The sequence below is a fragment of the Salmo trutta genome, chromosome 35 (assembly GCF_901001165.1).
Source record: "Salmo trutta chromosome 35, fSalTru1.1, whole genome shotgun sequence".
Lineage (NCBI taxonomy): Eukaryota > Metazoa > Chordata > Actinopteri > Salmoniformes > Salmonidae > Salmo > Salmo trutta.
The window spans coordinates 10,182,638-10,308,332 of NC_042991.1; the positions used below are offsets into that span (position 1 = coordinate 10,182,638).

The window sequence follows — 125,695 nt, forward strand, 5'->3', positions numbered from 1 at the left end:
TTTCCGTTTTTTGTTTTGAGGCTATACAGTCTTTGTTTACATTTACTTTGGGAAAAACAAGCTTTTATTGTCTGCTAAGCTCATGGGGCATTTATAAGTTATACCCTTCAAGAATCAATGGGTTTACATTATTAATTTATAAGTATAAAAAAAATGGATGTATTAACTGCAGATTGCCCCTTTTAATGAGAATTGCCAGCAATTAAAAAATACAGGGTTTACCACCAGTAAAATAGATTTTTAAGATTGAGATATAGCCTACATTTATGGAATGGCGTTTGTTTTTTTTGCATGTAAAAAACCCCACATCAAATAACACTATTTGACTGGTCAAATAAGCTTTTAATATGACAAATAATACAATTCTATTGTAGAATTCTGTGTGCTGAATTTGCAAGTGTAAGCCAAGAGCCACCATTATGATCACAGCCAAAGTTGTTCAATACTGCGTTGGTAATAAGGAATTATTTGTTCGACCGAATGGGAAAACGTCTGTGTGAGCATTTGAAATTAGAGCAGGATCAAATGAGCAGGATCAAAAATGTTTGCAAATATCTTTGATACAGATGTTATCAGCAACTTCTGGGGTAACTAGCTAGCTTTAGCAGTGTACAAGATCTTCGGTTTCTTGGCAATTTCTCGCATGGAATAGCCTTCATTTCTGAGAACAATTATAGACTAATGAGTTTCTGAAGAAATTTCTTTGTTTCTGGCCATTTTGAGCCTGTAATCGAACCCACAAATGCTGATGCTCCAGATACTCAACTAGTCTAAAGGCCAGTTTTATTGCTTCTTTAATCAGGACAACAGTTTTCAGCTGTGCTAACATAATTGCAAAAGAGTTTTCTAATGATCAATTAGCCTTTTAAAATGATAAACTTGGATTAGCTAACACAACGTGCCATTGGAACACAGGAGTGATGGTTGCTGATAATGGGCCCCTGTACACCTATGTAGATATTTCTTTAGAAATCACCCATTTCCAGCTACAATAGTCATTTACAACATTAACAATGTCTACACTGTATTTCTGATCAATTTGATGTTATTTTAAATGAACAAAAAAAATGTGCTTTTCTTTTTTTAAATTTAAAGCATTGTTGTTAAGGGCTTGTAAGTAAGCATTTCACTGTAAGGTCTACAAGTGTTGTATTTGGCGCATGTGACAAATAACATTTTATTTTATTTTTGAAAGTGAACCGCCAATTCCACTGTTGTGGCTAAACCTTATTGTGGCTAGCTTCACATAGGTGGGTCCAACCACCATGTCTTATAAATTAGGAGTATTTTAGATGACACCACCTAGTTAGATAGTTAGCTAGTTAACTATAGCTACTGAAACAGATGTCATTTTGCTATGTTTTTGGGGAAGAACATTGTTTGCATCCCTCAGCTAGCTAGCTTTTTTATGTCCAGCAGTGATTGTGTAATCAATGTGTAATAACTACGTAAAACATAACTGAACGTGTTAAATTATTATGTGACGTGCAGACATATTCAGGTCCTGATTGATCAACAAGCCTATTTGAGGTGTCAAATTGTGTTAGCGTTACTTGACACGTCAAATAGCGTTATTTGACTTGTATCTTTTTTGACACACAAGACCCAAACAGCGTTCCATATACATTGGATCTATATGAATCCTCATCTCCTAAAAAAACTATTTTCCTTTCTTTCTGTGCCACCATGATTGCATACTACTGAGGCTGCGGAGAAATCATTACAACAATTATTACCTGGGTGATGTGTTTTCTATGGGCACTGGTATTCCCAAATTAAAATTCCTGGTAGCACAGCAAAATATTTAAGACCATATGCCCCCAAAATGGTAGCACTGTAAAGCCCTGACACACACACACACACACACACACACACACACACACACACACACACACACACACACACACACACACAGTTCCCAGAGTCAAAGACACTTCAGGTGGCCAACGCCAGCAGGATTGGCTTGTGTCAGGTTGTAGTTGAATCCTGTCCTCACTCTGATCGGCTGGAGGCCCGGGTCTGTGCCTTGATGCAACACTTCCTGGTTATCATCATTTCCTAGAAAACACACAAAACAGGGCCCTTAACATGTAATAGATCTGGGTCCCACCGAAACAACAGAAGCGAGGTATTACATTACCAGTGTATATGGATTTCCTTGTTACTCGTCCATCTGAGTTTTATTCTGAATGACAAATACCCCCTCATCACGAGTTCTCTCGGCAACAGCCTGGGGCTTGAGGAAATTGCCGGTCATTGGTTTGTTTCAATAGGTTACCATATGGGTAGGGAGTCAGGGACCGATGTGGGCTCGTGTGAGGTAAACATTTACAGAAAACGTTGATCCAAAACAGACTATGTAAAACAAAACCTGGCCCAAAGAAAAATAGGGGATGGATTACTTAGATACCTATGGACGTCATCGGGGGTACTTTTATAACATTTCTTTGTTTTGCCATAATCCTTATCCATTCCTCAAGGGGAGAGGAGCTGGGTTCAGAAAGCACAGGGCGGCTACAGACCATGACAAACAGCTGTACGTCTGTTTGACTGCGTGAAGTGAAATGGGCCCAACTGACCAAATACACATTTAACTTGTCAAAGTGTACTGTATGCAGTTTAGACAGGTGAGGAGTAATTGTGGAGCTAGGCTAACTTTCCTTTTCATTCCTTATCCATGGTGTTTCTGTTAGGTCTAATTATGGTGTTTCTGGTAGGCAGGGTTGGGTAGGTTACTTTCTAAATGTAATCTGTTAGTTACCTGTCCAAAGTTGTAATCAGTAACATAATTTTGGGATTACCCAAACTCAGTAACATAATCTGATTACTTTTCCCTTAAAAGGCATAAGAAGAAGACAAAAAGGACCCATCAAATGCATTTGGTATGTTATCATAGTGGTCTCTGACTGGTCAGACTCGCTCCAATGGAACAAATTTAAACTTGAGCCTTTTTTCAATACCGAATTGAATGGAATTGAGAAAACAGAAAGATGTCAATTTATTAATATCCTTTCTGATTTTAAAAGTAATCCAAGAAGTAATCTGATTACAAACACACACAAAAAATCTGCTAACATAACTGATTAGTTCGTTAAAAGAATTATAATAATCTGATTACATGTAATCAGTTTCTCCCTAACCCTGCTACTTCAGAGGAGCTAGGAGGAGGTTCAAAAGGTGATAAACACCTGAATGTTTAGACTAGGCGTGGTTACAATGATGAAGGAGAGCGATTATTTTGTTGCAACTCACCGCAAATTTTTCTCAAATCTACTGTATCTAACCTACTAACGAAGACGCCATGTCTTCAGATGACAACACCCTACACAACCAGTGTACTGCCACCACAATGCCGCCCCGATTCACCCGGCCCACATTTAGCTTTTGATAACGATAAAAACTGTCTTCTTTAATCTCAAAAGATGATCTTGCTCCAGAAAAGGGCAGAAATCATAATCACAGGCGATTGTCCTGAGAACAAAAGGCCTTTTGGGAGAAGTCAATCCTAAAGGGAAGCAGCAGGACTGAGGACAATGAGGAGCCCGGGAGATTATTCTGAACACTGCCTGGACCAAAACCAGCCGTTCCCCACCTGTTTCTGTTTCAATCACAGACATCCCTAGACACCAAGAAGTAAGGAGCAGTGAATCACTACTGTATCCATGGGAAATCCTGGTTTATAAATTATCGCTCTACTGTATGTCTGCTGATCGCTTTGTCTAATATAGCTACATCCATTGCTATAACTGTGAGATGGTCCACTTAGAGTATGGGTCGTACAAGGCCCCTGGAGAATGCCCCCAGGATCCACCCCGATTCGGATCCTGATTACATTTAGAAAGTAACATGATCACCGACAACAATGAGACAGCCTATAGCAAGGAGGTCAGAGACCTGGCAGTGTGGTGCCAGGACAACAACCTCTCCCTCAACGTGAGTAAGACAAAAGGAGCTGATCGTGGACTACAGGAAAAGGAGGGCCGAACACACCCCCATTCACATTGACAGGGCTGTAGAGGAGCGGATCGAGAGTTTCAAGTTCCTTGGTGTCCACATCACCAATAAACTATCATGGTCCAAACACACCAAGACAGTAATGAAGAGGGCACAACAACACCTTTTCCCCCTAAGGAGACTGAAAAGACTTGGCATGGGTCCCCAGATCCTCAAAGAGTTCTACAGCTGCACCATCGAGAGCATCCTGACGGATTGCATCACCGCCTGGTATGGCAACTGCTTGGCATCCGACTAAGGCGCTAGAGGGTAGTGCATATGGCCCAGTACATCATTGGGGCTAAGCTTCCTGCCATCCAGATCCTATATACTAAGCGGTGTCAGAGGAAGGCCCAAAAAATTGTCAAAGACTCCAGTCACACAAGTCATACACTGTTCTCTCTACTGCCGCACGGCAAGCGGTACCGGAGCTCAAAGTTTAGATCCAAAAGGCTCCTTAACAACTTCTACCCCCAAGCCATAAGACTGCTGAACAATTAATCAAATGGCCACCCGGACGATTTACATTGACCCCTCTTGTTGCTACTACTCACTGTTTATTATCTATGCATAGTCACTTTACCCCTACCTACATGTACAAATTACCCCGACTAACCTGTACCCCTGCACATTGACTCGGTACCGTGTTACTTTTTACTATAGTTTATTTAGTAAATATTTTCTTAACTATTACTTGAACTGCATTGTTGGTTAAGGGCTTGTAAGTAAGCACTTCACGGTAAGGTCTACACCTGTTGTTTTCGGCGCATGTGACAAATAAAATTTGATGACGCAAGAAACATACAGAACATTAAACAACTCCCTCTCACAGCCACACTGTTGGGTGGAAACCGTTGAGATGTGGGGGGAAGTGGAGTAGACTGGTCTATGAGGATGGAGTGAAAAGTCTAGGAGGAGGGGGCACTTGATAAGAAGAAGATAGAGGGGAACTCATGAGTGTCATTCCAGTTTCCAGAGGAGATTTATTGACTTTGTCCACCACAGAGGCCGGTTGCACCAGTTGGTCGTAAGTGGGTTGCAACTCTAGGTCTGACGTAAAATGAGCTCTACGTCGAACCAACAAATTGGACCTGTTGCACCACCTGGGCATAAGCCCTTCTATGAGCTACACCTGGGCGCGGTGGTGTAGAGTACTTAAGTAAAAATACTTTAAAGTACACATTTTTGGGTTATCTGTCCTTACTTTTTATATTTTCGACTACTTTTACTTCACTACATTCCTTAAGAAAATATTGCACTTTTTACTCCATACATTTTAATGACACTCAAAAGTATTCGTTACATTTTGAATGCTTAGCAGGACAGGAAAATAGTCCAATTCATGCACTTATCAACCAAGCATCCCTGGTCATCCCTACTGCCTCTGATCTGGCGGACTCACTAAACTCACATGCTTAGTCTGTAAACAAATACTAGCCTTCCCTGTGGCTCAGTTGGTAGAGCATGGTGTTTGCAACGCCAGCATGGTGTGTGCAACGCCAGGGTTGTGGGTTCGATTCCCACGGGGGGCCAGTACAACAACAAAAAAATGCATGAAATGAAATGTATGCATTCACTACTGTAAGTCGCTCTGGATAAGAGCGTCTGCTAAATGATTAAAATGTAAATGTAAAAGATGTGTGCCCGTGGCTTTCCGTTAATTTAAAAAACAAGAAAATGGCGCCATCAGTTTTGCTTAATATAAGGAATTTTAAATTATTTATACTTTTACTTTTGATACTTGAGTATATTTTAAACCAAATAGTTTTACACAAGTAGGACTTTACTGAGTGACTTTTACTTGAGACATTTTCTATAAAGGTATCTTTACATTTACCCAAGTATGACAGTTGGATACTTTTTCCACCACTGCCTGGGCGTAGCTTCTACGCTTAGTAGGGAGCAGGCATAGGGTGTTCAATTGGGACCATCTTCTTTCATGATATGCACTGAAAATAATAGAGATCTATACATTTCAAAACAATGTGAGTCTCGTGTTCAGATTTCATAACCTCTGGGGTCTTTTCGAATTGCCTATGCACGAGTCAACAATACACTTGATTTATGCTACATGGCATGCTAAATCTGTCTGATCAGATATTAGCAAACAAATAGATGAGCTGCCACCTCCAATTATTTGCCCAGACAGATCAAATAACCAAATATACAAACAGAGATTCAGTGAAACAAAATCGCATTGATTGTTAGACAAGTCAAGGGCTTTTAGTCGGGATATAGCCCCTATAGGCTTACGCGAGTGAAAAGCAAAATAATCAACCTGTTATACTAGGCTAGCATAGGCTACATAGCTAGCTAACATGCACTTTTAGAAGAGCAAACTAAACAAAAAATTCAAATCATGAACACTCACCTCAATGAGTTTCCATGACATCAATGTCACATGCCCCCTTATTTCAGTCCCCAGAATCTGACCTCTTGACCTTCCAAGACTATCATACAGCACGCTGCTATGCCCTCCCTGAGACAAATACACACGTAGCCGAAAGATAAGCAAACAATAAATACAGACCAAACTAGTCTGGCGGTCCCCACATGCCTGGTAAACGTTCTTCTCTAAACAGCCATCCGTGTTTCAGGCCTCCATTTTTCTACCTAGACTTTCAAACAAAAGGTTGGGTTGTACCAAAGCAGAAGTGAATGCTGGGGGGCGATGAGGAGGAAATGGTTCACTCCAGCAGTGAGATAAACGTCATGTGAATTTAATGTTCCGTTTCACTCTCTCTCTCTCTCTCTCTCTCTGTGCTGCTCGGCCTGTTATTACAATCACAGTTTGAGTCATAACCGAGGCAGCTCAAATTCATTTTTAAGGCATTTTAAAGTAACTGTACAATGAAAATTTCACTTTTAAAAGTTCACATTCTGTTAATTCATCCCCAAATATTATTATTGACTCATCCTATTTGTGGCCAAAGCACTTCAAAAACCCCACTTCAAACTTGTATCTAAAAATGTTTTTTATTGCTATTTACTCATCAAGGATGATGTCATCCTCCTTAGGAGGATGAGCTGGCCAATCAGCAGTCTATTCACAAGAATATTTGTAATGACCGGTATACGCCCACACCCTTCCAACACAGAAAAGCTGCTTTTTAACATACGTAATTAATCATTTTTTAAAAGAAAACAATTTCCCTCATATTATAATGAATTATAGATCGAAACACTGGATAGTTCTTTTAACACGACCACACTCATAAACAGGCCCGGAGATGAGTCAAGATAGTTATGGAGAATTTGCTTATGACGGACTTTTTCCCCCTTCCAAAAAGAAGCAAAACAAGACAAAATGGGTCAGTCATAGTGAGGCACCAGAGAGAATAACAACTCGGATGGAGGAGGACAGATCCTCTCTTCTCCTCTACAGGGCATTGTGGGAAGCAGAGATGACATATTAGAAGGAAAGTGGAATTCAAGAAAAATGAGATGGTGTGTGTCGGAGGGAGCTGAGCGATAGAAAGCGCTCTGCAGGCAGGGGTCCAGGTCAGCGATAGGGGATGGGGAACAGAACAGGAGCTCTGCATCTGTCTGTCAGAGGGGGCTCCTGTATCCACCCCTCCACCTTTAATTTATGGCCCCTCAGACGGAGACAGTCGGGATCAGGGAAGGAGATAAAGGGGAGTCTTGAAATGAACACCTTGGTAAAACCTGCCGCTGTATAAAGTAACGCAGGGCGGGGGGGGGGGGGCCCTCCTGCTGGAGCTGAACCAAGTCCATCTCCACCGCAGCAGCCTACGCCAAGCTCTCTGCTGGCCAGTCTCCGGTAACAACACGGGGCCTATAGGAGCCTAGGGCTATACTGTAGCAGGGTGTTAGCCCTAGGCACACACACACACACACAGAGAGGGGAACTAACAACACTCCCACCACCATCCTCCAAGCCTCTCTGGTTCTCTGCTGTACTGAGCACTCCGCCTGTTTGAAGTCTTACATAATAGTTTGTAAATAGCCCCTTCTTTCTCTCAGTTTCACAGGCCCGGGCCCAAGACAAACCTCACCAATAATCAAATCAAACTGCTAAATTACAGAGGCTATTACCACTCGGCACGCAGTTCAAATTCTCAGCGCAGAGATCCAGCCAGTCATGGGACCTTGACCCTTGTGGAGCTCCAGAACTGCAGCAAGAGAGCAGCTAAAGGGTTCCAGATCAACAGCCTCTGATTGCTAATAATGAGTCAGTGTGCATGGAGCTTGTATCCCAGGCAGCTAGAGACTCTTCTGGGCCGTGCGGTTGTGTTTCCCCCCCCTCCCCGGTACTCCTCTACCCCACTCCTCCCACCCTCTACCCCTTAGGCCCGCTGGAAACATTGAGTCAGCCAAGCCAAGGCCCCTTTTGTTTCATGTTTATCTATGTGCCTCTAATGGGAGGCGTTGGACCACGCTGGGTTACAGAAGAACATTGCAGCTCCGCTCGGCTATGCTGCTGCCGTCTGTCTGGGCTACTAATAAGAACACCTGGGTTCAAGTACTATTCAGAAATCTTTTAAATATGTTGATTGTTTGCACTAGCCTGCCAGAGTGCCAGGTGGGTGAGGTTTGTACGTTAACTACTTTTCTATTGGTTCCATTGAGAGAGGCAAGTTCAATCAAGCACAGATAAAGAATTTAAAAGGATTTCAAATAGTATTTGAACCCAGGTCTGCTGCTAATAAACTCTTCGCTCCTCCTCAGCCCGAATTAAATAGGCCATCTTTAGAAAACATCTCTCCCTTCCGATGTCATGTTGAATCGGTTGTTGTGTTGTGGCTCATGGAGCAGCAGGGAGAAGAACAAAAGGGCCCATAATATAACGTGGCCTGGCTTTAGTGTACGAGGGCTGAGTTGATGCTCTCTCTGTGTGCCAGGCCAACGTAACGCTTAGGGTATAGTCATTAGTCACTGTGAAACAGAACAGGGCTGGCTCATCTGATTCAAATTAGAGCTCATCGAATGGGAGCCAGAATGAAACTAGGATGATTCATAAACGCTCCATTTCCACTGAGTTTGGTTGTGCGTGAGTGTAGGACCAGAAGTCCTCACAAGGATAGTAAAACAAGGAAAAGTAGGGACATTTTGCCAGCCCCCCCATAAGGAAAACGGCTATTTTAGCCTTAGGGGTTACAATTAGGGTTAGGTTTAGGGGTTAGGGTTAAGGTTAGGTTAAGGAAAATAAGATTTTGAAATGGAATCAATTGTTTGGTCCCCACAAGGACAATAAAATAAGTGTGTGTGTAAGTGTGTGTTTGCTAACACCCAAACACTGCCTAAATATGGAGAGAAAAAAAAAGTGGTTGTGTAATTTCATTCAACTTATGTGTAACCTTTATTTAACTAGGCAAGTCAGTTAAGAACAAATTCTTATTTACCATGACGGCCTAGCCCGGGACTGTAGTGACACCTCTTGCACTGACATGCAGTGCCTTAGACCTCTGTGCCACTCGGAATCCCATATACACTGAGTATAGCATACATTAGGAACACTTTCCTAATATTGAGTTGCCATCAGAACAGCCTAAATTCGTCAGGGCATGGACTGTACAAGGTGTCAAAAGCGTTCCACAGGGATGCTGGCCTATGTTGACTCCAATGCTTCCCACAGTTGTGTCAAGTTGGCTTGATGTCCTTCGGCTGGTGGACCATTCTTGATACACACGGGAAACTGTTGAGCGCGAAAAACCCAGCTGCGTTGCAGTTCTTGAAAACATACCAGTGCGCCTGGAACCTACTAACATACCCCGTTCAAAGGCAGTTCAATCTTTTTAATTGCCCATTCACCCTCTGAATGGCACATATACACAATCCATGTCTCAATTGTCTCAATGCTTAAAAATCCTTCTTTAACCGGTCTCCTCCCCTTCATCTACAGTGAATGAAGTGGATTTATCAAGTGACATCAATAACAGCTCATAGCTTTCACCTCGATTCACCAGGTCAGTCTATGCCATGGAAAGAACAGGTGTTCTTAATGTTTTGTATACTCAGTGTATAACCAAAGCATTGAAACCATCACCAATGTGGTTCTTGTTTGACAGTGAGTGAGTTCGCGCGAAAAGACGCCCACTTCAGAACTGACACATGCTTGTACTCAATGACAACATCTCATTCTGTTTTGCCCAAGGATGACAGATGACTAGATACTTACACCATTGTCATGTTCATTAGGCGCCAAACAGATTTTTTTTTAAAGTACTGAAACATGGCGGGACGACCTGGATTTTTCTAATAAGAAATGCTCATTTCCCCACATAAACTCTCTTGTGAAAGCACCACGATGTTATGTCCAGGTTCTGAGTCATATTTAACGGAGTAGGTGGTACATTTATTTGTCTTTTACGGCTGTGGTTATTAGTGTGTTAGTACATGTGATGCACTTGGCTGCCAGGGGAACAAGCTGTCCTGGGAGGGTTGCAGCTGTGATAGAGGGTGACTCATTTTGGGGAGTGGGGTTCCAACTTCCAACACACACACACACACACACACATATATATATAAACACACACAAGTACATACGTATCTGAGGTGTTTGTCTGGGCACAGATAGATATTGACAAAATGTCTGAACACCTGCGTATGGCATAAACCTTGAGGGGTTCACTGCTCCAGGAATGACTGAGAAGTGAACCGAAGCCATAGAGCCCAATGTGTTTAAAATGCTGCTTTCTGTGTTTATAATAAAATGGTACACACACGTCTCTCCCTCTACCACACACACTTATGTCCCCATGACTATGTGGAGGGAATACTGAGCAGCAGCTGGAGATGCTTCTGAGTCTAAACTGGAGAGCAAGCTAGCTACTGATGTGTAGTGATGAAAACCACCCATTCACACACTAAGGCAGCCCAGTGTGGTCTCACATCAGAGTAACACTAAATGAACAGCATGTGAGAGGTCACACACCCAGGCTATAAAAACACTCGTACTGTAAACAGAAGTGGTCATCAACACACTGGACGTACGGACCAAAGCAGCCTACAACACCATATTGTGTGGGACTCAGTACGTGAAACAGTACTCCCACTACAATCTTTGTTTCCCTCTCAACCCCAGGCTATAGTTATAACTATCCCTCCCCTTACTCCAACTGCAGTCTTCAATATCCCCTTTCTCTCTCCAGATTTTGACCCCGTTTCTCCTCAGTGCTCGTTTTTATGACCCCTCTATTCATGTCAGTGGAGTCTTAACTACCCTGCCCCTCTCTTTCTCTGTCTCTCGCTTTCTCTCTCTGGCACAGGAGATTAAAGTCCACCGGATTCCTTGCGCTGCTAGGGGGTCCGAAAAGATTCTCTTTTTCATTTCCCCTCCCTCACCTTATTTTCTCTCCCAAGATAGTCTTTCTCAATATGCAGCAGCAGCAACCTTGGGACTATTCAAACCCTTGAGAAAATGAAAAAAGAAAAGGCGTTGGAGAGAAATATGATCTTTTGAAGTGTGAGGAGGAGAGGGGAAAAACTACAGAGGGCTTAGATAGAGAAGACAGGGGGGGGCGCCCAATAAAATGAGTGTAGAAGTGTAACAGAACGAACGAGACGAGAGCTGAGACCGAGAGAGAGAGCAGAGATTGAGAGAGGAGGAAATAAATAAAAAAAGGGGGGAGAGAGAGAAGGGGGGGGGCATTGCTTTATAAGACGAGGGAGAGGAGAACAAAGAGGTCTTTGTGTGGAGTGCTGAGAGAGTGAAGTGGAGCCAGGGCTTAGGGAGTGTTTAACAGTGTACACTGACTGCATTCCAGCAATGTGATTACGAGCCACTTTTAATTTATTCTCCTCCAGGAAACAGACTTAACTCTTCCCTGCCCTTCCCTAGACTTCTAGTCTTATTACATTTTCTCTTTCTCTTTTCGGTTTCACTCTACTTTCTCCATAACTTTTCCCCCTTCCTCTCCAAAATGTGTCAGTTCTGCTAATATGCTCAAGATTACATTTCGTCGGACAAATACTACACAGTGTATCTAACTCCACAGCACTAACGCTTTGCATTAGAATTCATGAGGGCTCAATTGCTAATGGCAACGTCATGTACAGTTTTATAGTATTGACGTTCGAGTGGAATGGAGCACAGTGAGAAGGACTCGTGTGTGATTGGAATAAAGCAGAAGACAAGTTGCCATTGGCCAATAAAGTCATCTTATGAACACAGACCAAGTCTCTCTATACCAGGGATCATCAACTAGATTTAGCCATGGGCCGATATTTTCTTGAGCGGATGGTCGGGTGGCCGGGAATAGAACTACAAATAATTTGTAGACTGCAAATTGACCCCAAACAGATATATTTGACTAAAACTGAAAATTTGTATATGATCCCGTGTCTCTCTACTATGTGTGGAAATACTTGAGAACAGATTTCCCAAATTAAGATCGCTTGAAGCTGATTTCCTGCTGGGTTTTTTTTATGTCCAATTTTTTATTTTTTAAGTTGGGGTTTGGAGGAGCGCCAGTTGGGGAACCCTGCTCTTTACATCCCACTCTATATATTTCTAGCGCGCGCGCACACACACACCACCCCACCGCCCCCTCCCCCGCAGTCCGGATATAGGATCTAAAAGGCATGTATACAAATCCCTTCTTATTACTCATAATCCCGCGGAGAGGACACACTGGCAACAGACTTCCTGACAGATATGTACTGCAGAACTGGAAGCAGGCAGGCAAGGGGAGGGCCATTCATCAAAACAAACACACTGCTTATGGGACAGGAGGGGAACAGGTGCTTGTCTGGCCCCTTGTGTGTGTGCGTGCATATACAGTATGAATGAGTGAAGAGGCGCTACTAGGCCTTAATTAAAACGTCAACACACTCTCCCAGATAAAACAACATGCGTAATTAAAAGTCTGGTCATTGATCTCTGTGCCTCCTGACTGTTGACTCTGGTCTCCGCTCAGTACACAGGAGGGTTTGACTGGGATGTGTCTTAAGAGCCAGGCAGGCTGAAACGCATTCAACTATTTCATATTAACCACTTTAGCAAACAACAAAAAAAACAAATAATCATTGCCTTGTCCCAGATTGGTTTGAGCTGTTTTACGTGACATTGACCACATAGGAGTTGGAAAGACAGCACAAACAGATTCGGGACCAGGCTAAAAGAATCATGGCAAATTCAGATAGTCTTGACTGTAATTTACAGTACATAGAGAGCCTTACTAGAGACCTGGAGATCTAGGGCAGTGGTTTTCAAACCTCTCCTCGGAGACCCCCAGAATTTTCACAATTTTGTTGTAGCCCTGAGCTAACTCGCCTGGGCTTGATGATTAGTTGACAAGTTGAATCAGGTGTGCTCGCTCTGAAGTAGTTCAAATACATGGAACGTCTGGGGGTCCCAGAGGAGAGGTTTGAAAACCCCTGATCTAGGGCACTCAGTCAGTCTCCCCATTCTAGAGCCAAAAGTAGAGAAACAAAAAGAGGGGATTACAACATGAGTACCTCAAGGGAAGCATAACCAAATCTTTAGGAGGAAGTGAAAGTGTTTTCATTTCAGAGAGCGATTCATGTTAATATACTGGTTTCATATCATTTTTATTCTGTTTCTAAATGTGTCATGTTAATACCACTACACTCAGTGTTCGTCTCTTTTAGTAGCCTGGTGACACATCTATTTGTGCTGTGTAGCCAATCCCTATGGGTTTGGCATTAACAAAGACCATGTAGCAGTTAGCTATACTGCACAAACAAGTCCGGGAACAGGCTACTCTTTTAGTGCTAATACGACCAAGAAAGTTGCTTATACTGCACAAACAGATATGGGATCAGGGTACTTTTTCAGCCTGACCATGACAATGACAATTTCGGAGTTGGCTATACTGCATAAACAGATCTGGGAACAGGTTACTCTTTTAATGCTAATGCTACGAAAAACCACTTATTGCGTGCGGAGTTCCACAGTGAGTCGGCAGAATGAGTGTGAAGTGTAGAATGTGACAGAGATTAGGTGCAATGGCTGCCCCTCCCCCTTCTATGACCCCGTCACAGTTTCAGACATGATGGTGGACCACACACAGACAGAGAGGCAGAAACAGCCATAGCAGAGTAACCCACATCCCTACAAGCCCTGCGCTTGCAAGTCTCACCACACAGGGAAACAGAAAAAGAGGGTGGGAAAAGAAGAGGGGGAGAGAGAAGGCGGCAGGGAGGGAGAAATAGAGAAAGAGAGAGCAGGGGTGAATCAGACCGGCCCAACCGCCACCTCCTACCACAACTACCCCGGTACTCTCTGACTGGTGCCTTCCTTTCCATCCAGTACCCTTCTCTGGACAACTGCGCTGTCACCAGCCAGCTGTTAAGCATGAAGAGAGAGAGCGGTTGGTCGGTGGAATGGAGTGAGAGGGGAGGAGGAGGAGGGGGGTGGTGGGCGAGGGCAAGTGAAAGTTGGCCCAAATAAAAAACCCTTCTCAAAGGGATCAAAGCGGGTGCATAGCAATTTAATTCCGAGAGGATATTGGTGTTCCCGTAGGCTTCCCCTGCTTCCTGACCCCCCTACCCCTACCCTCGCTGCCCCCACACTGAGTCTTAAGTCGCATAGCCACAGACCAAACAGGGGGACCATTATTCCCCACCCTCTGGCCTGCTTCGCTCCTGCACCTACTCCACTGTTAACTCCCGAGTCTCTGACATACAGTACCAGTCAAAAGTTTGGACACACCTACTCATTCAAGGGTTTTTCTTTATTTTTACTATTTTCTACATTGTAGAATAATAGTGAAGACATCAAAACTATGAAATAACATATGGAATCATGAAGTAAACGAAGAAATAAAAAAAAAGTGTTAAACAAATTCTTAGTAGCCACCCTTTGCCTTGACAGCTTTGCACACCTGGAATGCATTTCAATTAACAGGTGTGGCTTGTTAAAAGATAATTTGTAGAATTTCTTTCATTCTTAATGCATTTTAGCCAATCAGTTGTGTTGTGACAAGGTATAGGTGGTATACAGAAGACGGCCCTATTTGGTAAAAAAAATATGGACCAAGTCCATATTATGGCAAGAACAGCTCAAATAAGCAAAGAGAAACTACAGTCTATCAATACTTTAAGACATGAAGGTCAGTCAATACGGAAAATGTAAGTAACAGACACATCTCAACATCAACTGTTTAGAGAAGACTGTGTGAATTAGGCCTCATGGTCGAATTGCTGCAAATAAGCCACGACTAAAGAACACCAATATGAAGAAGAGACTTGCTTGGGCCAAGAAACATGAGCAATGGACATTAGACCAGTGGAAATCTGTCTTTTGGTCTGATGAGTCCAAATTTGTGATTTTTGGTTCCAACCGCCGCGTCTTTGTGAGACGCAGAGTAGGTGAACGGATGATCTCCGCATGGGATTCCCACCGTGAAGCATGGAGGAGGTGGTGTGATGGTGCTTTGCTGGTGACACTGTCTGTGATTTATTTAATATTCAAGGCACACTTAACCAGCATGGCTACCACTGCATTCTGCAGTGATACGCCATCCCATCTGGTTTGCGCTTTGTGGGACTATCACACCTCCAGGCTGTGTAAGGGCTATTTGACCAAGAAGGAGAGTGATGGTGCTGCATCAGATGACCTGGCCTCCACTATCACCCAACCTCAACGCAATTGAGATGGTTTGGGATGAGTTGGACCGCAGAGTGAAGGAAAAGTAGCCAACAAGTGCTCAGCATATGTGGGAACTCCTTCAAGACTGTTGGAAAAGCATTCCTCATAAAGCTGGTTGTGAGAATGCCAAGACTGTGCAAAGCTGTCATCAAGGCAAAGGGTGGCTATTTGAAGAATCTCAAATATATTTTGATTTGTTTAACACTTTTTTGGTTACTACATGATTCCATGTGTTATTTCATAGTTTTGATGTCTTCACTATTATTCTACAATGTAGAAAATAGTAAAAATAAAGAAAATTAATTGAATGAGAAGGCGTGTCCAAACTTTTGACAGGTAATGTACATGGAGTGAGATTCACAGCACAAGACCTCTACTATGGGAACTAGGCTGCTAGTGCTTATGGGTCAAAGTTCATAGGTCACAGGAACACAAAGCAACTCAGGTGGCCCTCAGAACCAAACTGTAATCAATGTCTCTTACAATGAAATGCAGTAGTGAGAAACAAAGAGGACATGTAGTTTCATTTGGCTCCCAGCGGAGCCCTATTGCCGTTTCATCACTACGGCCCTCTCAAGTAAATACATTACATAATGCCCATTGAACGCTGAACTGAGGAAATACTGAGAGAGTTCAAAAGGGGCTGCTGGTGCTATTGTGTGGCTGCATCTTTCCTGCCCTGGCGTTTAATAGCTATAGGCTCGTTTTCTCTCTGTGTGGTTGACGGTGGAATTAGGAAGTAGCTGCTGGCCGACCTGTGTACAGTATGTGGGTGTGTGTCTCGTCGGTGTGCATGTGTCCCTATGTGTATGTGTGCTTGTACTTGCATGTGTGTGTGTTGGCTGGGGGTCCTCCAGAGGATGTGGCCAGGGCAGGCGTGTGGTGTGGGAACGGGGCTGCGTGTCAGCTGTCAGGGCTGGAAAGGTCAGGCCGCAGGAGCAACACAGGGCAGCACTGTCTGTGTGGCAGGGCCGAGGGAGGGAGGGAGGGGGTGAGAGAGAGACAGACACAGAGAGAGAGAGAGGATACAGAAAAACAAAATAAGAGTGGGAGAAGAGTCAGCTAGACAGAGCGTGAGTGAGTGTGTGTACACGCGTGTGTATGTGACTGTGCGTTCCTACATGTTTGTAAAGGAGAGAACCAGAGCGAGAGAGAGACAGCTAATCCCAGTGAACAGCTGCTGGCGCCTCAGACACATCAGGAACAACAGCACCACTCCAGCTCTCTGACAGACAGACACCACTACTAAAGGTTAATGAATACGAATGAATAGGGCCACAATTAACCAACCCAACACCCTCCATAGGTACAGTACAGCGTGTGACTGAATGACTGACATAAAACATCAACCACAAACAACACACTGTGTTCTGGTCTCCACAGTGGGAGGCAAGACTAGGGTTGCAAAGCTAACAGTAATTTACCAAAGTTACCGGAATCTTCTGTAATTTTGGTAATTAACAGAAAAACGATTGCGATCCATGATAACTTTGGTAATTTATACTTGAATAACTTGTGTATATATAATGTATTCATATTTAGAATTCATTATGTATATATGTGTCCATATTATCCATGAGTTTCTAGTGGACAAACCATATGGATCAAGAGAAAATAGTCTAATTAATGAAGAAAGCATCTAAATCAACAATGGCATTATCTGCAACTTTTCCAACTATTGACTTTCTTCACAAATGCCACCCGTTTGACGCCAAAACATTAACAAATAAACTCAGCAAAAAAAGAAAAACGTCCTCTCACTGTCAACTGTGTTTATTTTCAGCAAACTTAACATGTGTAAATATTTGTATGAACATAAGATTCAACTACTGTGACAAAAACTGAGCAAGTTCCACAGACAAACAGAAATTGAATAATGTGTCCCTGAACAAAGGGGGGGTCAAAATCAAAAGTAACAGTCAGTATCTGGTGTGGCCACCAGCTGCATTAAGTACTGCAGTGCATCTCCTCCTCATGGACTGCACCAGATTTGCCAGTTCTTGCTGTGAGATGTTACCCCACTCTTCCATCAAGGCACCTGCAAGTTCCCTGACATTTCTGGGGGGGAATGGCCCTAGCCCTCACCCTCCGATCCAACAGGTCCCAGATGTGCTCAAAGGGATTGAGATCGGGGCTCTTCGCTGGCCATGGCAGAACACTGACATTCCTGTCTTGCAGGAAATCACGCATAGAACGAGCCGTATGGCTGGTGGCATTGTCATGCTGTAGGGTCATGTCAGGATGAGCCTGCAGGAAGGGTACCACATGAGGGAGGAGAATGTCTTCCCTGTAACGCACAGCGCTGAGATTGCCTGCAATGACAACAAGCTCAGTCCGATGATGCTGTGACACACCGCCCCAGACCATGACAGACCCTCCACCTCCAAATCGATCCCGCTCCAGAGTACAACGCTCATTCCTTCGACAATAAACGCAAACATCACCCCTGGTGAGACAAAACCGTGACTCGTCAGTGAAGAGCACTTTTTGCCAGTCCTGTCTGGTCCAGCGACGGTGGGTTTGTGCCCATAGGCGACATTGTTGCCAGTGATGTCTGGGGAGGACCTGCCTTACAACAGGCCTACAAGCCCTCAGTCCAGCCTCTCTCAGCCTATTGCGGACAGTCTGAGCACTGATGGAGGGATTGTGCATTCCTGGTGTAACTCAGGCAGTTGTTGTTACTATCATGTACCTGTCCCGCAGGTGTGATGTTAGGATGTACCGATCCTGTGCAGGTGTTGTTACACGTGGTCTGCCACTGCGAGGACGATCAGCTGTCCGTCCTGTCTCCCTGTAACACCGTCTTAGGCGTCTCACAGTACGGACATTGCCATTTATTTCCCTGGCCACATCTGCAGTCCTCATGCCTCCTTGCAGCATGCCTAAGGCACGTTCACGCAGATGAGGAGGGACCCTGGGCATCTTTCTTTTGGTGTTTTCCAGAGTCAGTAGAAAGGCCCCTTTAGTGTCCTAAGTTTTCATAACTGTGACTTTAATTGCCTACCGTCTATAAGCTGTTAGTGTCTTAACGACCGTTCCACAGGTGCATGTTCATTAATTGTTTATGGTTCATTATACAAGCATGGGAAACAGTGTTTAAACCCTTTACAATGAAGATCTGTGAAGTTACTTGGATTTTTATGAATTATCTTTTAAAAGACAAGGTCCTGAAAAGGGGATGTTTCTTTTTTTTGCTGAGTTTATATATTGACATGGTAAAATATACTGAACAAAAATATAAATGCAACATGTAAAGTGTTGGTCCCATGTTCCTGAGCTGAAATAAAAGATCCAAGAAATGTTCCATATGCACGAAAAGCTTATTTCTCTAAATTTTGTTTACATCCCTGTTAGTGAGCATTTCTCCTTTGCCAAGATAATCCAGGTGTGGCATATCAAAAAGCTGATTAAACAGCATGATCATTACACAGGTGCACATTGTGCTGGGGACAATAAAGGGCCACTCTAAACTGTGCAGTTGTGTCACACAACACAGTGCCACAGATGTCTCAAGTTGAGGGAGCGTGCAGTTGGCATGCCGACTGCAGGAATATCCACCAGAGATATTGACATTCAATTCTCTGGCAATTTCTCTACCAACGTCGTTTTAGAGAATTTAGCAGTACGTTCAACCAGTCTCACAACCGCAGACCACGTGTATGGCATCGTGTGGGCGAGTGGTTTGCTGATGTCAATGTTGTGAACAGAGTGCCCCATGGTGGCGGTGGGGTTACGGTATGGGCAAGCATAAGCTACGGACAACGAACACAATTGCATTTCATCAATGGCAATTTGAATGCACAGAGATAACGTGACAGAGATCCTGAGGCCCATTGTCGTGCCATTCACCCGCCGCCATCATGATAATGCACAGCCCCATGTCGCAAGGATCAATACACAATTCCTGGTAGCTGAAAATGTCCCAGTTCTTCCATGGCCTGCATACCCACCAGACATGTCACCCATTGAGCATGTTAAAGATAAACTGGATTGACGTGTACAACAGCATGTTCCAGTTCCCGGCAATATCCAGCAACTTAAAGAGGAGTTGGACAACATTCCACAGGCCACAATCAACAGCCTGATCAACTCTATGTGAAAGAGATGTGTCACGCTGCATGAGTCAAATGGTGTTCACACCAGATACTGACTGGTTCTGATCCACACCCCTACTTTTTAAAATATATTTTTTTAAGATATCTGTGACCAACAGATGCATATTTGTATTCCCAGTCACACGTAAATGAAATACACCGCTGGAACGCCGAATGATGTCCTCATCATTCGAAAGATGGATCAGAAAATCAGGTGTTTTAATCAGCGTATGCTTACTTCGATTTTGACCTGACACAGATTAAGATAAAACAGAGTAAGGTGTTTATATGAATAATGCGGAATCTGTCTACTGCCATAATCAGTTGAATATCTAATTATTATTGTGCATGTAAAAGTACTCAGTGACCAAATCTGGGACCAGCCTTGGACATTGACACAGTGTGACCTCAAGCCTCTATTGTCCCACAAACAGATCTGGGACCAGCCCGTTATCGTCCCACACTGACTAAACAATGCAGACAACCTGACATACCTGATCGGGCAGTGGGTCCACCATGGTCTACCTGATATAAACCACAACTACTGATAAGAGAGATGTTGAGTAAATTACAGAGTGGTTGCCAAAGGTAATCACGTTTCACTCCTCAGATGAGGAGAAATATGTAAACAGTGCATTTCTATGTACACTGGTCAGGACGGGCTGGTCGCTGACAAGCACACACACAGAGACAGAGACAGAGACAGAGACAGAGACAGAGACAGAGAGAGAGAGAGAGAGAGAGGGGAACAGAGAGAAATGGCTTCCCACAGACACACAGCACTCAAGACTGTGTCATCAAACCATTGATGCCTCCATTCTAAACAGAGGAAGAGCTGAATCAAAACCCAGCATTCGATTTCAAACTTGGAGATTAAAATATCTTGGATGCCATCCATCCGACATTCCAGGGGTTTTTACATGTGTTCGGCAGTTGCATTGAGTTCCTCTGAAAAGCAGAGGAACTCAATGAACTGAACCGCAAGAAATGAAAGAGGGGGAATTGCGGAGGAGGGGATCAATAGAGAGTTCAGATGAAACTCAGACCGTACAAAGTTATGACCAAAGGGATTGTTTGTAACAGAATGACAGGTCTGGGATCTGACCATACAAGACAAGGACCCAGGCATATTTGCACTGCTAATCCGATCAAACAGTATATCTGAAAACTTGTTGGGCAATTATAATATTGCCCAACAAAACCAGCCACGCAGACTTGCGAAGCCTATAATGTTGCAACCCGGCGTGTCAACACTCCAACTTTAGCCACCCCCTCCATCCTCCTGGGTAGACGTTCACAGTATACCAGGTCTGCGAAGGGCAATATAATGATAAAAGTACCGGGTACCGACACGTCGTAAACAAGGGTAGGCCCCTATGGCTCCCTCATCTGAAGGTGTTATGATAGCGGAGTTCACAGTGTACTGTAGGTGGGTGGAGATTAAGAGAGAGAGTACAGGACAGGGTCTGGTATCAGCTATCAGTAGCGGCCTGGGTCATGTTCAGTAGGGCACACAGTTTCAAAACGTTTTGCAACGGAAGACAAGCTCAGAAACTAGCTCCCGGTTTCACTCCATTTCGAAAATGTTATCTTCCTGGAACGAACCTGATCTCATATATCAGTAGGGGCCCTGTTCAGGCAGTGTGATGCCATGAGGTTGTTCAATACACTGTACCCTATATACCCACTGGGATCACTCTGGTTACATGGCCTCACATGTTCCACCTGATCCCCAGCTACAGATAACAACATGCACATTAAACAACACAGACTTTATTCAAGTAAGACCTCTCACTGTCACAATGATGTAAAACGAGGCCCAGACAATAGGTTGACATAGTGTTGGGTTTACTAAGATTACAGGACAACAGCGGGGAATCAGAGAAGCATGGTTGGGTCTTGGTCGACTGAAAGGGACTGGGAAGGATAGGGGGTCTGTGTCTTAGGTTTAAATCCTCACCTCAGGGCTGGAAGGTGAACCTGAATACGTGTCCTTTGTCACACGCGCACTCGACGACCTATGTCTTTGACGCTTACACAAGTCTGAACATGTGTGGATTGGCAGAGAGCGGTCTGATGGGTTACACAATAACTTATATATCCAGTCCTACTTAAGATTCTCTAAATCCGCCTTTCTTAAAGTAAGGGTCGCGGACCTGTTAATGGGGTCGCGACGTGTCAGTGTACATTTATAATTGTTTCATTAATTACCGGAATTGATTTGGCAAAGTGCATCTGCGCTCTCTGTTCAGTGCGCTTTCTGCTTAATAAGCAGCGGTCTCTGCTCAGTTTGGCAGCTGCGCGAGTGCGAGAGGGAGATAGATGCCCGTGTGTTTTGCTGTTTACCGGATCTTTTTTCCTAGTTTTCTTGAAGATCGCAGCGCACGTCGCAGCGCTGTCGTTCAGGCAGCAGATGATGCGCTGTCAGCCACTGACTTGTCATTCCCACTCACCATCACTCACTCATCAAATGGACTCACGCTAGCCACAAGTTCTGACTGAGCTCAATCGTCATGAAACGCAAATACAGCGATGAGTTTCTCTTCTCTTTCATACAAACTTATAAGGAGGTGCTCCATCAATGTGTTTTGTGCGGGGAAGTGCTTAGTAATGAGACTCGCATAACGAACAAAGTAATACAACGACACGTCCTGGCCAAACATCCACAGCATGATGGTAAACCCAGGGAGTTCTTTCAGAACAGGGCAGAATGCTTCAGGAAACAGTGATTCGACAGTGGAAGAGCAAGTCAGCTAGCAAGGCATTGTTATCATTTTATAACAGGTGATGATGAGCAGAAATAAGGGAGTACTAACTCTCATAGTAGTAGATGTGAGTTTCTCTTTCTAACAATCCCCTGGCCTTGTACACAGCTAATGGCTAACATTCGCCACAGCAAGCTAGCTGCAACCCTAAGTAACAGTAACGTTACAGATGAAGATGAAAAATATACAGTAGGCCTGATCATTGAATTGTAGAAATGACTGTTGAAAACTAGTCTAGGTTGGAACTGTTGCTGTTAAAATACAAGTAATCATTATTATTCTGAACTATCCCAGTTCAGAATAAAAATGATTACTTGTATTTTAACAGCAACAGTTCCAACCTAGACTAGACTAAACCTAGACTAAAATGATTGAAGCAAGACGCTTTTTGAGGCAAACACACTCACACAGTTCTGGGTTGCTCATCTACAGCAGGACGCAGTTTCCTGACTGACTGAGGAAGCAGTAGATGTTCTGATCCAGTTTGGCACCACATACCTATGCGAGTCAGGGTTCACCTCCTGTACCTTTAGAAATTGAGCCCAGAATAGACACGCTTGATGAAAACTTCAACCAGCCACACACACCTCTCATTAGGACTGTGTGTGTGTGTGTGTGTGTGTGTGTTTTCTGGTCTACAAATGTGATCAATCAATCAGTTTATTCCAGTTCAGAATAAAAAATATGTTTTGTATTTTAACAGCAACAGTTCCAACCTAGACTTTCAACAATCATTTCTACAGTAAGATGTAGGGTTGCACTATTACTATTAAAAAGCCTGTGTGTGTGTTCTGTTATTCATCTGTGTGATGTGCTCAATCCGTTTATTCCAGTTCAGAATGAAAGTGATTTATTGTATTTTAACAGCAACAGTTCCAACCTAGACAGATATGTAAGAGTGCTTTTAATGGGGGGGAAATAAACATGAATATATATTTAATTTCATTGTTACTTGTTTTTGTCTATATTGCATTTGTTTTAGGCATAACGGCAATGAAATGTACCAATATTTATGTATAGTTGCATATTTTCCTACGCTTGGGTCCCAGAAAAACACAGAATTTCTCATTTGGGTCCCAGGCTGAAAAAGTTTAAGAACCCCTGCTCTAAGTGTATAAGTAAACACGATATAAGTGTTTCTTCTAATGGAACCAACACGGAAAAATCTGGAGAATCTCTTACTAGCCCATATTCCATTGTCATCTGGTTTGTGAGTCTCTGAGTGTCTCTCCTGCAGAGACTGACTGCTTAAGCTGTAAAGTGGCAGTAACTGCATAGGACCGTAGGTGACCAAATGGAATGGCACAGACATAGCACAGCGAGCTAGCTGAGATAGGGTCCATAGCCTTATAGAGTTACACAGTTACTCAGGGTTGTGCAGTGACAGCACTTTTTCGCCCGTAGTGAGCTGCCAGGCTGGCCACTCCAGACGGCCCATAAGTAATCCTGAAAGCAATAACAATAAGTGAATTCCCAGGCATGCAGGATCTTGTGGAGAGTGGAAGGTGCTTTTTCTCTGTCTGATGCTCTTTTCTTTCTCCAATCCCCCTATCCTCCTCTCTTTTTCTTCTCTATTCTCTAAACCTCTCTCCTCTCAAGCACCAGGCTCGGGTTTGGTTCCTCTCTTTCTCTAGAGAGAAGCCCTTTGCTTTTCAAATCATCATCATCAGACCCGTCAGGGGATTTGCAGTTCCCTCACAATTTCCCACCTCAACTCTTTTCCACCGACTTGAAAACGCACGGTACACAGATAAAGCTAGCAGCTAGCCCAACAGCAACGGTGCCTGAAATATAGCCTTCCACACAGGTAGACTACACTTGTGTGTCTGTTCCCACTATCTTTGAGCTATGCTGGGAATGGTCTTTTTTTTGTCTTTTGTGGCTTCCAAAGCCCCTGATGTGCTGTATTCTTCCACATTAGTTTCGCAGATGTTGCCTTGTGTATCTATCAGAATTCTGACCTGGGCTCAAACACTATTTCAAATCATTTCACCGACTTTAGCCGCATTTGATTGAGTTTGCCATGCGAAAAGGACCCAATACAATAGTTCCAAAACTGTAAATCCCACCCCTATGGCTCTCCAGGCAGGCTAGAGAAAACGCTCAAAGTATTTGAACGATTTCAAATAGTATTTGTACTCAGGTGTACTAGTGTCTGTGCATTGTCTCTTCTGTCTCTCTCTCTGCATGAAACAGAAACAGAGAACCCATCTGACAGGCCCGAAGGATGAGGGGGTTGACTTTCTGGCAGGGCTAGTCCCAAACCCCGGTCACGAAACCGTCTCCTGACAAAAGCTGAGGGGAAGGGAAGTTACATAATGCCCAGGGATAGGATAGCTAGCTGCTGCTGCTCCTAATGAAAGCAATGTGCGATGGATGGATGGAATGGTAATGAGATCATTTAATGAGACGCAAGGAGAGGAGAAAGGGAGCCAACCGTCCACTGCCTGGCTAGGGGTGCGGAGTGTCACATTTAACTTTCACACACCAGTTGTCCAATTGGATTGGACGGGCAGATGTTCTTTTTTCCAGTAAAGCACACTTTCCCCTCCTGGCGTAACCGTGTTGTACTTCTAAAAAAAATAATAAAAAATAACCATTTGCCAGCTTTTTGAGTAGGGCTACCTAATATTTTATTAAAATCTGCTGGAAATGTAACACAGGTTTCCAAACCAATTGGGTCGTAGAGGTTGGGGTTAAACCAGGTATTATTCATGACAAAATTGTGTAATCGTGCACCATTATCATCGGTAACGCCAACAATCTACAATATGCTGCCATTGAGAACTGCAAACAACCTAAAATTGCAGAGAAATCACATCTCAAGCCATGTCCTTTCTCAAAGCAGCTTTCCCAAATGATGGTGATGAACACGTGAACAGCTAAAGCCGACAGGGTCAGTTGTGTGTGTCAGCTACTTAGTGCGTGCATCAAGGGGACCGGTTGTTGGCATGACAATGCGATGGCAGGGTGAGAGTGAGTGAGCAGTGAACACTGAGGGTGAGTTTGTACCCACTGCATCATAAAGCCCTGGTGTATTCAGTGGGAAAAAGAAGAAACCACATTCTGGTAGGAGAGCTCTATTTGGAATCTGGCAGGAAGCAGTGCTCACATCACATCAAAGACACACTTGTGAGGAGAAGGCCAGATTAACACAACCCATTCACTGGAGGAGCGGGAGAGGAGAGAAGAGCCTTTCAAAGAAAGCAATGCTGGAATACGACAAGAGGATACTAACGCAAAGGCTGGGAACTGCAAGAGACTTCACAATACAACGCTATCACGATACTTCAGTGCTGATACGACATTTATTGCGATTCGGTACTGCAATTTGATTGCGATTCGACGCTCCAAACATATTGCTCACCATGTCTACTGCTGAGGGATAAGAGAGAGCCAGAAAACGAGTTTTGATCAGTCATGGAAATAAAAGTGCTGAAAACATGTTAGCTTTTACACATAATTTACTCGCATAAAAAGATTGGATGGAAACCTGGTTCGAGACAAAACCATGCTCACTTACAACGGGGTCCAGAATTATTAAAGTTGTCACATGCACAAGTACAGTGAAATGCTTAACTTGCAAGCTCTACCCAACTGTGCAATAATCAATATCCAAATAGTATAACTATATACATATAGTACCAGTCAAAAGTTTGGAAACACCTACTCATTCAAAGGTTTTTCTTTATTTTACTATTTTGCATCAAAACTATGAACTAACACATATGGAACCATGTAGTAACCAAAAACGTGTTAAATCAAAATATATTTTCAATTCTTCAAAGTAGCCACCCTTTGCCTTGATGGCAGCTTTGCACACTCTTGGCATTCTCTCAACCAGCTTCATGAGGAATGCTTTTCCAACAGTCTTGAAGGAGTTCCCACATATCCTGAGCACTTGTTGGCTGCTTTTCCGTCACTCTGCGGTCCAACTTATCCCAAACCATCTCAATTGGGTTGAGGTCGGGTGATTGTGGAGGCCAGGTCATCTAATGCAACACCCAATCACTCTCCTTCTTTGTCAAATAGCCCTTACACAGCCTGGAGGTCTGTTGGGTCATTGTCCTGTTGAAAAACAAATGATAGTCCCACTAAGCACAAACCAGATGGGATGGCGTATCGCTGCAGAATGCTATGGTAGCCATGTTGGTTAAGTGTGTCTTGAATTCGAAATAAATCACCGACAATGTCACCAGCAAAGCACCCCCACACCATCACACCTCCTCCTCCATGCTTCATGCTAGGAACCACACATGCGGAGATCATCCGTTCACCTACTCTGCGACACGGCTGTTAGAACCAAAAATCTTACATTTGGACTCATCAGACCAAAGTACAGATTTCCACTGGTCTAATGTCGATTGCCTGTGTTTCTTGGCCCAAGCAAGTCTCTTCTTATTATTGGTGTCCTTTAGTAGTGGTTTCTTTGCAGCAATTCGACAACGAATGCCTAATTCACAGTCTCCTCTGAACAGTTGATGTTGAGATGTGTCTGTTACTTGAACTCTGTGAAGCATTTATTTGGGCTGCAATTTCTGAGGCTGGTAACTCTAATGAACTTATCCTCTGCAGCAGAGGTAACTCTGGGTCTTCCATTCCTGTGGCGGTCCTCATGAGAGCCAGTTTCATCATAGCGCTTGATGGTTTTTTCGACTGCACTTGAAGAAACTTTCAAAGTTCTTGAAATGTTCCGGACTGACTGACCTTCATATCTTAAAGTGGTGATGGAATGTCGTTTTTCTTTGCTTATTTGAGCTGTTCTGGCCATAATATGGACTTGGTCTTTTACCAAATAGGGCCATCTTCTGTATACCCCCCACCTTGTCACAACACAACTGATTGGCTCAAAAAGCATGAAGAAGGAAAGAAATTCCACAAATACATATTTAAGAAGGCACACCTGTTAATTGAAATGCATTCCAGGTGAATACCTCATGAAGCTGGTTGAGAGAATGCCAAGACTGTGCAAAGCTGTCATCAAGGCAAAGGGTGGCTATTTGAAGAATCTCAAATATATTTTTATTTGTTTAACACTTTTTTGGTTACTACATGATTCCATATGCGTTATTTCATAGTTTTGATGTCTTCACTATTATTCTACAATGTAGAAAATAGTTAAAATAAAGAAAACCCTTGAATGAGTAGGTGTTCTAAAACTTTTGACTCGTAGCGCGTATATAAGGGCTGTCAAAGTTAACACGTTAATAACGGATTAATGCTTACATTTTTAATGCCGTACATTTTTGGTACGCAATTAAAGCATTTTCTTAGTTTGACCCCCTGAACCATGCATTGTTCAAATTAAAACCCCGGCAGTCGATGCGCTAGTTTGACAACCCCTTCACTAGCTAGTTACTTGTATGACTGAATGATGGAGAATGCTAGTGAGGGGCTTTTAAATGGCTAATTAAAACTTCAAATCTCTCCCAGATAGCTTTCTGGATAAAACAAAAGTAATTTGCATCCACTGCGAGGCTGAATTTGTTTATCACCGAAGTACATTGAGTCTTCGGTATAATTTCCCCCCCTTCATTATCATTATTTGTTACTTTTATTTTTTTACTTAACACATCTTTTTTTCTTAAAACTGTATTGTTGGTCAAGGGCTTGTAAGTAAGCATTTCACTGTAAGGTCTACACCTGTTGTATTCGGCGCATGTGACAAATAAAATTTGATTTACAAGCGAAACATACTTTTGATGCAGGCAATACAAGTAACGTTATTAGTAGCAATGAAGGAGATCTTCGGCAGGCTAAGCTAGAAGTGTGTGCTTGCGAAAGGCCCATGGACAAGTTGTCGAGCAGCAAGCTAACACAAGCAATAGCCAAGTGGCTAGCTACAGCTTACAGGCCAGTCAACATTTTGGAGGATGAAGGCTTGAGGGATATCATTTGGATCGCATCAAACGACTCAACGTACGAGATACCCGAGAGCCACCGTCGTTACAAGAATACACAAGCTGTATGAAAGCGAGAAGGCTACGAAAGCAGAGGAGTTGAAGCATGCAATGGTTGGAAACTACATTCACACGCTCTGGCTGTAAGGAAGACAGAAGAGAGGCACTGCTGAAACGTGCCAGAGCATTTCATGGATCTAGCAAAGCAGTAGAACATTGAAAACAAAGTTAGCTCAATTTGCACAGACAGCGCACGGAACTTGATTACAGCTGCGAGACATCTGCCTTTTGAACACCTGCACTCCATCACAGTGTCCCTAGTACAGCGGGTTCGACAATGCCCTAGCCAAACGCCCGAAAAATGGTTGGGCATTTCAGCCCACCAAACGCTGCAGAGCTAGACAAACATCAAGTTGCAAATGGGCTAAAGAAGGAGTCACTCGCACAAGATGTCACAACAAGATGAAATTCTCCTCTGGAAATGGGAAGCATGTTCCACAGAAACCAACAACCATTGAGAGATGTTCTGGCCCAACAGAAAACAAACATCACCATGCCAACCAAAGCTGAACTGGAGCCCTGCAGGTAATCTTTATCTTACTATTAGTGTTATAATAAGATTTTGTGTTTAAGTGTGAGAGAGTGAGTGTGTAAAGTGTGTGTGAGAGAGAGTCTGTGTATAACAAGTCTCTCACAATTGACTGAAGTGATTTTGAAAATATCTTTCGCTGCAGGCACTTGACTGAACTTCAGGGAGGAGAGAAGTACATTTCCTGCTTAGTGGTGTCGCCTGCTTTGTGTCATCTCCTTCGGGTGATGGAGTGCTCTGATGATGACCCTGCCTACATGGTAAGATTCAAGCTGACATTCACATGGCTGAAGATAGCCACAGCACTCGACCCAAGGTTTAAGGACTGTCCACTACAGTGGTGGTCACAGCATGCAAGGGCACACACCAGGCTGGCCTGCATAGCACTAAGGTACCTGGCAACGCCTGCCACATCAGTACCTTGTGAGAGGTTGTTTTCACTCTGGGCATATCGTACAAAAGAAGAGAGCAGCTTTATCATCTGAAAAATGTCAACAGGCAACTGAAACTGGCTCAGTGAAAAGAAATAGGAGGACGACTGAAGTGTATGGTCACAGGTTTATGTTCTATGGAATTCATGACATTGTTGGACAGGTTTATGCTCTTTGTATCCATAGATCCAGTTATTTTTTTCTTATAGCCAACCCTCCAAATCAGTAATTGGGAATGGCTGAAGCTTTAACTGTGTGTGTGAGAATTTATGAGGGAACATTAGTAGGCCTACTGGGAGCATTATTAAGTTACAGTACTTTTGTATTGCTTTACTTATGGTGAATATGCCATTAAAAACATTCTGATGCAGAATATTTTTGTGTTTGAGTCAATACATGCCTGCTTAAAAAAAGGGAATATTTTCATTTAGCACCAAATTTAAACAAATAAAAAATGTGTGATTAACAGAATTTAACACGATCAATTATTTGAATAGTTTGACATCCCTAATATCTACCTATCTATATAAACAAGAAAAAAGAAAGGAAGCTATATATAGGGACAGTGCCAATACCACATTTTCTGGAGTAGTTTGAGGTAGATATGTACATGTAAGCGGGGATAAGGAGAAAGTGACTGGTAGCAGGATAATTCTTCCATTTAAGAATGTTGAAGGTCACTGTGTTCTTGGTGACCTTCAATGCTGCAGAAATCCTTTGGCACCCTTCCCCAGATCTGTGCCTTGACACAATCCTGTATCGGGGCTCGACGTACAATTCCTTTGACCTCATGGCTTGGTTTTTGCTCTGACATGCACTGTGAACTGTGGGACCTTTTATAGACAGGTGTGTGCCTTTCCAAATCATGTCCAATCAACTGAATTTACCTCAGGTAGACTCCTGTCAAGTTGTAGAAACATCTCAAGGATGAGCAATAGAAACAGGATGCAGCGGAGCTTAATTTCATGTCTCATAGCAAAAGGTCTGAATACTTATGTAAATAAGGTATTTTGTTTTTTATTCACATTTGCAAAGATTTCTAAAAACCTGTTTTCACTTTGTCATTATGGGGTATTGTGTTTAGATTGATGAAGGGGAAAAAATTATTTTATCTATTTTAGAATAAGGCGTTAATGTAACAAAATGTGGAAAAGGGGAAGGGGTCTGAATACTTTCCAAATACACTGTGCATGTACAGTTGAAGTAGGAAGTTTACACTTAGGTTGGAGTCATTAAGACTCGTTTTTCAACCACTCCACAAATTTCTTGTTAACAAACTATAGTTTTGGCAAGTCGGTTAAGACATCTACTTTGTGCATGACACAAGTCATTTTTCCAACAATTGTTTACAGACAGATTATTTCACTTACAATTCACTGTATCACAATTCCAGTGGGTCAGAAGTTTAAATACACTAAGTTGACTGTGCCTTTAACTTCTCTAGGGTAGGGGGCAGTATTTTGACTTCCGGATGAAAGGCGTGGCCGAAGTAAACTGCCTGCTACTCAGGCTCAGAAGGTAGGATATGCATATTAGTAGATTCAGATAGAAAACACTGACGTTTCTAAAACTGTTTGAATGATGTCTGAGTATAACAGAACTCATATGGCAGGCAAAAACCTGAGAAAAATCCAACCAGGAAGTGTGGAAATCTGAGGTTTGTAGTTTTTCAAGTGATTGCCTATACAGTGACTTAGGGTTCATTTTGCACTTCCTAAGGCTTCCACTAGATGTCAACAGTCTTTAGAACGTTATTTCATGCTTCTACTGTGAATAGGGAGAGAATAAGAGCTCCTGGAAGTAGATGAGTGAGAAAATGACATGAGCTCAGTGGCGCGCACTCACGTGAGAGTTAGCTGTGTTCCTTTTCTTTTTTGAAGACAAAGGTCTTGTCCGGTTGGAATATTATGGAAGATTTATGATAAAAACATCCTAAAGATTGATTCTATACATCATTTGACATGTTTCTAAGAACTGTAATATAACTTTTTTGACTTTTCGTCTGAACTTAATGTGTGAGCACAGCGCATTTGGAGTAATCGACCGAACAAAAAGGAGGTATTTGGACATATATGGACTTTATCGAAACAAATGAACATTTATTGGGGAACTGGGATTCCTGGGAGTGCATTCCGACGAAGATCAACAAAGGTAAGTGAATATTTATAATATTATTTCTGAGTTTTGTTGACTCCACAAAATGGCGGGTTTGGTTTCATGTCTGAACACTGTACTCAGATTATTGCAAAGTGTGATTTCGCTGTAAAGTTTTTTTGAAATCTGACACAGCGGTTGCATTAAGGAGAAGTGCATCTATAATTCTTTGAATAACAGTTTAATATTTGATCAACATTTTTGATGAGTATTTCTGTAAATTGATGTGCTCATTCACCGGACGTTTTGGGAGGCAAAACATTTCTGAACATTACACGCCAATGTAAAATGAGGTTTTTGGATATAAATATGAACTTTATCGAGCAAAACATACATGTATTGTGTAACATGAAGTCCTATGAGTGCCATCTGATGAAGATCATCAAAGGTTAGTGATTAATTTTAGCTGTATTTCTGGTTTTTGTGACACCTCTCCTTGCTTGGAAAATGGCTGTGTGGTTTTTCTTGTCTAGGTGCTGTCCTAACATAATCTACTGCTATGCTTTCGCCGTAAAGCCTTTTTGAAATCGGACAATGTGGTTGGATTACCGAGAAGTTCATCTTTAAAATGGTGTGAAATAGTTGTATGTTTGAGAAATTTGAATTATGAGATTTTTGTTGTTTTGAATTTGGCGCTCTGCTATTTCACTGACTGTTGGCAGAGTGTCCCGCCGGTGGGACGCTAGCACATATCCCAGACAGGTTTAACAGCCTGGAAAATTCCAGAAAATGATGTCATGGCTTTAGAAGCTTCTGATTGGCTAACTGACATCATTTGAGTCAATTGGAGGTGTACCTGTGGATGTATTTCAAGGCCTACCTTCAAACTCAGTGCCTCTTTGCTTGACATCATGGGAAAATCAAAAGAAATCAGCCAAGACCTCAGGAAAGAAATTGTAGACCTCCACAAGTCTGGTTCATCCTTGAGTGCAATTTCCAAATGCCTGAAGGTACCACGTTCATCTGTACAAACATTAGTACGCAAGTATAAACACCATGGGACCACGCAGCCGTCATACGGCTCAGGAAGGAGACGCATTCTGTCTCCTAGAGATTAACGTACTTTGGTGTGAAAAGTGCAAATCAATCCCAGAACAGAAAATGACCTTGTGAAGATAATGGAGGAAACAAGTACAAAATTATCTATATCCACAGTAAAACGAGTCCTATATCGGCATAACCTGAAAGGCCGCTCATCAAGGAAGAAGCCACTGCTCCAAAACTGCCATAAAATAGCCAGACTACGGTTTGCAACTGCACATGGAGACAAAGATCGTACTTTTTGGAGAAATGTCCTCTGGTCTGATGAAACAAAAATAGAACTGTTTGGCCATAATGACCATCGTTATGTTTGGAGGAAAAAGGGGAAGGCTTGCAAGCCGAAGAACACCATCCCAACCGTGAAGCACGGGGGTGGCAGCATCATGTTGTGGGGGTGCTTTGCTGCAGGGGGGACTGGTGCACTTCACAAAATAGATGGCATTTTGAGGGATGAAAATGATGTGGATATATTGAAGCAACATCTCAAGACATCAGCCAGGAAGTTAAAGCTTGGTCGCAAATGGGTCTTCCAACTGGACAATGACCCCAAGCATACTTCCAAAGTTGTGACAAAATGGCTTAAGGACAACAAAGTCAATGTATTGGAGTGGCCATCACAAAGCCCTGACGTGAATCCCATAGAACATTTGTGGGCAGAACTGAAAAAGCGTGTGCGAGCAAGGAAGCCTACAAACCTGACTCAGTTACACCAGCTCTGTCAGGAGGAATGGGCCAAAATTCACCCAACTTATTGTGGGAAGCTTGTGGAAGGCTACTCTGAAACGTTTGACCCAAGTTAAACAATTTAAAGGCAATGCTACCAAATACTAATTGAGTGTATGTAAATTTGTGACCCACTGGGAATGTGATGAAAGAAATAAAAGCTGAAATAAATCATTCTCTCTTCTATTATTCTGACATTTCACATTCTTAAAATAAAGTGGTGATCCTAACTGACCTAAGACAGGGAATTTTTACTAGGATTAAATGTCAGGAATTGTGAAAAACTGAGTTTAAATGTATTTGGCTAAGGTGTATGTAAACTTCTGACTTCAAGTGTAAATAGGAGTAATAGTGACGAGTAGCAGGATAAATAGATAATCATTTTAGCAGCAGCATAGGATACACCAGTACTGCCTGCTGGACGGGAGCATGGAGAACAGTCCATGTCTCAGGTGGCTGGAGTCGTTGGCAAATTTTCTTGCCTTTCTCAGACACCTGGCATGTATGTCCTGGATGGCTGGGAGCTCACCCCAAGTGATGCACTGGGCCGTCTGCACCTCCCACTGTAGGGCCTTCCGACATTCCAGGCGGTGATACAACCAGTCAGGATGCTCTCGATGGAGCAGCTGTAAAGGTTCCTAAGACTAAGAGGCCATGCCTCCTGAGCGAGAAGAGGCACTGCAGAGCCAGTCAGAATGCTCTCGATGGAGCCGCTGTAAAGGTTCCTAAGGATCTGATGGGCCATGCCTCCTGAGGGAGAAGAGGCACTGCAAAGGCATGACTGTGCTGGTGTAAGAGGACCATGTTACGTCCTCAGTGATGTGGACACTAAGAAACTTGAAGATCTTGACCCTCTCCAAAACAGCCCCGTCGATCTGGATTGAAGTGTGCATATGCCCGTTTCCTGAAGTCCACGATCAGCTCCTTGGTCTTGCTGACATTGAGGGAGGGGTTGTCGCTGACCTCTTCTCTGTAGGCTGTTTCATCGCCGTTGGTGATCAGGCCGACCACCGTCGTGTCGTCAACAAACTTGATGATGGAGTTGGAGTCGTGTGTGGCCACACAGTTGTGAGCTCTATTTTCATATTGACACCCTTGATAAAAAATGAGCAAAATGACTGCATACAATTAATTTTAAAAACTTAAGCAATAATGCCTGAGACCCCGGGAATGATCGTGCAACAACTCCCGACAAGGGAGAATTGTCTTGCTGGGAGATCCATTCCTGGATAATAAAAGACAATAACCCCAAGCACACATCGAAATCCACAAAGAAATGGTTAATTGGCCACAAAAATCTACATTTTGCAACAGCCATCTTGGTCTCCGGACTTCAAACCCCTTGAAAACCTGTGGTTTGAACTGAATAGGGCAGTCCATAAGCGCAGATGAAGGATATCAAGGATCTGGAAGGATTCAGTATGGCAGAATGGTTTAAGATCCCCCCCCAAAATGTTCTCAAACTCATAAAACATTTTAGAAAAAGGCTCAGTGCCATTATCCTCACAAGGTGAGGTATTGAAAAATAGGGGTGTCAATATTTTTGACCAATCCCTTCGAGAAAAAATGATCACTTGTTACACAAAACATCTTTCTCTGAGCAATTGTATTATAAAATAATATAAAATGCCCAATTTTTTGATCATACAATATAGCTCAGTATTTAAATTATAAATTTTTTACTGTCATTTTTGCTCATCTTCATCAAGGGTGTCAATAATTTGGATCCTACTGTACATTCACACATGGATGAAGATAGGTGGAAACAAGTCACGGGGAGTACTTTGTAGACATTCTACATCTCCTTGTGAAGAATAAGTACAACTAGGCCTATTTTTTTCAAATGCAATGCTCAATATACTAAAGTGTGGAAAAAACAGTATAGTGTACCCCCCTCCCTTAACAGAATGTTATTTTGTGATATTACATTTCCTATAAAACTTTAGCGGTGTCTGGCACCAACATAGATCAACAGGAGCCTGAGGGCTTGTGGGTAAATCAAACGGTTCCAACTAATGAACTCTGACAGAGAGGCAGTGGGGGTGCGCAGGTTAAACAGGTTACGACTCTGAAACCCCACATACACAAACACAAAAATACACCACACACACACCAAAATGCCTCCACCCCCACCCCTCACCACACGCTCTTTTAGGCTTTGATTTGTGTTACCGTGTTCCAATAAGATTTCAGGTTTCAGATTCGGAGTGAAAACAGCCCAGTGAGTTATGGCGAGCAGCTTGAAGGGCACATCTGTCCTGAGGGGGAATCTATGGTTTATTCAGTGGTCAGATACTACAGATGGGGAAATGAAGGGGGGGCAGGTGGGGGCGAAGGAGAGCTCCTCTTTCACTCCTCTCTTCCTGTTCTCCAGTTCACTGAATGTACTACTGGAATATGCAAGAGCAAGAGAGAACAGAGAGCTGCTCTAAGGTAATATTTCCATATGGAGAAAACCTGCTCTCAGTTTCCTAAAAATCATAGTCATTTGACTATAAAGCCCTGAGAGGTGGGCTATTTGCCCTTTTTAACCCAAACGCGAGACAGGGTCATGGGTTTTGTACATTGGGTGAAGATGAAGTCAACCAGAAAAAGCACTGTATAAAATACAGTAAGTGTCCCATTGGCTGGGAAGTCAGCTTCATTACAGGGAGGCCATCAGTGTGGCCATCTGACTGACTGTCCACTCACCCTCTAGACGGATGCCCTCCTTCTGGACGGTGTAGTTTAGAACAGCAAACGGGGCCACAGGTGACTTCGCTATCACAATCTGTGAAAGGCAGAGAGAGAGAGAGACAGAGAGAGATTAAGTGAGAGAAGAGAGAGATACGAAGGTGGGTTCACTGGGTTGTCAGAGTCACATTCTTTGACAGAGTGCAAAACACATAAGTGAGAGATGCTACGCATCGTGAAGAGATAGAATGATCTCCAACACGACACTTGAACCTGAGGACACGCCCCACTAGCACTCAGACAGAGCGTCACAACCTATTGTCATGCAGGCAGTTTGAAAGTTAGGCGTTGTCGAGCAAAACATGACAACACGAGGACAACGGGGCACGTCGCCAATGGGTAGGGTGTTTTTGATTGGGCACAATGGGATAAGAGGAGAGGGGGAGTGAAAGGTTACTTGGGTTGCTCCGATGCTGCCAAGAATTTGCATTTAAGCCACTTGTAGATGCCAATGTGCCCAGATCTGTCCGTTTTGTCCCCTAGCCACAACACTGATATTGTTCAGATTCAGTGTTTAATAGTCACATGTACAGGGTTGCAGGTATGATTGCAGGGTACAGTGAAAATGTTAGGCTGATTTCCTGGTGTTTTTACAGTCTTATCTCCAACAATAAAATGTATAAATTATTTTAAAAATCTGAAAACTTGGGGAGACAAATAAAACCAGCGGCACCAGTTGGGGAACACTGCTGTAGGCCGTCTCGTTGTTGTTGGTAATCAGGCTATTACTGTCATGACCGTCAGCGAACTTGATGATGGAGTTGGAATTGTGTGAGGCCACGCAGTCATGCGTATACAGGGAATACAGGAGGTGACTGAGGACGCACCCTTATGGGGCCATAGTGTTGAGAGGAGATAATGTGAAAATTCTGTGCAACTTTCTGAGCATGGTTACTGTGAACAGTGAGGCTGTACTTGCTTTAAGTTCATTTTATCCTCTCTGGGGGTGTGGGACGCTACCGTGAAATTGCATCCAGTGAAATTGCATATCTATATTTGCATATCTATATGCATATCCTAGATTCTGGACCTGAGTAGCAGGCAGTTTACTTTGGGCACGCTTTTCATCCAAAATTCCGAATGCTGCCCCCTACCCTAGTGAGGTTAACAGTGGTCAAGTAGACTACTGTGGCTATTTGATCATAATGTAGGCCTACCAGAGTGGAGAAAATGCATCCCATAACATTTTAACATGGAAATAGCTGTTCTATCGTTCAGCCTAAAGTAGCAGCCAATGTGTGGTGTTCAATGTAGGCCTACATTCCATGACACTTGAAAAAAACATGCAGGGCTTGTCATTAACTTGTTTATACACTTGTCCTTCAGACAAGGTGACGACAAAATGCACACGTTTTTCACGTTTTGTGCTCTTGTAGGAAGCAATCACTCCCTCATTGCTGACTGCAATTGATCTAGAACTGGTCTAATAACTCACTAACTAGCAAAGGATATGAACACATGTGCACGTCGCTACATGTAGCTCTCATTTTGATCTCAAAACAAGCACATCTACACACGACTGTTGATGCTTTAAACGCAGTACAGTTCAAAGTGAATGGCATTGATCCATATATGGCAATGGTCTATTTGCATATAGGCCTACTGCATCTCTGATTGGTTATGGCGCACCAGTCTGTGTAGAGTATGTGCCTGCCAATGCAATAGAATCCTACTCTGATGCGTTCTGCCTTGCATAGTTTGTTTTGTTTCGGTATGTTGCATTGAAAGTGGGTAATATACAAACGTGTGCAGCTTAGAGAGAACATTGACTAGCCTCTCGATGACTGAAGTGAGTGCTACTGGTTGGTAGTCATTCAGTTCAGTTACTTTCCCTTTCTTGGGCACAGCGATAATAGTGGACATGAAGCAGAAGGGTATAGTGGCCTGAGCTAGAGAGAGAGATTGAAAATGTCAGAGAAAACAACAGCCAGCTGGTCTGCACATGCTCCGAGGGCACGACTAGGGATGCCATCTGGGCCGGCAGCCTAGCGAAGGTTAACACGTTTGAATGACTTCCATACGTCCTCAGTGGGGACAGTGCGAGTATGTAGCCCACGTTGTCATCAGGGGCTTTCCTCGGCAGCTCAGGGTCATTGTGCTTGAATCGTGAGAAAAATGTGTGTTTAGCTCATCCGGTAGGGTAGCATTGGTGACCACAATGTGGCTGGCTTTCTTCTTGTAATCCGTGATAGTCAGGAGCCCCTGCCACATACGCCTTGTGTCCAACCTGCTGAATTGCTCCTCCACTTTGTCCCTATACTTGTGTATCGCAATCTTGATCGATCTGCGTAGGTCGAATTAGTACCAAACTATTGTCCCCGGTCACCTAAACCCATTTACAAGCAGCATCTCTCTCTTTCAGTTTCCCTACAAGGCTGCTATCAATCCACGGTTTTTAATACGGGTATGTTTTTATCTGTATCACATCATCTATGCATTTTCTGATGAATCCGGTGTATGAGTCAGCATATTCATTGATGTCATCTCCAGAAGCGAGCGAGACTTCTGATTGGTCAGGTCTGTACAGCATTGGTCCGACCACCGGAACTTCCCTCCAGTCTATGTTTGTATGCGTGGAGAAGCAGGATGGAGTCATGGTCAGATTTGCCTAAAGGAGGATGGGAGAGGGCCTTATACCGGTGTTGAAAAGGCGTGTAGCAGTGGTCAAGAGTAGAATTTCCGAGAGTTAAACACGTGTTGGTAATAACTCAAATTACTTTCGTTAAAGTCGCAACATTTGTCCAGGGTCCAATGAAGAACTTTGAGAGCATTGTTGGCGTCAGCTTGGGGCAGGATGTACACAGCCATGGCGATAATCCCGAAGAACTCTTGGAAGGTAAAAAGGGCAACATTTGATGTCAGAGTATTCCAAGTCGGGGGAGCAGAAGCTTGCAGGTACCTGTACATTTCCCCTATCGCATCATATGTTGGTCATAAAGCAGAGCCCACCACCTTTGCTCTTATGAGAGAGAGCCCGCTTCAGAAAACTGTAAAACCAGCTGGTGGTATGTCAGAGGAGGAGAACCAAGTCTCAGATAAACTGAATATGTTGCAGAGTCCCTCTGGAAGGAGATCCTCACTCTGAGTTTGTCAAGTTTGTTCATTAATGATTGAACATTGGCGAGTAGTATGCTCGGTAATGGAGGACGGGTTGCCCAGCATCTTAATCTCACTAAGACTCCGCCACGTCCGTCACTCCGTCGGCATCTTTGCTTCCTACTCTCCGGTAGGACTCCCAAGCAGCTAGGCGCCTCGCCGAAGAAGCTAGTCCATTGTTCCGCCATCTCAGGAAATTCTGGGAGGTTGGGTAGATGTTGAACACTCAATAGTTCTACCCAGGTGTATGAAGTAATTCACGAAACAAACTGAAAAGTCTAAACTTGCAATGTTTTATTGGAGCTCGAGTCGAAACGCCCTCCGTCAGCGCCATCTTAGCCATGTGGCATGGTTGGCGTGGTGTTGCTTTAGCGTTAGTCTCTCTAGAAAGTTGGGTTGCCTCCCACAATGTACCAATGCTCCAGCTTACACGTCTGTAGAAGTCAGACAGTTGGGATAGAGAGGACGAGTCAGAAATGGGACACGCGTCACCAGTTACGTCACTGCCGTATCCACTTGTTGCCCTAGCTATACATGAGCACAATTCCATCCCACATTTTCAGCTCCGCCTACTCAACCTATTGATTTGTTTGGAGAGTTGTCTGTCTGAAGAGGACCCACCCTGGAATAATTTTTCTCCCCTTTCGAAATGTCCAAGAGAATTAAACATCCTCCCCAGACTTTGTGCGGTTGCTCCAAGCTCTGGGATTTCCGATACTACTTAAGCCTGGTCCCAGATCTCATTGTGCCATCTTGCCAATTCCAGGTCATTCAGTACAAACACATTTGGGACCAGACTAGTGTCGCATGGCCTGGCTCAGTTCAAACCAGCCTGGGCCTTTTAGCTACCACCATCTAAACTCAAAGGAAGAACTAAGCGAAAACAAGACGGTTGAGGTTGCTGCAGCATAAATAGCTGCAAACAGTGCAGAAATAACGAGTGCAGCGTCAGTGTTTTTGGAAGCGCGTTGAATCACGACTGTGATAAATGTTATTGTGAAATCACCCGTCAAAACAAGGAAGTGATGTTTTCTCAGTGTTCTTGTTTCATTAGGCTTGACAGACTATTGGTGGGTTGAACGAGAGGTCATTCTAGCCATGCTGAACCTCTGTATGAGCTTTAGACATAGAAAAGTAGAGACTGGCAGGCAAAAGTGAAGACATGGAATAAAGATACAAATCACCTTACCGTTTTCTTTGGGACAGCATTAGCTGTGAAGCACTATGTGTCTACATACTCATTCTACAAGCTTTAGCCATAGGCCTACTGATCGTTCTTTACCTTCAGTGAGCTCACTCACTGTGCATCCAGTCAGTTAAACATTTAATATGAGGGGGGGACCTCAGATTTGCACTATTGGAAAGAAACAATCCCAATGGCATCTAAGAATTTTAAAAGTTTTCTTTCCTGAGGTGCAGTTTCAACATTTGAGCATATATCTCTTCTTAGGGCCTAACCAGCTACAGATGTCTGCTTTAACTGCTGTTGCTTTATTTCAGTTAAAAATAAACGTGAGTGCTATTTCACCGAGGGGATTAGATTACCTGTGGTCGGTAATCAGTCATTTTCGCTAAACCCACTTGAATTAGGACCAGTGTGAATAAATGCCGTCTCAGTGATTTTCACAGGCATGCACGGCTCTGCGGACCGCAGCGACCAGTCAGCTCCCTGTTTTCAAAACCGCCGCGCCCACAATAACATGTCATTAACTCTGACAGAGACAAGTCTCCCTACATAAAGCCATCTCGTGTTTTTGCAAATCAGATATTTATTTTATTAACCTTTATTTAAACAGGGAGTAACATTGAGATAACTCTTTTACAAGAGAGCCCTTAAATCTACAAGGAAATCGTGGTGGAGATGAACGTTTTGGAGGCTAGATAGATGACTGTCCTGTGTTCATTTGAGCATGGGCAAACCGACAGAGCAGTCGGAGCATATAGGCAGAAAGACAGACAGGCAGAGGCACACACACACAGCGTCAATGAACCAGCCCGAGGACCCAATGGACCCAAGCACCAGACTGAAACCTTAATGGACCAGCAGTTGTGGACCGCTGCTTTTCCTTTCATGCTGGTTTTCTTTAGGGGGATTTGGATCGTAAAAAGAAAAACACAGAGCCTTTCGTTTGGGCCTCCGAGGCTTTTTGGGAATTGACTCTGGAATGCACCCGCAGCTCTGAGTCGTGCAGGATGAGACTAAAGTGAGAGTAGTGTGTGTGTGTGTGTCTGTCTGTCTGTCTGACCACACTATTTCCCCAATAGAGAATCTAAGCATGGCCATAGTTCAGTCGTTTTAAACGGTGTGTTCTGTGAAAGTTGGTTAATAACAGTTCTGGATAAAGCCCAAAGAAGACATAGGAAGACACAGTTCCTTTCCCATAGTTAGTAAAACTAAAATGTTATCCTCCGTGACATATCGTATATCACCTGTCTTTGGTGTGTATCTACATACTGGACAATGAGGCGGGTGTTGACGCTATGACTCCATGTGTTTCCCAGCGCTGCCGTCACATACCCAGAATCCCTCTCATCGGATGCTGCAACACAAAAACAATCATTACAGGGGTTGAGTTCAACTTTGAACAGCACTCACACTTGTGTGATGTGTTATCTTTATTTCATACAGGGGTCATTCCATGTCATTTCAGCAAGCCATGACACCCACCATCTCAGATTGTTCCGAAATAGTTTCTGTAGTTAGAAACAAATAAGATTAGTATTCCTGAAACAATTTGTTGAAATATAATTTGCTCTCTGAGAAATTAAGCTAATTCATTGCACCCAAAATTGGCCATTATAATTTATAGGAGTCATATGATATTCAACAACTATAATACCTAACATCCGATTTGGACCATAATTCTTCCTAACAATTAGTAAGACATGATGAATCCAATACAATGATCAAAAGCCACTCACGGGCCCCCCACCCCAACAACCAGTATACAGTATCAGTTCTCCATGTCTGACAAGCTGCTGCTTGGAGTATTGTTTCTTCAACTTTTGTTATGTACTTCCCTGTGAATCTGGTGATGTTTTTTTCCCCCTGTTCAGAGAAATCAGCCATTGAAGCTTGCTTTCTATACAATAAAATAGTGTGAAAGTACCAAGTTTTGCTCACTAGATGCCGCTGTACCTGCTACTGCGACAACACTGTCAATTTTGCTGGTCTCTTGTGTTTATTAAATGGATTACAACATTTTCTTTGCAACTTTGGGTAGAAAACCAATTGCTTTGGCTCATGACAAAAATAAATCGTGGTAAAGAATGCAAGCTACTAAAAATAAAAAAATTGGCCAATTTGGGTGCGATCAATGTCCTTAATTTCTGAGATCAAATTATATTTCAACAAAATAATGTTTCAGGAACACTAATCTTATTTGTTTCTAACAACAGAAACGATTTCAGAACAATCTGAGATGGTGGGTGTTGAAATCCTCTTTCTTGTGCTTTTTGAGTTGGAACGACTCACTGACTGTACAGAAACTTGGCAAATTGCAATCAATTTGGAAACTGCCAATTCAAAACAAACTGCCTTGAAGCCTGAAAAACATATCACACTATACAGTAGGTAATTTAAGTATCGTCATTGATTCATCCCCGTGATTCATAATTATTCCCTATTTCCACTGTGTGTGTGTTTGACCCTGCAGGCTATGTAATGACCATTAACCAGAAGACAGCCCTAGCCGCCTGACACACTGTTATTATCGCTTGCTTTTGTGTGACCATGGTTCCCTTTGCTCCCATGACACCAATAAACCTTGGCTGGGCCTGGGATGCTAATTCTGTCTGCTGAAGGATGAGCTGGCGGGTGGCGGTGTGTGTGTCTGTGAGTGTGTGTATGTGTTCGCAAGCGTGCATGTGTGTGTATGTCCGCAAGCGTGTGAGTGTGTGTGCGTTAACGTGCCTGTGTGTGCGTACCCATGTGTGTGTATGTTGCCGTGTCCTTTTCATTCTCTTCCTTGATGTTTTTTCCATGGAGTAAGCAGGGATTCTGCTCGCACAAGTGTCCTATCAGCAACTCTCACTTCCTCAAAACATTTCCTGTGGAAACGTGTGCAAGGCAGAGAAAATAAAATAGCTGCACGACCATGTGACGGAAGTTCCCCCGGCCGGGAAGAGCAGCAGCAGAGAGAAACGATTCATTTTAATATCACAATATACTAGGTAGGAGACATACAGTAGACTAGAGTAGTACTACAAACAGGGAACACTGGTTCAAGGCAATTAAGTTGAAATAGGACTGAATAAACTACGGGACAAAACACACAGTACTAGAAGACCAGCGGTTTCAGAGTCAAACCAAAGTGGAATATAACTGAAAGCATTGGGCCTTAGTGCATCTAGCTAACCATTAGGGCTCTTTCACTAACATAGTCAGTGTACAACTGGCTCACGAGTTTGGGAGCTGAGGCAAAAGAGACGAAAAGAGAAGGAAAGAGAAGGCCGGAGGGACTGAGAGGCAGACTAAACAAACTCCATGTGCGCTGTAGACATCTGCTGTACAGCTCCCTGGAGAAGGATGATGGGGGGGGGCGGGCGTACTCACTATCAGCCTCTTTCCCCTGCTTAGCTCCCCCTCTGCCTGTTAGACAGGCCTCTAACACAAACACCCAAACCATAACACACACACTCCTTCATTCTATACCCTTAACCCCCATCCTAAACCTCCCCTGATCCTACAAAGCCAGCAGCCCACACATTTTCCCACAATTGGCCAGGAACGGAAAGCAGATAGTGTAGAGTCCAAAATCCTGTCCAGTGTTTCAACACACTGTCTATGTCACGACTTGTGCTCGCTGGATGGCTCCTCGAGTGCCACCATAAGTCCAAGTGCAATAAAAGTGTTTTAAACATTCAAGGACATGTGTTACTAGTATATAGCTAAAAGGCCTTGTCCAGCTCGTGTATGACAGAAAACCATACTGCATTTCACTCTCTATGCTAATAGAGAGAATGGATATCATATGGATGGATAGCCATCTCTGATAGAGTGAGAGCTCTCTGGAAAGGCTGCCCCGCTGTGCAGAGGAGGAAGTGGCTCAAATAAACATGTCCAGTACAGATTTCAACCTCCCCTTTTCCCCCTCTCAACAACTCTCTCGCTCAGCATCCCATTCAACTTTTCTCTAGTTGTTTCTCACAATCTGTTTATCTCTCTCGTTCTACAACCCTCTCTCCCCCTCTGCCTTCTGTTTTCCTTTACCCTCGGTCCCTTAGTAAACCTTATTGGTCTAGTGGCTGGAGAGCTCTGTGCAGTGTGGCTGTGTGTGACCAAGCCTCGAGGGTAGGACGGGCGGTCGATTAGGGCGACCGGTTGGGGAGGAGGAAAACCCAATCATGTAGATAAAGTGAGGGCATGGAAAAGTGTCTCAGTGTGTTGCTGGCTGGCTGCACACAGTGGCTCTCCTATCAGAGGCAGTGGAGGAGCTGAGGGGCTTGGATCACTGCAGCCTCAGTCACACACAGTCAATGAAGGAGCCCTGCTGTTGACAAAGAGAGGCTGTCTGTATGTCTGTCCGCTGGGCCCTGCTGTTGATTAAGAGAGTCTGTCTGTCTGTTTGGGCCCTGCGGTTGACAAAGAAGCTGTCTGTCTGTTCATTGCTGACCTGGGTTCAAATACTATGTCTGCTTTAGCCTGCCTGGAGTGCCAACTGGGTTGGGTTTGCACTTTTGGGAATATTCTATTAGTTACATTGCACCAGGCAAGCTCAGTCAAACACAGCTCAAGTATTTGAAATTATTTCAAATAGTATTTTGAACCCAGGTCTGCTGTCCTCTGGGCCCTGCTGTCTGTCAGTCAGTCAGTCTGCTGGGCCTGGCAAACAGAGGCCAACTGTCTGTCCGCTGGTCCCTGCTCTCCCACAGTGACTGGCCTGTGGCCCCCTCACTCCCATCTAAGCCTAGAGGGAGCACGGGGTTAAACCACACCGGATGGCCCAGTTTAGCCTCTATTAAAGGCTATTTTTATTTACACACAAACACCCCGCACAGAGGTAGGTGTGCACACTCATACACATACGGAACACTTCACAAGAGCATTCACACAGCAACTAGTCCCTCCATGCACAGAGTGACCGTATCATTACTTAGCAGTGTTAAGTAATGAGCTCACTTCTCACACAAATATTCCCTTAGGTGGTTGATTCCTCTTTAGTCCCTACCCATAATTAGATGATTCATAAGCTTCAATATAATCTTGGTTACCCAGAAGTAAAATTCACGTGGAAGTGAGAGATTAGCTTCAACACTACGTTTACTTTTCATCATGAAGTTTATGTTATGATAAAATAAACGCTTGTCATGATGACCTCTTCCCCATTACACTAGGAACACCAACCCTCATCCATTACTTTATGCTTTACACTTGCAATTGCGAACAGCTAGCTCAGCCAGCTAAGGGTTTGGGGGATTTTCTATGCCTTGCCTTGGGCATCGCCTGTCTCAAATGCTGGCACCAACTACTGTTGGCACTGGGCTGGCTATTGAGTTGAGTTTTAATCAAAATGAGGTCAGAGAGAGCTTCAGTTGGACAACTGCAGTTTCACTAGATTAAACACAGAGAGCTAGGACAGACCTCATAGGCATCCAATGTCCCTCAGAGACTGAACTCTTTTCATCTCTATTATTACAAATATCTACAGAAATAAATCTTTCCGACATGAAAAAAAAAGGAGGGGGGTTTCCAATAATGAAACGCTACCCATTCAGCTTCTGGCACATAACACTGAAGACAAGCAAAGGATGATAGCAATAATCAGACATACGAATTCAATACTACATTCTCTCTGTACTGATAGCTGGGCTAGAGCATGTGTATAGGTCAGTCCAGCAACCAACCCATCTCTATCTAGTAGTTTCTCTACACACTCATCAGGCCTCCGCAGTACCAGAGGCTACTTGAAGCCCACTTCAGGCCCACCTGAGTCACAGTTACTGATTCTAGACCAGGTAGAAACCAGACTCCCCCTTTCCCTCTCCTCAGACTAGACAAAGGGCCTTTTCAGACCTTCCATCATGCGCATCACGCTCGCCACCCCAGCCAAATCCCAGGAGACCATCGATGGGAGAAACCCAAAGGCGACGGAGGCTGACATTTGACTGGAAACCCGAGACGCAGGGATCTCTGGTTGAAAACATCATAGGTAGAAACCTGCTTGCACGAGACAAAAGGGGGAGAAAAAAGGTACGGGAGAAAGGGAGGGATGGCGGGCCTAAAGAAGAGTCAGACCCGGGGAGAGGAGATGTGAATCTGATTACATTAGCAGAGAGAGGGGTGAATCAGATACACCCTACTGTTGAACTCTCCCCCGCCTCACCACTCCATCCAAGGACATATGGAGAGAGAGAGAGAGAGAGAGAATGAGAGTGAGAGAAAGAGAGAGCAAAAATTGAAAGAGAGAAATGAGAACGAGGCAGTCCTTCCTCGAGGGGGAATCACTGTATTTAATGAAAGAGTGTAGTAGGTAAAAGAGAGAAAGAGGCAGTCCTTCCTCGAGGGGGAATCACTGTATTTAATGAGAGAGTGTAGTTGGTAAAAGAGAGAGTACAGTTACAGGTCAATGCCATGTATCTATTAGATAACGTAAGAGAAAGAACCCGTATCCCTTTACTCAAAGACTAGCTTCAGCATAATGTTGCCCCAACATTCACTGGTCCGACTACACCGCCGAGACACAGATACATATCCACAAACAGGCAATGCTAAGGGAGTGATGAAGAGGGGGACATTATAACAATACAGGATACAGGTCATAGAATAGCTCTGTTACCAAGGTGATGGTAAACAGTGAGATCAAACAAATCTCTGTGACCCATCAGAGAAGCTCCATGTGTTTCAAAGAGTCTCACGCAAGGCGACCTGCTACAAACATCCTCGGTGCATCACTACATTAGTATGTGTTGAATCCAATGTTTCATTGGATGGTTAGTATTGCAGTTACATTCAGATGTGATCAGTTAACATGGAGGCTATTTCGTTTGTGTTTGTTTACCTCCCCTGAATGACGCAGCGCCTCTCTCTCCTCGATTGCCCACATGCGTCGTGATCTGGTTGGTCAAGACCACCTAGGAGGGAGAAAATAGAGAAGCATGAAGAGAATATGACTTTAGCACCTTCCACAGAGTGCTGGTTTGCCATGCTAAATGTTCATTTCAAGGTTTTTAGGCAATATCTCAAAGCAATATACCTTAGACTATGAACACAAAATATACCAAAATAATCTTCGGAGAAGTTCAGGTAAGTTATTTCTTAAAATGTGTTTTACTTGTCCTCAGATGACTGATGGTCAATAGTAGGTTGGAGGTCAACAACATTAAACGATATGGGTGGTCAATATGTATCCAAACCCAACCAAGCCGGAGATAAAAGTATTCTAAATATCATCCGGTCCAAGTCTGACACAGCAGAATTTTGAGTAAATTCCCTCGAATAATCAGTGGTGGTGGCTCAAAGTAGCACTTGATGAATCAAATTGGCCTTGATGAAATACCAACATGATAAAACTGTTGCCAATACAACAGACTCATAAAAAGAGAGAGGCCCTAGGCCTACCGTCACATGAGCTATAATTGTCCTTTAAGCCTCCAGCTTGACAGAGCTACACTGTGCCTTGTGAGCCAACTGCGGCTGACATGAGTCAAAGTCCATATGTCAACAATAAGGCTACAATAATAAACTCATGTTTGGGCAGGCAATGAGCTCCCATGTGTTGTTCTAACTAGGAGAAATCCAGAGAAACAACACAGTTAAACTATGAAACCTTGGCTAGGCAACAGATGTAGGATCTTAATTTGATCCAGTTTGGTACAACTGGAAAATAACCTGAAGCACCAGGAACTGTGAATTATAATTAATGGACAATTGTGTAGGGGTTGATAAATTTTTCGTAACGGAAAATATGTCTGACATTTCAAATACATTTTAAACCACAAATACACTACAAGTATTACATGTCCTGAATTTCACAAAAGTTCTCCTGCAACAGGGTGATCAAATCAAGATCTTACACCTGTACATCCAGTAAACTCACACCAAATCAACAATTCCACACAACCTAGGAGCGGAATGGAAGCAAAGGCCTCCAATCTACCACAGTCATCCAGTCTCGCAAAATTTGGCACTGTGTCATACATTAAAACAAGAACTAGTAAATTTAACAACCTGGTTGGTTTGGCCCTGGGTGCTAATAACAAAAGTCTTTACTTGTTTAATCATGATAGCCCTTATAAAATACTCAGTGGGCTACTAGCAAGGTAGGCTATCCTCACTGTGGTTTCTTGTCAGGGCACATTTCAGTTAATAATATGGAGGAGGTGAAGGCAAAACGCTCTGTCAAGTCCAGACAGCCCTCACATGAACCACAACATGCTTGTACGCCAAAACACGGGTGTGGAAAATAGCATATGACTTACACCGAAGCCTAATGATCACACAAAGGCACACATACAAAATAAAGAAGACAAGTTAGCTGGCAAATAGGTAATGAATGAGCTTAGATGTTTAGTATAGCATAGGATAGACTTAGCGCCCTCAAATTCAACACACAGACCTCAAAGCTAGTTCCACTGTGTTTATTACTATTTATTTTGTTCATTATTCCTCTCTAATCAGGGGCTGATTTAGACCTATGACACCAGCTGGGTGCAATTTATTCTTCGGACCTCGCTCGTGGGGTAAGATTTGAATACCCCTGGCGTAGAGTATAGTATATTATAAACTGGGTGGTTCGAGCCCTGAATGCTGATTGGCAGAAAGCTGTGGTATTGGCTGATAGCCACAGGTATGACAAAACATTTATTTTTACTGTTCTAATTATGTTGGTAACCACTTTATAATAGCAATAAAGCACCTCGGGGGTTCCCCAATGGTGGAACAAGCTCCCTCACAACGCCAGGACAGCGGAGTCAATCACCACCTTCCGGAGACACCTGAAACCCCACCTCTTTAAGGAATACCTGGGATAGGATAAAGTAACCCTTCTAACCCCCCCCAAAAGATTTAGATGCATTATTGTAAAGTGGTTGTTCCACTGGATATCATAAGGTGAATGCACCAATTTGTAAGTCGCTCTGGATAAGAGCGTCTGCTAAATGACTTAAATGTAATGTAAATGGGTTTGTGGTATATGGCCAATCTACCAGGGTTAAGGGCTATATCCTGGCACTCCGCATTGCGTCGTGCGTAAGAACAGCCATTAGCTGTGGTATATTGGCCATATACAACACCCCCTCATGCCTTATATAATATAGTATTAAGCAAACGCTTACAGTGTTCAGTAACTGTCAGGATGATCTTGTTGCTATGTAACGTCAAGGTATGTTAACGTGTACATACAGTCATGACATTCTGACGTGGCCACCGCATCCTTTGCAGACATATAAAAATAGCTACCAGTAAATAAGCTGTCCATCACTACTATACACAGACAAGCGCCAGACTCTTAGAGCCCCTGGGCCGCAGCTGTGAGAAACGCTAGCGGGGAGATGGATGTAAGAACTCAGACACACTCCCAGGGAACTGAGGAGGAAAGCTTGAGTAACACCTGCCAGGGACTGAGGTGGTGACTTAAGATTTGTATCTAGTGGAAAGTTCAGGGGAAAGTTGGGTTAGTAGACTAGAAACTGATTTTAATCCCCAGTGCTAATAGCCTGGCTAGGCCAGCAGTTGTAGTAGGGACCTAGTAGGTGAGGTGATACACCTTCAGTGCTTTCCTGCCCTCTAGTGTTGAACTGTGTTACTGACGCGAACATGGATGCACTGGGGTCAAATAGGGCACATTTATTATTCCTTGTGAAATATGGTATGGATTAGATATTTTATTCCATTTTAGATTTCAGGAAAACATTTCCTACAGAGTGCAATGCACTATTGCCTTTCACCCTTTCCTTCCAAATCCCACAGAGGGCAGGTTCCTTTGTCTTGGATTACTTTGTGATAACGCTGACATCTAGTGGCTGAATGGCGGTTCTGCAATTTATTAGGCAGTCAGAAGTGGTATTAAGGGACTAATGATGTGATGGGGATTACTTTTTAAAAGGATAATTATAATGCAAAATGAAGGAAAATAAAATGACGCTGATATCTACAATATAATAACCCCCTCCAGAAATGAGCCCAATAACATATTGGCCCATATTATCAGTCAGGTGTGTTACTTAGCAATAATCATGATCACCTGATGTAGCCCATCTGATGCAGCATAGTGTCTATAAATGAATAAATAGGCTGAGGGTTTCCAATCTGCATTTACCCCATTGGTCTAATCATTAGCTAGATCACAAAATCCAAACATTAGTCTCTCTTGTTGCTAGTTAGCAACATATTGATGACTTGAATGTCCCCCCCCCAAAAAAAAACATTCCACTGGCACTCAGCCAAGGATCATGTAGTGTGAATATAAATTTGGCCTACCGGTTACACCTGACCCTTGTTACATTTAGCACCGGTCTTCCCTATGCATTCAACCCAATGGCCAATGCTAACGCGGGTAAGCCATGCCGCTGCTAAAATACGAAAATGGTGCTAAAATGGTGCATTTTAGCCTACTCATTTAGTGGATTTCAGAAGTGTAGCCTAGTAACACTTGAGAAATCAGTGATGCGCCTCTTTTAATAGTGGCCATCAAAACTGCTTTCAAAGTTGTTGTTTTTTTACCCCGACTGCATTAAGAATGTTGTACAATGACTGGGCATGCATATTTCTTCCCCTGTGCAGCACTCACAATTTGAATGTGCCTCGAGATTAATATTACTTTCTCGCATAGAATGTGACAGGCTGAACAATTGAATAACTATTCTACTACGGGGTTGTCTAATTTTGGCATGGCTTACTTGTGTTTTGGGCTGTGGAAAATGAAATGTGGTGAACAATTAAAATAACCAAAGCAGGTACCAGGTCTCAGCTCCGCCTGGCTGTCATTTGGATCATAGGTGCCGTGTCTCAGATCCGGCCCAATTTAACCCCTGCACACACTCACAGGGATGTGAAAGGCCTGAGCCAGGTATTTGAGGGTGGCAGCCTCCTGGCCCAGCAGGTTGCTGCGGTGAGTGAGGTTCCCAGGCAGTGTTGTGTCATACTCCTTCCTCACCACTGAGGCCACCGAGTCAAGAATTACCAACCCAGCCTTGGAGGAGATGATGTCCTCCTCAAGCCTCTCCAGTCTGGAAGGAACCAAAACAAAACTACCAATATCAGTATGAGAAATAGTACCTTTCACACAGTTTGCCATCACCCAAAATGCTTCATGGGGCCAGAACATGCTTGAGGTAAGTGAGAGGAGACGATTGAATGACACATTTCAGAGAGACTGAAAGCAACATGGCGGCCTGTACCTGTCCAGGACATCCTGACACGTGAGCTCCCGAAAAAGGTGGACACGTCCAGCCATCTCCAACACACGCTCCTTCTCACAGAAGTAGTCTGGAAACCTGCTCTGAGCAATCTCCACTAACCTGGAAGTTCCAAGAACAAAACATTTTAGGCCACACAATGCATTTATAAGACATTACATAATAGAAGATTATAAAAGATATGACAAGATAATAAATATGCAGGAGGGGAGAAGAGAAAATGAGGGTGATGAAAGTAAGTCCCAATCACCTCTCTGCTGAGAAAGCCGACTCTGTATCTATGTAGATGACTCCGCTGTCGAGGCCACCCATGTACTTTGGCAGAGTGGCCAGCACACTGAGCATCATACACACCTGGCTCTTCCCACAACCTGAGGGGCCAGTCACCTGAAAGAGGGAAAGGAAGTTTGTGATACATTTTCTCTCTCTCCATCACCATCTCTGTACTCAGTAAGGAAGGTGTACAACCTCTGTGAGTGTCCCCCGTGGTAGCCCTCCCTGAAGCAGTCTATCCAGGGCGGGTAGTGATGTGGAGAAACACAGGTCAGCCCTCTGCTTCCACACCTCCAACGCCTGAAGAACAACAACAATTTCATAAGACAGAACAGTGAAGTATGACAGTGACACTGGTGATGTTGTTGACTTACCGTGGTCATTGAAGGGGCACAGGCCTGGCTGACTGACTGAAGCAGCATCAGCACCTGCCGGTAACTCTGCCCCGCTAGGCGCATCACCTCTAGAGGTGTGAGGGACAGCAGGTCCTGGTGACAAGGAGCATAGTAGTCACAGTTGCGAAAGGCATCTCGTTTCTACTCCATCTATTCTTTGATGTGAGAATATTACATCATGGTAACATTTCAAGTTGATATAAACTTGGAATCCACAACGTTAGCAGCAACCCCCTCCAGAAATGAGCCCGAGGCCAACCTCTTACCTGGCAAGTTTCGATTTGGTGGCGCTTGAGTCGTTCGCATACTTCGAGTGACACGCCTGTTCTTCTGAGCTTTTTACTTGCCATAGCTAACGAGTTACTGCATAGAATATATATTAGTTTTACAAAATGACAACAAACTCAATGACACTGGTTTCCCCTTTTGTTTGTGACAAACGTGTTATGTTAGCTAGCTAGCTAACTTCAGCTGCAACGAGTGGCTAAAGTTCGCTCCGCCCGTGGCAAACGCTAGAAGCTATTTGCTCTAGCAAGCAAATTATGGCTCAAATATAAGAAATTCCATAATTTTGCAACATTATTCAATCTATTTTCATTGCCCTGCTAGCTAACTCCACGAGTTCCGTTGCCTTGACAGCCGTGTGGCATAAAAAAAATACCGCCGCTTCTGCTTCTTCTTCAGTGGAGTTTAACGGGGGTTAGCATCCAATATGTTGCATTACCGCCCCCAACTGAACTATAGTATAAATCCATTACACTTGGTGATCAGTGGAGGAAACAGTATCCAATTGTCATACTTGAGTAAAAGTAAAGATGCCTTAATAGAAAATGACTCAAGTGAAAGTGACCCAGTAGGATACTACTTGAGTAAAAGTCTAAAAGTATTTGGTTTTTAATATACTTAAGTATCAAAAGCAAATGTAATTGCTAAAATATACTTAAGTATCAAAGTAAAATAACAATTATAAATAATTTCAAATTCCTTATATTAAGCAAAGCAGAAGGCCACATTTTCATTTTTTTTATTTATTTACAGATAGACAATTTTCCCGTTCTGCTAAGCATTCAAAATGTATTGAGTACTTTTGGGTGTCAGGGAAAATGTATGGAGTAAAAAGTACATTACTTTCTTTAGGAATGTAGTGAAGTAAATGTAAAAGTAGTCAAAAATATAAATAGTAAAGCACCCCCCCAAAAAACGACTTAAGTTGTACTTTAAAGTACTTTACACCACTGTTTGTGATACAAAATGGGATAGGCGAAGTGGGAAAATTAAAATAAATGTAATTTTTTTATTACCCTAACAACTACCCTACACTCTTTAAAACCCACCACATTATTCCACTACTTTAACCCCATCTGATCCTACCCTAGGGCAATGACCTTAGAGGACATCACTCAACACACCCTGTGAAAACTTCTGAAGTCTCTGCAGCTGCCACCACATCTATTTTCTGTCACTTATGTTCCATCTCTGCAGTACAGTTGATAACCATTGCTATGAACGCTAAGAAACCCACCTTACTGAAACATATATAACTCCTTGGCCTATCCCTCTGTTCTGGCACAGATCTACTATTGACAGGGATCCTCTCAGAATCCCTCCCCTTTAATCAACTCTCTACTTAATTCACTGCCTCAGCATACAACATCTTCTGCACTACTCTAACCCTGGCCACCTCAACCTGCCTCTCTCGCACCGGACACTTCCGATCCCCAGCAACATGGGTAACGCTACAGTTGACACACACAACTTTTCCCACCAAAACTACACATTCCTCTATCCCATGTCCTCCTGCACACTTTCGACATCGTGGAATCTCCCTCCTACACACTGCTGCGACAACGCCAGTGAACGTAACACCTATAAAACCGCAGTATATTCGGCACAAAAGCTCTAATAGAATAACTCATATATCGTGACATTACTTTGTCAGGTAAAGAAAAGAACAGACTGTTTCACCTCTGTTTCACCACGCTCCCTACCGGATCTGCGTCGCACCAGATGCCGGGCGTCACAAACACCACGAATCTTCATCTTAAATTGCTTCACCTCCACACTTAACGCTACCCCAGAAATCCCTCCTGTCAATGGTGCCTTGTACCTAAACACAAAGCAAGATACAGATCTCTCCCCAAGTTGCGTTGAACGGAGCGCCTGCTCCCTCTGATCACAAACAAACATCACAAGTCCACTTTCAGTTACCTTCACCGACTCAACAGCACCCACCATCTTTTCCACCCAACCTGAAACCACCCATGCATCAGCCAAAAGTTCTAGTTCCACCCTCTTCAAAAATATCACTCGCACTGGACCTAACTTATCTTTATCATGACCATGTCCATCAATGCAAGGCTCGGGCGCCAAGCTCCTCACAACACCTTCTACCCTTTCCATTTCACTTCCAGAACTTGAACTGTCATCCGGCTCACTCTGTTTAAACTTGACACCAATCTTCCACGAGATACCCTCTCCCTTGTTATTACTGGCTTCAACAGATTCACACCCATCCTCTGCCTCCCTCAGTCTTTCAACCTCCTCTCTCTTTCCCTCCAATCCTCCTCCCTTAACCAATTACCCGACTCCTTCTGAAAATATTAAACTTTTCCGAGACAAAATCTCTTTTTAGCCTCCTCGAGAGACATGTTAAGCACTGTACTCCGTCCACTTCAAACTCGTCTGACCCATACCTCCACTTCGCTTTGCATTTTGGTAAATGTAGTCATATGGGACTGTCAAAACCACTGCACTGGGTCCTGATGCAGTCCTTTTAGGCCTGGGTCAGCTTGATGCATTTCGCATGAAGAATTAATAGAAAACAAAACACATTCTTTCAAATAATATACATTGAACATTTTGTGCTATTATGATGTGGTGAGACTGTAAAATAGACAGCAGCAGCAACCATCACGACGTGAAGCAGTCTCACAGGGCTGTGTGATGAAATGACAATCTCAAATAAATTATACCTTGCTTATCGTCTCTCTTTCTCACTCTCCCTTTCTCCCTCTGTCTAGACCCCATCACTCCATCTCCCCCAGCCTGTGTCTGTATCAGTCCGTCTATTGTTTGGAGTGTGACTAGTGCAGGATGGAGGGCCATGTAAGGCCATAATGGCAGTGTTCTCCCTTATCACCAAAGAGATAAGAACCGCTTCTGCACCCAGAGGTTGGGAGCCGTGTCCCTGTCGCTGAAGTGGCCAGTTAAAATAGAGGATGACTAAAGAGTACTGATAAGAATACCGGTAGTTTGCTCTGCCAAGTTATCCCTAATGGGAAAAGGGCAACACAAGGGACTATTGGGACAGTTTTTGTAACACATGTAAAACAACATAAGGACACCGGGACTTAGAAGGTAGGGTTCAATATAGAGTGCATGGCAGAGGATAGGTAGAGACAGATGGAGGACCATGGGAGAGATCAGTCTGGAGACTGGGGAACAGAGCTTGGGTGAGGTCTGATCGTCTGCTATCAAGACAAAAATGTCCCTAACACCAGTTCCATCCATTCTTGGTCACTGAGCCAAAAAAATGAGGTCCTGGACAGACCGTTCTGAAGATGTTTATTTTATGATTAGTGCATTCCCAGGCTCCAGACGGAAAGCAACAAAGCTGTTTCCATCTACATTGATTCTCTTCATGTGTGTTTATCTTCTTATAAAAATACAATATGCATTAGTTGGATTTTAATGGAATGGTATTTCTCTTGGAATGAAATCAAGATTCAAAATGTAAATAATTGTGAAAAATGAGGTGGACTATCTGTCAGAGTCTTCTATAAGGCTTGTTGGTCATGCCTCAGAGCCTTAGCTTAACTTCTGAACTAAAAAAAAATGTATGAATCTTTCTCTCAACTCTTTTGAACAAATATCCATTATTATATTAATATGGCATCATTTAGAAAACAATCCATTTAAATCCCTTCTCTTCTGAACAAATTCCAAAGCATGACTGTAACAACGATGGCGGATTGGCCATCTGGCAATTCTGGCAAATGACAGCCTGGCCAGACTATCTTTTATTAAGGTGGGCTGGTCAAAATTGACAGGCCCATTAGCCTGTTTTTTGTAATGAATTTTGTGCTATTTCTCTGTTGTCATAATCTTCTATATTAAGCATTTGTCTGAACAGTGGGCAACGGCTGGCCCCACTGCCAAGATGGACCTTTTTTTTGATTGGCTGAGCTGAGGTGGTGCAGATTCACATCCAAAGTCAAACGCGCATCATCAAAGAGAGTGAGACCCATTCTGACTCTGTCAGTCACTCAGTCAAAACAGAAAAACGTAACGGTGGTGCCGAAAAAGTTTGAGACCGAAAAGGCCGATGCTGCTAAATGTGTGAAATTAACCAGATTATTTTCTAAAAGTTCTGGTTCTGCTTGTCCGTGCTGAGTTTGTGAGAAATTATAGATCAACTGCAATGGCGCAGTCGAGATAGGAAGAAAACAGATAAGGACACACTCACAACACTGACATAGAACTGCCAGTTAGGCCTAATATTTTGGCTGTATATTGTATGAAATATGTTTCATACCTACAATAGGCTTGATAGACTAATTAGGGAATAGGTATTCGGGGAACATTTAGACTCTAGGCTACTTGCAATATAGCCTAACAAGTCAAGATTGGCTGTTATAATACTTAGGTAAGGCAATAGCCATCTGCTAGACATTTATTTATACAGTGCTTTTTGCTAGTCATCTTGTATTCAGTAAAGGTCAAATCAGGGAGTGTCTGTGTAATTGAATTGTTTTATCCATGTATATTCGCTGAAGAATCGCAGTCTCTTCAGCCTGGTGAGTTAGTCTATGAGCTGTAGTAACAAGTGACTCTGGTGTCAGATTATATTACATGGCCACTGCAGTGAGGGCTGGAAAGTCCTGCCTATCTCCCACTTACTTCATTCAATGAACGGCCTGTCACTTTTGGGTAGAACAATACGTATATGTGTGCAGCGCAGTCAAACAAAGCACAACGCTGGACATCCATTCGCATCCATATGAACTAGTCCGGCATCGTTATTTGACAAACAGAATGTTTTATATTGAATTCAATAGAAGAAGAGAGAGAAAGAGAGAGGGACAGAGAGAAACTGGCAGTTCCTTAATGTAGCCATTGGCTACAGCCAAAACATTAACGAACAGGTTGTCTCTCCCCTCTTGTCTCTCTCTGTTTTCTTCTATTGAATTATATGTAGCCTAATACTTAAACACTTATCTAAAGTGGGCAGTGGGAACACTTGAAATGCACAAATTTGAAATATGTAGTTAGGCTGTTATAAGCAAATGGCCATCTATAAGGCATTTATTCAGTGATTTTATTTTTTGTCTAATATATGTGTTTATTCGTTCACGACTAGGATGGTAGCGCTTTATTTTAAGGGTCCGTAATAAGTCATTTATGAAGTGTGTGTTCACCATTTATTAATCATCACGCCCACATTCATAAACCATTTACTAATCATTAGTAAAGTATTTTTGCAGTCCCTAATCTAAAGTGAGTGCTATTTCACTTTATAAATACTTTATAAAAGTTTTGAAAGACCAGTGTAATTTCTCACAAAATTGGCATGCCATTGGTGGACAATCCTGCTGTACCTGGTAAAAGAACAAGCACACAACATAGGATGTTTAAGGAAATATATGTACATGTGTGAATAACTTGCTTACTAACGTTTACAAATGTGGGAGTAATGAGTAATGAATGTTGAACAAACGGTTTGTAAATGCCTTATAAATGGTTTACTCTGGACCTTTCAAATAGTGTTAACCTGACGGTTTATTTATATTTTGGCTATATATTATATATGTAATAGTAATGAACCCTTAGGATAGGGGGGACATTTATGACAGCCAGGCACTTATATTTTCAGCATTAGGAATATTTGTCTTTATCGAATAAATGTGTTTATTCCTTCACAATTAGGATATTGCTGGGCCTAGCACACGCTAGGAACATACAGACCACATACACTCACTGGACAGTTTTTTAGGTACACCCATCTAGCATTGGGTCGGACCCCATTTGGCCTCCCAAGTTTTCTGTAGAATTTTCATTGTTGAACATAATATACTGTAAAAAACACCAGGAAATCAGCTCCAATACATTTCAATTTGGGAAACCACTGGGTCAGTAACTGAAAGGTTGCTGGTTCAAATCCCCAAGCCGACTAGGTGAAAAATCTGTCTGTGCCCTTGAGCAAAGCACTTAACCCTAATTGCTCCTGTAAGTCGCTCTGGATAAGAGCGTCTACTGAATAACTAAAATGTATTTTCATGGATAATAGAGAGACACGTGATCATATACAAATAAAAGCAAGGTTTGAAATTATTATGTTTTAGTAAAATATTATATCTGTTTGGGCTCTTGCGGTCAATTTGCAGTCTACACCTGCTCAAGAGGAAATCAGCCCGTGGCTGAATCTAGTTGATGACCCCTGCAGTATACGCTTTTATTTTTTGTTGTCCTAGGCTACCTGAATAAAATACTTGCTCACTAGGCTAACTTCCATTCATGGGCAACGTTAGCTAGTTAACATTAGCCTTCTACATCTAGCTACATGTTGAACTTCCATCCTCTCAGCCCAGGGGCACAACAATGTATGAATTAATTGTTGGATCAGAATCTCCGTTATAATCATTGGCCAGTATGGAGAATTAAGTAAAACCACAAGTCCAAATCCCTATCTCCATCCATGGCTAATTTCGGAATTAGCCAATTTTAGCAAGCTGGCTAGGTGGCCACCGGAGGACAACAAAACAACGAGACGCAACAATTACATTTTTTTCTGTTAATGATGTAAACTCTCAATGGGATTTGATAGGAGTGACGCCACGTCCAAGCTGGCTTCCCTTGACACTTTCATTGGTTCGCCAGGACCATTCACAGTTGAGCTCGCTCAGTTTAGCTCAACGCTGATAGGCTCATTTTTTATACTTTTTTTTTGTCAAGGGAGGCCAGATGCTAGCAGGCTTCCCTTGCCTTTAATGCTACAGGCGGGCAACAATGTCAAACTCTTTATGACCAGACAGCATCAGATTGATGGCCTACATGTAGAGAGAGGGGTGCTGTTTCACTCGCTCGGATGCTTTCCCCTGTGAGATACATTCAGCCTATTGTGAATTGAAGGAAAATTATGAAACACAGAGAGACGAATGAGAAATGATTGAATAAAAAATAAAAAATGAATTTGTCCATTTTGGGCGGAAGCCTGGCATCCATTGGCATCCATGAATAGACAGCTCAAAGGTGAGTGCAGTGGAGGTAGGCAAAAAAAACTGAGAGATACAGATGTATTGCCAGTCCCTTAATATGTTGGCTCTATATGTAATAACAATTAACACATACAGACAGACAGACAGAGACAGATTGTCTGCAGAGAAGATGCAGAGACAGACTACACAACAGGGAGGCAACAGAGGCACATCTATAGCAGTGAGGTGTATCACCATGAGCTGGTTAAAAACAGTTGATTAAAAAAGGCAAAGGACTACGTTTTTTCACCGGTCAATGGTACAGTAAAAGTTGAGTAATGCCTATGTTATGTGTCAGTAGCATTACTGACTGTGTGTGTCACGATGTGCGCAACTGGTTGAGGGTAAGTCAGGTGCAGGAGAGCAGAGATGGGTGATAACAGGCGCACTTTATTCATGCCCAAGGAAAACAGCGATAGCGCCCAAAGTACACAAACGGTCCAATAAACAAAACACACGTGTCAAACACATACCTGGCGCAAACCAGCCGGAAACGAACCACACGTAACAAACAATTCCACACACAGACATGGGGGGAACAGAGGGTAATATACATTCACATTTTAGTAATTTAGCAGACGCTCTTATCCAGAGCGACTTACAGTAGTGAATGCATACATTTCATACATTTTTTTCCCCCGTACTGGTCCCCCATGGGAATCGAACCCACAACCCTGGCGTTGCAAACACCATGCTCTACCAACTGAGCCACACGGGACATCCAGAATATCGGTTTTCTCACGAAAACGTCTGTAGCGTCCGAGCACACTAATATGACCTCTCTATGGAAAGATGAGAACCTCACGAACACGATGTTCTCCAGTTTGCTCTACCCCCACAAGAGTCACGGGACTCATCTGAAGGTAACCTGATAACGGACAAATGGAAGTGAATAGGGCATTTCCATGTAAAAGATATACGGGTAATTCTACCGTAAAATAACATTTCAGGTGCTGCTGATAATAGTGCCACCGACACCAAGGCAGCAGACACGTGTAGCCCATGTACGGTGCCTATCGCAAGTCCACACCCTCTTGAATTTATTTCACATTTTATTGCGTTACAAAATAGGATTGAAATGGACAAGTTTTTAGTCATCGATCTACACAAAATATTCCATAATGGCAAAGTGAAAAGAAAATTCTATTAATAAAATGTGATTAATAAAAATGGAATAAAAAAAGTAGTTGCATAAGTATTCACCCTTTTGTTTAGACAAGCATAAGTTAGTTCAGAAGTCAAATTTGGCATAACTAACCACATAGGTTATATGGGCTCACTGTTTTAAATAATTGGGGTTGACATGATTTTTGAATGACTACATCTTCCTCTGTCCCTCATACATACATCACCTGTAAGATCCATCAAGTTGATTAATTCCAAGATGGTGTAGCAGTCAGACGTCTTTGTCCTGTCCGTGTCCCTTGTATATATCTTTCACATCTTTTTCTTCTCATATCTTTTAAAAATATTTTCCTAAACCTCAACTTCTAAATACTCTCCTGCAACCCGCCTCACCCAATGTGGCGTGGATCTGTTTTTTTTTTTTCTTCCCTAAAGTATTTCTATTTACTTCGGATCTGGAATCCCTCAACTGAAGCTCGCCAGCTAACTACCTACCAGCTACAGTGGGGGGCAAAAGTATTTGATCCCCTGCCGATTCCGCACGCCTGCCCACCGACAAAGAAAGGATCAGTCCACAATTTCAATGGTAGGTCCATTTGAACAGTGAGAGACAGAATAACAAGAAAAATATCCAGAAAAACTCATGGTCAGAAATGTTATAAATTGATTTGCATTTTAATGAGGGAAATAAGTATTTGACCCCCTCTCAATCAGAAAGATTTCTGGTTCCCAGGTGTCTTTTATACAGGTAACGAGCTGAGACCAGGAGCACACCCTTAAAGGGAGTGCTCCTAATCTCAGCCTGCCACCTGTACAAAAGACACCTGTCCACAGAAGCAATCAATCAATCAGATTCCAAACTCTCCACCATGGCCAAGACCAAAGAGCTCTCCAAGGATGTCAGGGACAAGATTGTAAACTTACAAAAGGCTGGAATGGGCTACAAGACCATCGCCAAGCAGCTTGGTGAGAAGGTGACAACATTTGGTGCGATTATTCACAAATGGAAGAAACACAAAAGAGCTGTCAATATCCCTCGGCCTGGGGCTCCATGCAAGATCTCACCTCATTTAGTCAGATGAGGGAATGTGAACCAGGTGTGCAGAAAACCAAGACAAAACAAATAGAAAATGAAAAGTGGAGCGGCGATGGCTAGAAGACCGGTGACGTCGACCGCCGAACGCCGCTCGAACAAGGAGAGGGACCGACTTCGGCGGAAGTCGTGACAGTGTGTGTAAGTAGCTGGGGTGCGCACGGTGCGTGAAGTGATGTGGGCTGGTGTGGCTGAAATGCCAGTGCTGATTTTTTGTCCCAGTCCACCCTGGTAACAACTGTCATGACTGTAAGGACAGGTACAAATCCTGTCATAGAGTCAGTCTGAACTTTTAACGAGACCACAAAAGGATTAGACTGTTTAGCCTCTTTGGGATTCAAGATCATTTGTAGCAAATATCTAATGTACATTATATGAATGCCAAGAATCCACAGTAGCCTACAGTATCTACAGTAACCTACAGTATCCTTGGGACTTGTAGAGCGTCACTTAACATTCTGTCTAAGTAGCACAGGGGTAGGCCTATAAGAGAGTATCCTAACAACCACATGAAGCTGAAGCAAACAGAGAAGTCTAGTGTTGAAAGATGAAGTGGGAGAGTAGAGGAACTGTCCCTGTTAGGTTCCAATGGGATTAATCGAGTTCACATACAGGGACACCTGATATAGAAGTGATGACATCGACTCTCATGGAAATTATTCACGGTAGCCTGCTGTGATGCCACATTTAAAATTGGCTCCCAAATAAGAAACAACCACAGATGTACTGCTGCTGCTGGGTATATTTTGGTTCAAATGTGTATAACGTTTATGTTAAATCTCTGTCCTCATGGATTAGGTTCTAGTCTGCTGTGCAGTAGCCAAAGGAGCCATTTCACAGTATTGGGACGAGGCCAGAATCAGCAGTTCTACGTCATCACAGAGGAGGGGCTATGTAAATTTAGCAGAATAATGTATGGGGATGCAGCCTGCTATTTCCACTTGCCCATCAATAAAATCTAGGGGGGAAATCGTCGATTGAAATTGCTCAATTAAAAAGAAAAAGGACATCATATTCTCTCGTCTACAGGCATTAGTCCAGAATATATGGAACATGGCATCGAAATGTCCTAAATGCGACAAGACGGTTTATTTTGGTAAGTGCATTTTTCATATGATCATATAGCCAACCATCCCATGTCTGTAGTGTGTGAAACCCCCACGAGTGAGCTATGTAGGCCTAATTACTTAGGCTATTGTAGACACCGTTACAGCTATTGTTTTCTAAAATATAAGCCCACTGTCACATTATAATTATACTGTAAGCCTAGACAATATTACCCTACAGATTGGGGAAGACCTCATTGGACATTGTACTGCCTTTGATCTATTTTATTAGAATGAACCAGTAGGCTATTTACTTTAGGTATGGGTCAGCGGCGTCAGCCTAGCGTGCCTATATAGGCTAAACCAATTAGGCCCGGCTCCCTGACTGTACATGACTTCGGAAGTGATGTGTGGTATAGCCTACATCTGCTTATGCCATGCAAGGAGGTGGGATCATTTCTTCCTTCATCGGGACATATGGGAAACCTACGTCCCACGAGTATTGGCTAGCCTATACATCGATCAGAGCAGTGCAAATATTCGTAATATCAGTCCAATACAACGCCCTGCAGACGGGTGAGGGCCAAGTCTACTTCCAGCGCACACCGCTAACCTGCAACTGACCAGTTGGGTTTTGGAGGGATATAGCCTAAAGTGAAAACATCTGTCCCCAGATTATTGACATAAGCAGCCTTTCCCATTGATGGCTATTAGATGGATTTAAAAGTAAAACATTTCTCCTTATCCGAAAGCCTATTTACAGTAGGCCTGTTCAGGGAATATGTTCATGGTTTTAAATTAATTGAGATAGCCAGCCTAGCTGCTTGGCACAATAATCAGATTGAGCTAAACCAATTAATTAGGCATGTTGCTGCGCTGATAGATAGGCCCTACCTTCCATATAAATAATTAATTTGTTGCATTGACTTTGCCCTGGCCTACACTACATGATTAAAAGAATGTGGATGCCTGCTCGTCAGAAATCTCATTCCAAAATCATGGGCATTAATATGGAGTTGGTTCCCCTTTGCTGCTATAACAGCCTCCATTCTGGGAAGGCTTTCCACTAGATGTTGTTACATTTCTGCGGGGACTTGCTTCAATTCAGCCACAAGAGCATTTGTGAGGTCAGGCACTGATGTTGAGCGGTTAGGCCTGGCTCGCCGTCGGTGTTCCAATTCATCCCAAAGGTGGTCAATGGGGTTGAGGTCAGGGCTCTGTGCAGGCCAGTCAAGTTCTTCCACACTGATCTCGAAAAAAAACATTTCTGTATGGACCTCGCTTTGTGCACAGGGGCATTGTCATGCTAAAACAGGAAAGGGCATTGCCCAAACTGTTGCCACAAAGTTGGAAGCACAGAATTGTTTAGAATATCATTGAATGCTGTAGGGTTAAGATTTCCGTTCACTGGAACTAAGGGGCCTAGCCCGACCCATGAAAAACAGCCCCAGCCTATTATTCCCCCTCCACCAAACTTTACAGTTGACACTACGCATTGGGGCAGGTAGTGTTTCTCTGGCATCCGCCAAACCCAGATTCATTCTTCAGACTGCCAGATGGTGAAGCGTGATTCATCACTCCAGAGAACGCGTTTCCACTGCTCCAGAGTCCAATGGCGGCAAGCTTTACACCACTCCAGCCAACGCTTGGCATTGCGCATGGTAATCTCAGGCTTGTGTGCAGCTGCTCGGCCATGGAAACCCATTTCATGAAGCTCCCGATAAACAGTTCTTATGCTGACGTGGCTTCCAGAGGCAGTATGGAACTCAGTAGTGAGTGTTGCCACCGAGGACAGATGATTTTTGCACACTTCGCGCTTCAGCACTCGGCGGTCCCGTTCTGTGAGCTTGTGTGACCTACCACTTTGTGGCTGAGCCGTTGTTGCTCCTAGACGTTTCCTCTTCACAATAACAGCACTTACAGCACTTACACTTACATCCTATGACGGTGCCACGTTGCAAGTCTGAGCTCTTCAGTAAGGCCATTCTGACAATGTCTGTCAATGGAGATTGCATGGCTGTGTGCTCAATTTTATTCACATGTCAGCAACAGGTGTGGCTGAAATAGCCGAATCCACTCATTTGAAGGGGTGTCCACATACTTTTGCATATATAGTGTATCTCTGGAGAACAATAAGAATCTGATTTCAGCACTAACTGGCATGGACAGCTCCCAAAGAAGGAAATGGAGTGGAGCCTCGAGCGAGCCAGCCGACCAACCAAACCAATGGCAGAGCGTGCATGTGAGTCCGAGACACTGTAAACGACAAGCCGATTCAACATGTTCTCTCATATGGCTGTAGGCCTACTGTATGTTGAAACATACATGATTCAATCTAGTCTCTGTTATTTATTTCCCACTCCCCTGTAAAAAGTAGGCATACACCATAGTAAAAAAAAAAAACAATGAAAGAAAGAGATTGTTTTGATAGTTCTTCTTAGACTATATTACACTCTTTTTCATGAGTTAAAACAGTAAGTGTGGGTCTATGATAGTCATCGGCAGTGCATCAGAATAAAACCTCCTCGCAACACTTTTCCTTCATCTTGAAGCATCTGTTTCTTCTTACCTAATTAGCCCAGAATGGGCAATGTCTTGGGCTTTCTATCTGGTAATAAATGAATGAATGAATACCAGATAATACTTGAAATCTGCTTACTGTCTATTATCTTAATACTTTCCCTTATGGAATGTCCCTCTGACCTGTGCTTGTGTGTCGTGTCACCAATAAAGAGGGCAATGCCACTCTCTTTGTGTTTATTCACATATTCACACCCTTAGGCTCCTCATTTCTTAAGTCCATGTCTGCTTTGATGCGATCATTGAGTGCTGCTAAATCCGCAGTGTTTACCTCTCTACTCCCACTCTCATTATGAAATACTGCATATTCTCTCTGAGTCCTTTTGCCTCCGGAGTTTAGATGATGTTTGATGTACGTTGCGTAACTCCTAGTCTTTGATTCGGCCCCCACAAGATCTCCTCTCTCATTTTAACACTCTAATCTGGGCCATTGCATAATCGTCATCAACCATATCTCTGAAACTGTACTGACTTCATGTGTCATTTAGTTGCTGTTCCTGTCCATGAAAGCTGATAATAATCCTCCGTCCTCCCTGACTGTCCGAGTCATAGGTTGTGCCCCCAATGGTACCCTGTTGCCTAGGTGGTGCACTAAATAGGGAATACACTCAAAAAGGTGCTGTCTAGAACCTAAAAGGGTTCTTCAGCTGTCCCCATAGAATAACTCTTTGGAGAACCCTTTTTAGTTCCAGGTAGAACCCTTTTGGGTTTCAGGTAGAACCCTTTTCACAGAGTTTTTTGCGGAACCCAAAAGGGCTCTACCTGGAACCGGAAAGGGTTCTACTTGGAACCAAAAAGGGTTCTCCTATGGTGACATCTAAGGAACCCTTTTGTGTAGGATGCCATTCAGGATCCTGCCATAGAGTCCTGCTCCCACACTGCCACTGGATGGATTCCATCAACAGATACAGGATGAGACATAGTCACATATTGTACCAGAGGGGAAACAAAATACCCTTAATCAACCTTAATTATTTAGACTGAACAACCCCCACAGCCTTCCCTCTTTCTTTCTTTCTCTCTTTCTCATTTACTCTCTGTCTTAGTGTGTGTGTGTGAGTGTGTGTGTGTGTGTGTGTGTGTGTGTGTGTGTGTGTGTGTGTGTGTGTGTGTGTGTGTGTGTGTGTGTGTGTGCATGTATGTGTGTTTGTGTGCATGCTTGTATGCCATCCATGCAGCTGGGAAATGTAGAGAGGGAGAACAAGATCGAGAGAGAGAAAGAGAGAGACCGACAGAGAGAGACAGGGAGAGAACATCCTGCAGGGACAGACTCTCATGACTTTCAAGGCAAATTGGCTATTGTCTGTCTGCCGAGGTGACTATGTGGTCACTGCCTCCCACTTAACTGTATCTTGCATTAGTGACAGGTCGCCAGTCTAAAAAGCATGGGATATCTGGGTGTGCCAGAGGCATGTGGCCTGCCTCGGTATTCTGGGCTATATCTAACAGAGGTTAGAGATAAAAGCCTCATTGAGTAGCTTGTTCTATGTCCTCTCTCTCTCTCTCTCTCTCTCTCTCTCTCTCTCTCTCTCTCTCTCTCCTTGCAATCCCACAGCAGCCAGGGACAGGCATTAGACATTGGACAGGAAGCATTTGCAGCATATTGTCTCCTCTCTTACTGTAGTCTAATTTACAGGCAGATTGGGACTGTGCATGCGTGCCAATGTGTGCGTGTGGGCGTGTGTGTGTCTGACAGAATGATGGCCAGGCGGAACCGACAGAAGTGGGGCAGAGGCTTTGGGATTTGAGATATGAAACAGGCTTTTGAATTACAATGGTGACTCATGCTATGGGTAAGTCTGGCACAGCGGGGGGCCAGGCACCAAAAGATACACTGACCAGAAAATACTGGAGGCACAATGGAGACGTGGAGAAAATGGTGGAATCAATATAACATGATCATCAACATGAAAGAGAATCTACTCCTCCGTACAACAGAGATAACCCGACTTCCGTTCAGAAGGCATTGGACAGGGTGGGGTTTAGGTTGATGAAGAAATGAATGACTGACACAATCCAACCGCCAGAAAAATGTCCTTCCCTACCGAACTAGCTCACTCTAACATCTCATACTCAATTGACATCTACATGTGTAAATGCAACCACAACCTGTCCCTTTCCTCTACAGTAATGTAACACCCCCCCCTTCCTCTCTCTCTCTGTCTCTCCTCCTCCCAGCGGAGAAGGTGACATCTCTGGGGAAAGACTGGCACAAGTTCTGTCTGAAATGTGAGCGCTGCAACAAGACCCTGAACCCAGGGGGCCATGCTGAAGTAAGAGGAGTCGGTAGCTTACCCCACACAGAGACAGTCAGTGGACAACCACAGGGGGCTTTGTGTATAATAGAGAGGAGTTACCATAGATCTCTGGGAGGGTTAGAGAGGGTTAGGGCCTCATGGGGAGAGTATCAGCATACTGACATAGCCTATTCATCAATATGGGCACTGTACTGTACAGGAGGCTAGGCCAGTTACGAACAGATAGGATTGGCTTCTATTGAGGTTCATACTGGCAACTAAAGGATGTGGTTTTAGTGTACAGTGCAATCTGAAATCCATTGGGTTCTTCTCTTATTTGTGGCATGTTTGTTTAAAAGATCCAAAGATCCCTCCAAAGCTACGTCAGCCATTTTAAACTCAAGTCAGTCATGCAGCCCTCAATGCTGGAATGGACATCAATAAGTTAAAATGGGTATTTTTGACTTGAGTTTATACCAAAATGAAGCCCAACACAGTCCAATGTGTTTGTTCCCAGATACTTTTGCTCATTGTCTTTCTGTTCACAGCATGATGGAACACCCTACTGCCACAAGCCATGTTATGCTGCCCTCTTTGGACCAAAAGGTGAAATACATCAACTTTATTGTCAGCCATTATTTTGTTTTGTGCTTATGTGCTAATAAAATGTTTAATTACAGTGAGCCCCTAAGATAGGCATAATTTATGCTTCTCCAGAGTCTCATAAAAGGAAACTGCTTTGGTTAATGTGCTCGCACAGTATGTAATAAAGCCTCTCTCTATCTCTGTAGGTGTGAACATAGGAGGTGCTGGCTCTTACGTCTATGAGGCTCCCGTTAACGATACCCCTGCCAGCGTTTCCACGGAAACAGGGGCCAAACCCGAGGAGAAGAAAGCTCACGCCAAAGGCCCAGTGAAGGGTAAGGAACATGCCGGGGGGAAAAAAAGGAAAAAAGAAGGATAGAGCTACTGTCTTGTGTTATCCCATATGGAGAGGGTATTCAGTGTATTTTCACCACTGGTTGTGTAACAGTCCTGTTCTCCTCCATCTCTTTCTGACACAGCCGCAAGCTTCTCCACTTTTTCTGGAGAGCCCAGTAAATGTCCAAGATGCAGCAAGACAGTGTATTTCGGTAAGCCTGTTATGTTAATGTCCATGTCATTTTGTATGTGCCTATGTGAATGTATCTGTGTATGTATCTGTGTATGTACAGTACTAGTCAAAAGTTTGGACACACCTACTTGTAACTTGTACGCTGGGAGTCTGGAAGCAAGTGCAGGGAGTGCAAATTGAATAATAACTAGAACATAGTACAAAACAAGAAATACAAAAAGCGTACAGACATGAAACAGAAACAGAGTCATAACGCCTCAGGAAAGAACCAAGGGGAGTGACGGATATAGGGAAGTTAATCAAGGAGGTGATGGAGTCCAGGTGAGTCTCATGATGAGACAACTGGCGACGTCAATGCGCCGGAGAGGGGAAGCGGGAGTAAACGTGACACTCATTCAAGGGTTTTTCTTAATTTTTACTTTTTTCTACATTGTTGAATAGTAGTGAAGACATCAAAACTCTGAAATAACACATATGGAATCATGGAGTAACAAAAAAGTGTTAAACAAATCAAAATATACGTTATATTTGAGATTTTTCAAAGTAGCCACCCTTTGCCTTGATGACAGCTTTGCACAGTCTTGGCATTCTCTCAACCAGCTTCATGAGGTAGTCACCTGGAATGCATTTCAATTAACAGGTGTGCCTTGTTAAAGTTAATTTGTGGAATTTCTTTCCCTTCTTAATGCGTTTGAGCCAATCAGTTGTGTTGTGACAAGGTAGGGGTGGTATGTATATATATATATATATATATACACTGCTCCAAAAAAATAAAGGGAACACTAAAATAACACATCCTAGATCTGAATGAATGAAATAATCTTATTAAATACTTTTTTCTTTACATAGTTGAATGTGCTGACAACAAAATCACACAAAAATAATCAATGGAAATCCAATTTATCAACCCATGGAGGTCTGGATTTGGAGTCACACTCAAAATTAAAGTGGAAAACCACACTACAGGCTGATCCAACTTTGATGTAATGTCCTTAAAACAAGTCAAAATGAGGCTCACTAGTGTGTGTGGCCTCCACGTGCCTGTATGACCTCCCTACAACGCCTGGGCATGCTCCTGATGAGGTGGCGGATGGTCTCCTGAGGGATCTCCTCCCAGACCTGGACTAAAGCATCCGCCAACTCCTGGACAGTCTGTGGTGCAATGTGGCGTTGGTGGATGGAGCGAGACATGATGTCCCAGATGTGCTCAATTGGATTCAGGTCTGGGGAACGGGCGGGCCAGTCCATAGCATCAATGCCTTCCTCTTGCAGGGACTGCTGACACACTCCAGCCACATGAGGTCTAGCATTGTCTTGCATTAGGAGGAACCCAGGGCCAACCACACCAGCATATGGTCTCACAAGGGGTCTGAGGGTCTCATCTCGGTACCTAATGGCAGTCAGGCTACCTCTGGCGAGCACATGGAGGGCTGTGCGGCCCCCCAAAGAAATGCCACCCCACACCATGACTGACCCACCGCCAAACCGGTCATGCTGGAGGATGTTGCAGGCAGCAGAACGTTCTCCACGGCATCTCCAGACTCTGTCACGTCTGTCACATGTGCTCAGTGTGAACCTGCTTTCATCTGTGAAGAGCACAGGGCGCCAGTGGCGAATTTGCCAATCTTGGTGTTCTCTGGCAAATGCCAAACGTCCTGCACGGTGTTGGGCTGTAAACACAACCCCCACCTGTGGACGTCGGGCCCTCATACCACCCTCATGGAGTCTGTTTCTGACCGTTTGAGCAGACACATGCACATTTTTGGCCTGCTGGAGGTCATTTTGCAGGGCTCTGGCAGTGCTCCTCCTGCTCCTCCTTGCACAAAGGCGGAGGTAGCGGTCCTGCTGCTGGGTTGTTACCCTCCTACGGCCTCCTCCACGTCTCTTGATGTGCTGGCCTGTCTCCTGGTAGCGCCTCCATGCTCTGGACACTACGCTGACAGACACAGCAAACCTTCTTGCCACAGCTCGCATTGATGTGCCATCCTGGATGAGCTGCACTACCTGAGCCACTTGTGTGGGTTGTAGACTCCGTCTCATGCTACCACTAGAGTGAAAGCACCGCCAGCATTCAAAAGTGACCAAAACATCAGCCAGGAAGCATAGGAACTGAGAAGTGGTCTGTGTTCACCACCTGCAGAACCACTCCTTTATTGGAGGTGTCTTGCTAATTGCCTATAATTTCCACCTGTTGTCTATTCCATTTGCACAACAGCATGTGAAATTTATTGTCAATCAGTGTTGCTTCCTAAGTGGACAGTTTGATTTCACAGAAGTGTGATTGACTTGGAGTTACATTGTGTTGTTCCCTTTATTTTTTTGAGCAGTGTATATATAACCATTATTTAACTAGGCAAGTCAGTTAAGGACAAATTCTTATTTATAATGATGGCCTACCCCGGCCAAACCCGGACGATGCTGGGCCAGTTGTGTGGGTCTCCCAATCACGGCCGGATGTGAAACAGCCTGGACGATATCCCTATTTGGTAAAAGACCGTCCATATTATGGCAAGAACAGCTGAAATAAGCAAACAGAAATGACAGTACATCATTACTTTAAGACATGAAGGTCAGTCAATACGGAACATTTCAAGAACTTTGAACGTTTCTTCAAGTGCAGTCGCAAAAACCATCAAGCTCTATGATGAAACTGGCTCTCATGTGGACCGCCACAGGAAAGGAAGACCCAGAGTTACCTCTGCTGCAGAGGATACGTTCATTAGAGTTACCAGCCTCAGATTGCAGCCCAAATAAATGCTTCACAGAGTTCAGGTAACAGACACATCTCAACATCAACTGTTCAGAGGAGACTGCGTGAATCAAGCCTTCATGTTCAGATTGCTGCAAATAAACCACTGCTAAAGGACACCAATAAGAAGATAAGACTTGCTTGGGCCAAGAAACACGAGCAATGGACATTAGACCAGTGGAAATCTGTCATTTGGACTGATGAGTCCAAATTTGCGATTTTTGGTTCCAACCACCGTGTCTTTGTGAGACGCAGAGTAGGTGAACGGATGATCTCAGCATGTGTGGTTCCCACCATGAAGCATGGAGGAGGAGGTGTGATGGTGTGGGGGTGCTTTGCTGGTTACACTGTCAGTGAATTCAAGGCACACTTAACCAGCATGGCTACCACAGCATTCTGCAGCGATACGCCATCCCATCTGGTTTGCGCTTTGTGGGACTATCATTTGTTTTTCAACAGGACAATGACCCAAAACACACCTCCAGGCTGTGTAAGGGCTATTTGACCAAGAAGGAGAGTGATGGAGTGCTGCATCAGATGACCTGGCCTCCACAATCACCCGACCTCAACCCAATTGAGATGGTTTGGGATGAGATGGACCGCATAGTGAAGGAAAAGCAGCCAACAAGTGCTCAGCATATGTGGGAACTCCTTCAAGACTGTTGGAAAAGCATTCCTCATGAAGCTGGTTGAGAGAAGGCCAAGAGTGAGCAAAGCTGTCATCAAGGCAAAGGGTGGCTACTTTGAAGAGTTTGTGTATCTGTATGTATCATGTATATGTACTGTATCTGTGTATGTATCTGTGTATCATGTATCTGTGTATGTATCTGTGTATCATGTATCTGTGTATGTGAGTGTGTGTCTTCAATGCACATGGTGGGAGGAATGTTGTTTCCATGGTGATATGCCTGAAATTGTGTGTGTGTGCGTTCGCTTCCGTGTGTGCTTGTGTATGCAGCTGAGAAGGTAACGTCCCTGGGGAAGGACTGGCATCGACCCTGTCTGCGCTGTGAGAGATGCTGCAAGACCCTGGCCCCAGGAAGCCACGCAGAGGTGAGAGACGGGGAGAAGGGGAGAAGGGGTAGGGAAGAGGGAGATGTGGGGAGGGGAGAAAGGACAGAAAATACAAAGGTTTAAGGAGATGCCCTGTCTGTGCTCTCTGTGATCTGAATGACATTTTCACATACTCAGAATTTGACTTAGTGAGAAGGTGCTGCTAGTGATAGACAGACAACACATAATCTACATACAGTACATACAATATAAATACAATAAATAAAGAACAATTACACATGATAGGAGAGTATGCAAATTTACAGTTGAAAATGTACAGAGAATATACTAAGAATATACTTGTAAAATGTACAATTTACAGTGGGAGTGCAGCGTAGTTCAGTTCTAGTAATTATATTTATATGGCCATAGATTGATACATAGGCCTATAATGCATGTGGCAGGAACTGTCTGGGTAAGGTAAATTATATTAATTCAATTCTGTTTCAGCATGATGGGCAGCCCTACTGCCACAAACCGTGCTATGCCACCCTGTTTGGGCCCAAAGGTATGCTATACTCACTCAAGACTTTCTTCCTCTTAACCATATGAAAGACCAACCACCCTATTGCTATGCTTTACATGTATTATGATATTTCATAGATATCACCATAGTCAGATGTCCATTGTTCCATTCCAGGGGTGAACACTGGAGGTGTTGGGAGCTACATCTACGATGAACCCAGCGCTGAGGCAGAGACTGAGGCCCAGCCTTGAGTCTACCCATATCCCCCAACACCTTCTCCTCCAGCCAGACCTCTTCAGCATTGGCTCTCTCACCTCATGCCTTGTACCTATCCCCAGTCTTAGATATACTCACCCTATCTGTATTTCCAACCTGTCCCTACACTTTCTACTCTGCCTCTCCTTTAGGTTATTCAGTATCTACAGGAATCAAGTGTCAAATAGTACATGTTGTATGCTTAACTCACAAGAATGGATATTTAGAATGTTCAGTTGTATTTCTAGATTATTTATACCTCTACTTTTTGTATTGCAATGAATCTTTATAGCGAACTTCTCCCCTGTGAAATGTACAGTGGGTTCATCGATGTCCCCTTCCTCATTGTTCATATCTCTCCAAGATGCCAAATCAGCAGAAGTGTGTGTAAGATGTACAGTACAATGTGTATTAAATGAAAGCCACCATATGGTTTGACTCTACACAGTACAGCACAGACCTAGTGAGGGAAAGATAAGGGGGCGGTAGGCCTACTGTTTTTCATTCCCTGAAAATAATGTCATTTATCTGTGCACCTACAAATACATGGCATACACAACTGGCATGATGATTTCCAAGCTTTCTGCTATAGGCCTATTCAGTATGTTCTTGCCAAGTTCACCCTGCGTCTAGGAGAACAGGATGATAGTGTAGAAACAGAATAGATAGAGCATACTGGGAATGTGCATTATTGTTAGCCTATTGCTGTTGGTTGTGCACCAAAGGTGTGTTACTTAAGAACATGGGTCATCAGAGGTTTTCTACAATAAAGTTGTGAGAACATGAAAGTTTGTTTTGTGCCTTATTTGGGGAAAAGTAATAAGGGTTATTTACAGGAACCTGTTACATATTGGTGGTAGTTATTACAGTGTAGGCTACAACTCAGACAAAGATAAAGATATCTGATATAAAGATTTATAGTAAAAAGCTTTGGAGCACCTTAAATGAAATGTTGGGCAAAAAGGCAAACTCGGCCCTATCATTCATTGAATCAGATGGCTCACTCATCACAAAACCCACTGATATTGCCAACTACTTTAATGTTTTTTTCATTGGTAGGGTTAGCAAACTTAGGCATGGCAAGCATTGAAATGTTGAATTCCGTAAAGTGAGTGTGGAAGAGGAGAAGCAATTATTGTTGTCTATCAACAATGACAAGCCACTTGGGTCTGATAACGTGGGTGGAAATTGACTGAGGATGATAGCGGACAATATTGCCTTTACTTCAATCTAAGCCTACAGGAAAGTTTGTGCCCTCAGGCCTGGAGAGAAGCTAAAGTCATTCCGCTACCAAAGAATAGCAAAGCACCCTTTACTGGCTCAAACAACCGACCAATCAGCATGTTACCAACCCTTAGTAAACTTTGGGAAAAAATGACAATGCTATTTCACAGTAAACGAATGAACAACAGATTTTCAGAACACTTATAGGGAAGGGCATTCAACATGTATGGCACTTACACAAATTACTGATGATTGGCTGAGAGAAATTGATAATAAAAAGATTGTGGGAGCTGTTTTGTTAGACTTCAGTGCAGCTTTTGACATTATCAATCATAATCTGCTGCTGGAAAAACATTTGTGTTATGGCTTTACACCCCCTGCTATACTGTGGATTGAGAGTTACCTGTCTAACAGAAGACAGCCTCTACAGGAATGGTGGGTCCCCCTTGGGATGGTTGGGCTAACGTACACTACCGTTCAAAGGTTTGAGGTCACATAGAAATGTCCTTGTTTTTGAAAGAAAAGCTAGTTTTTTGTCCATTAAAATAACATCAAATTGATCAGAAATACAGTGTAGACATTGTTAATGTTGTAAATGACTATTGTAGCTGGAAACGGATGATTTCTAAAGAAATATCTACATAGGTGTACAGAGGCCCATTATCAGCAACCATCACTCCTGTGTTCCAATGGCACGTTGTGTTAGCTAATCCAAGTTTAGCATTTTAAAAGGCTAATTGATCATTAGAAAACCCTTTTGCAATTATGTTAGCATATCTTGTTCTGATTAAAGAAGCAATAAAACTGGCCTTCTTTAGACTAGTTGAGTATCTGGAGCATCAACATTTGTGGGTTTAATTACAGGCTCACAATGGCCAGAAACAAAGAACTTTCTTCTGAAACTCATCAGTCTCTTCTTGTTTTAAGAAATGAAGGCTATTCCATGTGAGAAATTGCCAAGAAACTTAAGATCTCGTACAACACTGTGTACTACTCCCTTCACAGAACAGAGCAAACTGGCTCTAACCAGAATAGAAAGAGGAGTGGGAGCCCCAGTGCACAACTCAGCAAGAGGACAAGTACATTAGAGTGTCTGGTTTGAGAAACAGATGCCTGACAAGTCCTCAACTGGCAGCTTCATTAAATAGTACCCGCAAAACACCAGTCTCAACATCAACAGTGACACTCTAATGTACTTGTCCTCTTGCTCAGTTGTGCACCAGGGCCTCCCACTCCTCTTTCTATTCTAGTTAGAGACAGTTTGCACAGTTCTGTGAAGGGAGTAGTGGCTCAAAGTAGAGGAGAGATTGACTTCATCACTACTTGTATTTGTGATAACCAGGTGGCGAATCGCATCTCTGCAGCATACCACCCTGCACCCAACTGCTGGCTTGCTTCTGATGCTAAGCAGGGTTGGTCCTGGTCAGTCCCTGGATGGGGGACCAGATGCTGCTGGAAGTGGTATTGGAGGGCCAGTAGGAGGCACTCTTTCCTCTGGTCTAAAAAATATCCCAATGCCCCAGGGCAGTGATTGGGGACACTGCCCTGTGTAGGGTGCAGTCTTTCGGATGGGACGTTAAACGGGTGTCCTGACTCTCTGAGGTCATTAAAGATCCCATTGCACTTATCGTAAGAGTAGGGGTGTTAACCCCGGTGTCCTGGCTAAATTCCCAATCTGGCACTCATACCATCACGGCTGTCTAATCATCCCCAGCTTACAATTGGCTCATTCATCCCCCTCCTCTCCCCTGAAACTATTCCCCAGGTCGTTGCTGTAAATGAGAATGTGTTCTCAGTCAACTTACCTGGTAAAATAACGGTAAAATAAATAAAATAAATAAAAATGTCTGGCAGACATATCAGTGTGGATGATGGATCACCACCTCAAGCTGAACCTCGGCAAGACGGAGCTGCTCTTCCTCCCGGGGAAGGACTGCCCGTTCCATGATCTCACCATCACGGTTGACAACTCCCTTGTGTCCTCCTCCCAGAGTGCTAAGAACCTTGGCGTGACCCTGGACAACACCCTGTCGTTCTCCACTAACATCAAGGCGGTGGCCCGATCCTGTAGGTTCATGCTCTACAACATTCGCAGAGTACGACCCTGCCTCACACAGGAAGCGGCGCAGGTCCTAGTCCAGGCACTTGTCATCTCCCGTCTGGATTACTGCAACTCGCTGTTGGCTGGGCTCCCTGCCTGTGCCATTAAACCCCTACAACTCATCCAGAACGCCGCAGCCCGTCTGGTGTTCAACCTTCCCAAGTTCTCTCACGTCACCCCGCTCCTCCGCTCTCTCCACTGGCTTCCAGTTGAAGCTCGCATCCGCTACAATTCCATGGTGCTTGCCTACGGAGCTGTGAGGGGAACGGCACCTCCGTACCTTCAGGCTCTGATCAGGCCCTACACCCAAACAAGGGCACTGTGTTCATCCACCTCTGGCCTGCTCGCCTCCCTACCTCTGAGGAAGCACAGTTCCCGCTCAGCCCAGTCAAAACTGTTCGCTGCTCTGGCACCCCAATGGTGGAACAAGCTCCCTCACGACGCCAGGTCAGCGGAGTCAATAACCACCTTCCGGAGACACCTGAAACCCCACCTCTTTAAGGAATACCTGGGATAGGATAAAGTAATCCTTCTAACCCCCACCCCCTAAAAGATTTAGATGCACTATTGTAAAGTGGTTGTTCCACTGGATATCATAAGGTGAATGCACCAATTTGTAAGTCGCTCTGGATAAGAGCGTCTGCTAAATGACTTAAATGTAAATGTAATGTTGAATGCACTGAGCTGTCTGTTTAAACTACTAGCACACAGCTCAGACACCCATGAATACCCTACAAGACATGCCACCAAAAGTTTCTTCACAGTCCCCAAGTCCAGAACAGACTATGGGAGGCACACAGAACTACATGGAACTCTATTCCACATCAAGTAGCTCATGCAAGCAGTAAAATTAGATTTAAAAAAATATTTAAAAAAATAGATAAATAGATACAAATACAACTTATTGAACAGTAGGGACTGTGAAGAGACACACACAGGCACAGAAACATGCATACACACATGATAAGATGTACTATAGACACATGTACACATGGATTTTGTGTTGTAGATATGTGGTAGTACACTAGTGGCCTGAGGGAACACACTTAACGTGTTGTGAAATCTGTTGTGAAATGTACTGTAATGTTTTGAAAATTGTATAACTGCTTTAATTTTGCTGGACCCCAGAAAGAGTAGCTGCTGCCATGGGGACCCATAATAAATACAAATACAGACCATTGTCTACCAGCAGGGTGCGACTATTTCTTATTTAGCAAGATGTCACGAGGACATGGCCATGCGAAAACACTGCAAAGGCCTGTGGGTGTTGTAGTTCTTCTCTAGCTCATGCATATATATTTTGTAAGTGAAACCTAAAGTCCTCGCTGTAATGTCAGCTGCGATTATTGTGGCCGCTGTTGTCGATGGTGGAATATTGCTCATTGTTTCCGAATGTTTTCCCCTGGAAGAAAGCGGTACAGTTGCTCCGGGACCCGGAAGATATGATGGGGGGAATACGATGGAGGGAAAGACGGTCATTGTGACCGGAACGAACAGTGGCATAGTGAAAGCCGTTGCCGGGAAGCTGCACAAACTCCAGTGTTTAGTCATGAAGGTATCCTTTCAAAGTGCGCAGTGGTGTGCTGTCCGACGTGCTGAAACAGTCACGTGTGTACACAGTCGCTTGGTATTTCTTTACAAAAGCTAACAACGTCAATTAAGTTTTAAATAAATTCAGTACAGGGGTTAGTTATCCTAATTACAATTCCTTCACTGGAAATCACTTGCGATGATTGTAGTTTATTACACATGATAGAGATAGATATATATATATATAGTGACCAACACGACACAGTCATCTAGCCACCATTAAACAAAACCCCTCTGCAAATCATTCACTATGTGTGCCTCTTCCATGCCTGTTTTCCTTCTGTCTCCCCACATTTGGAAGAACAAAAAGTTGACGTGCTCATCTACAACGCAGGCATCTACCAGTGTCCCTACACCAAGACTGAGGAGGGTTTCGAGATGCAGCTGGGGTTCAACCACCTGGGTCACTTCCTCATACACCCACCTCGTCCTGGACCTCCTCAAGCTCTCCTGCCCCAGCCGCTTGGTGGTGGTCTCCTTCAATCTCTACAAGTATGGCAGCATCAACTTTTGAAGACCTCAACTGTTGTGGTTTGTTGAAGTTATTTTGTGTGTTCCTTAGCACAAACCAGTTTGCAACGGAAAATTAAAAAACAAAAGTTTCTTATTTGACAAGAGTTCAGGTTTGTCCTTTCCTGTTTCAGACAGTTTTCTTAAATTCGATGCCTCATGAATACAACTCTTGTGTTATGTCTGTTGTGTTTCTATGGATGATTTTCCCCTTGAGGGATAATAACATTTTCTACTTCTACTACCACTACAGTGAGAGCAGCTGCAACAAAGCGTTCCGTTACAGCCAGAGCAAGCTGGCTAATCTTCTCTTCACCCGTGAGCTGACCCGGCGCCAGGAAGACGAGGGCGTCACGGGGGTCATGGTCAACACACTCTCCCCAGGCATGGTGAGGACCTCTCCTCTAACTGGTCTCGCTGGCCTTCTTCCAGAGCCCACTGGAGGGCGCTTGGATGCCGCTCTACCTGGCGTGTTCGCCTGACATGGAGGGAGTGGTGGGGAAGTGCTTCGCAAATTGCGAGGAGCTGATGCCCAAGGTAATGGATGATCACTCGATCAAGAGGCTGTGGGACGTGAGTGAAAGCATGGTGGGATCCAGACACTCTTCTAGAGACGATCCGAGATACATTTCCCTGTGAATCAAGTGGATTTGGGGGGATGATTGATTGAGACTGTTTGGGATTTCATTGGAACTGGGATCAGTGGGTAAAGTTCCCAATGTTTTGAATTAACCTTGGTGTGTGTGTGTGTGTGTGTGTGTGTGTGTGTGTGTGTGTGTGAGTGTGTGTGCATCTGTGAGAGATGTGCAAATATTGTGTGGATGGAGTGCGAGTGGGATTGGAGGTGTGCATGCCGAGAGTGCTCATAATGTGAGCAATGTGCCTGTGAAACAGAGAAGATCCATTGAGAATTTGTACATGCAGTGTTCCATGAATGTGTAACTAAGTATACCAGTTCCCATGGGAACGTACTAGATTATATGTACTGTACTTTTTTTCACCAGTGTTTACTGAATCACAAATTCACACAATCAAAGTGGAGGGGAGCTAATTCCTGATAGCGATTACCAAAAGGAAGCTGGACTGTCATACTTGCTTTTAACGAGTGCTTACATGTTTGGTTATAGCGCTATGGAAATATCCCCGGAGTGGTTTGAAAAGCAAGCCAATTGATATCTAGTTCACCAGCTGTATATCAATGCTAAGGCAGCTAAGCTCACGCATACTGCATCGTGCATTTGACGGTGGGAAAAAAGGAATAGAGGACTGGTTGTGTTGTGTTGCCTAATCCAGTTTTCCTCTCATGAAGCGTTTGAATTGTAAATGCGTTGCCTTCTGCTGTGACTGGACGCACAGGAACAATGAAGTTCACAACGAGATTCAGATTCAGTTGGATGATGTCGCGACGTTGATGCCGGGGTGGCTCCCTCCTCTGGACAGATGTAATCTCTCAAGTCATTCCCTTTTCGCTCCGGAGTGAGTGAGTGAGAGGGGGAGTGTGTTTTGAATGTCAATGCGGAGGTATGGCTTATGCTATACATTAACAAAATAGTCGACAACCCAAAGATAGTTTCTCTACATGTGTGCACACAGTTTGATTTGAATGCTTTTAAAACAATATTGTTTCTGCAATCTTTTTAGCAAATGGCACAATTATTATCTTCCACGCACGCGTGCGTGTGCACGCGCACGCACACACACACACACGCACACACACACACACACACACACACACACACACACACACACACACACACACACACACACACACACACACACACACACACACAAACACACACACACACCAACACTAAAACACTTTAGCAAACCTTGGAGCATCTAAATGTGTAGTTTGTGCTTTATTAGGTTAAATGAAACACAACAGAAATATAGAAACATGCATCATTGTGTGATAGAAACAGATTTGTGGTTGCTTGATGGGGGTATGGGCATGTGAATCTGAGGTAGAGTGGGACAGGAAAATGTCTCCAAGGGTTATAGAGCAAAAATAACATCAACGGGTAAGACAAATGTTTACATCTCAAAAGAAGTCTATCAGTAACAAAATAATACATACTTGGAACGGTCTCTTTAAGCGCTCTGGGTATTTCAAATCGTGTCAAAGCAAAAACCGAACGAATCAATGGAGCTGCACTCCAACGGTTTTAGGCTAGGGGCATCTCTATTTTTGAGTAAAAACATCTCTTAGTACTGCAACTTTAACCCATTCCCCAGGCACCTCTTATACTGTATGGTACTGCAACTTTAACCCATGCCCCATTGTCATACATATTTTACTCTGCACAGTATTCAGTATTCAGCCTGTGATTGACCATAAACAAATCTTAATGTGCAATTTTGACAGTCTTCTTTAACATTCCAACTATCTCTCTTTGATTGGCAGATGCTCTTAACCAGACATATTTACAATGTGTTGGTGTCCACATCTGATTGAATTGTAGTCATTTCTTTACAATCATAAGTTTTATATTTTCTTTTGAATGCAGCTACAAACAAAATATGTCTTTGAACACTAAATTATTGTAGTTGTAATTAAATATATTTATATATTTCAACAGTTACTTTAAATACTTCCTTCATCCACATGGAGCAACTGTGGTCTCTGGTACCTCAAAATACTATTTTCTGTACCAAATGTACCAAAGGTAGCAGAGTCTTTTCCTATAGTCCTCACTCACTTTGGCACAGTAATGAATTGTCAATTCACCTGACCCAGACAATCTTACACATTCATTGTAGTGATGCGAACCACACTTTTGTCAGTTTTTCACAGCTGTGGCAACAATCTGATGAATTCATGCTTAACCTACTGTATCGTCCAAATGTCCGATCAAAATGAATGTCCTTCAACTGAACGGCTTGCTGGATTCACCAAGACCTCTCACCTCACATCCCACCAGGGAAAGAGATGAAGAAAGAGAAAGACCACTAAGTCAGAGGACGAGAATCCCTTCTTCTCTCAGTTCAGAAGTGTTCCATACAGCTGGGCTTTGGTGAGACTGTCCTTTCTGGAGAGTCCTAACGTGCCAAATGTTTGGTATTGCGGGGGAGGGGGACAAGGTGGTAGCGGGGGCGGTGGTGGACTGCCCTGGGGGGGCGATGGATGCTGCATCTCGGTCTGGTAGTGCTGCTGCAGCTCAGCAGCCATCTCCAGGGACCTCTGGTTTAGGGACTCAGTGGAGCTGTTAGGGCTGACGTCCTCGTACTCCTTGTTCTGCCCTCCACCTCCTCCCTCGGCCCCTGCTACACCGACACTGCCCTCCCTGTCATTGGAGCTTGCTGAGTGGTAGAGGCTGTGCTCCGACTCCTGGCTGTCCTCCTTTCCCCGGTAGAGATGGGTCTGGTGGGCCTGCTGGCTGTGGGACGGATGGGACTGACGGAGGCCCCCCACAGGGCTACACTGGGGGCTGGGCGTGGAGAAGCACACTGGGGTTTCCATGATGGGTCCTACCCCTGCCTGGTGGTAGAAGTCTGCCCCTTCCTGGAAGCTGCTGTAGAGGGGTCCCAGGCGGATCTTGGCGGGCCGAACGGAGAAGTGCTGCTCGGAGAAGCTGTAGGGCGAGGCCCGGCCGGGCGAGTGGTACGAGTGGGCGCTTAGGTCCTCCACACTCAGCTGTCTCCAGCGGCCAATCAGCTCCTCCTCCTCGGGCGCCAGTGTGCTGCCGCGGCGGCTGTCTCCATAGACGACGCTTGGCGAGGAGGAACGAGGGAGGGGTTCGTAGGGCTCGCTGAAGCACGAGGACATGGTGCGGCTGTAGACAGGCGAGCTGCCGTTCTGGTGGTGTGCTCCGCCGGCCTGCTGGAAGACAGCGTGGACCTTGGCGAAGCCGCCCCCGCCGGGACTGTCCCTCTCCCAGGAGGAGTCACTCTTCCTCTCATAGTCTCCCCCATTCCTCCAGTCCATGTAGAGGGAGTGGTGGTGGGGAGAGGAGGCCGTGCTGCTCGGTGGGCCGTTGCCCTTGTTGTCGTCCGAGCCCCCTCCGCTGAAGCTGGAGTAAGAGCTGCCTGAGGTGGGGCCCAGAGAGGTGGGGAACTTGGCAAAGCACTCCTGGGAGAAGCCCGACCTCAGCCCCAACAAGGGACCCTCCTCTGGGTTACTATCTGTGGAGTTCTGGGGCCCGTAGAGCAGCTTTCTCTGGCCATGGAGGTCCATGCTTGGCCTGCGCTCACGGTTCTGATCGACCGGGCAGTACAGAGCTGTGTCACTGCTATACAGGTCTGACTTGTAGGCTGCCCGGAGGCCCAGGCGCTCACCTCTGTCCAGGGTGTCCAGGAGGAAGCCTGGGTCTTGGGGCTGGGGGCTAGGCGAGCTAGAGGCTTGGCTGCCGCTGCAGGCCTCGTCGGGCTTCTCCAGCACCTTGGCGATGATGGAGGCAGGGACAGAATCGGCATAGGCAGTGTGGCAGAGAGGTGTGCCCTCCATGTGCATGGTCACGCGTTCCTGGAATTCAGCAGGCAACTGAGAAAGAGAGAGAGAGAGAGAGAGAGAGAGAGAGAGAGAGAGAGAGACACTGAGATATAGATAATGGTGATACAGAGACAGACCATGAGATTAGTGCATGGAAGTTCATGGAAAATAAAAAAAATAGGAAACAGACTCTACAAACATTGTTTTCACACATTAGCAACAACATGTTGATAATGGCACCATATGGAGATCAGGCATGAAACTGGAAACTATAACTGAGGAGGTGGAACCTGAAGTTATTTCATGGATGGTAAACATAGGTGCATCATGAGATCATTAGTTTGATATGTTACTGTTGCCTCTGCCTCTCCATAGCAACAAGAATGAAGCTTTTGCAGAATGTTATCAAAGGAATCTAGTCAATTATCGTTAATTGGCAATGAGAAGCTAGCTAATTATAGCTTCATGGCTTATAGGAGCCAAGACAAAACTGAACACTTGTACAAACATCCTTTCATAGCAGTGGTATCACACATTCGCTTTAACCAATGTAAATACCCAATTACCATGAGATATTTATTGCACATATTTTCAGGACCAATTTTTCAAAGAACATAATCATTTTCAACGGCCTACACCAGCCTAACCTGGACGATGCAGGGCCAATTGTGCGCCGCCCTATGGGACTCCCAATCACGGCCTGTTGTGGTACAGCCTGGATTCGAACCAGGGTGTCTTTAGTGACACCTCAAGCACTGAGTTGCAGTTTCTTAGACCGCTGTGCCACTCGGGAGCCATGCTTGTTATGCAGTGGAGCAAGTGACTAACGCACTTCAATCATGGCTGGAAACTGATGCATCATTTCTCTGTGTTGCACCACATTCCATCAATAACCTTTTGATTACTCTCCAGTCCACAAACAAACAGACTGGAGGACATAAGTAGATCTATAACCTTTGACCCCATTGCAGCAGTGGACAGTATATGCCCAAGGTGTCATCAGTTTATCTGTTTCTTTCACTCCATATAGTAACACACGCACACACACACACACACACACACACACACACACACACACACACACACACACACACACACACACACACACACACACACACACACACACACACACACACACACACACACACACCGCATTAGTTTATGACCATTACGTAACTGATGAATCGTGTTTGCATTGATATTTCCATTCAGGCGCGTGGTGCCAAATGTGCTGAGGCATTTTTTTACGGTATAGGCAACGTGCCAACTTTAAAATCTGCTCTTGCCACGCGGGCCGGGCAGGGGGCCCAGAGCTGATACAGCTGAAAGCCTTGCCAATCTGCCCTGGCACTAACGCACTCATCAATAATCGCTCGTTCCTCTCCCGCTGGAAAACAAAAGCAGCATGGGCACTGTTGGGTATACTCAAATCTCCATCTCCTTATGCATATAGTGTCTTAACGCTCTGCAACCTTCCATCAATTACTCACTTACCTGTCACATAATATAGCTGTAGTGTTCCATTGTTAATCACTGTCAAACATTTACCTCCTAACCAATCCATCAATGGAGTAATCACCTTATGATTCAAACTGTTGATGTATTGGAAGTTTGGAACTATTTCAGCTCAGGTCGAGGGCCCAGGTTTTAGCCCGTAATCCTGGCTCATGCATTGATCGATGTGAATGGATCAAGACTCGTGCTAATATTTGCAGCACTGCACATCGTGCCCATACCTCAAGTCAGGCGGATTCAGCTGCTTAGATAAAGGAAGACGGTTGTTTTGTCTCCTGGGGATTTTTTATCCAAGTGAATTTCCCTCCCTGTGTAGCTTCACTAACACCACCCAATGGCTGGGGTTGAGGAAGTCGTAAGACCGTAGCTTCAGCTTAGCATTAGCTTTAACTTAGCCAGTGTAGTATGTTGATAATAGGCAGCAGCAGACTTGGGTTCAAATAGTATACATTTTCTTTCAAATACTTTATAGCTGTGCTAGATTGCCCTTGCCAGGCGCAATGGAGCTAGTAGAAAAATCCCCAAAGGTCAAATCCTGCCTTTCTGTCACTCTGACCAAGATCAACCAAGCGCTTAAAGTTTGAAAGAAAACAAAGTACGTTTTGAGCCCAGGTCTGATAGGTAAAGAAGTTGGGGAAATATAAATAGAATAACTAAACCACTGCAATTTCCCTGGACTCTTGGGTACATTCAATGTGGCTGTTCAAGTAATTATATGTCTGTGGTTGGGGGAGGACTCACCTCAGAAAGCTGGGTCCTGTAGTGGGACTTGTTGCACTGGAGCAGCTGGGCAGCCAGGTTACAGTCCTTCCTGTACAGATCCTACAGGACGGACACAGTGTTGGAATGTGTTAGAAGAAAACATGCTCTTAAGAAATCATCCATTCTAAGGAAACCCACTGGATTGAATTCAAGGATGAGCCAGAACCGGGACTTGAACTCAGGTGTTGTTCGGTCCAACACCTTATATAACGAGCTCCAAAACTCTTGGCGAAGATGCTAGGTGTTGTATACCAAGGTTGCTACAATACACTTTGAGGGTTGTGACTATACTTTTGATGGCCTATAGATCTGACCTCATAGAGTGCCCTTACATTGTCCTCCCTCAGTTTCTCAATGGTCAGCTTGGCTTCCATCAGGTGGTTGTTGAGCACGATGATCTCTCTGCTCAGGGCTCTCTTCTCGTCGTCATGGTGCTGAGACTAAGGAGAGCAAAGAGTCATGTCAGACTCACGTTGCAAATACATTGTTGTTTTTTCTTTGATTTCAGTGGCAGTGCAGGAGAACCCAGCCGGATGCCATTCCCTACATATATTTGCTTATAATCATATCATGTGTAACCATGCTTAATTAATCACGCATCACTTAAAATGGTCTAAAAGTATACAAGAGTGTTCCATCAATCTCTGTGCCTCAGATCGCACAGGACACAGAATTCTCAGAGGCCTCAAATCGTGACCATCTTACCTTGAACTGGCTGAAACGGCTGAATTTCACTCTCTGTTCCAGACAACATGACAAAGTAGCAGAAGTCTAACTTTTCTCATTGTTCAACTGAACGTTTTATCAGTTTCATATCAACCAACGTCTGTAATGATGCATGTACGTAATTCAGCATTACTTTATAATCTTAAACCTCAGAAGAATAATTTGCCTTTTTTGCTATTAGATGTAAATTCCCCTGTGTTGGGGACCAGCGTGGGTCTGGTACCGGTTCGGCCAACATTTTTTGCTTATAAATCGATATGTGAACACCATAGATCGAAATGGCGTGCTTGAGTGGTAGCCATGATTCTCATGGACACAGGAGTATGTCTCTTCTGCCTTGGTGAAGCAGGAGGGGAAATCTAAAACCACTCAAAACTGCGATGTCCCTCCTACCATTTTATTTGCTCTTCCGACTGTCCATCAACTTCTGGCTGAACCCTACGTCATAGACACTAACAGCACATATGCCTGGAATCCTTACGTCTTAACGCAACAGGAGAGATTGGTTTCAGAGATAGATTTATAGCAAGTAATATAAAATCATTAATAGATTTTAAACAAAAAACACTTTATAATTAATATGAGATGAAAGGCGAGTTCCTAACCGGTTCAGGAAGCCAAGCTAGAGCTCTGTGAGACGTTCACAGCAATTGGGGCAGACATTTTGAACAAGAGAGAGCTTCAGAATACATGCACATTTCTAACACTAAATATAGAAATATGTATTTTACAGTTATAAGGAAGGTGAAATCTTGTAGTTAGTTATTTTATAAATTGATTATACTATATTTAGAAAAATATATAAATAATTTCAAGCCTTATTCATCTAGTTTTGTTGAATAGGAAATACATCATATGAGATTTGAACCTTTCTTTGATTATGCAGCATTACTAGTTATTGTTTACGGCCCTCTCATGATAAATAATTACTTTTGGGGATTACGTACATTCCATTTTAGATTACATTTAGTTACATTTAAGAGGATTTATACCGTCCTGTTGGTGCTTTTAGCATCTGGTGCTATTAGACTTTCCATTTTCACGACTACCTGTACCCCAAAGCTCTGTGGCCTCAATTCTTCTCTCTCTCTCCAGTCAAGTCAACTTATCAGAAATTACAGGTCTGCCGGCTTCACCATGAAGATTTATAACTCTAGGTGAGTAAACTAGGTGAAAGTCCACCAAGATGGCCCTTGCCTAAACTTGGCATTGTGTGCAGCTGGTCCCCTCAGAAGGAATTATCCACACATCCGTTGAAAATTGAGTTGCATCTTCTAGGTGCTTCTACACTGTACCACTGAACTGACTGGGGCTTCTGACTGAAGCCGACTGTCCTTGCCACTTGCCAAGACGCTCTGGCACTCCCTTGAATAAAGATGGCAGAATATGGCAAGGTCCTGATTACCATTGGAGATTTTGAATTGTTCCAGAAGCTTATAGAGTTTCAACTATGCCTGCCAAACCTCATCCTCCCAGTCCTATTCGCTAGTTTTATTTTTGTCCAAACAAACCCAAATAAAAATAAAAATGTTATTTGTCACATGCTTCATAAACAACAGGTGTAGACTAACAGTGAAATGCTTACTTATGGGCCCTTCCCAACAATGGAGAGAGAGAAAGAGAGAAATATAAAAATGAGTAACGATAGCGTGACTACAGTATATACACGGGGTACAAGTAGCGAGTTGATGTGCAGGGGTACGAGGTAATTGAGGTACAGTGGATATACAGTTGAAGTTGGAAGTTTACATACACTTAGGTTGAAGTCATTAAAAATGGTTTTTCAACCACCACAAATTTCTTGTTAACAAACGAGTTTTGGCAAGTCGGTTAGGACATCTACTTTGTGCATGACACAAGTAATTTTTCCAACAATTGTTTACAGACAGATTATTTAACTTATAATTCACTGTATCACAATTCCAGTGCGTCAGAAGTTTACATACACTAAGTTGATTGTGCCTTTAAACAGCTTGGAAAATTCCAGAAAATGATGTCATGGCTTTAGAAGCATCTGATAGGCTAATTGATATCATTTGAGTCAATTGGAGGTGTACCTGTGGATGTATTTCAAGGCCTACTTTCAAACTCAATGCCTCTTTGCTTGACATCATGGGGAAATCAAAAGAAATCAGCCAAGACCTCAGAAAAAAGATTGTAGACCTCCACAAGTCTAGTTCATCCTTGGGAGCAACTTCAACTGTATAAATTACCATTCAAAAGTTTGGGGTCACATAGAAATGTCCTTGTTTTTGAAATAAAAACACATTTTCTTTCCATTAAAATAATATCAAATTGATCAGAAATACAGTGTCGATATTGTTAATGTTGTAAATTACTATTGTAGCTAGAAACGGAAGATTTTTAATGGAATATCTACATAGGTGTACAGAGGCCCATAATCAGCAACCATCACTCCTGTGTTACAATGGCACGTTGTGTTAGCTAATCCAAGTTTATTAATTTAAAAGGCTAATTGATCATTAGAAAACCCTTTTGCAATTATGTTAGCACAGCTGAAAACTGTTGTTCTGATTAAAGAAGCAATAAAACTGGCCTTCTTTAGACTAGTTGAGTATGTGGAGAATCAGCATTTGTGGGTTCGATTACAGGCTCAAAATGGCCAAAAACAAAGCACTTTCTTCTGAAACTCGTCAGTCTATTCTTGCTCTGAGAAATGAAGGCTATTCCATGTGAGAAATTGGCAAGAAACTGAAGATCTCGTACAATGCTGTTTACTACTCCCGTCACAGAACAGCGCAAACTGGCTGTAACCAGAATAGAAAGAGGAGTGGGAGGCCCGGTGCACAACTGAGCAAGAGGACAAGTACATTAGAGTGTCTAGTTTGAGAAACAGACGCCTCACAAGTCTTCAACTGGCAGCTTCACACAGACACTGGACAGAGTATGAATTAGGCTGTTTGAGAAGGTTTGAAGTACAATACCAACACACAGTAGCTACTGTCGTAGGTCAAAGCTGTGTGCTGGAAAATCTTGGTAGAGCATGGGTGGAATAGGCATTGTGGTGCTCATATGAATTTCCTTTCTTTTTCTGTTTCAGACCAATGCCTTTTCTCACTTAAAACATTGTATTTTGTTTTAATTTCCATGTTTTTTACACCGGAAAGTGATTATGTAACATCATTATACAACATTATAATAATACAGCATAACACAGCAATAAAAGTTAAGTAAGAGTAAACAACAAATAAAAATGGCAACAGAAATAATGTCATTGTTAGTATTCATCTAATATTAACAGCTGATTTTCCAGAGGAAAGTGAAAAACCAGAATCCCTTTTAAGCCAATATGGAGTAAACTGGAAACATTTTCCCTGATCTCTCTTAAGACAATCGAGCAAGCTCCTGGAAAATACATGTACCCATGAACTATGTACAAGTTTACTGAAGAAAGGCCTAGTACTACATTACCTGTAAACAAAAGTGAGTTATCACTAAATATAACATTTACAACCAAATGTACATTCATATAGTCAACTTTGTAAATACAATTCACAGATGGCCACAATTGCTCTTGAGAAGCTACAGGTTTAGGCAGGCTTTTTTGTTCAAGCCCAGTTCTACCACACCTGATTCTACTACTCATGGTCTCGGTGAACAGCTGAGTGGTAGAATCAGGTGTGGTAGCACTGGGCTTAAACAGAGAAGCCTGCATAACGAGGTGGATCGTCAAGAGCAATTTTGATAACTCCTTTTACAAACACTGCAACAAATGACAAATTGCTGAGAAACACCTGTAAAATACAGTCATGAGACAAGTACAAAACTCTTAAGAAAAATGATAGACATACAGTTTTAACAAATCTGAAATTGGATAGGTGCTCTAAATCCTTGAAAACAAAACTTCAGATACAAATGTCCTAAGTAATGCTGTACACAGCTGTCCAACTCCAGTAAAATAGCACAATGTCCTCATTTATAAATGGCAGTATAAACATGAAAACAGGTGGGAGTGGGAGTACTCACAGATTTGGAACAGAACACACATCTTAAGTATTGATAGTGGCAAAGTACCATATGTACTGTGTGCATTTAAATTGGTATAAGTCATTCGTCAGTTCCACATGGGCCAGCTTGCATTTCTCTGTGACAGGAACATGCCCACAATCCGCCACTCTGCCATAAAGCACTGTGTCCCCGGGCAGTACTGTAGGGATGGCGTGCATCTCACTGATGAGGACAACGACCTCTTTCTTCCTTGAGAGTCTGAGAGATGGTCTCTCCTCCGTTCTAGAAAGACGCACACAGTAGTACACACCACCACACTCACTGCCACTTCACAAACCAAAAGGCGCTTTTAAGAGCCACCTAATAAATGCAAAAAGTGCTGTGTGTCAAAACTATACACTAAAGAGAATGGTAAAAATGTATCCTCCAAGATGCAAACCTAGGACCTTCAGTTCCAAAGGCAACTTGACACTCTAAAATGGACAGTCTGGTGATGACAGGAAGTTTTTATTTAGTTAATTCACTCAGTAGTGATTGCACGTTTATGTATCTTGCTTGATTAAAAAGAAACCATCTAAAACAGGTGATTTGTTGAAAACAGATTAATTTAATCACGTAATTAACCAAGTTAGCAAGCATTTAGTTTTCTTTTGACGGCACGCTGCTGCAACCTGATCTCATAGCATTTCGTATTATTATGTACCTAAATCTGAGACACTCCATTTAGTATAATATGTTATGTTTCGTATGGTATGTATTAATTTGTGGATGTCCATCATTAATTTTGTATGATATGTTACGAATTACAATTAGTAGATTATGTTGCAAATTGCAATTTGTATGATATGTTACGAACTTCAATTCATACAATATGTTACGAATTTCCAATAAGTATGATATGCTACGAAATAACATGTGTTGTGGCTAACGTTAGCTAGGTGGCTAACGCTAATGTTAATGTTAGCTATGCTAGGGGTTAGGGTTAGGAGTTGCGTTAAAGAATTTGGGTAGGGGAAGGATTAGCTAACATGCTAAGTAGTTGCAAAGTAGCTAAAAAGTAGTAAGTAGTTGCAAAGTTGGTAATTAGCTAAAATGCTAAAGCTGCCCATGATGAGATTGGAACACTCAACCTTTGGTTTGCTAGCCATGTGCGTTTGGGGTTCAACCATTTACTATATGAGGTTCATACATAGCTTTTTCTTAACAAAACAATTCGTTTTCTCGGCTATGGTTTGTGTGGTCTTGGTTGTTCTTAGTTGAGGAAATGTACTGTCGCTAACTGCAGCGTTTGTCCTGTGTGAAATCTGGCTACCTTCTCTTACCGTAGCTTGGTCTGTGCAATGCAAATGAATGTGAGCAGCGGGGCAATTTCCCAAAGTTTGGTGGTTTTAAACTTAATGTAACTAACATTAACTAGCTATGTTTTATGTAAGAAAGCATGATAAACTGTGGTGCATGAACTGGCCAAACACATTAGATAGACATTAGACATTAGATAACGTTACCTCGCTAGCTAACATTAACTGGCTGTATATATAGTATGTATAAGGGGTGCTCGCAAGATGGCGGTCAGTGCAGATACATTTTTTGGTAGCTGAAGGAATTATTGGATTTCCTTACCCAAATATGACCATTTAGTCATTTCGAAGGTCATAAAACCCTGTATGAATATGGTTTAGTTTGTTTACCAAAGTAATTGATTACTTTCTGCAAGTTATTCACCTCTAAAACAATTAATTTAGCGACAACACTAGATACCTAGCTAGCTCAAAAACTAGCTTGTCTAACATTACATGGAAACTTCCAGAACCAAAAGAAAAGAAATTGAGAAATCATCAGATGAAAAATTAACAGCAAAAGATGGTATGGTTTTGGGTACTCCTCTTCAGAATGTAACTGTGGGTGGAAATACTACTATGGGTGATGAAAATTTGGTGAGCATAGACAACAATGCTCACAACTTGCTCCCCTCCAGTCCCCAGCTCAGGCCGTTACCTTACGACCCCGGCACTCCAGTCAAGCCCCAAGGGAAAAAGATGAGAGGCCAAGAGGGTGTCACTTCTTGAGATGCAAAACAATATTGTAATGCTTTTGACAGCAAAGATAGATGAAAGGGCAAATGGCTTGGAGGACATGGTTAGAGAGAACACGATGAAAATTGAGGTCATGAAAAAAACTTTTGACTTTATCTTTGGAGAAGTGAAAACCCTCAAAAGTGGCATGAAGAAAGTGGAAGTTATCGGCCAGGAAAATGAAAAAGAAGGTAGCTGAACTCGAGCAAAAGGTGAATGAGGCGGAGAGATACCAGCGCAGGTGGAACCTGAGGCTCCATGGAATTCCAGAGTAGGCGGGTGAGGACATCAAATGCAGAGTTGTTGACATCTGTGGAGCTGTCATTCCCGAATCAAAAGGCAAACTTCAGAAAAATGTGGACATCGTTCATCGTTTGGGAAGACTCAAGGATTAAGACAAGAGACCGAGGACAACCATCATCCGGTTCACCAACAGATCTACACGGTATCTTCTCTGGAGGCGAGCAAAGAATTGTGAGTTCCTCATCAAGCAAAAATTGAGGTTCACTGAGAATCTGACCTCAGCGAACAAAGTGACACGAGAGAAACTGTGGCCGATGGTGGCTGCAGCTCGAAAGGCAGGGAAGACTGCATTTTTTGTCGGTGCAAGAGTGATCATCGTTGGGAAAGAATTGCGGCCAAATCAGAACATTTGAGAGAGAGCCAGAGTCTAACTCAGACAGAACTGGTAGGCCTAAAAACTGCCTAATTGCCAGGTGAAAAGCAGCCTTTTATTATAAAGAATTCACACAAACACTTAAATGAGAAAAGGCTGACCTGAGAACTGGTAAACTAAACTAACTATAGGTGAATAACTGCTTATTGTAAAGTCTACACAATGTCTCCCCCTTGTGGGAGTAAGAACACTTTGGTAACTTTATGACCAGTATTCGTTTGTTTTTTGTTGGAGAGGTTAATAATGGGATGGAAATCCTTTTGAGTTACATATCCTTAGGAAAAGCTTATGTTAGCATAACAAGGTTGTTGGTTGAAGTTTATGTCTTTATCTCTTTGTTCAATTAATGTCAGGGGTATTCGTAATTTGCTCAAACGTAAGTGTCATGGGTGTCGAAGGGTAGAGACCAAGACGCAGCGGGAAAATGTACACTCATCTTCTTTTTATTTGGTGAAGAAGGAAAACACATAACACGTATACAAAACAAAACGAACTTGACAGTTTTGTCAGGCAAACAGCTAAACAAGAACAATCTCCCACAAAAACCCATGAAAAACAAACTCCTAATTATAGGACCCTCAATCAGAGGCAACAATAACCAGCTGCCTCCAATTGAAGGTCCAACCCCAATTAACTAAACATAGAAATACAAAAGACTAGATAGAACATAGAATATATACTAACATAGAACAATAACTAACAAACCCCGGACTAATAAATCAAATACCCCTCTACCTAAACACATACACAAAACACACCCTGAACCACATAAAACAAACACCCCCTGCTACGTCCTGACCAAACTACAATAACAAATAACCCCTATACTGGTCAGGACGTGACAGTAAGGCTATTTTCCTGTATTGAAAACGGTTTAATGTAGACTTTTACTTTCTACAAGAGACACATGCTCGTTCTTCCGATTTAGCTTTTTGGAAAAATCAATGGGGTAACGATATCTGGTTATCATATGGTAACAACCACTCTGCAGCAGTGGCGGTTCTAGACCATTTCAACTGGGGGGGGCCAAGCTGGGTCCAGTTGTACTGTTAGAGGGGCCAGTTACATTAGACGTTGTTGTTGTCATATCGTTTTCTTCACTGCATTGCAGGCATTAGCAGGCAAAAGACCATGTTCATAATCATCATCGTTGCCACTGTCTAATAACGGATGTAAAAAAAGAATGATAGCAAAAATGAGTTATGTAAAAATTATTTCATACTCCACATTTAGGGGGGCCACAAGGGGGTCCAAAATTGTTGTCACAGGGGCACTGGCACTTATGCATCCAACAACAAACAAAACAACAAGATATTATTTCAAGAATTTGAAAAAGAGATTAATAGAGTTATGTATAGAGTATAGAGTGTATTTCAGGATATCAAAATGATTTTAGGTGGAGATTTTAATTCTGTATCTAATGTGATGATTGACAGATATCTCCCTCCTAACAGATCCATAATTGTTAATTCTGAGTTAAATAACCTGTCTTGGTCTTGGATTAGTCGATATTTGGAGATCTAAATATCCTGATAAAAAGGACTTCACTTGGAGTAACAAGGACCATGTCCAGACAGTCAAGAATTGACTTCTGGTTGATTTCTATGTCATTAGAAAATACTGTAGTCCTAGGTATCCATTGAAACATCAATTCTTGCTGATCATAAGGTTATATTCTTATCTTTAAATATTAATGGATCTGAAGTTAATAAACCGAACTGGAGTTATTGGAAACTCAATAGTAGACTGTTGGAAAATGATAATTTCAAGATGGACGCCAAAGATGTTATACAAGAAAATTGGAGGAAAGCCCAACTATTTAAGTCTTATGGAAAATATTGGGAATTAATGAAGTATGAGAGAAAAAATTCTGAATTTACATCTACAGCGGCTTGCGAAAATATTCACCCCCCTTGGCATTTTTCTATTTTGTTGCCTTACAACCTGCAATTAAAATTGATTTTGGGGGGAGTTGTATCATTTGATTTACACAACATGCCTACCACTTTGAAGATGCAAAATATTTTTTCTTGTGAAACAAACAATAAATAAGACAAAAAAACTGCATGCATAACTATTCACCCACCTTTTGCAGCAATTACAGCTGCAAGTCTCTTGGGGTATGTCTCTATAAGCTTGGCACATCTAGCCACGGATTTTTGCCCATTCTTCAAGGCAAAACTGCTACAGCTCCTTCAAGTTGGATGGGTTCCGCTGGAGTACAGCAATCTTTAAGTCGCACCACAGATTCTCAATTGGATTGAGGTCTGGGCTTTGACGAGGCCATACCAAGACATTTAAATGTTTCCCCTTAAACCACTCGAGTGTTGCTTTAGCAGTATTCATAGGGTCATTGTCCTGCTGGAAGGTGAACCTCCGTCCCAGTCTCAAATCTCTGGAAGACTGAAACAGGTTTCCCTCAAGAATTTCCCTGTATTTAGCACCATCCATCATTCTTTCAATTCTGACCAGTTTCCCAGTCCCTGTTGATGAAAAACATCCCCACAGCATGATGCTGCCACCACCATGCTTAACTGTGGGGATGGTGTTCTCAGGGTGATGAGAGGTGTTGGGTTTGTGCCAGACATAGCGTTTTCCTTGATGGCCAAAAGGCTCAATTTTAGTCTCATCTGACCAGAGTAGCTTCTTCCATATGTTTTGGGGAGTCTTTTGGCAAACACCAAATGTGTTTGCTAATTTTTTTCTTTAAGCAATGGCTTTTTTTCTGGCCACTCTTCCGTAAAGCCCAGCTCTGTGGAGTGTACGGCTTAAAGTGGTCCTATGGACAGATACTCTAATCTCCGCTGTGAAGCTTTGCAGCTCCTTCAGGGTTATCTTTGGTCTCTTTGTTGCCTCTCTGATTAATGCCCTCCTTGCCTGGTCCATGAGTTTTGGTGGGCAGCCCTCTCTTGGCAGGTTTGTTGTGGTGCCATATTCTTTCCATTTTTTAATAATGGATTTAATGGTGCTCAGTGGATGTTCAAAGTTTCATATATTTTTTTATAACCCCACCCTGATCTGTACTTCTCCACAACTTTGTCCCTGACCTGTTTGGAGAGCTCCTTGGTCTTCATGGTGCCGCTTGCTTGGTGGTGTTGCAGACTCTGGGACCTTTCAGAACAGGTACTGAGATCATGTGACAGATCATGTGACACTTAGATTGCACACAGGTGGACTTTATTTAACTAATTATGTGACGTCTGAAGGTAATTGTTTGCACCAGATCTTATTTAGAGGCTTCATAGCAAAGGGGTGAATACATATGCACCCACCACTTTTCCATTTTTTATTTTTTTAAATTTCACTTCACTATTTTGTGTATGTCCATTACATGAAATCCAAATAAAAATCAATTTAAATTACAGGTTGTAATGCAACAAAAAGGAAAAACGCCAAGGGGGATGAATACTTTTGCAAGGCAGTGTATTCATAAGTGTAATATAGATGGCAAAGAAAATGAAAACAAAATATGTTTCATAATTCTATGGCAACCTTTATAGCAGTGATATGTCATACTAGTTACATATCTGCCTTTCTAGACTCTGCCAAAGACTATGCAAAATTCATAGATGAAGACTTCCAAAAGTCTTGTGATGAATTTATATTAATGAAATAAAATAAATGTATCAGCAAGTTAAAAGAGAACAAATCTCCAGGGAATGATGGCCTTATTAGTGAATTATATAAATATTTTCAGGAGGATATTGTTGTATTTATATTTAATGTTTTTAAGGAGGCTATTGACATAGGGGTCCTGCCTGTTTCTGTGACACAAGGCCTCATAATCCCCAAACCAAACAAAGATCCTATGATAGAAAATTGGAGACCAATCACATTAATGAACAATGATGGAAAGCTACTTGCATCCATTTTTGCAGAAAGACTTTAAAAAAGTCTTGACCAAATCATTGATGATGATACCCAGACTGGTTTTATGATGGGCAGACATATATATATAATAATATTCAACTTGTATTGGACTTGATAGACTACAATGAGCACATTATGGAAGATAGCTTTATTTTATTTGTAGACTTTTACAAGGCTTTTGATACAGTTTAACATAATTTTCTTTTTGAGACTTCGATTTTTTGTTTTGGTCAATATTTTCAAAGTGTAATTAAGACACTTTACAATAATAGTAACAGCTTAAACATGGATGCCCAATTTCTCCTTTCTTATTTTTATTGGTCATACAAGTTATGGCACTTCATATAAATAAGGATAGTTTTAGGGGTATTCAGATACAAGATAAAGAGATAAAATGTTCACAATTGGCTGACGACACCATTTTTTGGAATGATCATAATGAGGTCAGGAAAGCTATTGAGTGTATGAATGCCTTCTCACATGTATCTGGTTTATCTCTGAATATTAGGAAATGTGAATTATTTGCGTTGAAAAGATGTGACTTAAACTCAGTATGTAATATCCCTGTAAAATATGTGATCACATATCTTGGTATTAAAATGAGCAAAGATCAGAAAGAAAGGGCCAACTTAAATTTCTCTCCTATTGTAGAGAAAATCGGAAAGAGATTTAACTCCTTGCTACTAAGAGATCTTTCTTTATCTGGACGTGTACTTTTGTCAAAATCTGAAGGTCTGTCCAGATTAGTTTATACCTCCCTTGCCTTAGATGTTCCTCTGTCAGTAACTAAAATGGTTGATACTAAATTATTTAACTTCATACGGAGGAATAAACCTCATTATTTAAGAAAAGCGGTAATATGTTGCACTCAAAATGAGGGAGGGTTGAATGCTCTGGATTTTAAAACCTCTAATATAATCTTTAAGATCAAATGGATACAAACAATTGAAGAAATAAGGATTGCATTTGGAATATAATCCCTAATTTAATATTCCACCAGATTGGTGGTCTAGAATTCTGACTCAAATGCACTTTTGATGTGGGTAAAATCCCTACTAAGCTTGCTAACTTTGATAAACAAGTACTTCTAACTTGGAACCTCATGTACAAACACAATTGTTCGTAAAGCTCAGAGACAGGATGGTGTCAAGGCACAGATCTGGGGAAGGGTACCAAAAATGTCTGCAGCATTGAAGGTCCCCAAGAACACAGTGGCCGTCATCATTCTTAAATGGAAGAAGTTTGGAACCACCAGGACTCTTCCTAGAGCTGGCCGCCCAGCGAAACTGAGCAATCAGGGGAGAAGGGCTTTGGTCAGGGACGTGACCAAGAACATGATGGTCACTCTGAATCAGTGCAAATTAAAAAAAAGAAAAGTTTTTGCTTTGTCATTATGGGATATTGTGTGTAGATTGATGAGAGAAAAAAACGATTTAATCAATTGTAGTATAAGGCTGTAACGTAACAAAATGTGGAAAAAGTCAAGGGGTCTGAATACTTTCCGAATATACTGTATATACAGTAGCCTAGGTTTGTTAGCATACACTTCTTATGACTGGCAGCCTGGTGCAAGTAGCTGTGTTGTTGTCGAGCAACCGACCCGATGTTACAGAACTCTGAGCTTCGGCTAAAAAAATCTTAATTTTTTTAATGGACGGAAATGTGCACGTGAGTAGGATAAATTATAAATGTAATAACAACTGTTGCAATCTGCCATTTTTTAAGTCCAATGATCACTTTATGGACGCTATAGTCTCGTTTTAATCCGACCTCTAGAATTTGAGCTAAGAAAGAACAAGAAATACTTTTCAAACTTAATTGCTAATGACCCTGTTAAAAAATCTACTATGTGTTTCTCGGTAATGGACGGACGGTTCATGACGAGAGGCCGTCTGTCCGTGTGTTGTGGTAGGGAGATTTAATACTGAACTTCAACCAATACCTATATATTATGGGGACTATCAGCCCCACAATAATAAGTGCATTAACAATGTCGTCCCCACAGCGACAGTATGTACATATCCCAACAAGAAGCCATGGATTACAGGCAACATACGCACTGAGCTAAAGTCTAGAGCCGCAGTTTTAAGGAGCGGGACACTAATCCGGACGCTTGTAAGAAATCCCAAATGACCTCTGACGAACCATCAAACAGGCAAAGCGTCAATCTATTGGCCATGTACCACTGGTCACTCCCCACTATTGTGTTCTGCGGCCTTTCATTGGTTGGTGGGGCTCTGGTTTTCCTGCTTCCTGTTACCAGGAGAACAGAACTACCTGACTCCACAGATGAAGTGGAAGGGAAGTGATTGTGACCATCATGAAGAATGCCAGCAATCTGAATCTGAAAGTAGATGAAAGTAACAGTTCAAGATCAACCAAACTGTAGATCATGAGCATGGAGGTTTATATAACAAATAATCTCTTGTGGGAAGACTACATAAACATAAATGGTATCGTAGATCTGTCATGATTTGGTATTTTTTGGGGTATTTTATTAGGATCCCCATTAGCTGTTGCGAAAGCAGAAGCTACTCTTCCTGGAGTCCACACAAAACATGAAACATGACATAATACAGAACATGAATGGACAACAACAGCTCAAGTACAGAACTACATCAGTTTAAAAAAGGGACACGTAGCCTACTTATCAATACATACACGCAAATGTATCTAGTTCAAACAGGGGAGAGGCGCTGTCCCGTAAGATGTTGCTTTATCAGTTTTTTTAAACCAGGTTTGCTGTTCATTTGAGCAATATGAGATGGAAGGGAGTTCCATGCAATAATGGCTCTATATAATACTGTACGCTTCTTTGAATTTGTTCTGGAATTGGGGACTGTGAAAATGTCTGGCCGGTTAAGTGTGTGTGGCAGAGCTGTGTGTACGTTGACTTTGCAAACAATTTCTTATAAAAAGAAGAAGTGACGAAGTCAGTCTCTCCTCAACTCTTAGCCAAGAGAGACTTGCATGCATAGTATTTATATTAGCCCTCTGATTACAATGAAGTGCAAGACATGCTGGGCCAGCTGCAGCTTAACTAGGTCTTTCCTTGCGGCACTCAACCACACGACTGGACAATAATCAAGATAATATAAAACTAGAGCCTGCATGACTTGCTTTTTGGAGTGTTGTGTCAAAAAAGCAGAGCATCTCTTTATCAAGGACAGACCTCTCCTCATCTTTACAACCATTTAATCTATATGGTTTGACCATGACAGTTTACAATCTAAGGTAACACCAAGTAATTTAGTCTCCTCATGTTCAACAGCCACACCCTTTATTGCCAGATTCAGCTGAGGTCTAGAACTTCGGGAATGATTTGTACCTAATACAATTCTCTTCATTTTAGAGATGTTCAGGACCAGTTTATTGCTGGCCACCTATTCCAAAACAGGCTGCAACTCTTTGTTGTGGGGTTCAGTGACTTTATTAGCTATGGTTGCTGATGCATATATGGTTGAATCATCAGCATACATTGACACACATGCTTTGTTTAATGCCAATGGCAGGTCATTGGTAAAAAAAAAAAAGGGTCTAGAGAGCTGCCCTGCGGTACACCACATTTGGCATGTTTGACATTGGAGAAGCTTCCATTAAAGAAAACCCTCAAAGTTCTATTAGATAGATATCTCTAAATCCATGATATGGCAGAGGTTGAAAAGCCATGACAGATGTTTTTTCAACAACAGGTTATGGTCAATAATATCAAAGGCTGCACTGAAATCTAACAGTACAGCTCCCACAATCTTCTTATTATCAATTTCTTTCAACAAATTATCAGTCATTTGTGTCAGTGCAGTATATGTTGAGTGCCCTTATCTATAAGCATGCTGAAAGTCTGTTGTTAATTTGTTTACAGAGAACATTGTATTTGGTCAAACATTTGGTCAACGGTTTGCTAAGAGCTGGCAGCAAGCTGATAGGTCTGTTGTTTGAACCAGTAAAAGCTGGTTTACCACTCCCCCCCACTTTTCTCCCGAATTTCGTGGTATGCAATTGGTAGTTACAGTCGTCTCATCACTGCAACTCCCGTACGGACTCGGAAAAGGCGAAGGTCGAGAGCCGTGCATCCTCCAAAACACAACCAAGACGCACTGCTTCTTGACACAATGCCCACTTAACCCGGAAGCCAGCCGCACCAATGTGTCGGAGGAAACACCGTACACCTGGTGACCGTGTCTGCGTGCACTGTGACCGGCCAAGGAGTCGCTAGTGCACGATGGGACAAGGACATCCCTGCTGGCCAGACCCTCCCCTAACCCAGACGATGCTGAGCCAATTGTGCGCCGCCCGATGGGTCTCCCGGTCATGGCCGGCTGTGACAGAGCCTGGACTCGAAACCAAAATCCCTAGTGGCACAGCTATTACTGCGATGCAGTGCCTTAGACCACTGCACCACTCGGGAAGGCTTCATTTCTTTATTTTTAATACATTGCTAAAATAAAAAATAAAAACTGTTCTCGCTTGGTCATTATGGGATATTGTGTGTAGATTACTGAGGATTTATATATATATTTTTTATCCATTTTAGAATAACGCTGTAACTTAACAAAATTTGGGAAAAGGGTCTGAATACTTCCCAAAGGCACTGTAAGTCACAGATTTTGGCTATGTTTAAGTTTTGTTTCGATAGATTTTTATGACAGCAAAGGAACGCAAAATTATTTAAAACAATAAATTCAGATTGGGGGTTTGTAAAGTGTAAAAAATTGTTAATTATCTACTGAGCACAGGATAATTACATCATCGACTTGATAACCGCTAAAGCGGGAGCATTTGAGCTGAATAAATATCCAACTGGTAAGAATTCACAGTTTGATATACAAGGAAACCCGTTGATAAATGATTCTGTCCCTTTACGTTCCATGAAACGAAGACCCTCTCCACTCCTCCTTGTTATTCAGCCAGGTCACCCGTGATACAAGTCAGTAGTCAACGTCCATCCATGTATGAGGACGTTGGGAGATAACGTGGAAACCGGCCGCTAAGGGAAACAGTGATCGCTGTCACCGTCAAGTAGGTTCTGGTTTTGCTAGGTTGTTGTGGACAGCGATGTTGGATAGGCGTAAGCATCTGCCTCTGATTCCGAAGGTTGCAAGTTTGAATCCAGTGATAGAACGTTTTTTTCTGATACTTTCGTTTAAAGCCTATCCCAAACCTTAACCATTACCTTAACCATTCAGAGTTAATGCCTAAACCTAACCTTAAATACCTCGACATTTTACGTTTGGAACAACTTCAAAATCGAATTCTGACAAGAGACAGTGAGAGCTGGTTTTGCTATCAGCCTGCAACATCTTAACGTTACAAACTCTTTGTGATCATGATGATCTTTTCCTTGACAAATTCAGAGAGGGGACATATTCAGCTGTCTATTCGTAGTGAGGAAGAAGACACATGATGATCATACAATGCTGGGATGGCAGGCTGGTTAATTGTATGCTTCCTTTAGAAAAGCTGCATCCGACAAAAGATGTGAGTCGCAGGGCTAGCCCAGAACAATAGGCTCACTATCATCCTGCCATAGGAAGGAGGACAAGCTATTGTAATAGGCTGTAATTAACGTCAGTGGTACCAACAGCTAGTGTATTCATATTCAAATCCACTGCTCAGTGCTTTTCACTAACTTTTCTAAAGAGTAAAGACCACTGCTTGCTTAGACACGTGTGCGTGTACACACACACACACACACACACACACACACACACACACACACACACACACACACACACACACACACACACACACACACACACACACACACACACACACACACATACACACACACACACACACATATACAAGTGTACACAAATATGCATGCACTTCCGCGCATGCGTTCTCTCTCACATACGCACTCACACACGTAAGCATGCAGACACACACCTACAGGTATACACAAACATGCATGCACGTATGCACGTATGCACGTGCGCACACACACACACACACACACACACACACACACACACGCACACCCATGCAAGCACGCATGCATGCACACACGCACACACACACACACACACACACACACACACACACACACACACACACACACACACACACACACACACACACACACACACACACACACACACACACGCGCACACTTCACTTACATTTCTATGGATCTTATCCTCCAGGTCCTGGTTGATCCTCTGCAGTGCTGAGTAGCTGCTTTGTATTCTACCAGGAGACACACAATGACACCGGCTTACCAACTCACACTATTAATAATTGAACAATTTCTGCACCCATTGGATTAATGATGTCTCTGCTATGTATCCGTCATGATAATGTACCACCGTGTTAGTTTTAAGGCTTTACCCTTAAGAGGTATTCAAAGACTTCTTGTGAATGTGACTATAACATGGGGCATATTTCCCGAGAGATGAACACACAAATCAATGCAATGAGATCCATGAGGGTGTGGTTTTGCGGTTTGGCATACCTGCGTAGTTTGTCTGTGAACTTGTCGAGTTCCTCCTGGGCGCGACGTAGCTCTGTCTCCAGGTACTGGCGCGTGGAGTCAAACTCGCTCTCTAGCAGCTCCAGCTTGTGGGTGGTGTAGGACAGACGCTTCCGGAGGTCCTCCTTCTGCTCCTGCAAAGAGCTGCGAGGGACACAAACACACACCAGGCATCATAGTTGAAGTCGAATATTACAAGGGGTATACTTCATGTTATGTTATATGCACATACTGTATATTTTATGATACATTGAGTATAAATAAGATATAATGGGAGTCGTGTGGGATGATTCATGAACAACATGCATCATACAGTGGTGATGTATAAATGAGGAGTAAGCCCATTAAAAAGCAAAAAGGATATATATCTTATGTGTAAAGGAGACACATGAATAATACATATGAGACTCCACATTATGATTCTATATGCAGCTAAGGTAAAGTATATTAAGGTTTGGATGCCTTTGGCTTCCCAATAACATTCTGCTCTAATGCCTAATAATCTACAACCTCGCTGCATAGCACAGAACACCACCGTCATCAGCCAGAGTGGTTACAGTGACCTACAGGATCACTTTCAACTAAGGCTTCGTCCCAACTGGAACCCTATTCCCTACGTAGTGCACTACTTCTGGCCAGAGGGCTCTGATCAAAGTCGTTCATTCTCTGGAATGGAATGGTTGTGTTCTGTATATTTGACTGTGATATGTGGTTGTCTCACCTAGCCATCTTAAGATGAATGAACTGACTGTAAGTTGCTCTGGATAAGAGCATCTGCTAAATGACGAAAATGTCCTAAGTAAATATTTTACATTCATATCTCATATTACTGTGTTGATTATTTTTGGGGGGTAAAAAAATATATATATTGATGTCACAAATGTTTGCACTGTTTTTTGTAGTTAAGTTGTAGTTATTTACCATATATAGTGTTTTGCAAAAAAACATGACTATTTGTCTCTCTGAAATAAAACCAGTGATAGACTTCAAACAAATACAGTGAAGTCTGAAATTACTGACACCCATAAAGATGAACAATAATGACCGTATAAAATAAATAATTCAAATATTGAACAATATTGTATGCTCAAACAATTTGGGAAAATATATGATTTTATACTAATACAATTGCTCAGAGAAAGATACAGGAATGGTAAATAATGTATTGTGAATCATTAATAATGATGAGTGAGAAAGTTACAGAGGTCAAAGATCACACCCCCAAGACACACTAACCTCCCCTGTTATTGGTAATGGTGAGAGGTTAGCATGTCAGGGGGGTATGATCTTTGACCCTCTGTAACTTTCTAGCTCATCATTATTCATGATTCATTCAGGGTTATCGGTAATCATGGTAGCATCCACATTAATGTAGAAGTGTTTAGAAACATATTCTATTCTCATTCATAATAAAAGTGACTCCAAAATGACACAATACATAATTTACCTTTCATTTCTATTGGGCACAAAATAATTTGAAACACAACTAAAACGAACTGCAAATGCATCCAACAAGTTTGTAGAGTCACAAGCTTGATCTAGTGATTGCGTGCTAGGAATATGGGACCAAATCCTACACTTTAGACTACTTTATTTCTAAGAATCTCTACGGATGTCAATAATTTTGACCCGTCACTTTTTGAGAAAAAATTATCTCTTTCTCTGAGCAATTGTAGTAGTATAAAATATTATAATTTCCCAATTTTTTGGAGTTTACAATATAGCTCAGCATTTTAATTATGTATTTTATAAAGTCATTATTTATCAAAGGTGTCAATAATTTCAGACCTCACTGTGCATGTTCGTTATTGAACAACCTCATGCCATGATTAGATAGTGAAAAATCACACCAATTTCTTTCATAAGTTCTTTATACAATAAAAGCTAAATTACCAACATTTCTGATAAGGAATATATAGCGTTTTGGAATTCAACTTTTCCAATGTGGCTCTATGAACTGTAATCTATCACAGGAATATATGTTGATGGCTCAGATTCACGGAATAGTGATCTCCAATGTGTAATTCACTGAGACAGCACCCTGTGGACTATTTATAGAGCCTCGGCACTACCTGGGATTCAATGTTATAAAGGGTAAGTGTGAGAGGTAAAAGGAAATGTATCCCTCCCCCTTTTGATGGATCTGAGTGTCCATGGCAGGCTAATGGGCCTGTATTGATGGACAGATGGAGGAAGGATGGTAATGACTATCTGTCGGGAGATCACAGATAACGGAGAGTGAGAGAGAAAGCGAGAGTGAGAGAGAAAACGAGAGAGAGAGAGAGAGAGAGAGAGAGAGAGAGAGAGAGCAAGCGGTGAGAGATGTGGTCACCCCGCTCTCATCCCTCTATCTATTTAACAAGATCATAGGAGGGAGAGGTTGCGGGTACAGACCAAGATAATGTAAGAGGATGAAAATGAAGACGTTTCCTTTCAACAGTGAAGTCCCTAAATTAAAGGGTGATACAATTTTCATTTAAATGTTTTTTTTTTCAATCACGGAGACGTCAGTATCTTTAATTAAAATGAGTAAAGTGACTGTGTAAATTACATAAATTCACACGACCAATGCAATCACATAAACAAAAAAAACCGCTCCAATCTACATTCCAAACACACAGACACACACACTACTACAGCACACACACACAAAAAACACAACCACCAAAGCCAGATGATACACATGCAAAAAAGCTCTATAGCTTCAAATTCCCATTAAGGCAAGCAGAGCGTGCACTTAACACATGAGAGAAAACTAAGCTATTGGTTCGGGAAATAAAAACAAAAGTCAGTGGACTGATAATACCATTATTCACTCCTAATTGCCTAAAGTGTTGAATATTAATCATTTCCAGACAATGCTCCGGACACCATTGCACTTGCTCCAAGTCTCACACCTAATGGTTTCTGACTAAATGGAATAACACAACCCTAATATTTGAATAGCATCCCATTCTCAAGTCAATGCTTACTCCAATGTGTTTTTGGCACTGTTTGAATGCTTTTCATGCCATAACAACCCCCCCCCCCCTTTGCAAGGTACTTGCAACACGATACATGGCACAACACAGGTGTTTGTTACTTGACAAGAGCATGAGCTTATAACGCCAATCACACATTAGTGACCTCTGGAAATGGCCACTGAGTCACACGGTAATGAGTGCTGTCATTTCAGTGGCAGTCGGCGATGAGAGAACGATGAGGCGGGATAATGACTCTGTTTTGGAGGAAGAACACTTGAGTTGTTCACCACCACTTGACAAAGATGGGGGGGATGGAAGGACCCCAGTGGGCAGATGGAGGGATGGAGGGATGGAGGGATGTTCTGCAGCATTCTCTCTTACCTCTTTTTCTGATGTTTACTGCCATTTCGGGAAACTTTTAGGGCCGTTTTTCCGACATATATCTTTTTCATGGTTTGTCTGCTGTGTTCGCTCCCTCTCATGTGCGTTTTTTGTTTCGAATCGTCGGAGGGAGTGGGGCCTATTTTTCTCGTCGGAGGGGGTTCAGTTAAGTTTGCCCTGTTGAGTGAGTTGTCTGAGTGAGTTTTCTACCTCTGTTGTTCCTGTCAACAGAGCAAAGAGACAGTTCAGCAGCCATTAAAAACCACAACAGTGATTAGACCGAATCATCCAAACAAATTCATTTCTCAAGTGTACGTGCAGTGCATACTGGGAGAAACGGACACATCTTCACTTCTTCACTCTCTAGCATTAAAGCACTATGACAGGGGTAATGGACTTGCTCCGGCAGGGCCCACTTCTGTAAATATTTCTGCTCCCGTCTCGAATGGGTCCACAGCACAGGTGCAGCTGTCATCAGGCAGACAAATTGTGCGGGTGATGAGAGGAGACAGACTTCGGCTTGATCAAAGCACCTCCGGGTTTAGAATAAGATGGACTCTCAAGCCGTGAACACAGCGAAGCTCAAACACAGCCACAGTGATGGAGGGCAAGAGTGGGCCTTATAAACGTCATACTAAGGCTGTCACATAGATGCATACACATACACGCACGTGTGTACATACAAACATACCCACAGATGCACGAACACACACAGATACTGTCATTGAGAGATCATTTGTTATGCCCCTTGAGTTGAGGTGAGTCAGGGAGACATGCATTCCTCCAGATGGTGACAGCTCACCCTCACGACTGGGGCCTTATCAACTCCAGCTGCTCCCCTCTGAGTCATCACACACAATGTGTGTGTGTGGGTGTGTGTGTGCGTGCGTACACGCGCGTGTGTCTCTGTGTGTTTGCGTGTGCACATACATTTGTGTGCATGTGTCTTTGTGTGTGTGTGCATTTCTTAATGTGTGTGTGTGTGTGTGTTTCCTAGTGTGTGTATCTCACCAAGACTCCCACTAAATCTAAGCCTCCCTGGGAGAGAAATTAACAATGTTTTCTAGCTGGGAGGTAACGCACAACTTTCACTGACACACGCACACATTTCTCTTGGTGTCAAACTCCCTCACTAAGTCTCCTCTGAATGCCCTTTCTGACCCAATCCTCTCATATCAGAGAAAACATACACTGTTCTCGATTCAGATGGAGCTGCATCTGCCTCCCACTCATGTGCCATGCTGACATTTCAGAGGAGGGCTGAAAATGAAGGTATTGAGAGCAGCGAGAGGAGGAGGGGGTGATGAGGGGATGAGGTAGGAGGGAAGAGAGAGAGCAGGGGCTGCAGGGAAGGAGAGGGCCTGCTTTTCAGATCTGCCATCCTGCAGTAAAGAGGGAGACGGAGTGGAGAGAGAGAGAGAAAGAGAGAGAGGTGATGAGAGAACGAATAAATGAGAAAGACAGAGAAAAAGAGAGAAAGAACGAAAGGGAGCGATGAAAAGAGAACCAAGCACGGCTCCCATCACTCTGTCTCTCCCTGCACTCGTCTACCCCGGTAGACCGATTAGCTGGCAGGAAAGCCCTGATCGCAGGCCCAGACTCAGCATTAAAGCGGAAGCCCTGAGTGGCTGCCTGGCTGACTCATGTGGCTTGCCTTTGGACAGCCAGAGTATCTGCCCTAACCACACAGCCACGGCTCTACTCTATGTCACAGCCAGACCACCATGGAGCCAAAGCTCTATTCGGTCCCGCAGGAGGTAGACAATCTGCAGGATCTGCCATGAGGGGTTTCCTTAACACGTGACTTGACCAGTTAAAGCAGGGCTCCAGGACCTACAACCAAGGGCCAAGACTCTTTCCTGCCCACATATCCAAAAATGTGGGCACAATCAGAATGTGGACAAGATCAGGACAAAGGACGCATGTTAGAACCAGGTATAAATGGGGCTGTAGTTTCCATTTCCAAGCCACCACATCCTACTACTCCTTACCAACAGCATTGGGCTAATTACTGGGAGAAGGGATTTCATGCAGTGTTGATGGCACTTAGCTAGGAGAAGGGGTTATAATCAAGCCACAGATCCTGGGAGGAATTTGAGATCAGCGAAATGTCGAAAACCTGATGGAACCAATGTCGGAAAAACGATAACAAGCAAAAAAACAACACGAGCAAGTGTGCTTATGTAACCGATGTGAAATGGCTAGTTATAGTTAGCGGTGTAGCGCGCTAATAGCGTTTCAATCGGGTGACGTCACTCGCTCTGAGACCTGAAGTAGTTGTTCCCCGCAGCTTTTGTGGTGCGGTGGGTAACGATGCTTCGTGGGGTGTCAGTTGTTGATGTGTGCAGAGGGTCCCTGGTTCAAGGCGAGGAGAGGGACGGAAGCTATACTGTTACACTTACACACCCAAAATGGAAAACAACACACACACACACACACAGAGAAAACAACACACACACAACGGACGGAAAACAACACACAAACACATGCTGTTCCGAAATCAAAACAGCCTCTGCCCGCAGGCATATAAAACATGTTATGGTGCCAAGCAACCCTACAGGGAATTCTCCATTCTCCTGGAATTTGATTTGTTTTCCCAAAGTTACACTTAAACTGAGATGTAGAACTTTTCTGGCAGAGTAACACTGAGTCACAGATTGTAAAAACAGGTCATTTTTTTCAAAAGGAGAACGTGTTATGGTTGACTTTGTCACACGTTATGAAAGCCAAAAATTCTATAATTAATTCAAAATATTCAATACTTGGACAGACTGAGACAAACAGTTCAGAAAATCTGGTTCAAGTCAAACACAATACAACATACTCACACAGAGAGACCAGGCCTGCACAACACATTGTTTGTAACTGTAGCTCAAATGGACAGGGAGTGATTAGGCACATTGCTCGGAGGCCTGTGTGTTTATGTGTGTGTGTACGTGCGTGCGTGCGTGCGTGTGTGCGTGTGTGCGTACTGTATGTTCACGTGTCCACACACAGGATACTGTAGGCCCCAAAAGAAAAGACAGCTTAGGAAAAAGAGGATACCTCCATAACAAGTCGTCATCCTAACCCAGGAACAAAGGATGTTAGTTTTTCCGTACACATTAAACCTAGTCCAGTACAAAACAGCTATTTCAATGGAAATTCTCCATGGAGCAGGATTTCTAATCCAAGACTAGGCTTAATCTGAGTTTGGGAAACCAGGCCGTTGTTTGAATAACAATACAAAGAAAATACATGTAAAAAACAAGAGGATCAACATCTTCTTCGCAACCTATGTGTAGGCCTACATTATTAGTGAGCCTACCCTTTCCTCAAATACGCCAGCATCCCACAGTTTTAACCCATGAGAGAGAGCGAGGACCAACCGGTGACAGGTCTGTCTTCTAACGCACTGAGGCATGTTTGAGAAGCTCATTAGCGAATAGCCATCTAGCCCAGTCCAGTCCGTGAGACTGAGTCTCTACCTAACTCACTAATTCTGCATTCAACACTGCAAGCTCCTCACTCCTACATCTGCCATCTGTCGATAAAATGTGCATCTACTACGTCCGGCTGAGGCCAAAATACATACAGGAAATTAGAGACAGAATGAGGACACACAGTGGAGAGATTTCAACACATTTCATCATTTTTTGGCTGGGAGACTGGGGTCACTGGCACAGTAGCACTGAGTGAGGCACTCTGGGGGTTGGAGTCAAATCTGTCTGTAAATCTACTTTTTTCCTCTTTGCCCTGCTACTCTGTCTCTCTCTGGGCCTATGTGGCACTGATATGAGTCAGAAACACTTGTTAAGTGTAAATAGGATAATTTTGGTCATAAAGTCAGTCTCGTCTAAAACGGAGATTTGTGAAATGATAGGAAAAAACATTATGTCATGGAATGAAGGGTACCGTAACAGTTCTGTGCAGGTTGATGTTTATTGTTATGAGTCTTGTCTTGGAGGTATAACAGAGTGATTTCCCATTGGGTAGGCCAGCTGCAAAGAAAACATTTGCTATTTATGGTCTTAATGTAAGGTTAGGGTTAGGTATTAGGGTTAGCAGTGTGATTAAGGTTAGGGATAGGTTCAAAATCAGATTTTATAACTTTGTGGCTGTGCCACCGAGTGACCAGTCTGTAGAGCTGCCTCCAGAACAACATTAATGATGAAAAATACTAACCTGTGATTTCTGTGGGTTTATTTTAATCCTGCCCACATGCCCACACCTGGCAGCACCCAAGTAATCATCAATTCGGAGCACAGCTGCACGAGACCTGATCGTAATGCCAACGCTGAATTTGGTTTGACATTCAATATCTCTATGGGGGTAGTTAGGGACCATCAGTAAATTACACAATGTACATGGGACAATATTTTAAAAGGTCCATAGCTCCAAATTCCAATCACTTAAAAACCTCAAACACAGGGCCGTAACTACAAGGTCCGGACCTTATAAACGTAAAAAATATATATTTTCTACACACTAAAGAAAATCTACTACTTACTTAAGAATTATATTTATTTTAAGCAAATGGGAATACCTAGTCAGTTATACAACAGAATGCATTCAACTGAAATGCATCTTGCACATTTAACCCAACCCCTATGAATCAGAGAGGTACAGGGGGCTGCCATAATCCACATCACACCCAGGGAACAGTGGGTTAACTGCCTTGCTCAGGAGTAGAACGACATATTTTTACCTTGTCAGCTCGGGGATTCGATCCAGCAACCTCGCGGTTACTGACCCAATGCTCTAACCACTAGGCTACCTGGTTAGTCAGGTTGGATGGGTGGGCATATAACACAAATGTCTACCAATTTGTAACCTATCATATGTTTTGCAAATTCGTAACATATTGTACGAATTGTAATTCGTAACATATCATACAAAATGGATGATAGACTTCCACTAATTAATACATATCAGACCAAACGTAACATATCATACTAATTGGAGTGTCCCGGATTTACTTTTACTATGTTACGTCTTCCACTGAGTCCAGGTTGTTTTAGCAGCACATCCACCACTCTCTCAAACGGCTAACTCCGCATTCTCGTGGCTCAGGCTGAGGGCCTGAGACATGAAATGAACTACCCCAGCTCGAAGTAGGCTCAAGTAGGTAACTAGAGATGCTGCGGACAGTGTCTTTGTGAGATGCTGGACAAAAGGCCATTTTAAAACCATCTTGAGACTCCTGCCATGTCTACAGACATCCCCAAACAAACAAAAACACAACGCTCTAAGAGTGGGCGCACAACTGGTAAATAGTCATTTATAGATACAGTCAGTCAGGTGACTAGCTACTGGCAGAGACTTCTATTGCAGTAACGTTGAAGGACTCTGGCTGGTATTACTTAGCCAGCTAATTGTATGTGGAGGTGTATTTTACAATTGTTTAATAAATTCAATCAATCAATCAATATAACATTGAAGTAAGACGCTAATGTTAAACTATATGCAGTCATTGCGTTAAACAGAGCCTACCTCAGCAGGAGCGGGGGGAAAAAGCTACTAAATTCTCATAATACATTTTGGATTCCAGAGAGTAGGCTACTGGCGAGACAGTGGTGAGGCTGAGGCAGGATGCAATGCATGCAGGAGGAAGCAGAGGAGACAAAGAGAGAGAAAGAGAGAGAGAGACAGAAAGAGAGACAGAAAGAGAGCAAGAAAGAGCGAGAAAGCAAGCAGGGAGATGGTCACTAACAATTACCACAGCCACAAAGTCCTAGTTATGGCTAAACCCCACCTATTTTTACAATTCCTCTTTTTGAAATTGGATTTTAAACCTAACCTTAACCACGCTGCACGTTTTTTTCCTAACCCTAACCTTAATTGAAGACCAAAAAGCACATTTTGGTTTTCATAAATGTTTTTGATATATAGCCAATGTTGACTTTGCGGCTTTGGGAACTAGTGACAACCGGTACCCTGAGAAAATCTGTACTATTCTTATCAAACAAGTTAGGAAGTTAGTCAATTAAGATACGATTCAATATGAACATCTCCGCATCCCTATAGGTCTACATTAAAATGCAATCAACATGCAAACAACCATACCGTTCTAAAAATGTCAAATCAGGAAGTGCAGCCCTTTAAAGATAGGGGAGAAAAAAGAGAGGATAAGGCCACAATCCCTGCTCCTGATTACGAAATGTTTCTTTATGTCAATCATGTGTTGTGAAGCCAAAGACGAGAATAGAGTAGAACCTTATCGTCCAATGTAATGTAGATTTGGCACTTGTGATGTTGTACTGTATAATTCAAGTGCCAAACAGTTAGCGGCTAACACTGGTCACAGAGGTGACGATAATCAATACTGTTGGGCTGTTGGTGAAACAGTCCATCAAATTCATTTACCCTCCCTGGTGTTTTGAAAAGCAATTTAACCTCGTAAATCTTCAAAATCTTGACACAGTATATTACAGCCTAGGTATATAGAACTACGTGTTGCAGCCAATCAACCAAAACAAAAGAGAAGACTCTAGCTGATCTGATGGAAATGTATTGAAGATGTTGCATTAAAAACTATATAATTGAGGGAGGAACAATAACATTTTAGAGAGGTAATCAAATTTAACCGTACTAATCTAACAACATGAGAGGTTTATGATGAATGTTCATAGGATAAGAATACTTTTAGCTAGGTATCACTATCAATCAATTCATTAAATGTATTTTTCACAAAAGTGCTTTACAGATACAGAGCCAGAACCCCAAAAGAGCAAGCAGTGGTTGGGAAAAACTCCCTAGGAGGCAGGAGCCTAGGAAGAAACCTAGAGAGGAACCAGGCTATATAGCTCTTGTTCTCCCTCTAAATGACAGTGCACTGAAAAAAAATGATTTGTGTCTTCCCTGAAACCACAAGAGACTTCCCGGAACAATATTAGAATATCAGAGTGCTAAAACATCAAAGACACATCCTAGTTCACGCAACAAACCTTTAAGCGCCTTATTAGCAAACCTTTTAGCCAAGCCTTTTCTCTCGCTTTCAGAGGAGGACAGTAGGATGTGTCTGCTGTGTATTGTTTAAATACAATATACGCCACTTCTTATTTTACATGTTCACTGTGTTGAACAATAAGCCAGAAAAACAATCGGGAGTATAACTGTACCAGAGTAAATGCATATAAGTGAAGCTACATGCTCTAATGAGGCATTCTAATAGTATCCTTAACAAATCATGAACTGTATGATCGTTGCAAATGCTACTCAAGCTCTAAGCTACACCGATGTGAAGCAAACTGAAACTGCGCAAACGTACAGTACCAATAAATCACACACGGACAGACACACACATCATGCCAACCCCAGATCCCAAATCAAAGACGTTCCCTCCGTTGAAGAAGCAGTACCTTCCGCTGGTGCTCACACAGAGCCTCATTGTGAATCGCTGGTGCTGGTGATGATGACACAGAAACCTGGCTGCCTGCTGCCTTCTGCCTCCGCTCCTCGCTGTATGTGTGAGGGGAGCAGTGCTGAGGGTTTGTGTGTGTGTGTGTGTGTGTATTTGTGTGTGTGTATATGTGTGTGTGTGTGTGTGTGTGTGTGTGTGTGTGTGTGTGTGCTAGGGCTTCTGGTGAAAGCCCTGCTGTGTGATCCAGAGCTGGCTTACTCAACTCTGATAAGCGTGGAGAAACCCCCAGTTGCGGAGGAGAGGAGAAGTGGAGAGAGGGTGGAGAGAGGGAGGAGAAAGAGAGAGAAAATAGAGGGATAGAGAAAGAGAGAGAGCGAGAGAGAGAGAGAGAGAGAGAGAGAATAGAGGGATAGAGAAAGGAGAGAGAGAGAGAGAGGGAGGGAATATAAAGTGATAGAGACTAAATGAGAGAAAAAGAGTCAAAGCTAGAAAGAAAGAGAGAGAGGGAGAGAGAGAGAGAGAGGGAGACAGAGAGAGATGGATCTGAGGGGGCTGCTTCGTGCTTCGCAGGCAGGCAGGGATAGAGGCAGTCAGGGAAGAACAGAGAAAGAGAGCGTCATTTTACCTTATGGTGTTCATCTGCTCATCAGGAACCTACAAGGATATCACAGGAGATTAGATGAACGGACGGGTCCATTGGCCCCGTAGACTACTGCCAAAAGCATTGCTAGTCGCAGTAGAGTAGCAACACACTCAATCACACACACACACATTTCATTTCACACTCGCACTCTCCGTTTCCATCTCTGCTCTCTCGCCCTCACTCACTCCTGCTCTCTCTCTCTTTGGTTTTCTAAATTCTCTCTCTCCTTTCCTATCTCTCTTTCTCTCGCTATAGCTCATGCAGAGAGCACGTCAGGCTATATCTGCATTTAGCAAAGGTGTGAAGAGAACAATCCTGTCATATTAAGAGGGAGAGGGAGAGAGAGAGAGAGAGAGAGAGAGAGAAAGAGAGAGAGAGAGAGACTGCAGATACATAGCACCCCCCCCCCCCCCAATAGATGCTGGCAGTGACTCAATATCTGTAATGAGCTGAAGGGAAAAGAGAGAGAGCGAACAAAGATATAAAGAAAGAGAGGGGAGAGAGAGAGAGGAAAGAGGGAGAGAGAGAGGTGGAGGGAAACAGGTGGCCCCATCTGTTGAATTTCACATGTTATGTCACCAGGCGGTGGGGAGGAATGAAACGCTCATCTCCACAGCAAGCTGGTTGGATTCTCTAGGGGGAAACCCCCCCTCTCTCTTTCTCTCTCTTTTTCTTTCTACCTATCCCATCTCCATCCGCCCCTCTCTCTCTATCCCCCTCTTTCCCTCTCTCTCTCCCTCCCCCCCTCTCTCTCCATATATCTCTCTCTCTCTCCTCTTTCCTTCTCCCCCTGTCTCTCTCTCTCCCCTCTTCCCTCTCTCAATCTCTCTCTCCTTCTCTCTCTCACCCCTTATACATTATGTATCAGGTGAGATCATGCTATACAAGGAATTTTCATCTCCATTCAGATTTAGAGTTCAGTGCTAACCAAGTGGCAGGGACATTCAGCGATATTTTATTGAGCTATCTCATGAATAATAGTAGAACTTCGTTGTCTATTGTTTTCAATGAGGAAAAAAGATAGTTTAATACACCACGTAATAAAAACGAGGGTGTATTCATTGAAATATACTGAACTAGACAGTTCACACAATACCATTTATAATGTAGTTATATATGTATCTAACCCGAATAGAAAGAGTGGGAGGCCCCGGTGCACAACTGAGCAAGAGGACAAGTACATTAGACTATCTAGTTTGTGCGCTATGTATTTCACAATCGTTATATCTTTGTTGTTTTGGAAGTTTCACTGTCATTAAAATGTGGAACTCTACTCACGCTGCGCCTTGGTCCAATTATTTATACGACGGTCGTGACAGAATATCCCACCCAAATAGGACCAAGCAGCGTGCCCAGGAGGTGAAGGAGAGTTGGTCATGGGAAGAGATACTAGGCGGATGCGAGACCCTTCCTTGGCGGGAGTCACCGAGGAGTAAAGGAGGACAGCAACGACGCCGGGGAAGGGATATCAGAGAGAGATGTTGGCTAGGATACACCACGTATGTTGCAGCGCAAGCGTTTTGAGGAGTGTGTTTCATCAGTCCGGCGCAACCTGTGCCGGCTCCACGCACCAGGCTTCCAGTGCACCTCCCCAGCCCGGTACGTCCTGTGCCGGCTCCCTGCACTCGCCCTGAGGAGCGTGTCACCAGCCCGGTTCAACCTGGGCCGGCTCCATGCACCAGGCCTCCAGTGCGCCTTCCCAGCCCGGTACGTTCTGTGCCGGCTCCCGCACTCGTCCACCAGTGCGTGTGTACAGTCCGGAGTCTCCAGCGACGGTCTACAGCCCGGAATCTCCAGCGATGGTTTACAGCCCGGAATCTCCAGTAACGGTTTACAGCCCGGGAACCTCCATCGACGGTTCACAGTCCAGAGCTTCCAGTGACGGTTCACAGTCCAGAGCTTCCAGTGACGGTCCACGGCCCGGAGCTTCCAGTGACGGTCCACGGCCCGGAGCTTCCTGCGCCAGTGCCATGGCCGGAGCCTTCCTCTGCGCCGGTGCTCAGTCCAGGCACGGCGTCCAGTCCCGCTCCATGGCCGGAGCCTTCCTCTGCGCCGGTGCTCAGTCCAGGCACGGCGTCCAATCCCGCTCCATGGCCGGAGCCTTCCTCTGCACCGGTGCTCAGTCCGGGCACGGTGTCCAGTCCCGCTCCATGGCCGGAGCCTTCCTCTGCGCCGGTGCCCAGTCCGGGCACGGCATTCAGCCCGCTCCATGGCCGGATCCGTGGTCTGAGCGGGTGCTACGTCCCGCACCAGAGCCGCCACCGACGCTAGCTGCCCACCCTAACGCTCCCCATCTAATTTCAGGTTTTGCAGTCGGAGTCCGCACCTTTGGGGGGGGTACTGTCACGCCCTGACCATAGAGAGCCCTCGGGGTTCTCTATGGTGTTTTAGGTCAGGGTGTGACTAGGGGGGTTTCTAGGTATTATATTTCTATGTTGGAAAGTATGGTTTCCAATTAGAGTCAGCTGAATATCATTGCCTCTAATTGGGGATCATACTTAGTGTGTCCTTTTTCCCACCTGCTTGGTGGGATATTGTTGTGTATGAGTGCCTATGTGCACTACGTATTTCACGATCGTTATATCTTTGTTGTTTTGGAAGTTTCACTATCATTAAAATGTGGAACTCTACTCACGCTGTGCCTTGGTCCAATTATTTATATGACGGTCGTGACAGATAATGGGCCTCCATACGCCTATGTAGATATTCCATGAAAAATCTGTCGTTTCCAGCTACAATAGTAATTTACAACAGTAACAATGTCTACACTGTATTTCTGATCAATTTGATGTGATTTTAATGGACAAAAAAAATGGCTTTTCTTTCAAATACGAGGACATTTCTAAGTGACGCCAAACTTTTGAACGGTAGTGTATTTATATACACAGTACCAGTCAAAAGTTTGGACACACCTACTAATTCAAAGGTTTTTCTTTATTTTTACTATTTTCTACATTGTAGAATAATAGCGAAGACATCAAAACTATGAAATAACACATATGGAATCATGTAGAGGTGGTAAACAAATGAAAATATATTTTATATTTGAGATTCTTCAAAGTAGCCACCCTTTGCCTTGATGACAGCTTTGCATTCACACAACCAGCTTCATGAGGTAGTCACCTGGAATGCAATTCAATTAACAGGTGTGCTTTGTTAAGTTAATTTGTGGAATTTCTTTCCTTAATGCGTTTGATCCAATCAGTTGGGTTGTGACAAGGAAGGGGTGGTATACAGAAGTTAGCCCTATTTGGTAAAATACCAAGTTCATATTATGGCAAGAACAGCTCAAATCAGCAAAGAGAAACGACAGTCCATCATTACTTTAAGACATGAATGTCTGTCAATCTGAAAAATTTCAATAACTTTGAAAGTTTCTTCAAGTGCAGCCTCAAAAACCATCAAGCGCTATGATGAAACTGGCTCTCATGAGGACTGCCACAGGAAAGGGAGACCCAGAGTTAACTCTACTGCTGAGGATAAGTTCATTTGAGTTACCAGCCTCAGAAATTGCAGCCCAAATAATTGCTTCACAGAGTTCAATGAACAAACACATCTCAACATCAACTGTTTAGAGGAGACTGATGGGAATCAGACTTTCATGGCCGAATTGCTACAAAGAACCCACTACTAAAGGACACCAATAAGAAGAAGATCCTTTCTTCTGCCAAGAAACACAAGCAAAGGACATTAGACCGGTGGAAATCTGTCCTTTGGTCTGATGAGTCCAAATTTGAGATTTTTGGTTCCAATTGCCGTGTCTTTGTGAGACGCAGAGTAGGTGAACGAATGATCTCCGCATTTGTGGTTCCCACCATGAAGCATGAAGGAGGAGTTGTGATGGTGTGGGGGTGCTTTACAGGTAACATTGTCTGTGATTTATTTTGAATTCAAGGCACACTTAACCAGCATGGCTACAGTGGCTTGCGAAAATATTCACCCCCCTTGGCATTTTTCCTATTTTATTGCCTTACAACCTGAAATTAAAATAGATTTTTTGGGGGGTTTGTATCATTTGATTTACACAACATGCCTACCACTTTGAAGATGCTAAATATTTTTAAATGTGAAACAAACAAGAAATAAGACAAAAACTTGTTTCCCCCCCAATGTCAATACTTTGTAGAGCAACCTTTTTCAGCAATTACAGCTGCAAGACTCTTGGGGTATGTCTCTATAAGCTTTACACATCTAGCCACTGGGATTTTGCCTATTCCTCAAGGCAAAACTGCTCCAGCTCCTTTAAGCTGGATAGGTTCCGCTGGTGTACAGCAATCTTTAAGTCCTACCACAGATTTTCAATTGGATTGATGTCTGGGCTTTGACTAGGCCATTCCAAGACATTTAAATATTTCCCCTTAAACCACCCGAGTGTTGCTTTAGCATATTGCTTAGGGTAATTGTCCTGCTGGAAGGTGAACCTCCGTCCCAGTCTCAAATCTCTGGAAGACTGAAACAGGTTTCCCTCAAGAATTTCCCTGTATTTAGCACCATCCATCATTCTTTCAATTCTGACCAGTTTCCCAGTCCCTGCAGATAAAAAACATCCCCGCAGCATGATGCTGCCACCACCATGGATGGTGTTCTCGGGGTGACGATAGGTGTAGGATTTGCACCAGACATATCATTTCCCTTGACGGCCAAAACACTCAATTTTAGTCTCATCTGACCAGAGTACCCTCTTCCATATGTTTGGGGAGTCTCCCACATGCCTTTTGGTGGACACTAAACATGTTTGTTTATTGTTTTCTTTAAGCAATGGCTTTTTTCTGGCCACTCTTCCGTAAAGCCCAGTTCTGTGGAGTGTACGGCTTAAAGTGGTCCTATGGACAAATACTCCTATTTCCGCTGTGGAGATTTGCAGCTCCTTCAGGGTTATCTTTGGTCTCTTTGTTTTGGTGGGCGGCCGTCTCTTGGCCTGGTTTGTTGTGGTGCATTTCTTAATAAAGAATTGAATGGTGCTCCGTGGGATGTTCAACGTTTATAACCCAACCCTGATCTGTACTTCTCCACAACTTTGTCCCTGACCTGTTTGGAGAGCTCCTTGGTCTTCTTGGTGCCGCTTGCTTGGTGGTGCCCCTTGCTTACATTTACATTTACGTCATTTAGCAGACGCTCTTATCCAGAGTGACTTACAAATTGGTGCATTCACCTTATGATATCCAGTGGAACAACCACTTTACAATAGTACATCTATATCATTTTTGGGGGTGGAGGATAGGGGGTTAGGGGGTTAGAAGGATTACTTAATCCTATCCCAGGTATTCCTTAAAGAGGTGGGGTTTCAGGTGTCTCCGGAAGGTGGTGATTGACTCCGCTGTCCTGGCGTCGTGAGGGAGCTTGTTCCACCATTGGGGTGCCAGAGCAGCGAACAGTTTTGACTGGGCTGAGCGGGAACTGTGCTTCCGCAGAGGTAGGGAGGCGAGCAGGCCAGAGGTGGATGAACGCAGTTCCCTTCTTTGGGTGTAGGGACTGATCAGAGCCTGAAGGTACGGAGGTGCCGTTCCCCTCACAACTCCGTAGGCAAGCACCATGGTCTTGTAGCAGATGCGAGCTTCAACTGGAAGCCAGTGGTGTGTGCGGAGGAGCGGGGTGACGTGAGAGAACTTGGGAAGGTTGAACACCAGACGGGCTGCGGCGTTCTGGATGAGTTGTAGGGGATTAATGGCACAGGCAGGGAGCCCCGCCAGCAGCGAGTTGCAGTAATCCAGACGGGAGATGACAAGTGCCTGGATTAGGACCTGTGCCGCTTCCTGTGTAAGGCAGGGTCGTACTCTGCGAATGTTGTAGAGCATGAACCTACAGGATCGGGTCACCGCCTTGATGTTAGCGGAGAACGACAGGGTGTTGTCCAGGGTCACGCCAAGGCTCTTAGCACTCTGGGAGGAGGACACAATGGAGTTGTCAACCGTGATGGTGAGATCATGGAACAGGCAGTCCTTCCTAGGGAGGAATAGCAGCTCCGTCTTGCCGAGGTTCAGCTTGAGGTGGTGATCCGTCATCCACACTGATATGTCTGCCAGACATGCAGAGATGCGATTCACCACCTGGTTATCAGAAGGGGGAAAGGAGAAGATTAATTGTGTGTCGTCTGCGTAGCAATGATAGGAGAGACCATGTGAGGATATGACAGAGCCAAGTGACTTGGTGTATAGCGAGAATAGGAGAGGGCCTAGAACTGAGCCCTGGTGGACAGCAGTGGTGAGAGCACGTGGTGCGGAGACGGATTCTCGCCACGCCACCTGGTAGGAGCAACCTGTCAGGTAGGACGCAATCCAAGAGTGAGCCACGCCGGAGATGCCCAATTCGGAGAGGGTGGAGAGAAGGATCTGATGGTTCACAGTATCAAAGGCAGCAGATAGGTCTAGGAGGATGAGAGCAGAGGAGAGAGAGTTAGCTTTAGCAGTGTTGGAGAGCCTCCGTGACACAGAGAAGAGCAGTCTCCGTTTAATGACCAGTCTTGAAACCTGACTGATTTGGATCAAGAAGGTCATTCTGAGAGAGATAGCAAGAGAGCTGGCCAAGGACGGCACGGTCAAGAGTTTTGGAGAGAAAAGAAAGAAGGGATACTGGTCTGTAGTTGGTGACATCGGAGGGATCGAGTGTAGGTTTTTTGAGAAGCGGTGCAACTCTCGCTCTCTTGAAGACAGAAGGGACGTAGCCAGCGGTCAAGGATGAGTTGATGAACGAGGTGAGGTAGGGGAGAAGGTCTCCGGAAATGGTCTGGAGAAGAGAGGAGAGGATAGGGTCAAGCGGGCAGGTTGTTGGGCGGCCGGCCGTCACAAGTCGCAAGATTTCATCTGGAGAGAAAGGGGAGAAAGAGGTCAAAGCATAGGGTAGGGCAATGTGAGCAGGACCAGCGGTGTCGTTTGACTTAACAAACGAGGATAGGATGTCGTCAACCTTCTTTTCAAAATGGTTGACGAAGTCATCCGCAGAGGAGGGGGGGAGGGGGAGGAGGACTCAGGAGGGAGGAGAAGGTGGCAAAGAGCTTCCTAGGGTTAGAGGCAGATGCTTGGAATTTAGAGTGGTAGAAAGTGGCTTTAGCAGCAGAAACAGAGGAAGAAAATGTAGAGAGGAGTGAAAAGATGCCAGGTCCGCAGGGAGGCTAGTTTTCCTCCATTTCCGCTCGGCTGCCCGGAGCCCTGTTCTGTGAGCTCGCAATGAGTCATCAAGCCACGGAGCAGGAGGGGAGGACCGAGCCGGCTGGGAGGATAGGGGACATAGAGAGTCAAAGGATGCAGAAAGGGCAGAGAGGAGGGTTGAGGAAGCAGAATCAGGAGATTGGTTGGAGAAGGATTGAGCAGAGGGAAGAGATGATAGGATGGAAGAGGAGAGAGTAGCAGGAGAGAGAGAGAGCGAAGGTTGCGACGGCGCAATACCATCTGAGTAGGGGCAGAGTGAGTAGTGTTGGAGGAGAGCGAGAGGGAAAAGGATACAAGGTAGTGGTCGGAGACTTGGAGGGGAGTTGCAGTGAGATTAGTAGAAGAACAGCATCTAGTAAAGATGAGGTCAAGCGTATTGCCTGCCTTGTGAGTAGGGGGGGACGGTGAGAGGGTGAGGTCAAAAGAGGAGAGGAGTGGAAAGAAGGAGGCAGAGAGAAATGAGTCAAAGGTAGACGTAGGGAGGTTAAAGTCACCCAGAACTGTGAGGGGTGAGCCATCCTCAGGAAAGGAACGTATCAAGGCGTCAAGCTCATTGATGAATTCTCCAAGGGAACCTGGAGGGCGATAAATGATAAGGATGTTAAGCTTGAATGGGCTAGTGACTGTGACAGCATGGAATTCAAAGGAGGAGATAGACAGATGGGTCAGGGGAGAAAGAGAGAAAGTCCACTTGGGAGAGATGAGGATTCCAGTGCCATCACCCCGCTGACCAGATTCTCTCGGGGTATGCGAGAACACGTGGTCAGACGAGGAGAGAGCAGTAGGAGTAGCAGTGTTTTCTGTGGTAATCCATGTTTCCGTCAGCGCCAAGAAGTTGAGGGCTGGAGGGTAGCATAGGCTGAGATGAACTCTGCCTTGTTGGCCGCAGACCGGCAGTTCCAGAGGTTGCCCGAGACCTGGAACTCCACGTGGGTCGTGTGTGCTGAGACCACCACGTTAGTGGTTTTGCATACTCTGGGGCCTTTCAGAACAGGTGTATATATACTGAGATCATGTGACAGATCATGTGACACTTAGATTGCACACAGGTGGACTTTATTGAACTAATTATGTGACTATTGAAGGTAATTTGTTGCACCAGATCTTATTTAGGAGCTTCATAGCAAAAGGGGTGAATACATATGCACGCACCACTTTTCTGTCTTTTGCAAGGCACTGTACCATAGCATTCTGCAGCGATACACCATCCCATCTGGTTTGCGCTTAGTGGGACTATTATTTGTTTTTCAACAGGACAATGACCCAACGCACCTATTTGACCAAGACGGAGAGTGATAGAGTGCTGCATCAGATGACCTGGCCTCCACAATCACCCGACCTCAACCAAATTGAGATGGTTTGGAATGAGTTGAACCACAGAGTGAAGGAAAAGCAGCCAACAAGTGCTCAGCATATGTGGGAACTCCTTTAATTAAGACAGTTGGAAAATAATTCCAGATGAAGCTGGTTGAGAGAATGCCAAGAGCATGCAAAGCTGTCATCAAGGCAAAGGGTGACTACTTTGAAGAATCTCAAATATAACATATATATTTGATTTGTTTAACAATTGTTTGGTTACTTCATGATTCCATATGTGATATTTCCTAGTTTTGATGTCTTCTCTATGTCATAACTCTACAGAATAGTCACAGACACGACAACTATTATTCTACAATGTTGAAAATAGTAAAAATAAAGAAAAACCATTGAATGAGCAGGTGTCTCCAAACTTTTGACTGGTACTGTATATGTAATATATCTGTTTAATTACTGTAATAAAATGAAAAACACATGTATTGTGTTGTGCAGTCAAAATATGTAATGATAATGTAAAAAACCCATAGTTAAGGAAATCAGTGGTTATTTCACAGGAAGTGTGATGAGAGCAGAAGGCCATGTGCATGTCATGATGGGACTGTGATGGATGTGACAGCACTGCTCTCAACCAGCACCATGTATTGTACAAGGGCTCCTGTGAAATACTACTGAGAGAGAAATAAACTTCACAGCTACACACACACACACACACAAACAAGCTCACATACACACTTGTCTCTCAGCCCCCTCACCGCCCACCTTTTATCAAGCTGTTGCTAAGGTGACGGCAAAGACTGAAATTTAATCAGACAGTAAATTGAGCAATGTTATTTTCTCTTTCATTATTGAATGTCTGTGATACTTATGGTGAGATGATGTGTCAGACATATTTAGGCTTTTGAAAACCTTGAAAGTAAATGTCATATGATCCTTACTGCATAAAGGCAGAATGAGACATTGAATATTTCCCTTGTTGCCAATGAAACCCATATTAAAACTTAAACAATTCTGATTTACAATGCACCTAGCAACAGCAGCAATATCGGTCGTAATCTCTCGTGGACAGATGCAAGTAACATAAAAAAGTAGCAGCATCTGTCAAAAGACTGTGGGATGCAACAACCAACAAAGAACTTTGTTCCAATACGGTGATTTTTCTTCACTGATTGTTAGGACAAATCACAATTTCTCAGGTGCATGCAACTTTCACATTTTGGAAGGGGAGGGGACATTTGGCTCACGGGGGAAATCTTAATCGCACAGTGCTCTCCTCTTTCTCATAGCACATTGGATGAGAAAGGCAGAGGTCCTGCCTCTCTGAACTTCTGCTCCAATGGGGTTTAAGGAGGAGGCAAGGAGAGAGGAGAGAGGACACGAGGAGTATGCAGATGAGATTCTCCCATAGACTTGACCGAACCTGGCAGAGACTTGCTGTTTAAAAAGGGGTGGAGACTTCGCTGGTATCGTTAGTATAATCTCTAACCCGTCTCTCCCCAGAACTTAATCAAGTATCTGGCGCAATTACGCAAGATTTTAGTTCTGGTGTCCAACTTGATAACTGTTGCATAACATATATTAATATTTTGATGTCATATTCTTTATCCACAAATAATGTCATAATGATGTTTTATTATACAATATAACACTTGAGAGTTGCATAGATGTCAGAAATCAGACGGACAGAATGGTGGACAACTCTGTTCGGCTACACAACTCATAGCTCATACACCCTACAGCAGGGGTCAGCAATAGGCCAAAACCGGCCCACAAGTGTGTGTCATCCCCCCCATTCGAATGTTTGGGGGGATTGTCGTTTTTGGTCAAGAAAGATATGTTAAATTTAGGAAATCTCTTCCCAAGTATTCCCACAAATTAAGCGACGTGGATCTAGTCTCATTGTAATCAAGGTATGAAATGTTTGTGATTTTCCAGTATAATCTCTTTTTGGGCTTAGTTGTGGTCAATTTGCAGTGTACAAATTATTATAATTATGTTCTGGCCCTCCGACCATTCGCTCCGACAAAAATCGGACCGCGGCTAGTCACCTAACCCTGCCCTACAGGGTAACAAACAGTACAGAGAAAATCCATGATTGTTAACTTGCTGATATTGAATAGTCTCTGGACAGCGAAAGCATGAGCAGAAGCTGCAAATGCATGACATTCCATATTGATTTAGTGATTGGCAAGATTTTTGGGTTGACTTGGTATAATGGCTATAGAGAGATGTGCATATATTCTAGTGTTCTAGGTCTATTTTTATGATAATAGCTATGCCTCGGTTTAGGGTCAAAGTAGCTTAGAGGAGGCCACCGTTTGTTGTTGTTGGAGTATATATCTGCCTGTTTAAGTTAGTTCTATGTTTAAATGAGTTACACCTGCAAGTAAGCATTTCATTGCACTTTGTACACCATGTACAGTATTTCATGTGTATGTGACAAATAAACAAACTTGAATTTGAACTTGTGAGTATTTGCAAACCCATTCCTTCCTAGATTAGGCTACATGCTGAGATAAGTAATAATAATAGCCACTTATCTGAAGCTTTTATCTAAACAGTCATGGGTGCATACATTTCCATATGTATGGTCCCAGCAGGAATCTTACCCACAATCCTTTGTCCCGTATGGCTCAGTTGGTAGACCACGGGGGCGAGTATGAAAATGTATGCGCTGACTAAGATAGATAGTCTGCTAAATTTCTAAAATGATCATGTAAATCCTGGACCTTGCAAGCACTGTGCTCTACCAACTGCATCACTAATAATAGATGCCATGCATAGGGATGTTGGAAAATGTGTGATTGACAAGATTGTAATATGGTTGACTAGTTTGTGTGAGGAATCTGGTTAGTGCTATCTATAATGAAATGCACATGCAAATACAGTGTAATGTGATTG

General features: G+C 43.3%; 3 protein-coding genes and 1 long non-coding RNA gene across 16 annotated transcripts; 2 read left to right on the forward strand and 2 right to left on the reverse strand.

Annotated features, from left to right (window-relative positions):
• Positions 1–1,185: 1,185 nt before the first annotated feature.
• rad51b (RAD51 paralog B) lies at positions 1,186–54,458 on the reverse strand. 6 transcript variants are annotated; one of them, XM_029733273.1, is made up of 12 exons: positions 54,085–54,458; positions 52,386–52,482; positions 52,099–52,212; positions 51,920–52,024; positions 51,702–51,838; positions 51,434–51,553; positions 51,079–51,262; positions 47,095–47,167; positions 41,525–41,634; positions 35,957–36,035; positions 16,396–16,526; positions 1,186–2,058 (listed from the first exon to the last, which is right to left on the reverse strand). In XM_029733273.1, exons 2-12 carry the CDS (start codon positions 52,467–52,469, stop codon positions 1,993–1,995), a joined length of 1,203 nt encoding a protein of 400 aa, XP_029589133.1. In that variant the 5' UTR covers positions 52,470–52,482; positions 54,085–54,458; the 3' UTR covers positions 1,186–1,992. The 6 variants fall into 6 exon arrangements, with proteins under 6 accessions (XP_029589133.1, XP_029589129.1, XP_029589132.1 ...); XM_029733269.1 differs by lacking the exon at positions 52,386–52,482; XM_029733272.1 differs by lacking the exon at positions 54,085–54,458 and having other exon boundaries at positions 52,386–52,959.
• A 7,667-nt stretch (positions 54,459–62,125) lies between these two features.
• LOC115174595 (cysteine-rich protein 2) lies at positions 62,126–73,878 on the forward strand. Its single transcript, XM_029733276.1, has 8 exons — positions 62,126–62,686; positions 67,395–67,489; positions 68,002–68,059; positions 68,245–68,373; positions 68,518–68,586; positions 72,275–72,369; positions 72,820–72,877; positions 73,010–73,878. The coding sequence occupies exons 1-8, from the start codon at positions 62,644–62,646 to the stop codon at positions 73,084–73,086; spliced, it is 624 nt and encodes a 207-aa protein (XP_029589136.1). The 5' UTR covers positions 62,126–62,643; the 3' UTR covers positions 73,087–73,878.
• A 3,803-nt stretch (positions 73,879–77,681) lies between these two features.
• On the forward strand, positions 77,682–79,491 carry LOC115175221 (uncharacterized). Its single transcript, XR_003871941.1, has 3 exons — positions 77,682–77,970; positions 78,307–78,536; positions 78,769–79,491. It is a non-coding gene; the product is annotated as an uncharacterized LOC115175221 (long non-coding RNA).
• An 857-nt stretch (positions 79,492–80,348) lies between these two features.
• On the reverse strand, positions 80,349–114,521 carry si:dkey-174m14.3 (brain-enriched guanylate kinase-associated protein). Of its 8 annotated transcripts, none has more exons than XM_029733284.1 (7): positions 114,318–114,521; positions 112,396–112,428; positions 102,989–103,150; positions 102,657–102,723; positions 85,554–85,661; positions 85,201–85,281; positions 80,349–82,995 (listed from the first exon to the last, which is right to left on the reverse strand). In XM_029733284.1, the coding sequence occupies exons 1-7, from the start codon at positions 114,329–114,331 to the stop codon at positions 81,496–81,498; spliced, it is 1,965 nt and encodes a 654-aa protein (XP_029589144.1). In that variant the 5' UTR covers positions 114,332–114,521; the 3' UTR covers positions 80,349–81,495. The 8 variants fall into 8 exon arrangements, with proteins under 8 accessions (XP_029589144.1, XP_029589140.1, XP_029589138.1 ...); XM_029733280.1 differs by lacking the exon at positions 112,396–112,428 and adding an exon at positions 106,351–106,571 and having other exon boundaries at positions 114,318–114,371; XM_029733278.1 differs by lacking the exons at positions 112,396–112,428; positions 114,318–114,521 and adding exons at positions 106,351–106,571; positions 113,691–113,993.
• Positions 114,522–125,695: the final 11,174 nt, after the last annotated feature.

What these genes read in the sequence shown, in the direction of transcription:
- rad51b (XM_029733269.1), bottom strand. Translation starts at nt 54,354, where the DNA reads ATGGTGGGTGCTGTTGAGTCGGTGAAGGTAACTGAAAGTGGACTTGTG. An exon ending in CTCAGGCCTTTCACATCCCT is followed by an intron (nt 47,168 to 51,078) that starts GTGAGTGTGTGC and finishes TCTCCCTCCTAG; the next exon opens with GTGGTCTTGACCAACCAGAT. An exon ending in CCCAGCCAACACACACACAT is followed by an intron (nt 2,059 to 16,395) that starts GCAAGTACAAGC and finishes TGTGTTTTCTAG; the next exon opens with GAAATGATGATAACCAGGAA.
- LOC115174595 (XM_029733276.1), top strand. Translation starts at nt 62,644, where the DNA reads ATGGCATCGAAATGTCCTAAATGCGACAAGACGGTTTATTTTG. An exon ending in CAGCAAGACAGTGTATTTCG is followed by an intron (nt 68,587 to 72,274) that starts GTAAGCCTGTTA and finishes TTGTGTATGCAG; the next exon opens with CTGAGAAGGTAACGTCCCTG. An exon ending in CACCCTGTTTGGGCCCAAAG is followed by an intron (nt 72,878 to 73,009) that starts GTATGCTATACT and finishes GTTCCATTCCAG; the next exon opens with GGGTGAACACTGGAGGTGTT.
- si:dkey-174m14.3 (XM_029733280.1), bottom strand. Translation starts at nt 106,451, where the DNA reads ATGAGAGGGAGCGAACACAGCAGACAAACCATGAAAAAGATATATGTC. An exon ending in TTCACAGACAAACTACGCAG is followed by an intron (nt 102,724 to 102,988) that starts GTATGCCAAACC and finishes GTCTCCTGGTAG; the next exon opens with AATACAAAGCAGCTACTCAG. An exon ending in ACAGGACCCAGCTTTCTGAG is followed by an intron (nt 82,996 to 85,200) that starts GTGAGTCCTCCC and finishes TCTCTTTCTCAG; the next exon opens with TTGCCTGCTGAATTCCAGGA.